Source organism: Camelus ferus, chromosome 11 (assembly GCF_009834535.1).
Source record: "Camelus ferus isolate YT-003-E chromosome 11, BCGSAC_Cfer_1.0, whole genome shotgun sequence".
NCBI lineage: Eukaryota > Metazoa > Chordata > Mammalia > Artiodactyla > Camelidae > Camelus > Camelus ferus.
The window spans coordinates 49,255,381-49,394,196 of NC_045706.1; the positions used below are offsets into that span (position 1 = coordinate 49,255,381).

General features: G+C 38.4%; 4 protein-coding genes and 1 pseudogene across 10 annotated transcripts in view; 4 read left to right on the forward strand and 1 right to left on the reverse strand.

Annotated features, from left to right (window-relative positions):
* CCAR1 (cell division cycle and apoptosis regulator 1) overlaps positions 1-1,827 on the forward strand; it is a 45,775-nt gene extending 43,948 nt beyond the window's left edge. For 3 of the 4 annotated variants that reach the window (XM_032491526.1, XM_032491528.1, XM_032491527.1), the window contains 3 exons: position 1; positions 535-740; positions 1,482-1,541. The exon at position 1 is cut by the window's left edge and continues 185 nt beyond it. In XM_032491526.1, coding sequence (XP_032347417.1) covers position 1; positions 535-740; positions 1,482-1,541 — 267 coding nt within the window. Of the gene's footprint in view, positions 2-534; positions 741-1,481 lie in introns of all 4 variants that reach the window. The other variant, XM_006181182.3, reaches the window with a different exon arrangement.
* Positions 1,828-28,136: 26,309 nt separating this feature from the next.
* On the forward strand, positions 28,137-74,594 carry STOX1 (storkhead box 1). 2 transcript variants are annotated; one of them, XM_032491529.1, is made up of 4 exons: positions 28,137-28,698; positions 66,042-66,194; positions 67,415-69,770; positions 72,160-74,594. In XM_032491529.1, exons 1-4 carry the CDS (start codon positions 28,389-28,391, stop codon positions 72,305-72,307), a joined length of 2,967 nt encoding a protein of 988 aa, XP_032347420.1. In that variant the 5' UTR covers positions 28,137-28,388; the 3' UTR covers positions 72,308-74,594. The 2 variants fall into 2 exon arrangements, with proteins under 2 accessions (XP_032347420.1, XP_032347421.1); XM_032491530.1 differs by lacking the exon at positions 28,137-28,698 and adding an exon at positions 28,701-28,809.
* Positions 47,371-47,977, reverse strand: LOC102520508 (annotated as a pseudogene).
* A 1,558-nt stretch (positions 74,595-76,152) lies between the features above and the next one.
* DDX50 (DExD-box helicase 50) lies at positions 76,153-104,591 on the forward strand. Of its 3 annotated transcripts, XM_032491531.1 has the most exons (16): positions 76,214-76,352; positions 79,280-79,361; positions 79,759-80,058; positions 82,126-82,201; positions 82,573-82,751; positions 84,198-84,315; positions 84,442-84,627; positions 85,104-85,249; positions 88,659-88,808; positions 96,052-96,213; positions 97,750-97,869; positions 98,610-98,683; positions 98,908-99,067; positions 100,613-100,747; positions 101,861-101,905; positions 104,096-104,591. In XM_032491531.1, exons 3-16 carry the CDS (start codon positions 79,867-79,869, stop codon positions 104,372-104,374), a joined length of 2,022 nt encoding a protein of 673 aa, XP_032347422.1. In that variant the 5' UTR covers positions 76,214-76,352; positions 79,280-79,361; positions 79,759-79,866; the 3' UTR covers positions 104,375-104,591. The 3 variants fall into 3 exon arrangements, with proteins under 3 accessions (XP_006181241.1, XP_032347422.1, XP_032347423.1); XM_006181179.2 differs by lacking the exon at positions 79,280-79,361 and having other exon boundaries at positions 76,153-76,352; XM_032491532.1 differs by lacking the exons at positions 76,214-76,352; positions 79,280-79,361 and adding an exon at positions 76,394-76,658.
* An 8,017-nt stretch (positions 104,592-112,608) lies between these two features.
* DDX21 (DExD-box helicase 21) lies at positions 112,609-133,735 on the forward strand. The gene is made up of 15 exons (XM_006181215.3): positions 112,609-112,769; positions 114,705-115,154; positions 116,306-116,381; positions 117,108-117,286; positions 119,198-119,315; positions 120,535-120,720; positions 121,795-121,940; positions 122,646-122,795; positions 123,164-123,325; positions 124,578-124,697; positions 125,843-125,916; positions 127,356-127,515; positions 128,453-128,587; positions 130,613-130,657; positions 131,213-133,735. The coding sequence occupies exons 1-15, from the start codon at positions 112,683-112,685 to the stop codon at positions 131,450-131,452; spliced, it is 2,328 nt and encodes a 775-aa protein (XP_006181277.1). The 5' UTR covers positions 112,609-112,682; the 3' UTR covers positions 131,453-133,735.
* The last annotated feature ends 5,081 nt before the right edge of the window (positions 133,736-138,816 follow it).

Here is a 138,816-nt window from a genome sequence, read left to right on the forward strand (position 1 = left end):
GGTAAGAAACAACATTGGATACGTTCGTTCTTTTAACAGTCTATTGGGATATTTATATGTACACATATATATACATACCTGTACACATGAATATCTAAACCTGTGTTTTAGTCTAGATGCGTAATGTAACTTCACTTTTGACCATTTCTGTTAAAGATTGTAAAATTGCTTAGCTTTTAGAAGAATTAATCTTAGATCTTTATGTGCATTCTCAGGTTTGATTGTTTTTCTGTTGCATTCTTTTAATCTTTGCCTAGTTCAACTTAGTTTTCACAAGTTTCTGCTACTTATGTAGTCTATACAATTGTCTAAAAATGGAACCTCAGTTTAGTAGTAATACTTAGGTAAAACTTAATTTAAGTGAAATGAGTGTTGCTGTGTGCTTTATAACTATTGAAATTGATGCATGTCACCATTTTAAGGTATTATAGGCACTTTTTATTCTAGCTTTGAATATTTTTTAACCCCCAAGTTAAATTGGAAATTTTAAGGGGTAAGTTGGTGAATTTTGGGTTTTGTTTTTTTTTTTAACAGATGAGGATGAAAAAACCATATTAAATTTGGAGAATTCCAACAAAAGCCTCTCTGGTGAACTCAGAGAAGTAAAAAAGGATCTTAGTCAGTTACAAGAAAACTTAAAGATTTCAGAAAACATGAACTTGCAATTTGAAAACCAACTAAATAAGACAATCAGAAACTTATCCACAGTAATGGATGAAATTCACACTGTTCTTAAGAAGGTTAGCTGTTTTATACTTTAAACATTTTCTTAGTTTATTTCATTTTTAAAAGTCTCTTTCTGGCAATTTTAATATTATTAAGCTCTTCCTGGCTTTTCTAATAGAAAATGATGGTAGCCTTCTGTCCTTCATTAGATTGTTAGATTAGCCAAAAGCAATTCCCCAAAGATGATATTTTCCTGGAACTTACTTGGGATATCAGCATGGTTTATGTTTGCAGACTTCTTAAAAAGCAAGTTTTATCTGTATTTCTTTCAGAATCAGAGATTGCATTTGAACTTGAGAAGATAAGCCATTCACTTCTTTTTCTAAATCCACTTAATTGTTAGGCAGAGTTGAGAAACTCTTTGATACTATCAAAACTGGTTTATTAGTGTTCTTTATTTCAAAAAAAATCTAGTAAGTCAGTGCCACTGTAAATAAACTTTAGTAACTGAGAGACCTTCTACATCCTGGGTCTCACTCAGAGAACAAGAAGAAAAAAAAAAAGTACATTGCAAAGAATATACTGCACTTATTCCTAAGAATCTAATTTCTCAGTACTTTGATGACTTTCTCAAATACTAGAAGCCATTCTGCACAGAATTGAAAGATGTTTCTTTCATAGTTTCCCCAGGGTCAATTTTCCATATATGCTAAAATGAACTGTCTGGAGTATCTCTATTTACTGATGTTTATTATTTTAAAAGATACATTTAAGAGAAGCTAATAAAATACACTGTTTCTTTGTATATTTTATAGGATAATGTGAAGAATGAAGATAAAGATCAAAAATCCAAGGAGAATGGTGCAAGTGTATGATAAAATGTAGTGATGAAGAATGGTGTTAAATAATGTAATATATAAAATCATGATAAAAGAATGTTTGAAAGTGATGCATGTTTGATTTTAGTAGTATAAATACCTGTTAGTTGAAATGATGTATAAAGTTTTATGAATGTGAGAGTCTTTGCTTTCGAGAATTGCTTGTAATTCCTGGCATCCAAATTATTAAACACTCCTTGAGTGAAATAATTTTGCATTGCAAAATGTTTTAGGATGAACTTTGTTATAGTTTTAACCCCAATAAAGTTCATCAATTTAATTGCCAGTAGTATTTAATTATAAATGTCTTTTATTAAAAATCCAGGAAATTGTAATTTTATTTATAGAATTATTAATAGTTTTTTAAAAAATTTTTAACACTTTGAAATTTCAGTATAAATCATAAATAGCATGCTACTTAATTTTTGCAAGGTTTTTGAGTCACATTTTTTTTTACTTGTCCTAAAATCCATTCTAATTATCATTCTCTAAAAGCATTTATTAAAAATAAAATTCATCCAAAAGACAGTACATCAAAAACTAAGAAAGTAATAATTATCATTGTTATTATATATGTTAGGCTTTACGTAAAACATAGTTTTGATGTTAAACTGCTTTCATTTAATTGTTCTACTTTCTCAAAATAGCATGCATATTTTAATTTAGAGGGGTTTTTTTTAATGTAGTTTATGTCTAATATACAGTTTAGTACCAAGCCAGAAGATGTCAGTATGATGCCATAAGTTAGGCCTTCTTAAATTAAAAAAATGTTTTATTAGTCTGTGTACTTCCTTCAGAATTTTAGCAGATACGTTAAGAGTTTATTAACCATTGAGGGAATAAGGTAGGAAAGGCAATATACTCTAAAGCGGTAGTTCTCAATAGGGGGTGAGTTTGCTCCCAGAGGATATTTAGCAGTGTCTGGTGACATTTGTACCTGTCACAACTGGATGGTAGTTGGTAGAGGCCAAGGATATTGCTGAATATCCTACTGTGCATAGGACAGTCCCCACAACAAAGAATTATCCAATCGAAAATGTCAGTAGTGTCCAAGTTGAAAAACTCTGGTCTAAAGGGATATAGGGTTAAATGACATGTCTTTGAAATAACACTAGTGAAAACTGAACTGCATCTTCAGCATATAATCAATTTTTGCATATAAATATTCCTTCCTGGAACGTTTCACTTTCATAGAAATATGTGCTATATTAGGGTTTTTAACCTTTATTTTGCTAGAATAATGGCTAGATGTTCCAAACAAGTTAACGTGAGAACGTAAATACCATGTTACTCACGTCTTAAGCTAAATGGAATCCAGTTAGCTTTTAGCTAACAAATAGATTAAAATACTTGAAATTCTTTCAAACCAATTTTTTATCTTAAGTTGCTCTTTCTGCGCTTAATGGTTTGTTGAACTTCTCTGAAGTCAGCTTACTCACTGATCCATAATTATACAATTATTGTATGTGTCTATGTTTAAGGTAGGATAAAACAGGAAAGCATTTCTCTTGGGAAAATCTTGGAGACAGACTTTTAACTAAAAATAGTGGTGAATGTAGTTCTTTAATAGAATATATTTTTGAATGAGAAAAATCATTATAAAAGCTACCTGTCAGCTTACTTTTTCCCAGAGATAGTTAAGTAAGAATAGTAGTAGGAGAGTGGAGAAAAATATAAATCTTTCCATTTTCTTCTTATTTAGAGGTAAGTTGGAAAGTGAGATGACTGAGCTAGGGAAAAAAGAGCAAGTTAAATACAGAAAAATTGGTTTTAGTGAAAACGAGGGAAAGAGCATGGTTTTTTTTTTTTTGTCTTTCTACTGTTTGGAATATTTATTCAGAGGTAAAAATGCAGTCTACTCTTATATTCTATCATCTGACATTGACCAAGCCAAAAAATCAGGTAACAAGTAGGTCTGTGATAACACTTAATTTTATTTTTTCCATCTTTCTTATGTTCTGGATGCCTTGCATTTTTTTTTTTTTTTTTTTTTGCATTTCTAATGCTTGGTTCAGTCATTTTAAAAACAACAAAATTTTAAGAATTTAATATTTCCTTCTGAATTTTGTCTAAGTGCTAGAAAATTACCCCTCAAAATGTAACAACATAAATAATCCTTTTTGAAGAAAATTACAGTGACACTTAGACTTTATATGCATACATTTCACTCTTAAATTTATAGTAATATACGACACATACTTTCTAACATTTTACCTGGTATGATCCCTAACTACAACGTATTACATAACTACTTGGAATTAGAGATGACCAGTATTGGCTTATGAATAAGTGTTTATTCAGAGACAATAAGATTCTTTTCCGACTTCCGTAAAAATCAAACTTGTTTGCCTCTTTAAAGTTTGAGATGCTCTTGCCTTTCACCCTAACAGTCCTAAAACCTTTATCATAAAGCCTTATAGTTTGAATGAATGGATAGTTTTACTGATGAATAAAATAAGAATCTTAATTCTATTTAAAATGCAAGATTCATGCTCTGAAGTGTCAAAAGAGTACTGTATTCTTTGGTATTATCTGTCCTAGTAGAATGGAGAACTTCCTGCCTCTGTTTCTGTTGGTGAAATTGATAATGAACCATCACAAGAGATGATGGACTATTTGGTACAAATAATCCCAGCACTTTTATGGATAAAATTTAATTTCTGAATCTAGTACAGAATATATAAAGCTATATTTTGAAAAAGCAAAGATTAAGCCTTAATCCTCTGAAAATAGCCAGCAGGGTAAAACCATTAAACAAAAATTTTGAAGACAATTCGAAGAATTAATGTTATAGGATATTTTAGAACATGTGGTATACATCCCATAACAAGGATCTGTAGAAATGATCAAGGGAAAGAAATCTTAGCATAGAGTCAGAATTAATCATTCACTGACATTCAGATCACTTAATGGACAGAAAATCTCAGAGGTCATTTTGGTATTAATCTAATACATCTGATTTTGGATGGCACCAAGTTTTATGGGTTTATAGAATATTTTTATGTAATTGACTTAAGTTTACATTAACAATTTGAACAAATTGTGTCCCAATGAATTCCACAATCATAGTGGCAAAGCCAAGAGGAGCTAAACCAGGGCTCTTCCCCACCTCACTTTTCATATATTTTGGTAGTGATAAGAAACGATTCAGTTGGAAAGCAGTCTCAGTATAAGTGGAAAACAAGAAACATGTAAAGACCCTAAATTGAATGGGCTGGAGTAGGTGGGACAGATTAGCTGTTGCGCTTTTCGTCTGTCCTTTCTATGTACCCTAAGATCTCACAGCAGTGTATGTATTACCAGACAGCTGCACCTTGCTCCTTGCACAAGTGCCTGACTTGCTGAGAATAGTCCATCAATTATGTACCCCTGGGCAATTCATTCTCTCTTTTAATTCTGAGAGTGGCTAGGATGGAATTGTACCTTTGCTCAGGAGCCAAACTTTGGGGACTTTTGTCAAAGGTGGACTCAGGAGGAAAGATACTTGAAGATTCTTTTACAGTTTTGATAAATCTTGATATCCATCTTCACCAGTGGAGACATGCAAACTTGGACACAGAACCAAAGATCATGATAATCCCTGGAGTCTCAGCTCTTTCCTAAGCTCCAGGTGAGGGAAGAATCTCAAGTACCTTCATCTTGTGGGCCACAGGGTCTCAGTGGAGATCAGGGGGAAGGACAGCAGGGATTTCTGTCACAGTGACAATCCTGTTGTGCCTTAATACAGAGGCAGTTACTCTTTTCTGGTCAGAAAAGCAGTATTTGTGTAGAGAGCAAAAAAAAAGTTTGGAAACAATTTTCTGTTAAAAAGGCATTTGGAATATGTTAAACATGGGCAGTATTGCTTATTGAAATATGGATGAAACATTGCAACTGTATTAAAGAATGTATCCATGGATATCCATGCCCATAAGTCATTAAAAATTTGGTGAAAATAGATAATGTAAATTTTATGTAGCAAACAACATAGATATTCTCTTTAGGTACCTAGATAGAATTGCTGGAAAGTCCAACAGGAAAGGAATGGTGTCTTCAGTAGTTGGCAGAATCCAGGCCAGTCTTACTGAGTTCTCTCTCATTCAGGGTAATACTTGACCTTCAGAGCCTATTTGGAGCCTGATTTCTTTTAGCTATTTGGATCTCTTGAGTGCTGACTAGAATTCATCAAAAATACTACAGTGGGGACTGTAGATTTTGCTTGGGGTTTGACATGATACTGAAGGGCTTTCTTGGAGCACTCTATAGTCACAAGAGTAGAAGGGACACCTTCCTGCTTTCTCCTACAATGCCTTTCTAGCCCAGCATACTACCTTACCTTACCAGACCTTTGCAAGTCCAACTCTGAGATGGCATTGAATCTTTTTGTGGGTCTGAGATAACCTGAAGTTGTTTTCATTGGCAGAAGCTATGTAGGTTTTCTCCTAGTGATGTGAAGTCAAAGTTGGTACCAAAGCACATACTGAGTTTAGGCAAAGGATTAAAATCAGCATGGTAATTAGAGGCACCACGAAATCAGTAAAATTAATATCTAAGACTGTCTTTACAAATTGTTCTTAATGAAGCTTAATGGGATGAGAATTTTTCAGATGTCTTTAGTAACACATTTTACTGCCTTATTTTGTTTTATTAATAGAATGGGTGATAGACCATAATTTACTGTCTAAACTGTGAGCCTTTTGAGAAAAGAGGAGGATGCCAAGAATAATTGTATCAAAATAGCAGGTATAAACGAGTACTGTCTAAGGCAAACAATTACCTATTTATTATTCACCTTCCAGGCAAAATTGACCTACTTTTGGTGTTCACTAGTTTAAAAACAAGCCTCATTAACATTGAAAACACACTGTTAAATAATAATGCCTCAAAAGCCTGAGCATAGACAAGTATGAATAGATGATATAATCATATTTAATATTTTCTCAGTGATAAACATTTAACATTGATTAGTTTAAACCATCTTTCACTTGGCATTTTTCCTCTAGAAAATAAAACTTCATTTGTTTAAAAATTAAAAAATAAAATAAAAACAAGCCTCTTCATACATAAGTGAAGATTAAGTGTCAAAGAACTTTTGACCATAAATTATATACTTGGTTTTTCTTGTTGTAGAAAGGGCATATGTCAGGTAGTCTATAGGGTACTACTTAAGTCACTGAGTCACCTCCTTATTTCGGCTGCATTAATGATAGAGTCTGAATGTGATCATTAGGCCTAAATTAAGGCAGTGGTTCTCAAACTAGAATGCATCAGAATCACCTGGGAGTCTTGTTAAAAAAGATTGCTGAGCCCCATCCCCAGACTTTCTGATTGAGAATGTCTGGGGTAGGGTCCAAGAATTTGCATTTCTGACAAGTTCCCGGATACTACTACTGCTATTCTAGGTCAACATGTTTAGAGAACCTCTGAACTAAGGTATACACACAGAGAAGTTTTTCCTACTGATAGGTGATTTTTAAAACTCAGAAAAGAAGAGGTTGTCATGAGCAGTTTAGGCTTTCTATGTAGGGGTAAATATTTCTATATTGGATAAGCTACAGTAGACACTGAAATACTTGTTGAATGAATGAATGCAAATCTGAAGAGTAGTCACTTTGGAAAAGGTAGTTTGAAATAGTTTATGGGAAGGATCACAACTACTTAATCAACTGAATTAAATACTCTGGCTAAAATATATATTTTTTCCACTTAACGCCCTTAACCTGAAGTGACTATATAATTCCTTTGTGAGGTATCAAATTGTGAACATAATCTAAGTAATGTGGAGTATGTGTGTGGTCAGTGTGGTCCCCACCACTTGTTGGGTGGGTGACAAGAAGGATGCACCAACAGTGTGAAGGTGGTTAGATGTTTGGTTGGGAGAACAGATAGGTGGTGAGGGGGCATATCAGCTGGCTTGGGAAAGAACTCTACAGTAGGTTGCTGAGCTGAGAGGGAAAGAATTAAAGAACTGAGATAGTTATCAGGGGAGAGGTAAATAATAGGCAACAAAGCCTTTTTGACAATGGAGAGGTCGAGAAAATGACAAGGCAAGGATTAGGCAGATATCAGAAGCAGTAAGGAAGGATCTCTGGAAGAGATGTGAGTTGTGGGCAAAGGCTTTCAATTCCAGGTTCTCTGTGTGTCTCCAACCAAAGGTTAGTCATCTTCCTGAATCTTGAAGGAACTAATATTCAAGGCAGTGACTTCATCTTAAGCCTTTAACTGAAAACGCTGCATTCTCTCCTTAAGGCGAAAGGGGAGCTTCCATGACTAGTTAGGCCCTCATAGAGAAATAGCTTTGAATGGGCAAGGCAAATGGTGAGACAAACTTAATTCAACTAAATTAGATAAATTCCTAAAATGTTGCTTCATTGAGTATTTAAGGAACTAAGTATATTGGTAATCAATGGGCCTGATGATGTGTGGGGGTCATCCTAACTGTATCACTAGCTACCTAGCCATAGCTAATAATTCAGATTCCTGTGTGTAGGCTGACTTCACTGTCCAAAGTTCCATCTGGTAGGTAAGTAGAGTAAAAGGAGTGAGAAGGTGGTAATCCTCTAGGCTGTGTCAGCATTACTGACAGGAAGATTATAATCTTAGTTCCAGGGAAATTGATCAGTTAGAATTAGTAATTTTTTTGGCTGGGGAAAGGTAATTCGGTTTGTTTGTTTAATGGAGGTGCTGGGGATTGAACCCAGGACCTTGTGCATGTTAAACATGCACTCCACCACTGAGCTATACTCTCTCCCCCAATCAATTAGACTTAGACCTCATCCAATGTCAGGGCCATAAGGACAGAGTCCAGCCCTTCAAGAAGAGAGGATTTTGCAGACTATCAGGATCAAAACCACAGAGGCAAGATTCAGAACCAGGGCCCCAAGTTCAGTAGACAATTAGGGCAGGAGCCAGGGGGGTAGAGGCTCATCTACACAGATTTTGATTGAAGAGTAGAGCCTCATGAGCGTGGTAGCATTCAGGTTCACACCACATTTAGGACAATGAATAAAATAAATCCTCCTAACATGTCAGGTAGTTTGGATTAGCTCAGAAATCTAGTGAGCCTGAATGTACAGTTTAGAGGTACCTGAAATTTATAGCTAGGCAGGGCTGAAATGCAGGTTTAACCTCAGGTGGTTTTACAGATTTTTTAAATCAAAAATATCTAAGCATTTTCATGTATTTAATATGTTTTGTTACTGTGAGGCAGCCTAATTTCAAATTGAATGAAATCAAATCCAGGGTAAATCTGAATTTGGAATAAAATAAGAACCCTGCCATTCTAAAGCTTAGCCTTTAGCTCTACAGTTAATTTTTCGTTTTAGAACTTGGTCATGTTTAGCTCTTGGTGGCCTGGGACCTCTAGCAGTCTGCAGATAAAGATCACCTTAGGAAACGGAAGCCCAGAGGTAAAATCTGTGATCCACAAGGTTCTTGCTTTCCCGGGCATTCAGCATTGCTACAGCAGTACTTTCGGCCAGTGAGTAAAACCAATGCTTTTTTTGAAGAGTCCTTGTGTTTTCTGTAGGAGATCCTAAACTGTTGTAAATCTGTGTTAAGAGATTTTGTTCATGTAAAGTATGTGAATCTGTTACGAGAGCTTCCTTGTAATGGTAACAAACATTGTGAGCATTGCTAGGGTAACTGTAGTTTCTGGCTTCTCTCTCATTGGATCCCCCCCCCCCCTATTTTCTAAGTGGATATTTTAAAACGTCTATTCTTTACTAAGTTATTTAAACTTAAAATATTTTGACGTCTGGGTTTAGATATTTCAATCATTTTTTAAAATATTTAGTTCTAGGCATTGTTTTACAGTGTCTTGAGAGCAGATGGCTTTCCAATTCACCAGTTTTAGAACCCATGTGCCCTGGACCTAACATCAAAGAATACCATATAATCATTTTAATTTTTCTCCTTTATTGCAATACTGCAGTTTCATTATTGTTAACATGTGGTTAAGATGGTACCTCTTCATGTGAAGTTTGTTCTAGGCTCTCAAATTTAGGGGGTTAATTTAAGTTCAGAATTGAACTTTTTCCAAACACTTTTTTTTTAAATTGCATTTATTTTTATTTTCGTGGCCTTTGCCCTAAAAATTCTCTGTCTACTAAATCAGGTGCATATTTCACCTTTGGTTCAACAATAATTGATAGTGTGCCATTACTCTAGCAAGTCAGGCAAATGAAACGTCAGAGAGAGCAGGGAACAAGTTTAGATGTGATCTATAGGAAGCCATTATATAGAGGTTATCACAGCACTGACCTTGAAGTTCAAAAAAACTTTAAAAACCTCACATCTAAAGAGACAAAATATGAGGAATTTGCATGCTGTGTGGTTCTTAATCACTCTAAAATTTCAGAGTCAAGATAAAACCAAAAACATAAACTCATCTTGGGATTAGTTTACTATGACAAATTCTCCTTTACAAGGGTCATATAAGGGTTTGGAAAATTGATACAGCAGTTGGTAGTCTATGCTTCAGAAAAAAAAAAAATTAGTCATATTATTTTCCCCTTTCTAAAGGTGAGAAAATGCAGCCAGAAACAATGGAAAGTTATTCCTTTGTGGTCCCCAGATAAATGGTAAAGAGTTTAGTATTTCACTTTATCTGGCCTCAGTAAAACCTCATATCCACTTAATAGTTGAACCTAGACTCCTAGTCTTTATAAGATTGTATTTCCAAACATAACTCGCTGGTTATCTCTAGCTTTTTTATCTTCCTTCAGGCGAGGAAAGAACAGAATCCACTTATAACATATAAAGAATAAATATTTAATGTCTATTCATTTTCTTTCTTAGCTAGATAGACCTTTTTGAAAGCCAGTCAATGGTCACACAAAGACCAATTGCTGTTTCTGGCTATAACATAAATATTTAATTAAAACTTGCTTTGAACCATTCTTTCTTAAGGCATGAAGTACACTAGCCTTGGGTTTGCAATTTCCCAAATCCATCTGTTATTTAATCCCAGGGTTTTTAGCAGCTTTTCAAACTCAGGGGGCATTCACCTGGCTGTTGAAAATGTTTCCAAGAGGTGAATTTTTAACCTTTGAGCTACTATTTCCAGAAGAGAAGCAGCCAACCAGCCAACACTATAAGAATTAGAACTTGGAATAAAATGAGAATTCTGCCATTCTACAAAACTAAACCTTAAAAAAAAAAAAAAAAAGCTAATCCTTTAGCTCCACTGTTAATTTGTTTCTGTTTTAATTTAAGACTTGGTCATCTTTAACTCTTGATTGCCTGAAAGCTCCAGCAGTCTGCAGATAAAGATCACCTTGGGAAACTGAAGCCCAGAAATAAAAGTTATGACCCACAAGCTTCTTTTTATTTTTTAAATTTTATTTTTAGAGGGGAGAGGTAATTAGATTTATTTATTTATTTTTGGAGGAGGTACTGGGGATTGAACCCCGGCCCTCGTGCGTGCTACCCATGTGCTCTACCACTTGAGCTATACCCTCCCTCTGACCCAGGAGCTTCTTGCTTTCCCTAACATTCAACATTGCTTCAGCAGTACTCTTGTTTTAAATTACTAAGAATTTGTTGTAAATGCAGACCAGTTCCTATTTCCCGGGAACCAGTCTTTATCTGCTTGGATAGGACAAAAGATTTTGAGGTAAGTCATTACTTAATTTGATCCCATTGCCAAGATTATGAGGTTGCACATACACTTCTGTTATGATTATTGAAAGAATTGGCAGTTACTCTGTGATATACCTATATCCAAAACAGAACTGGAGAAAGTAAAATGCTCAGGTGTCACAGTGTAAGCATAAGAGATAGAAACCTGATAAAGTTATGGTGTATGGAATTTAGTCAGTACAGACAGGAAGGGTTGATTGATCTGGCATACGAAAATGGATTATATTCCAATTAAAAATTTTTTTGAAAAGAGGAAATATGAGAAAAACAAAACCTTAAAAATTCTTTTTAAGAATTCAATCTTCAGCTCCATTCAACATTAAAAAAAAAAAAAAGCACTGCGTTGGGGAGGGATAAATTAGCAGTTTGGGGTTAGCAGATACAAGTTACTATATATAAAACAGATAAACAACAAGGTCCTGTGTAGCATAGAGAACTATATTCAATATCCTATAATAAACCATAATGGAAAAGAATATGAAAAAGAATATATAGATATATTAATCACTGTACACCAGAAATTAACATTGTAAATCAACTACAATTTTTTAAAAAGTGCCAGTGCAGGCCAGCTGTGGTTTAATGGTGCTTACATTGACAATAAAACTCTTTGTTAAACTTCTTAAAATAGCAGAGTTGAAGTTTAACCTGCAGGGTCAGAGCCACTCCTGTCTTGTACTGTTGCTAGTAGTAACTACTTAAGTGCCACCTTGCTCAGTTCAAAATGTTTCTCTGTTGTAAAGAGACTATTCAGTATTAAACTTTAATATCAGTTACTTTGAGCAAATGTATATTATCCCTAAGTGATGTAATCCCACAGATAACCACATTCTTTCAGGTCATGATGAAGATTCTCATATCTTTACTAATATTAACCTTCAAAACAACACTCTAAAATGAGTATGGTTTTACATGCATATTTTAATTGAGAAAATGATAGAGGAAATATAAATCAGTACAAATAATGTTAGAATAAGAAAATATGACAACTGAAATACTGTGTAAACAAGATAGATATTTGTAGTTACAAGGTAGATATAAGAAATGATACTTTGTAAAATCTACATTTTATAGTAAAATATATAATCTTAATCTTATTTCAGTATTGTTCTGCTCCTCTTCTATCCCAATCCTTACCCTAAATCATCCTTCTCTCAACCAGCATTTAAGTTCATATGATAGGACTTTCCCTCATCCTCCTACTTTACAGGTGAGAATACTGAGGCAATAAACCAGAACTGTGGGACTCACCTCAAATCATACATGTATACACTTAAGAAGAGTGTTTGCCTGCCAAACTGTGTAACACTAGCTGAAGTCGTTCCCCAGCTTCATAAAGTGAAAACATTTGAATTGCATTTCTTAGTTCTCATGATAGATATCAAATAAAAACATGATGTCTTGGATTCTTTTCATAATGAACTGGAATTCAAGAGAATATAACTAAAAATTCTTGAGAGCCTATACTATTTTTGGAAAAACAGTTTAGGACAGATGCAGTTTAAGAATTGTAGTGGGGTGAGGGGGTACAGCATGTGCTTAGTGTGCATGAGGTCCTGGGTTCAATCCCCAGCACCTCCCCTAAAAACAAACAAAAAACAAACAAACAAACAAACCTAATAACCTCCCACTGCCAAAAAAAAAAAAAAAAAAAAAAAAGGAACGAGCCACCGAAGAAGCAGAAAATAATTCTTGTAGAGACCTGGGTTCTATCCCGGAGATAGAGCTGGAGATAAACCAAGCCATCTTCACCATTTGTATGATCTCTGACCTAGCTCTTACCGAAGGAGGATCCTTCAAGATGAAATGGGTGAAAGGTGCTGTGGTAGCAATAGGTAGAGGACCCAGATCCTAAAGGGCCTTATGTCAGTGGTCTTGAATTCTGAGAGCTGAAGGAAGATACTCCAAGAGAAAGCAAAGGAAGTAACATTGAAAGCCATTTGAGATAACATGACGGAAGGTTCCCCAAGGAACTTAGGACATAAGTATTAAAAAAAAAAAAAAAAGAACATAAGCAAAAGACAGATGAAAAACATGAAATCGTTCACAAAAATTTCCTCCAAACAAAAGGCTTAAATAGTTCTCTGTGATCTTTATGAAATCTTCCTTTTTTAAAAGGCTGAAGAATTATGAAAATGCATAGAAGAGATGGATAACAAAAGAGAAAAAAATGAATTGGCAGAGCTCATGAAAGGAATAGAAGTCAAAAATCCATACAGAGAAAATCACCTTAAAAATCCACAAAAAAAACCAGGGTGGGAGGGTTTTGGGTTCAATGCCCAGTACTGCCATTAAACAAACAAACAAACAAATCTGATTACCTCCCCCATAAAAAAAAATCAGTAAAAAACCAAGTAACAAAACTGGAAACCAGAGACCTCACAGGCTTGAAGAAATTAAACAAAATAAAATAGAAAATAGTACATTAGGTTGAATCGTATAAACTTACAATGTCCAATTATTTTTTACCTACAAAATAGGTAACTTCTTATGGTTCAGCCTAACACACTTTCTATTTATTTTCCATATGAAATTGCTGATATTTGATTATTTTGGCCTACAAAAAATGGTGTTTTCATATGGTTCAACCTAATAAAAATGATGCTGGAGGAAATGATAGTCAACAGAGGAAGGAGAATTCTCTGCATCAGCTCTTAATCACAAAACAATAGAGCGACTTCTAGAATCTTCCAAGGAAAAGTAACCCAAGAATTTTATAACTAACCTAGTTATTATCCTTTAAGAATAAAGGCAAATATGGGCAGGGGGAGGGTATAGCTCAAGTGGTAGAGCGCATGCTTAGCATGCATGAGGTTCTGGGTTCAATCCCCAGTGCCTCTGTTAAGGGGAATAATAAAAATGATGATAAGGGTCAAGATAGAGGTAAAAAATCTAGCAGACAAGGGAACTGTGAAAATTTCATTTATAATGTCAATTTTTAAAATCTTAATAAAAAATAATATAATGAAAACTAAAAGTGTTCTAATTTCCCATCTTTCAAAATAAAGGAACATCAGATACTGTCCTTTGTTTTCTGTTTTCTGTAATTTTAATTCAGTCTAGAGAATTCTTATTAAAATAACTCCAGTGGTAAATAACAAAGGTTGTAGAGGATGTGGAGAAAAGGGAGCCCACATACACTGTTGGTGGGAATGTGAATTTGTACAGTCACTGTGGAAAATAGTACGGAGGTTTCTCTAAAAGCTTAAAATAGAACTACCATATGACCTAGCAATTCTACTCCTGGGTATAAATCTGGAAAAACGCAAAAACACTAATCCAAAAAGATACGTGAACCCCAATGTTCATAACAGTATTATTTATAATTACCAGCATATGGAAGCAACCTAAGTGCTTGTCAACTGATGAATGGATAAAGAAGATATGATATTGAGATATACACATATGTACACACACACAGAGACACACACCATGGACTATTACTCAGCCATAAAAAAGGATAAAAATTTGCCATTTGCAACAACATGGAAGGACTTGGAGGGTATTATGCTAAGTGAAATAAGATAAAGAAGGGCAAATACTTTATGTTATCACTTATGTGGAATCTAAAAAAAACAAGCTGGTGAATATAACAAAAAAGAAACAGACTCACAGATGTAGAGAACAAACTAGTGGTTATCACTGGAGAGAGGGAAGTGGGGGAGGGTCAAGATAGAGGTAAGAAATTAAGAGGTACAAACTACAACGTACAAAATAAATAAGCCACGAGGATATATTGTACAACACAGGGGAATATAGCCAATATTTTATAGTAACTATAAATAGAATATTACCTTCAAAAATTATGAATCACTATGTTGTACAGCTGAAACTTACATAACACTGTGCATCAATGATACCTCAATTTTTAAAAAAGCTAAACTTATACACACACACACACACACACACACACATATATATGCCAGATGTCTGTAAACTTTATTATTTATGGAAGGAGACAAAGTATGTTATAGTTAAGGATTTAAGGTATGTATTTTAAAAAACACAAAAATGGATTATGGTAATCATTTCACAATATATGTAATTCAAATCATGCTGTATACCTGCTATAGGTCAATTATATCTCAATAAAACTGGGGAAAAAACATGAAAAATAAAAAAAAAGAAAACTCTGGTAGTAAGAAAAATCTGAAGTTCAACAATTCATTTTCAATTTATCCAAAGTAAAATTGAGTCTAATACTTTTTTTAAAACTTTTTATTTGGAAATAATTACAGATTTACAGAAAGTTGCAAAAATAGTATAGAAAGATCCCATTATACCCTTCCCTCATTTCCCCTGGTGGTTACATGTAACATAGTTATAGTACAATGTCAAAACCTGGAATATGACTTTGGTACAATGTGATACAAAGTTCTGTCTACTTTTTTTTCTTTTTTTTAAGACTGAGGAAAAAAGAGGCCATGCTGGGTCCTGTCCTGCCCTTCAGATCAAGGCAGCCATGGGTGTTTCTGTGACAGGATGAGGTTGCTTTGTAGTCCTCAGAGTTAGCTGATCCCTAACCACCTGGAAACTCTGGCAACTCATGAGTCATCTCAGGCCAGGCACTCAGAGCCTCAGTGCCTAGAGCTCCAAAATGTGAGGTGGGTGTTGTTGCTGTTTGTTTGCAATTTTACAATTTGAGATAATTCACAGAACATGATAGTTACTCTAAAAGAGTAAGTGTAGAATTCACTGGTTTTTAGTATACTCAGGGCTGTGCAACCATCGCCGCTATCGTGTTTCAGAACATTTTTATCACCCTAAAAAGAAACCCATACCCATTAGCAGTCAGTCAGTCACCATTTCTCTCTCCTCCCAGCCCCTGGCAACCACTAATGGACTTTGTGTCTCTGTGGATTTGCTTAGTGTGAACATTTCATATAAATGGAATCATAATGTGTGGCCTTTTGTGTCTGGTTTCTTTAACACTTTGCATAATGTTATCAACATTCATCCATGTTGTAGCATGTGTTAGTACCTCATTTCTTTTTATGGCTGTATAATATTCCAGTGTATAAATACACATCATTTTGTTTAACCACTTATCAGTTGAGGGCTATTTGGATTTTCTACTTTTTGGCTATTATGAATGATGCTACCATGAACAACCATGTAGCAAGTTTTTGTGTGAACGTATCTTTTGATCTCTCTTGGGCATATACCTAGGAGTGGAATTGCTGGATATGATGGATAGACAGCACTGTATAAGTTTAAGGTGTACAGCATAATGACTTTACTTACATATATTGTGAAATGATTATCACAGTAATTTTAGTTAACATTCTTCATCTCACATAGATACAGGAAAAAAAAATGTTTTTTTCCTTGTGATGAAAACTCTTAGGATTTACTCTTTTAACCACTTTCCTATACATCATACAGCAGTGTCAACTATAGTCATCATATTATACATTACACCTCAATTACTTATTTGTCATATGACTGGATGTTTTTACCTCTTGATCACCTTTATCCAATTTCCTCACCCTCCACCCCCTCCACTTCTGGTAGCCACAGATCTGATCTTTTTCTATGAGAATGAGTTTTTTTTTTAAAGATTCCACATTTAAGTGAGATCATACAGTATTTGTCTTTCTCTGTCCAACTTATTTCACTAAACATAAGACCTTCAAGACCCATGTTGTCATAAATGGCAAGATTTCCTTCTTTTTTATGGCTGAATAACATTGCTTATCCATGATAGCTGGGTACAGGAGTTGTTGTTACTTCTGGGTGGCGAGGGGCTTTCAGGCTCTCCACTAGGCCTGAAAGTGGTGGGACATCTTATTATTGCTTTCCACGTGGCCTCCACTGACACTGAGGAGGGGGTGGCTTTGTAACTGCTGAGTTACAGTGGCAGTCCTCACTCTTTACCTGGGGAGGGAGGGGCACTCAGCACTGCCTGGTAGGGGCAGAAGTGCAAGTTTCCCACGTGATCTCCACTGAAACTGCAGGAAATTGGGGGTGGGGGCTCGCCACAACTCCTTTATCAACACTTTTGGAAGCTGAGGGAGTTGGGACACATCATTACAGCCTGGCAAATGTGGAAATCTAGGCTTTCCAACTGGCCTTTGCTGGTGGGATAATAGTGGGGTCACAGTTTTTTTCCAGGATGTTTGGCTGGAGTAGAATGGTTAGTGTGTTGAAGACTCTGTCTTGCTAGGCTGCCCCTTTGCTGGTCCTTTAGCTAGAGAGAGCGGGCTTTTCTTGAGGTGTTAATTTTGTCTGTGTCTACTGGCATTTCCAGGTGGCTGACTTTACTGGTGTCCAGTCTGGGATATACAAAGTGAAAAGTTCCAGGGAACTAATCACTGTGGTATTGTTCTTGGGACTTGAGTCCCTAGCCAGCCATCTGCCAGTATATAGTAGCTGTACCTTGGGGGAGATATATATATATATGAATATGTAAATCTTCCAAGGTTTTTAAGTTATTATTAAATGGAAAGAACAAATTATATCTATTCCATCTTCCTGAAATTAAGTGTAATATTTTAAATTTAAAATGTTATCTATAATGATTCCATTTTTCTAAAATTATTTCTGTCTATATGTTTACCTAGAAAAATGTTCACCTTTGTAAAGATGATCATTTCTGGGTGGTAGAATTTCAAGTGAATTTTTTTGTATGTTACTTAAATTTTTAATAATAAGATGTATCATTTTTCAGAAATAATAAAGGCATTCTTTTTAAAAAAGTATGTAGTTTGGGGGAAATTTGGGAGATATTAATGACCCCAAAGAAATGTCTACAACCTAGAAAACCCAATAAGTTCTTTTACTGAGTGATCGTAATCGATTAGGTTTAAAAGAATTTCTTTTCCTATTGTTCACTAGTGTGGTTTACCTTTTGGCAATCTGAATGTCCAAGAGGGACAGTTTTCTACTTTAAAAAGCAATTCTTGGCTTCAAATTCATTCAAGGAACATAGACACTATGGGTGTACATGGCCTCTTAATATTCAAAATATAAACAAAATTTTAGGCAAATTTGAAAAGGCTACATTGACATAAAAAACAAATCATGACATTGTGAACATATTGATTGCCACTAAATTGTTCATTTAAAAAAAACAAGTTTGATTTATTTAGAATAAGCAATTTATATTATGTGAATAGCACTTCAGTTTTTTAACTTATGAATTCTTTCAGAAAACAAACTATGCACTCTCAAAAAAATAGTTTTATTCTTTTTGTGAAATGATCCACCAAAGGGTTTAAGAAGTAAGCTCTGCTCATCTTATTAAAATATTGCAGTATGCACATTAAAATTTTATTTACAGGAAATTTTTTGGCAATCTTGTATAAAATAAAGTTGCCTTTAAAAGAATATTTTCACTTGTAAGAAATGTGTTTAAAGAACTCACTGGCCCTTGGAGATGGGTCTTTGATTTCCTAAAGAATTCAGAACTCTGAAGTGGAGGGCCTGGTGTTTTGACTTGAATTCCAAGGAAGCTGATTACTACACATGGCTCTAATAAAGTTTTGCCATAAATATCTGTGGGAAATCTGAGGGTAATCTTGTGGGCGGGAAATTAAATTTGCAGGGCCCGTTAGCTGTTTACCCCTGAAGTGTTAGGTCCCCTTGTGGTAAATGAGGTGAATTCTTTGACACTTTTTCTAAGGAGTCTAGAGAGCTCTAGGGATCGGTAAGAGGGCTGCCTTTCACTTTCTAAGCCCTGGTTTGAATCTAACCAGGTTAACCTTGTGACCCTGAATTGTTTGTGTGAATGAGGTGGTGATCTCAGTTCTGCCTTAAGGAAACACCTTTCACATCCAAAGTGGCACTAATTGGTCTCCTTGTTGACAGGGTTAGCTGAGAGGCTCCTGATTGAAAGGGCAGTGAGAACAAACTAAATCTCCCACCTCACTCAGTGTGTTAGCTGGAGGACATGTAGGGCACCTGTCAGTTCTCCCCTCTCCCAGCAGCATCCAACATGCAAAGCAATTGGGTTGAACCAGGAGGCCCAGAAGTCCTCCCATTTGTGCACTAAGAGCACTTTCTCTATCTCTGGCCCTGTTCTGTAAAGCAGTCTTGACACATAAAGGGCTGTAGACCATGATTCTGCAAACTTTTTCTAGAAAGGACCAGAGAGGAAACATTTTAGGCTCTGCAGACCATGTATCTCTACTGCAACCACTCACCTCTGCTGATGAGAGAAGCCACAGAGGATACACACATGCACTGTGTGCCGGTGTTCTGTCCATAAGACCTCATGGACAGTGGAATTTGAATTTCTTATAATTTTGACCTGTTTTCACCTGTCAAGAAATAGTAATTTTCTTTTGATTTTTTCCCTCCAACTATTTAAAAATGTGAAAATCATTCTTAGCTTGCAAGCCACACTAAACAAGCAGTGGGCCACATTTGGCCCACCACCCACAGTCTGCCTATTGCTGCTTTAGACAGAGAATTGGAAATCTCCCTCCCTTCCACTCTTGGCTCAGACACTAACTAGCATGGGGCCCTGGGCACCCCCTTAACTTTTGTGGCCCTTAGTTTCTTTATGAACTGTGTTTTGGCAGAATGGGGAGGAACAGAAACAGATAAAACAAAGTTCCTTTTAGCTGTAATAATAGATTTCTTGATTCTATTATAGGAGCAGAAATCAACCAAAGCAATGTTATGTATGCAAAAATGGAAATTAATTTACTTAAAAGAAACACATGAATCTTAATATCCTCAATGTAAATCTCTAATATGAGGAACAATGTCACAGCTCTGACAGTGAGACCAAAATTTGTAGCTTCCTAGCTATTTAAAGGCTCATACCACTTCTTTCTATTTTTCCAGTGCTGTTCTTCATTCCTGGTTTTTTGTTTGTTTGTTTGGGGGGGGGTTGTTTTTGTTTTTTTGGTTTGCTTGGTTTTCTTTTTGGTGGATGAGGAGAATACAATTCCAGAGTTTATTGAAAAACAGACATTTTTCTTCTTCAGAGATGTTATTTTAAAATATTTATATTTTTGTGTCTTATTGGCAAGTGTATTTTACAAGCACTCTGCTACCCAGATGTATCTTATTGTAGGAGGTGATCATTGAAGTTTTGTAAATATTTTTTACTGAAAAGCAGAAAAGAAAACCACCAAATAACTTATTCAATACATTTATATATATATATATCTATTTATATATATATAGATATATAATATATATCTATATATATATAATACATATATATATATTTAAAGGTGGAGGTATTTTAAGGGCATATTCATTTCTTTGTAAATCACATTCTATGTGTCTCTTCATTTCTCTTTTTGTTCTTTGTGTCAGATAGCCAGTGTTTGCATTTCTAATAAATTGTTTTACATTCAGTTTGTTCAAAGCAGCAGTGACCCAAAAAGGCCCACACCTGCCATTGTTTTGGCTGGCATGCCTCTTAGTCTCTTTTAAAAGTTATATTCTCTTCTCCCTCACTTTGTTTTTCTTGTCATGCATTTGTTATAAAGTCTCTGAGGTTTTGAAAAACACTAGATTATAAGCTATCTGAACTAATGGAAACTCATGTTTTATCTGTGTATCCTCCTTTATTACCCAAGGAAGTGTCTGGAAGTTAGCAGGCTCAGTAAGTGTTTGCTCTTGTATTGCAGTACTTCCATGAGGCCTCATGTTTCATCTGGATCCACTGTAGAATGTTGAGTGAACTACATCTATTTAATCTTAAACTAGAATTGATTGGTACTGAGTTGAACATCTAGTCCTCTAGTACCACACTTTTGTTCTTTATCATCTTGTTCAGGGAACAATTTCCCTGCCTTTGAGCAGTGCTGGGGGGTTCTAGAGGATATACAGATAAATAAAAGTTAATCCTGAATTCTTGCCGTTAAGAAGCTTAAATAACTGGTAACAGGTAGACTGTCAGGAGGGGGAAAGCAGCAGTTTGTTTCCTGATCCATGATGATTTCAGTGCCTTAGCACCTACTCTCCCCTCCCCCCATAAGAAAGCAGAGAAGAGAGACTTGTGCCTAGAAGGCAGGGGCCTCACAGGAAACAGAGTTCCTTTGAGATCTGAGCACTTGGAATGGGGCCAACTCATTTTTTATCGGATTTGCATGTAAATAGTGGGATATGAGGCCCAGCTTTACACCCTCTGCTGTAATGAAACTGAAGGGAAGTGGTTTCTCCTTTAAAATCCCAAAACTCGATTTGGCATCTCGCCTTAGGTCTCCATATTTACTTTCTGGTGTCCAGGAAAGAGGTAATCTGATTTTCCATGTTTCAAATAATAGGAATTTTGCTGACTTGCTCTGGCTGCAGGGCAGTTAGTTGCATGCTTTCTTGACAGGCTGCTGCTCTAACTTTCTTTCCAGAAGTAATTTTTTCCAGCTCTGAGACCTGCCCTCTGACCCTGAGTTTAATAAGGAGGCGGAGTGATGGAGTCTGCTCATTTTGGTTAGAAAGCTTATTGGCTTTAATGGCTCCAGTGCAGAAGAGCCAGCTGCCTTTACCTCCTTTAACTCAAAAATTATTGGGGCCTCTTTTGTGGGGGTTGGGGGGGCTCTTTTTAATTGTAGAATATTTGATAAGTATGGAAAATCTTCAAAGAAATAAGAATTCTTATAATTTCAATCTCTAGAAATAGTTTCTGTTAACGTTGTGATAATTATTCCAGTTCTGTCCTCCCCAGACAAAAATGGAATTATTGGGTATTTCAAATGTTTTATAGATGTTAACTCCTTTAACAAAGTAGGGAGGGGCAGAGTGATGGGAAGTTTGTACTGGCTCCTGATAAAGACTCTCCTTGACCCAATTGTATATAGTCAGGTTCTTCTGAGCCCTCTTTTTGACCAGGCCTCCATCTTGGGCCCCGTCCTGTCTTCTGCCTGCCCAGCCCAGTCTTTGCAAGAATATTGCTAAGTCAGCTTAGTGTGAATCCTTCACCCTTGATACCTGATCAAGTTCTCAATCCCCTACCCTTGATGTATAAATCCTTGAGGCAACTTTAGCAAGAATCCTGTTAGGTCAGTTTTGCAAGAATCCCCTTACCCTTGATGTCTCCTGTTAGTAATTTTCCATCTTCACTCTGACTTGACTTCGTCAACTCTGCTCCTTGGCAAAAAATCCCCAGTTTCTCTGTTGTCTTTGCTTTGCAGCTGTCTTTGCTGTCCAGACTTTGCAATAGTCTTTTAAAAATTTTTTATTTTGTTTTTTTTTGGGGGGGGAGGTCATTAGGTTTATTTATTTATTTTACTTATTTTTAATGGAGGTCCTAGGGATTGAACCCAGGGCCTCATGCATGCTAAGCATGTACTCTACAACTGAGCTATACCCTCCCCTGCAATAGTCTTGAATAAAATCTTCCTTACCATTTTAGCAAGTGTCAGAATAGTTTTTTGCTTTTGTTTTTGTTTTTTATCACTTCTCACATCAGAATCATGGGGTTTCTGGTATTCTTAGGCTTTTAGTGTTCCAAGCTAAGGATCTTTTTTCCATCCCATATTTCTTTCTTCTTTTGGCCTCTTGCCATTGAGAAGATAAAGAAGCAAAATGTTTAAAGGCAATTCATTCAGAATCAGCTTTGGGGATCTGGCTCTTAGTCTCTGATTTTGCATCCCTTAGTACCTCATTGCGCTCAATGATTATTTAAACTGCATTAGGGTTCCTACTGCTGGGCATGAAAGTAGAACTAGAATCATGAAGCTGGAAGGGACCCTAAGAAATTCTTGAGGTTGGGGGAAGGGTATAGCTCAGTGGTAAGTAGACTGCATGGTTAGCATGCGGGAGGTCCTGGGTTCAATCCCCAGTACCTCCTCTAAGAATAAATAAACCCAGTTACCTCTCTCCCCACCAAAAACCTAAAAATAAATAAATAAATAAACAAATAAACCTAATTCCACCCCCCACCCCCAAAAAAATTCTTCAGGTCAGCCGAGTATTTTCACTCCCATTTTACAGATAAAACTACTGTGGTCCAGAGTCTTGTCTAAGTTAAGCAGCTAAAATAAAGAAGGTAATGTTTTTTCTTTAAAAAGAAATGACATTAAACGTCCATCCTTGACCCTATGTCCTTTTCTCTGTCCTTTGAGTAAACAGAGTTGCTTAGGATACCCTCACATTTCCCTTTGAGAAATAGAAACAAAAACCTCAATCACCTATATTCCAAAAAAATTTTTTTAAGTCTCCAAGGCTTTGTTGCTGTTTTTCTGATAAAGGGAAGAAATGTGCTGGAGAAGCAGAAATGGTCATAATAAGGAGAACCCAGATATGAAATGCTTTCTCAATCAGCCTTAAGTATCAAGGCTTGATTTTTCTGTGTTAAGGGGAAAGAAATTTAGCCTGATGAATTTTGGTGGGGAAAAAAAATTTGAGGTGGTTAATCCTCAGTATAACAGGTATGTTGTAAACAGACTCCAGAGAAACCACTGAACTCTAGACGCCTAGCTGAATGAGGCCTAGGTGGGCCTGTTCCTTGAGGCTTTGCCCCGGGGCACTGACTGTTGGACACCAAGGTCTTCCTGTGATTCATCCTCAAACCAAAAATGGTTTTGTGCATGGTGACATGAGCCTAGCAAGAAAGCAAGAAAAGCAGGAGTATCTTGGATCAAGCAGGAGTGGAGTTAGATTTGATTCAGGTGAATCAAATCAAAGGGCTACTTGCTGGGTCATGGAGATGAATCAGGCTGGAGCCTGGCCCAGAAGGAATCTCAGGTTGCCTGGTGAAACAGGTAACTAAATATTGCAGCCTTTAACACACGGGTTATAAGAGGGTTAACAATGTTCCCCAAGAACAGATTTAATCTTCCGGGATGTGTCACAGGTTTTATGAGCTGGCCTTTGTAGCATAACACCTGGTGGAAAGGGGAAAGGCCTTCTAGGCAGAGACTAGTGTGAGCAAAGATGTGGGAGCCCATTTGGGAAGGTGTGTAATTTTGAGTAGCTGGAGCCTAAGATCCTGGTATGGACTGGAGGAGGCCAAGGGTGGAAGTAGAGATGAAGCTGGAAAGCAGGCAGGAGTCAGGGTGTAAAGAGCATTGAATGCTCTTCTTAGGACAGAAACTAGGCAGATGTGAGTGTCAAATGATTCAGTTCATCTTCTCTAGCAATTATAGTGTAGCAAGAATGAATCTGTTCCCCTTCAGGTCCAGTTCTCTAAACCAAATAAAATCAAACTCCAAATTCCATTTGCCAGAGTTGGCCAAAAAGTCATGACCATATTTTGGGAAGTTCACTCCTTGGAATTGTCAAAAATAAGAAAAAGCTTGCAGATTTACATGATACCCAGAAAATGGGGAAAGGGGCCCTGGTCTTTTTCCTGGGGTGCTCATTATAGTTACCTTGGTACCTGCTGCCACACATTACTTATGTCAAGGGCTGCTCCTCCACTTCCACTGACCACCAAGTTCTGAAGGTCAGTGTTGGTTCAGAGAGACCCCCACAATGGTCCTGACTGCATTGCCTCAGAACCCCTCTCACTGTTGTTCTCAAGACTGATGCCTTGGACTATAGTCTGCACAAGTCCTGGCGTCTTAATCTTCCTCAATGGTCTTGAAGCCCAAAAGTTCTTTACAAATCCTGTCCCATGAAAGGCCACTGTGCTTTTAAAGTCAAAAGCAAACTGGATGAGCTAAATAAATCTTCACAAAAATGTGGTAATGGGAGAAGCAATGTATGTGCCCTTAACAGTGACTTTGGACACAGTCTTTTCTAAGGGGGTGTTGTCTGGGCAGGAATTTCAGGCCTGATAAAGTGGGTGAGAGAGGGATCATCTGAAAATAAGAGAGAAGAAAAGTGAAGTAAATTGTTAGCAATATTTCCTCTGGAGAGAATCATTTGGACAGTTGTTATCCTATTTCTCAAAATGACCAGAACTAATCTCTTAATGTTCTCATATACCTTCTCGAGAGTATTTTTTTTTAACAAGTATTTGAACGTGGTAAACACAGTGAAAAATAAGCCTCCCTTTTACCCTGTCCCCTGTTCCTCTCTCTGGGGGTGACCACTGTTATCACCAGCTTCTTTAAAAAAAAAACTTCTATTGAAGTATAGTCAGTTTACAATGTTGTGTCAATTTCTGGTGTACAGCATAATGCTTCAGTCATACATGAACATACATATATTCATTTTCATATTCTTTTTCACTTTAAGTTACTACACTATGTTGAATATAGTTCCCTGTGCTCTACAGTATCAACTTGTTGTTTATCTATTTTATATATAGTAGTTAGTATCTGTAAATCTCAGACTCCCAAGTTATCCCTTCCTGCCCATCACCAGCTTCTTATGTACCCTTCCAGAGATCTTCCAGCCACACATGACTATGTGTGCCCATTTATTTTTTGGCTGGGGGTGGGGGGAGGTTAGTTAGGTTTATTTGTTTGTTTCTTTGTTTTAATAGAGGTACTGGGGATTGCACCCAGGCTCATCTATGCACTCTACCACTGAGCTATACCCTCACCACTCCTCCTTTTTTTTTCTTTCTCTCTCTCTCTCTCTTTTTTTTTTTGCTTACTATACCTGATATTTACTTTTGTTTTTTACTGAAAATATCTATCTGGGATATTGTCTTGTATCAGTACATAAAGTTTTGTTTCAATCTTTTTAATGACTGCATCACATGCTGTTTGGATTTATACATAGTGTTAGAATTTGTCCTTTCTCAGGGATAAAGTTCACTGAAAACACACAATTGAAAAAAAAATCCCTAAGAAAAGAAAAGAAGAGAAAAAATCCCTCTATCCTGAGACATTTTGGGTTTAATTTGACTATTCTGTGCCTCTTTAAATGGAGAATGATAACAAAGCTGTCTTCTAAAATGTTTGTGTTCAGGCTGCAGTGACCTGAACAAAGATGGAAGGCCCTTGAGAAATTCCTGTTTCCCTAGTTTTGCCACGTAATACAGGCCATTCAGGGTGAAGGCCTACAGTTTTCCATTTCTTTGAAGACATGTTCCATTTTGTAGCAATTTGGAAATATCTGGAAGGTAGTTGATCCTTCAGGAAAACAAATGACTATGTAGTTGACTGTAGTTTAAAATTTTTTCTCACATTGTTAATTGGACTAGCTTAAATAAGATGATCAGGGAAATTTTGCACATCTGAATGAATGTTTCCACAGTTTAATAAGACAGTTCTACTGCATGATTTCAGGCCAGGAGTCTACCTGCCAGCCTTCTTGCAGCCACAGACCTTGCTGGTAAGGACATGGTTGTCTCTGTGTATTTCCAGTTCAAATTCCTAGAACAGAGAATCAAGCTCAGGACAACTTTTCACACGAGGCCACAGGTCCAATGAGTCAGGGTGATAGTCTCCCAGTCTGCTGCTCTAGCCGGGTGTGTGGGCAAGGAGACACTGGGATCTTTGCCTCACCATCTATTAGCTTTGTCCTCATGGGCAAGCTACCTAAACCCTAAGCTTTTGTTTTTCTTGTGGAAGATGAGGCTCAATAATATTACCTCTTTCAAAGGATTAATTTTGAGGATAAAATTAGATCACACATGTAAAACTTTTAGTACAGTTCTAGGGATAGAGTGAGCTGAGGATAAATGGGAATTATTACCATCATTATTATGGAAAAGACACTGTAGTAGATGCTAGAGATATGGGGATAAGAGCCATAGCTTCCCAGGTTGGGAACACAGGAAAGTCATCCTTGATACTGCAAGGTGAGTGCCATGATAGAGAGAACTCCATGATGATAGAGGGAAGTTTGGCCGTCCCTGTGCAGGTTATACAGACATAGACATTTAGTTCATTTGCGCTCTCTGCTGTATTTATCCATCCATCCATCCACCCATCCATCGCAGAGTCAGAATTCAGATGTGAGATGGCTGTCTCAGGTTTGCATGCTTATTTGAATTGAAAATTGTCTCATATTTATTTGTCATAGGGAACCCTGACTTAGTGGTTGTCTGACTCCATTTCTCATTATCTATGTGACTGGGAAACAGTTCTTAATTCAACCTTAGCTTTGGTTTCCTCATCTGTTTAAAAAAAAAAAAGACAGAGAGATACTAATAGTAGTTAACAAAGAGTGGTGAAATTAAGGCCCCCACCATAAAGTGTTCAATAAATGTTAGCTATGGTTATGAACAATATTACCATCATTTATGATGATAGACTCACTAGGGGCAGGGCACAGCTTATCTCAAGTTGTTGTAGTTGTTATTGATGACGGAGAAGCTGAGGGAGTGGGAATGACTCCCAGGTCTTGCCAAGCACCTCTGCTCCCTCATCTTGTGCTGATTGTAGTAATAATGCCCTTCCTCTCCGTTTCCCTGTTCTTTCCTGTGCCACAATCAGGGTTCCAGCCTTTCCACCCCTCAGCATCTGAATTGTTCCTCATTGCTCTGAGGCACTGGCTAGAGTCTATTGTGTCAGACCACAAGCCCTTCTCCCTTCACTCCTGGGGATTCTTTTCGGAATCTCCATCTCAATCCAGGGCTGAATCCCACGAATTTCACCACTGCGCCTCCCCAGACAAAACAGGTGTCACCTCTGGATCACTTTCCGTCCCTTACAACTTTAAGTCTATGGGATATCTCAGGAGCGGAACTAGACCTTCGTAAAGTTCGTAAAGTAATAGATGAAAAAGGTCCTTAGAATCGAGTCCCAACCTCTCATTTTATAGGACAGTAAACTGAGGCTGAGAGAGAGGGGAAGGAATTCGTGTAAACTTATTAGGAGCAGACGGAGACTCAAACCTGGCTCTTCTGACTCCCATCCCCAGAGTCTGTCCCTCGTGGCCTCTCTCACTGGGCTCGACCCCCAAAATCAGGGCGACGGTGGCCATTCTGGTCCTCCTGGCTCTGAGGAACCGTAGCCGCCGTGCCGCTCGCGCCTCAGTTGGAGGCTGCTCGGCTCTCCGGCGACTGAGCAGCTCCCCTAGGTCTTGGAAGAGCCCCGGTTGCAGGGCCCATAGAGTCAAGAAGCACTCCGGGCCGCCGAGGAGCTGGGAAGTGAAGGGAGTCGCCTGGAGTGGGAGGTGGGGGGCGGTACTGGGCGGGCAGAGCCCTGGCTAGGGTGTGGAGAATGACCTGGTAAGTCAACACTTGGAAACCCCTATTGGGCGCCTGGCGGGTGAGAGCAGTGGCCGTCCCCAAGCTGCGAGTCCTGCCCCACCCCCGGCCCGCTGAGCACATCGACCCCGCCCCCTGGAAACCGGTTCCCCGGGCAGCCGGCGCCGCGCGCAGTAAGCCGATCCCTCCCGCCGGCCACAGCCACCAGTCCTGCGCGGCTGCCGCGCCCGGCGATGCGCTAGGCTGTGGGCCCCGGCCGCCGCGGCAGCATGGCCCGGCCGGTGCAACTGGCGCCGGGCTCTCTGGCGCTGGTGCTCTGCAGGCTGGAGGCGCCGGAGGCGGCGACGGGCGCTGAAGAGTCCGGCGGGCACGCCGTGTTCCGCGCCTTCCGTCGCGCTAACGCGCGCTGCTTCTGGAACTCGCGGCTGGCGCGCGCCGCCTCGCGGCTGGCCTTCCAGGGCTGGCTCCGGCGCGGGGTGCTGCTGGTGCACGCGCCTCCCGCCAGCCTGCAGGTGCTGCGCGACGCCTGGTGCCGCCGGGCGCTGCGCCCGCCGCGCGGCTTCCGCATCCGGGCGGTGGGTGAGTGCGGAGCTTGGAGGGGAGGGTGCTCCGCACAAGCTCCGGGGACCGAGCTCTGGCCACAGGGTCGTGTGCGGCCGACGCTCAACTCTGAGACAGCGGAAGCTGGCGGTAGGGGGATAAGGGTTGGGAGGCCAGGCTAAGTGGCTGGAGAAGGGCTGTCCTAAGACGTCCCCTTCTGCTGGGACAGCAGCTTCGTTCCCCAGGATAGTCCTGGGCGCTGCCCTGGGCCATCTCCAGGGTGTCTCCGTTTCTCAACTCTTTTAACCACTGGAGTGTACAGGTTCCTGGTCGAAGGAACTTCCTACTTGGGAAAGTGATGCTCTAGACAGAGAGGCTTTGGGCCCGGGGAGCTAGAGCTGCCCTCGGAAAACAGGGGCCTCTGTCTCGGCTCCGTGGGGGCTCTTAGGAAGTGTACATAAGGGAATGGCCAGAATCTACCGATTGTGAACTGGTTGCTGCTTTTTTTTTTTTTTAAATTACAGACTTGGAGCAGACAGCAGGCTGTGGTTTTCATGCCCTGCTGTACTCGATGATATGGTGGTCTTGGATCAGGGTCTAGCAGAAGATTTGAGGTCATTAACTGCTAGGGAAAACGAAACGACAAATGGCCCTCTGGACACATCCCATCCCATTAGCTAAATAGAGAGAATTTCTCCTTTTCAGTCTTTTCAGAGAGCCCGTTTGTTAGGAGGGAGACAGCAGCTTTTCACAAGTGTAAAATAGCTTCTCATTTGAGGACTTAAAACGTTGCACCACTGAGTGGTCTCTGACATCCATCAACGGTGGGCATCAGCGCCCTGTAATAGCCTGGTTCTGTCTGTCTGCATTTATGTTGGGTCATGAGGACCGTGCGATGGTGTGCTGTTGACAAGTCACCAGTTGTTCTGGTCCTAAAATTTGACTCTTAACGAGGAACCCCTCTCTGTCTCGGTGCATAAATCATCCTCCTCCCCCATCTGAGGAGAAGGAGCAGCAAATAAACATTATTAGTCCCCAGGGGTAAGGGAGCAGGGTAGCGTGAGGCACTTGATGTTGTGTATCATCTGTTCAGAGATGATGACTCCACATCCCAGGCCAGTGAGGTTAAACCTTGGCTTCTCATCTCCATGCATTCAATTCTGGGTGGTACCTCTACCCCTTCCCCTTTTTCTTCCCTTAAAAATGAAAAAGAGCTCATTTGCAAAGCCACATACACACATTTCATCTCCTTTTGCTTGCAGGAGTGAGTGAAGAAAATAGGTTTCTGGCTTTGATAGCAGTGAGCCAAGTAGCTAAGCCAAAATTCTCCAAGGGGAAGGGGTCTTTCAGACAGGCTGGATGAAAAACTCTTTTCAGTTTTGTGTCCTCAGTTTTCTGGTTTGAACTAGCGGTTCTCCCACCCTCTCTCAAAGGGTGAGCATAGAGTACATTGCAGAGAGGGAGTGGATGGAGTTGGGGTCCAGACCTGAGGGTGAAATAGAGCAGGCCTGTGCTAAGCCAGAGGCAGCCGTTGATACCGCTGCTACCTGGGGTCCAGCCAGCAGGGGTGAATACTGATTCTTGCATTGGTCCTATTTGCTACCATCTGCAAGATGCAGTGGACAAAGTGAACATGTCACCAGGTGCTCTGATTCTCCACCCACTAGGTAGTGCTGCCTCACTGCGCAATTCAGGATGTGATGGACACTGTATTCTATAGAGTGTTCAATACAGTGTCGTCTTTACACTGAATCATCTCCCCTGATGTGGGTCTCTTGGCAGGAATGCTTTTGAGGTTTTTAACAGAGTCCTGATGAGAGTTTGGACATTTAGCTGGAATTGCTACAAAACCACCTGTTAGGACATTGTGAGGAGCAAAACAGGGAAAGATCTTTGATGCTGGTCAGTGGATGCACATGGAGACGGAGGTTTGTTTTGAATAGAGTTGCTAATTACTAGTCTAGCTTGGGGGGTTCTTGGGTCAGATCTAAGGAGAGGAGGCATCAAGGCAGCTCTTGAGCCATCTCAGAGTCCCAGAGCGTGATGCAGGCAGGAGGAGCGATCTTCCTCCAAAGAAACTGGAAGTTTCATGAAGTCCACTTGCTTTCCTGAGTCTGGCAGCACTGGTTTCCAGAAGTGAAAATAAGCTTCCAGGAAGGCAAAGGGAGAGCAGCGGTGCACTATTGCAGATTCTCACCCCATTCTCGCTGTTACTTTGTACAAAAGAGCAAAATGTTAGAAAAAGACATAAAGGATCAATTTGGACTCTTTGCTGTAGTTTTTTGTTTGTTTGTTTTTTTTAAGGCTCATTTACTCCTGCATAAGAGCGTTTGGGTATAGGGAGTGTTTCTGGCCAGCTCGAACAAAATGTAGGGAGGGATGGCCATCCAGTTTATGGGCTTCTGGACGTGGGGCTCATGGGGGCCTGGTAAAATATGAGGAGGGAGTACTTTGGCCAGGCAGACAGGAATGACCTGAGCTCCAGAGGCAGACCTGAACTTAAGGCCTGCAGGAGTTTTTTTTTTCTACATGGTTTGTGCCTTTTCTTTCCCCTCTTCACTTTGTCTACCTCACCATTTCTTCTGGTGAGAAAAATAGTTCCCAAACTGAGAGCATTTCCCTGAAAAGGGGACAAAGGGTCTTTAGCACAGTTACCAGGAGCTAACTTTTTTTGTGCTCCAATCCTCAAGTGTTTTTTTTTTTTTTTCTTTAACTAGCAAATGAGATTAACAAATGAAAGGAGGCTAGAGGGAGTTCTCTGCTTCCCAGGCTGAGCCACTGCAGGTGGTAGGGGTAGGGGACACCTGTATTTGTTTGGGTGAATCAGTTCTTATTCTGGGACCACACCCACTGGGGAGGTGAAAGGTTAATGATGGCTTCCTGGGGTAAGGGAGGGAAGGCCACTTGGCCAAACAAGTTTGTTCCCTGAAATTTATAGCTGAGATATCCCCAACTTTTTCACCCCCAGCATGGACTTTCATCTTTCTTTTCATTAAATAAAAATGCCTGTGGCTTTTTCAAATACTTGCTTCATTAATTTATTCATATTCCAGGTACTATTCTATTTTCTGTGTTGTAATGCATCTTTCATTCAGAGTTCCATGTACTCAAGGAGAAAACGGAATCAGCCTGTTTAGTTCATATTCAGTTCACAAAGGGATAACTGAGTGGGAGGCTATGCTCTGGAAGCTGGCTGGTTCACACACAGCCTTCTCCATCTCGTGGTGACATGGGTGGGTGCTGTGAGAGCTGCCTCTGATTTAGATGGGCAAGAGTTCCCTGGTGTGTGCTTTGGTGGGCACTGAAGATCAGGCAGGTCAGGCTGGTGAAGGGGAGGTGATGGGAGGGTCTTCCCGCTTCTCATGTTGCTCTTGCCTGCTCAGGGCAAAATTGCAAGTGCTCTATGGAAGAGGGCACTGTACTTTTCAGTATCTCTTCTGGGATCTGGTTTGGGAGAGAAGGAACAGCTCAAGGGTACCTGGTACCTGATGGTACAGCAGTTGGGCAAACATCTGAAATGTTCTAACTTACCTGCTTTTGGGAATGGCATAGGGGTGTGTGTAGAGATGGTGAGGAGAGGGAGTGGTCCAACTCCTATTCTGCCTTGTTCTTAAAGTCCTAGCATGAATTTGCAGTGGGGCATCTTGTAGGGTTTAGTAGCTAATGGAATTTTTTAAAAAATTTTATTTTTGGGGGGGGAAAGGGAGAGGTAATTAGGGATTTATTTATTTATTCATTTCAGTGGAGGTACTGAGGATTAAATCCAGGACCTTGTGTATGCTAAGCATGCACTCCACCATGTGAGCTATAACCTCCCCTGTTAGGTTGTCAGTTACTTAAAGAAAAAAAAAAATCCAGCTGGGATTTTGATTGGGACTGTATTGAAACAATAGATCGATGTGAAGTTATATGAGAAACTCATCCTGGATTTCCCAAAACTGCTCTGATTTTAGAAATGATAGTTTGAGTCTTGGGAACCTCCTCAATTCCAGGCAAACTGGGATGGTTGGTCTCCCTTATTTGGGGAGAATTGACATCTTGACAGTCCATGGAATGATATATCTCTCTGTTTACTTGAGTGTTCTTAATTTCTCTTGGCAGTGGTTTGCATTTTTTAGCGTACAGGTCTTAAATAGCTTTTATTAATTTATGCTTCTAAGAATTTTCTGGTTTTGGATGCTATTATAAATAGTATTATTTTTAAACAAACTTTTTATTTTTGATTAATTTTAGATTTACAGGAAGATTGCAAAGATAGTACAAAGGGCTATATTCATCACCCAGTTTCCGATAATGTTTTTTACCTTTAAAAAAAAATGTGATTCACATAATATAAAATTAATCATTTAAAAGTGTACTATTCAGTAGGTTTTAGTGTATTCATTGTTGTGCAATCATCACCATTATCTAATTCTAGAACATTTTCATCACCCCAAAAAGAAACCCTATACCCATTAGCAATTTCTCATCATTCCCCTCCCCAAGCCCCTGCCAACCACTAATTACCTTCTGTCTTTATGTATTTGCCTATTCTGGACACTTCATACAAATACAATCACATGATATGTGCTCTTTTGTGTCTGGTATCTCACTTAGCATAATGTTTTCAAGGCTCATTCATGTTGTATCATATGTATGGCATCATTTTTCTGGCTGAATAATATTCCATTTTATAGTTATACCACATTTTGCTTATCTATTCATCAGTGGATGGTTATTGGGCTGTTTCCACTTTTTGGCCACTATCATTCATGCTGCTATGAACATTCCTGTGCACGTCTGTGTGTGGACATATATTTTTACTCTTGTGTAGATGCCGTTTGGTTATTTTCGAATAATTTGTTTCCCTGATGAGATTTCCAATTTGTTTGTTCATTACAAGCATATTTTCTCTTTTTTTTCTTTTTTAACCATTCAGCACAGTTACACCAGCTTCTTTAAAATCCTTGTAATTCTAACATCTCAGTCATCTCAGGGCAGTCTCACTGGTTGCCTTTTCTTTTGAATGGGTCACAGTTTCCTATTTCTGTATTGTCTAGTACTGTGGATTGTATCTCTGACATTATAAGTGATATGTTGTAGAGACTCTAGATTGTTATGTTCCTCTGTAGAGTTTGATTTTTTTGTATATTTATTTAATCAGGCAGTTAATTTGGCTCAGCTCAAATCTCTGGACTCTATCTCCTCTGCAGTAAATGGCAGCTAAAATCTCTTAGGTAGGCTACTTGTGCCCTCTGCATGTATAGGTTTAGCCATAGAGTCAGGCTGAGTTTACATGCAGAATTTGGGGTTCCAGCTCCATAGCTCATTCTTTTCAGCATCACTTTCTTGCTGTTGTAGCTGCTCCAAAGTGGCCTTAGATTCTTTAAGCCAGTAAGACTGGCTTTGGGTTTTCTTTTCTTTTTTTTTTAATTGAAGTATAGTCAGTTACAATGTGTCAATTTCTGGTGTATAGTACAATGTCCCAATCATGCATTTACATACATATATTCATTTTCATATTCTTTTTCAGTAAAGGTTATTACAAGATATTGAATATAGTTTCCTGTGCTGTTGACTTTGGGTTTTCTACCAAAGTTTTAGCCTCTCAGCCTGACTCCTACTGGGGCCTGGCCTTCGTTGAAGAGCTATAAAAAATTATCCATTGTCGTTTCCTTCCAAAAGGACCTTCCGTCCAGTTTATTTGATTTGGTTGCTTTTAAATACCTTTAGGTAAAGGTTTTTATATTTTGTCCAAATGTATGGCTGTTATTGCAAGAGGGTTGGTCTAATAGGATCTAGTCCACCATTATCAGAAGCAAACCCTCACTAATGAATTTTTTTACCCTGTATTAAATTTTGTTCTTTAATTTATTTAAATTATAGAACAGTGGCTTTCAGAGTATTTTATTTTTACATTTTTTTATTGAGTTACAGTCGTTTTACAATGTTGTGTTAAATTCCAGTGCAGAGCACAATTTTTCAGTTATACATGTACATATATATTTTCATTGTCACTTTTTTTTTTTTGCTGTGAGCTACCACAAGATCTTGTATATATTTCCCTGTGCTATATAGTATGATCTTGTTTATCTGTCCTATATTTTGAAATCCCAGTCTGTCCCTTCCCACTCCCTGCCCCCTTGGCAACCACAAGTTTGTATTCTATGTCTATGAGTCTGTTTCTGCTTTGTATTTATGTTTTTTTGTTTTTTGGGGTTTTTTTTGGATACCACATATGAGAGATCTCATATGGTATTTTTCTTTCTCTTTCTGGCTTACTTCACTTAGAATGACATTCTCCAGGAACATCCATGTTGCTGCAGATGGTGTTATGTTGTTGGTTTTTAGCTGAATAGTATTCCATTGTATAAATATATCACATTTTCTTTATCCAGTCATCTGTTGATGGACATTTAGGCTGTTTCCATGTCTTGGCTATTGTATAGTGCTGCTATGAACATTGGGGTGCAGGTGTCATCCTGAAGTAGGGTTCCTTCTGGATATATGCCCAGGAGCAGGATTCCTGGGTCATATGGTAAGTCTGTTCCTAGTCTTTTGAGGAATCTCCATACTGTTTTCCACAGTGGCTGCACCAAACTCCATTCCCACCAGCAGTGTAAGAGGGTTCCCTTTTCTCCACAGCCTCTCGATTTGTCATTTGTGGACTTTTGTCATTTGTGGACTTTTGAATGATGGCCATTCTGACTGGTGTGAGGTGATACCTCATTGTAGTTTTGATATGCATTTCTCTGATAATTAGTGATATTGAGCATTTTTTCATGTGCCTATTGATCATTTGTATTTCTTCCTTGGATAATTACTTGTTTAGGCCTTTTGCCCAATTTTGGATTGGGTTGTTTGTTTTTTTCTTACTAAGTCGTATGAGCTGCTTATATATTCTGGAGATCCAGCCTTTGTCGGTTTCATTTGCAAAAACCATTCCGTAGGTTGTCGTTTTGTTTTACTTATGGTTTCCTTTGCTGTGCAGAAGCTTGTAAGTTTAATTAGGTCCCATTTGTTTATTCTTGCTTTTATTTCTATCGCTTGGGTAGACTGTCGTAGGAGACCATTTTTGAGATGTATGTCAGATAATGTTTTGCCTATATTTTCTTCTAGGAGGTTTATTGTATCTTGTCTTATGTTTAAGTCTTTGATCCATTTTGAGTTTATTTTTGTGTATGGTGTAAGGGAGTGTTCTAGCTTCATTGATTTACATGCTGCTGTCCAAATGAATGTTTTTAATCCCTGTCTTTTCCTCTTTGAAAATGTCATGACCATAGAGAAACTAATGTTCATGACAACATCATTTAGACAGTCACCAAAAACAAATGCCTCTGTTCCATCTCTCTCTTCTCCCAGGCAGATCTTTCAGTCTTTTCTAGCCTGATTATCCCTTTTCTTCTGTTTGGTTGTAAGCTGGAATAACTCTGCCCGTTTTACAGACAGGAAATGGAATCTAGGCTGTGATGTGGCTGGTGTTGCTTGGGTTTCTTGCCTTCCTCTCTGTTCAACACCAGTCCTAACAGGCTTCCTGTGAAGGCTTTGGTATTTTTCACCAGCCAGTGCCTCAGCACTCATACTCCCCGTGAGGCTATCAGATTCCCACCAGGCCTTTGGTCCACTCCAAGGCCTGGGAAATGGCAGAAACAGCTGCTCTGACCTTGCCCCTGCTCTCGCCTCCCTTCTTCCTACCCAGATCTTTCCAGCTATGTTTTTCTGGCTTTGTTCCACCAGATGTTGCCTTTTACCTTATTCTATGCAGGGGCAGCTGAAGAGTTCAGTCTGAAGGAGACAGAGGGCTCACAACAGGCATATTGTAGGCATATTGTTGTCAAGCTGGATGATCTCTGTGTGGCATCTGGGTAGTTAGTGAGTGTCCTTGGCTTCATGTTTTGGTGGACAAGAGAAGTCATCTCTAGTTGCTGCTCTGTAGCATTGAGGTCCAGTGGGATGAAAAGAGCCATCTACCTGAAAATCAGCTTGGATTCCGTTTCCCTTTCCCTCATGCCCCAGCCATTAGGTCACTTAACTCCTCAGTGTCTCTCAAACCCATCCCTTTCTCTCCATTTCCACTGTGAGGACTTTGTCCAACCAAAATCTACCTGAATTATGGCTCCAGCTCCTCCCTTTTTGTGGTACTGCCTCTCTGGCCCTGAACACTCCAGTCCATTCCCCACCCGACAGGTAGACAGACTCAGCGTCTAAAATGCAGATCTAATTCTCCTCTTCATCTGCTCCGATCTCTTCTGCTGGTCCCTTTATCTTTTCAGGAAAAGTCCAGAGCCCTTAACATGCTTTGCAAGGCTCTCCAATCCAGGTCCAGCTTGAGCCTCCTCTTTCTCCCTACCTTCTGAAGGGTGCCTGTCTTTCTATATCAGTCAGGGTTCAATCAGAGAAACAGAACCAGTATGAGATATATATTAAGAGATTTATTACAAAGAATTGGCTTTGCATGAGTGTAGGGACTGGCAAGGTAAGTCTGAGATCCGTAGGTCTGGCCATCATGAAGGGCAGGCTGGAACTCCCAGGCACAAGCCAAGGCTGCTACGCATAAATGGAATTCCTTCCTTTGAGGAGCCTCAGTTCTACTCTTAAGCCCTTTCAACTGATAGAAAGCTAGAATTTGTACAATAATCTCCCTTACTTAAAGTCAACTGACTATAGACTTTAATCACATCTATAAATAGCTTCACAGCAATGCCCAGGTTAGCATTTGATTGAATAACGGGGGCTGTAGCTCAGCCAGGCTGACATATAAGACTGACCATCACACTTCCCTTCAGCCAGACCTGAGTGCTGTCCTCTGAACAAGCTGGGCTTTCACACAGGCTGTCTGTGCATGCTGTTCTCTCTACTGTGTGTCTGACGTGGGTGCTCTTTGGCTTCCCCCATGTTTGCCATTAGTAGAGTTCCCATCACTGGGTGTACTTACATGTGTGCTGCTCTCCAAGGAAAAGCAAGCTATTGAGACATCCTTGAGTTTTAGATGCTTCCATTCTTAACCTCTGCTGCCGGCTGAGGGATGCATGTCCCAGAAAGTTCGGGACAAATAGCTCCAGACTATTTGTTTGCTTGTTTTAAAACATAGTCGTCGTCTTTCTTTTACTGTACTGTGAACTGAGCCCTTTTAATATCCTTGTGAATCTCTTGTGCATTACTACTGAAGAACACCAGTACAGAATTATTTTCAATTGCAAACAAAACTGACACTTGAAGAGTCAGTGAATGATGCAGTTTAAAGTTTCCAGATCACCAGAACCACTCTGGTTAGTGGAGAAAACTCAGGTTCAAATTCCTGCCCTGACACTTCCTAGCTATGTGACCCTGGGCTGGTTATCTACACCACACCCCCACCAGCTCTGTTGCCTTCTTGGGTACAAATCTGGATATGAAAGCTATTTTGCAGGTTGTTTTGATGATACAGTACCTGAGAGTACTCGGCCTGTGCCTTGTCCAGAGTCAAAGTTAGGAAAACAACAAACATATGGAATCTTTAGCACAGAGGGAGAAGAAAATGTGTCTCTGGATTCTTGTTCTTTCAATAGCCTATCTCTGCTGGGGCCTGTGATGATTATTGCTGGTCTGGCACATATTTATGTTCAAGGTCTCTGTCTGTCCTTTTGTCCTGTGCTTCCTGTTATATGCCAGGCCCTTGAGATATATATTAAGAGATTTATTACAAGGAATTGGTTTTGCAAGAGTGTAGGTGCTGGTCAGGTCCACAGCCCTGTGAGCCTGAGCTCAGTTCCAAAGGGTACTTAGTGCTATAGAAAGAGCCTGGGACTGGGATTCTGATGCCTGAGTTTGGAACTAACCCTGCTGCTAAGTTGCAGGGAGGCTTCAGGTCAGTCATCTCACTCCTCTGGGCCTCTGAGTCTTCAACTGTGAACCGCTCACCGCTCACTTTGGCTTTGTTGACTGAGGCTGAGGCTCCCCAATTCCAGGCTTAGCACAGCCTGTGGCTGGATCAGCCTCCAAGTCATTTGTGTCAGGCAGCTTAGGGAAGAACAGATGAAAGCTCACACTGAAGTTGTTTAAGATATTTTCCACAAGCAGGGAAGTTGCACCTTCCCCTTCTTCCTTACCAGACATCTTGATTCTCTAACAGCATTACCCCTTTGCAAAGCATCTGAAGTCTTGCAGCTGTTGGAACACACCATGCTGGACCTCCCTTGTTCACACAAGCATTTGTTTGGTATGCTTTGAGCCTTTACTGTGTGCCTGGCCCTGTGGTGGTCGATTCAGAGGGACAAAAGGCTAATGCCCTGACCTCAAGGATCTCATAGACTAGGGGTCAGATGGAGGATTAAGTGAAACGTCATAGGGAGCAATAGAAGGGCAGCTGACTGAGGTGTGTGTGTGTGTGTTTCCAGGGAAGACTTCCTGGAGGAAGTGATGCCTAAACTAAGATGGGACCACTGAGGTATTATCTTGATTAGAAGCACATTTTTAGCAGAGGTGGGCGTGTGTCCCTGGGTGTGGCTCAGGTGGGGAGTCACAAGCAGCTGAGCACAGGCAGAGCACAGAGTGGGAGATGGGCAGTGGCATGAGGGGCCTGGAGAGGGCCTGGCCTGTGACAGGCCTTGACTGCCATACGGAGGAATGTTGATTTGAGCCTGAGGCCACTGAAGAGCATCCAGCAGTAGAGTGCACGTATATGTGTGTGATTACTTTCATAATTGTATTTAACAGGATACATGGTAGCTATTTCTCAGCCTTCTGTGTGTATTATCTTCCACAGAGATTATTGCTGGTAGTGGAGGTGCCTTTGAGGTGTTATGTAACCCCTGTGGACCTACTGCAGTTTGTGCCATTGGTGCTTATTAAGTGGTTGCTCTGTCATCTGAGTAAGGCTGTAGAAAATGCCCAAGGGCCATACAGAACACCCAGGATCAAATCCTCTGTCACTAATCAGATGAGTGATCAGCTTCTCATCCAGTCCTCTTGGGGCCTCGGTTGCCTTGTCTGTTGGCAAGTGTTCTGCCTGCCCTTTCTACTTCACAGAGTTGGCATCAGGCTCAAATGCAATACTATCTGTGAAAACACTTTGTAAAGTACAAGCATCAAGATGTCTTTCCATTTATTTATTATGCCTTTTATCTTTCATCAGTCTTTTCAGTACACGTTTTTCACTTCCTTAGTTAAATTTATTTCTAAGGATTTTCTTCTTTGATACTACTGTAAATGGAATTATTTTCTTAATTTCTTTCTCAGTTCCTTGTTAATGTATAGAAATGCAACTGATTTTTGTATGTTGATTTTGTATCCAACTTTACTGAATTTGTTGATTCATTCTAACAGTTTTTTTGTCGAGTTTTTATGGTTTTCTGCATATATGATCATGTCATATGCAAGTACATACTTTTATTTCTTCCTTTCCAGTTTGGGTGCCCTTTATTTCTTTTTCTTGCCTAATTGCTCTGGCTAGGACTTCCAGGACTGTATTGAACAGAAGTGGTGAGAGTGGGCATCCTTGTCTTATTTCTGAACTTAGAGGAAAAGATTTCAGTTTTTTTCCCATTGATTATGATCTTAGCTGTGGATTTTTCATGTATGGCCTTTATTATGTTAATTAAGATTAATTTAAGGTAATGTTCATGGATTGGAGGACTTAATATTTTGTTTAAGGTCCGTGCTACCCAAGGTGATCTACAAAGTAATACATTGCATTTCCTATCAAGATCTCATTGGTAACCCTGAATAGTCAGAACAATTTGAGAAGCTGGAGGTATCATGCTCCCTGATTTCAAACTATATTACAAAATTATAGTAATCAAAATGGTATACCACTGTCACAGAAAACAGAGAAACAGATCAATGGAACAGAATAGAGAACACGGAAATAAACCCATGCACTTATGGTCAATTAATCTATGACAAAGGAGGCAAGAATATACACTGGGGAAAAGACATCCTTTTCAATAAATGATGGTGGGAAAACTGGACAGCTACATGCACAAGAATGAAACTAGGTTACCTTCTCACACCATATAAAAAAAATAAACTCAAAATGGATTAAAGACTTAAATATAAGACCTAAAACTATAAAACTCCTGGAAGAAAAAACATAGGCATTATGCTGTTTGACATCAATCTTAACAATATTTTTTTTTTGGATATGTCTCCTCAGGCAAAGGAAACAAAAGCCAAAATAATAAATGGGACTACATCAAACTACAAAGCTTTTGCACACCAAAGGAAACTATAAATAAACTAACAAAATGAAAAGGCAGCCTACTGAATAGGAGAAGATACTTGTAAGCAATATATCTGATAAGGGGTTTATATCCAAAATATACAAATAACTCATACAACTCAACATCAAAGAAACAAACAACCCAATTAAAAATGGGCAGAGGACCTGAATAGACATTTTTTCAAAAAAGATATATAGATGGCCAACAGACACATGAAAAGATGTTCAGCATCACTAATCATCAGGGAAATGCAAATCAAAACCACAATGAGATATGACCTTACACTTATCAGAATGGCTATCATCAAAAAGACAACAAAAAACAAGTGTTGGTGAGGATGTGTAGAAAAGGGAATCCTTGTGCACCTTGGTGGGAACATAAATTGATACATCCACTATGAAAAACAGTATGGAGGCTCCTCAAAAAAATCAAAATAGAACTACCATACAATCAAGCAATTCCACTTCTGGGTGTTTAACTGAAGAAAACAAAAGCACTAATTCAGAAAATTGCTAATATTCATTGCAGCATTATTTACAATAGCCAAAATATGGAAGCAACCTAAGTGTCCATTGATCAGTGAATGGATAAAGAAGATGTAGTATATATATAATTGAATATTTCTCAGCCATATAAAAGAATGAAATCTTGCCATTTGTGACAATATGGGTGGACCTAGAAGATATTATGCTAAGTGAAATAAGACAGACAGAGAAAGACAAATACTATATGATTTCACTTACATGCAGAATCTAAAAAAGAAAAAAAAAATTAACAAACAAAACAGAAATAGACTCACAGAGTAAACAGATGGCTGCCAGAGGGCAGAGTTTGGGGGATGAGTGAAATAGGTGAGGGAGATTAAGAGGTACAAATTTCTAGTTACAAAATAAATGAGTCACAGGGATGTGATGTACAGCATGGGGAATATAGTCAATAATATTGTAATAACTTTGGTGATTGATGGTGGTGACTATACTTATTGTAGTGATCATTTTGTAATGTATAGAAATATCAAATTTACTATGTTATGCACCTGGAACTAGCATAGTGTTACAGGTCAATTACACTTCAATTAAAAAAAAAATAAAACTAAAACAAAAATCTCAATGTCATTTTTTACAGAAACAGAAATAAATTCTAAAATTTGTGTGGGATCACAAATGACTCCGAATAGCCAAAACAGTCTTAAGCAAGAAAAACAAAATTGGAGGCATCACACTTCCCCATTTTAGTGTTACAAAGCTGCCAAATTAAAATAGTATGGTACTGACATAAAGACAGACATAAATATCAATGCAACAGAACAGAAAGCCCAGAAGAAACCCATACATATAGAGTCAAGTGACTTTTGACAGGTGTTCCAAGAATACACAACAGGGAAAGGATAGTCTCTTCAACAAATGGTGCTGGGAAAACTGGATATCCACATGAAGAAGAATTAAGTTGGGCCCTTTCCTTAATCATACACAGAAATCAACTCAAAATGGATTAAAGCCTTAAACATAAGACCTGAAAGTGTAAAACTCCTAAAAAAAAATGTAGAGGAAAAGCTTCATGACATAGGTCTTGCAATGGTTTCTTAAATACGACTCTAAAAGCATGGGAAACAAAAGCAAAAATAGATAAGTGGGACTAAAATACAAACATCAAATATTAACAGTGGTTGTGTTACCTTTGATGTTGATTATGGCTACGGTGTTTGTGTGTGTGTGTGTGCACACTCACGTGCACTTAGGAATGTTTTAATATTTTTAAAGTATTACTTTTTTTTAGTACCTGTTATTTTAATTTTATTTTAATTTAATGGGTTGCTTAGGTAGCATATTCACATGATACAGAAGGGTACACAGTAAAAAGTCTCTCTTCTGTCCCCTAGCCACTCATTTCCTTTCTCTGGAAATAGCTGCAGTGACCAGTTTCCTAACTCTTCCAGAGATAGTTTATACATCTACAAGAAATATATATAGATAAATCTTTTCCTATTTTTACATAAATGTTAGCATATTATATATCTTCTTTTCTTGGAAATAAAAGATTTCTTAAAAGGTCATTAAAAAAAAGGAAAAGTATAAATATGAAAAAGTTAACAGCGTTGATCTAAGTGTCCTTTCTCCACTGAATAACCTTGGCACTTTGTCACATACCAGTTGACCACAAGTGTGTTGGTCTATTTCTGGACTGTATTCTGTTCTTTTGCTCCATATGCTTATCCTTTCACTAATACTACACTGTCTTGATTACTATAGCTGTATAGTAAATCTTCACATCGGGTATTGTCAGACCTCCAACTTTGTTTCTTTTTGTTTTGGCTATTTTACGTCCTTTGCTTTCCCACGTAAACTTTAGAACCAACTTGTCAATTTCTACCAAAAAGAATTTTGCTAGGATTTTTATTAGGATCCTGTTAAATCTATGGATCAATTTGAGGAGAATTCATGTCTTAACAATACTGAGTCTTCTGATTCACGGACACGTGTATCTCTCTGTTAAATCTTTTTTGTTTCTGACTGTGTGTTACAAATGTAAATTTTGATGTTACAAATGTAAATTTTGACCTTTGACTTATGGAGTCTTTGAAAGCCTTCTGTGAAACCAGATGCCTTCCGTATACCAAAGAGTAAGCAATGCAGGTGTTTGAGGCAGTGTAGAAAAGGAAAACCCCAGAATATCCATTTAAATTCTTACAGGCACAGAGGCACTGAGGATCAAAGAGGAACAAATCCCTTGGGAAGAATCAGACAATTCATATCAACTGAGAGGAAAAGTATTTTGAAAGGCAACAAAAGATAACCCCAGTTTAAGTTTTAAGAGCATTAGCAGATCCATGTTTGTTGTGGTGGCTTGGGTTGTTGGGGAGTTTGTTGTGTCAGGTCTGGGGTGGGTTTGGGGATTGGAGGGCAGATGTATTTTCAAGTTGCCTCTTCTGCCTGCATCCTCCCTGGAATGGATCAAGGCCTTTCCTGTAGTTGTTGACCAACAGTCACGCTAGGCCAGCTCTGATCTGGGTGCCAGGCAGTAAACAGTGAGGGCTGCGGGGTCTCCTTGCCCCGTGGGCATTGGCCAAGCAGCATTCCCTGCACTGGAATATCATATCTCCTTCAGGGTAGAGGCAAGGGGCCTGCCTCTTGTCCCTGCTCATTGACCATGACTGAAAGGTGCTAATTCCAACCAGACTTCAGCCAGGTCAGGCCCAACCCAGCTTCACTGCCGCCTTTCACCTGAGTCCAAATGGAAGGAGTCCTCAACCAGAGGAGGTCATCTCTGGATCAGACTGAATAGAACCAGGGCACTCAAGGCATGCCCCTGCCTTGTCTTCAGGTGTGTGAGGCCTGTCCCGTCTGACTAGCCAGTGCACAGAAACGGAAAGCTAGTCGGGGTGGAAGCTTAGCAGGATGAGGTATGTGTGTTTGTACCTAGAATTTGTTTCATGATTGTCCTTTCATACCTGTTTCAGATTTTGATTCCTATTAGAATACAGGCGGAAAAACACCTGCAAGGAACAATTTTGATGTGTGCCTCATTCTGTATGTTTGCTTATGTTTTTGTCACAGCCTTTGCCAGAATCTGTTTCTCTTAAACTTTTCATTGCCTGACTCTCTAAGAGTATAAAGGAATGGTGTGCCCTTTAAATGGTAATTGTGGGTCAATAAAATGGTCTGTCTATGGAGAGCAATGGTGTTTGGTGATGGTGCTTTTTGGAAATTCCAGGGCTATGTTTTGTTTTTAAACTAAGCTTAATTGTCTAGCCCTGCAGTTGCCCATAGTTATATTTGCTGGTTCAAAGCCCTGTAATAAAAAGAACTTTTTTTTTTTTTTTTTAGTATTCTGTTATAACTGAATCAAAGCACTATGAGGTTAGTGGTTTCTTGTGTCTTTAAAGAAAGTTGAGTGGGAGGGTATAGCTCAGTGGTAGAATTTGTGCTTAGCATGCAGGAGATCCTGGGTTCAATCCCCAGTACTTCCATTAAAAAAAAAATTAAACAAACCTAATTACCTACCCTCTCCAGCCACCTTCCCCCCACCATTAAAAAAAAAAAAAGAAAGTTGAAGACAATTTTCTTGGAAGCTTTTAAGCGCAGGGCACTTCACAAAGACAGTGCCTTCTATTTCCATTCTTAGCCTTTCATCCCACGCAATGGATTAGGGCATTATTTTAGGGCTTTATTTCCCAAAGTGGAGCATGTATAGCATCGGTGGTGGTAATACAACTTGATTTAGGTATAAGTTTAAACATTAAACATTTTTAACGAACTAAGATAAACCGGTTTAACAAGTGGTGCTGATTTTCTACTTAAAGTACAGACAAAGTTTCCTCAGTAACAATTTTAATATAGTGATTTGAAGTTAAGTGTTACATATGTGAGTAGGTCCCAAATGTCAAAGGTGACCCAAATGATTGATGTTTAGGAAACAGTAGACTAGGGTTTGTTTCTAAGACACTAACTTTTCGACTTCACTAATCTGTGAGGAAATCCCTGGTGGTTTTGTGTTGCAAAAATTCCCAGTTCAGTACTGTGTTACACACTCATTTTAAAGTTGACGCTTTCTCAGTAGCTGATTCCATGACATCTTGTTTATTTATACTTAGACTTTTATGTGGTTTTGGCAGGCCTCTCAAGAGTGTGGGGGCTATGGGAAAGCTGTAGCCACGGGGACCTTACTGACTTGGACTGCCAGCTTCAGTTACACAGGGTGGAGGCGTAGAGAATGAGGGGAAAGAAGGAAGAGTAAGAGGTGTTTTCCCTCCCGACACGTACTAGTTCTGATTCTCCACAGATGCCAGCTGGGTGTTACACAATTAAATTCTGACACTAACTACTCAGAGTTAGTGTCAGACTCTGTAGGTTTAAGGCTTCAGTCCCACAAGAGTGTCTCTACTTCACATACCAGTTGAAAGCACTGGGTCCCCAGGTTACCGGCACCTCTGTCCAGTTTGGCTACAAAGTCGAGAGTTCCCACAACCACCCTCCCCAGGTTCAGTAATTTGCTAGGACAACTCAGAAGTCAGGAAAGTGCATTACTTACTGTTACCAGTTTATCATAAAGGACACAACTCAGGAACAGCCAAATGGAAGAGACGCATAGGGCAGGGTATAGGAGAGTGGTTTGGAGCTTCGTGCCCCCTTCAGCACCTGATGTAGTTACCAACCCAGAAGCTCTCCCAACTCTGCTGTTCAGCAGTCTTTATGAAGGTTTCAGTAAATAGATATGATTTAGTAAATTATTGGCTGTTGGTGATCAATGTAGTCTCCAGCCGCTCACTCGTCTCCAGAGGCTGGGGAGTGGGGCTGACGGTCCCAAGCTTCTAACCAAGGTTTGGTCTCCTGGCAGCCAGCCCCCATCCTGAGGCTGTCTAGGCCTGCCAGTGACCCTTATCACTAGGGAAATTCCACAAGGTTTAGGAGCTCTGTACCAGGGACTGGGAAGAAAGACCAAGTATCTTTCTACAGTATGATAAGAGGGAACCTGTTTCCACACAAAGTCGAACACAACTCCGTCTTTGCAAAAAGAATGGGAGGAAGAGGGAGTCTCAATGTTCTAGTACATTGGGATGCCCCATGAGTAAACTTAATCATGTGGGTCTTGATTCACTAATTGTCCTCCAAATGTGGCAATAAGAAGTCATTAAATTTTAAAATCTTTTAATTAGAGCATTTTGGGGTTTTTAATATTCATCTTTATTAATTTTATCTAGAATGCACACATCAGGTGTTCTGGATCAGAGATTATTCTTTCATCACTTTAAATATGTTATTACAGTGCTTTTTGGCCTCTGTTGTTTCTGGTGAAAAGTCAACTGTTAATCTATTTGGGGCTCCCTTGTATGTGATGAACTGTTTTTTTCTCAGTGCTTTCAAGATTGTGTCTTTGGTGGGTGGGGGAGGGTATAGCTCAGTGGTAGGGTGCATGCTTAGCATGCACGAGGTCCTGGGTTCAATCCCAATACGTCCATTAAAAAAACGTTAAAAAAAGACATTAAAAATATATTTAAAAAAAGAAAAAAAGATGTCTTTGGCTTTCAGTATTTTCTGATGTATCTGTGTGTAGAATTAGCCTACTTGAAGTTCTTTTAGCTTCTTGGATGTATAGATTCATGTTTTTCAGCAAATTTTGGAAGATTTTACTGTAATTCAGATTTTTTTTCTGCTCCTTTCTATTTCTCCTATCCTGACTGGTGCCTTTAAAGGAGTCTTACATTTCTCTGAGGCTCTGATCATTTTTCTCTTCTATTTTCTCTGGAATGCTTATGTAATTTCCTCTATTGATATAATTTCAGGTTCATTGATTCTTCTACAAGTTCAAATCTACTGTTGAGCCCCTCTAATGATTTTAAAATTTTGGTTATACTTTTCAACTCCAGAATTTTCATTTAGTTTTTATAGTTTTTCTTTATTGATATTTTCTATTTGGCAAGGCATTGTCTTCATACTTTACTTCTTTAAGCATGGTTTCCTTTAGTTTTTGGAACATATAATGGCTACTTTGAAGTCTATATTGTTTTAATTTAATTTGTTAGCTGGCATCTTTATTACTCTGGGGGAGGGAGGCACTCAGGAGCTCTTGGTGGGCAGGTCTGCCTCCTCTTCACCATCACATGCTTCTGGCTGCACAGGGTGGCACTGGATCTGTGAATGGCGGCCATGCGCAAGTCCAGGCGGTACTTGTTCTTTCGGATGTGCTGGGTGCTGCTGAGGGTGGCTCGGGTGTTCTTGTAGATGGTGGTCAGCCCATAGGAAGCGGCTGGCTTTCGCTGGCCAGCTCTCTGCTTCATTACCACCACAACACCTTTGCTGTGGGCTACCAGGTCTTGCGGTGGATCAGCCCAGTGTAGCGGAAGGAGTTGCTGGCCTTCAAGTTGTTGGGCTCAGTGCTGTCTGCCTGCTTGTTCTTCTTGATCAGGAAACTGCAGCAGTTCCACACAAGTCCACTGCAGATGCGTGGACACAGTGGCAGCTCCTCTCATTGTGGTGGCAGGAGACAGTTTCTGTTGCCAATTTTTTCGCTTACGTAAGGGTCACAGGTTCTTGGTTCTTTGCATGACTTGTGATGTTGAAAAGCTGGACTTTTTAGGTAACATAGCAACTCAGGATACAGATTCTTCTTTCCCCTCGCCAGGAAGTGTGCTTGCTTTTGTGACTTGACTAGGCTATTTTAGTGAAATATGTTTCCCTTGAAGCATGAAGCCTTTGATATTGCTCCCCAGAGAGCACAGCCTTTATCATGCATACAGTCACCCTGGGATGGTGGTTTTAGCAGGGCTCTGACTGTCCCTGATCTCTTAGTTACGACGTCTGCTTCATTTGGTACTACACCACTCTTATTAGGCTGTAATTATCAGCTGTTTGCTCTATTGTTTTCAACAATGCTCTGGGGCAAACTTGCTCACCAGTCTGTTCCAATTAAATGCTGGCAGGAATTGTTTTTGAGGTCAGTCTCTGAAGTTTCTTCTGACCCCAGGAGGGCTCTTCTTAGCTCTGTTTCTGGTTCTCTGTGTGCACTAGCTAGTCTGTAGTTTAGCTCATTATTCTTAAAAGGAGCAGTTTCCAGGAGTGCCCTTAGGCTTGAACTTTCCTACACACTTTTCAAATAAAGTCAGTTCCTTTGAGGAGTGCTTTGGAATGTTTTCTTAGGGACTGCTTCTCCCTCACTAGGCAAACAGAGCCACTGCCCTGGGTGCTGGGCACAGTGAGAAGACCAGCTTGCTCTCCTAGGGTGGAACCTATGCTCTGTGAGTGAGCTGGGATGAAGGTGATTGGAGTCCTAGTATTCTTGGACTGCTGCTTTGGGACAGAGCCAGGACTGGGTGGGTAGAGACTGGGTAGAGGAAGGGAATCCCAGATCTCTCAGTCACACTCGCCAGGAATTTAAATTTAGCCTCTTCAGCTTGGTGTTGGAGGGGATGGAAAATGCTGGCAGCTTGCCTTTCCCAGTAAGATTCAGTAAACCTTGCTTGGGAGCTGAGGAGAGGGAGTCTGACGTCTTGGTTGTATTTGCCTGGAGTGGAACTTTCATCAAACTGAGCTGGAGTGGGGCAGACGGGGAGGGAGGTGGTAGTGGCCCAATTGCCACAGACTCTCATTGTTCTTACCAAGTTTCACTAGGTTTTCTTGAATAAATGTTTCCTTGTCTGGTGTGTGCTCTTAGAAGAATTTCCAGAGGCTTTGAATAGTTGTTTTATAGTTGCCACCAGCTTTGTTTTGCTAGGAAGTGGTCCACGGAGTTCCTTGCACTCACACCCCAAAGTGGAACCAGATTACTTTTTACTTACATAGCAACTGCATCAGTCCTGGGGTCAACTCCATGAGAAGCAGTTGGAAAAACCTCCCACACAAGTGGCTGGACATTCCATAGGCGTGGGAATGAGAAAGACGGACTTTCTCTGCTTATACACAGGAGAAAGTCAGTTGCCCCTTGTTTGCTTCCAGAAAGGAGAAAAACCTTTGCTATTCGGAGACAGGATGGAAGCATTCTGGGCTTGCTGACTTTTTGCAGTGTAAACACATCTCTCCAGGGGTCAGATAAGCTCCAGCTTTCTGACCTAGAGATGTCTCCAAGGTCCTGGGCCTCATTTTCCCTTGAAATACAAACACATACCTCCAGAGCTGGGTGAATCTATCTGGAGTTCCCTATCTATACAGTTGCAAATTAATTTTCTAAGATTTGCTCTTAGTCCAGGATCCCAAATTTTCAGCAAATTTATTCAAAAAGCCCAAACTCTGCAGAAATACAAAACTGTTTTCTCTCTACCCTATGATCCCACCTCTTGTGTTTCTCCATAGTTGGCTCTTGGTAAATTTCCTGATCATCTGCCATTCCATGGGTTATTTTGTTCTAATCCGCAGTGGGGGCAAGAACTGAATCCACTGGGTTTGTCTTAAACAACGCTTTTACCCAGGAAGACTTCAAGGGCAGGATGAGGTCAGTCCCACTGTATTGGTCTTAATCTCAGCCTCCAAAGCTCTTCCTGGTTTTAGTCAGTTGAACAAATCTCATTTATCATAAAGGTTTATACCTTAGAATGCCTGGTGGCTTTCTCAGGTTTCTGTATTAACTTTGCCTACCTGGCCCGAGGCATACACCCAGGTAGAGCTGGCTATATTAATATTTTGCACAGACTTTGCCATGTCCTGCAAAAAAGAAACCTATAACTTGCCCCAGTGAGTTGAAGCTGGCCAGAATGCCTCTGAGGCTGAGACAGGGTCATGAATCACTTCAGCTAAAGTGAAGAATAAATTTCATACCACCTTTCTAATGGAATAACTCATATTGTAGGTAAGCTTCCCACAGAGTACACGTCTGAGGGTTCCTTGGTCTACCTAGGGTATTTCCTTAAAGACTTGAAAATTTCTGATAACCACCTCCAGTGTAAGTTGGTGTTTAATGCCTGCCTTTCATACATACAGCCCCAGAGGGCCTACATGGCACCCCTGGAAACAAAGAGTTTACAATTACTAGGGCCCCCAAGAGGGACAACACATCAATTAGTCAGCACAAGTGGGCAGGATCCCTAATGGGGCCTCCCACTAGTTGATAACTTTTGGGACTCTACCCTTCAGCCCAAAAGATTCAGGTCAGTCCAGTTTTTGCTTTCAGTTCAGTTTCAGGCAGTCCTGCTTGCTCATGACACCAGTTCATCTGTCCCTGAGGTGTGGTTGTCATCTGGAGGTGTTCTGCATGGAAAACGCAGGAGCTGGGACTGTCCCCTCCTGTCTGGTCAGCTGTCAGGCAGTGAGTGGTCAGTTTGAATTGGGGAGTGGTTAGGAAAGGGGCGCAGGGCAGCTTGTGGGGAGAGCAACTGATGAGTTCTCATTGTGGGGGGAGGGTCCCAGAGCAGATTCCAAACAACACAGATCATTAACCCCTGCCCCCACCCTCCATCTCCCTTCTTGCGGCCCTGCTTTTTGCTTTTCTTCCATTGTTACGAAGTCAGTGAGCCTCATTACTATTACTTCACAGGTTTCTTCCAACATCCTCCCCTCTCACCCAGAAGGGTTGGGTGCAAGAGAGGCAGAAAGCCTCCTCACAGAACGTTTTCACACAATTCAAACAGAATTATTCAGTCTAAATCTCCTAAGACCCCTTTCAGGAAAGCTGACCTGGGATTATTGTTAGGGTACAGAGAGAAGCATACATTGTATCCAGGAGAATGTTTAAGGCAGAGTTCTGAATTAATTTTTTTGAAATAGATTTTTGGAAACAAGCCCCCCACCCTTACTGTCCTGACAGTGACCCAGTGAAAAAGCTGGAGAGAGGAGCAGCCCTCCCTGACGACAGCTGCATTGAATCATCAAGCTACCTCACTGAAGTGTAAGGTGAAAAGTGAGTCAGACCAGCAGCTGATTGTTGAGTGACCTCTGCCAGAACCAAAAAAGGCACAAATTGCCCAGCTGCAAAACTCAGAAACGCTGAATCCAAAAAGCCAACAGTAATGAGATCTTCCCAAGAGGGGGCCCACAGTCTCATCTGCTTTAGTCTGTCCCTCTACCCGAGTAGGTGGAGGGGCTGCACTCCTTGTGTTTTGACCTTCCTCTGTCTTGCAGCTTTCCTAGGAATCCTGCCAGGAAACAGTCAGGCTTTCCTGATCAGCCATGGCCTCTTCAGAGAACAGCCCTTTCCACAGGCTTCTGTGTGTGATCCAGGCAGGTGCACCAGCACTGATGATCCGTTTCCACAGCTCACACCACAAAAGTGTGCCTATCAACAGTTTCAGGGTCTGAGTTCTGCTTGCGGAGCAGGGAGACCACACTTGTTTTCAGCTTAACGGAGCTTAAAACCACAATAGGCATCAGTGAGCCAGGCCCAGGCAATTGAAGGAAACCTTGTGAATCTAGGATTCCCTCTAATTTCCTCCCAAAAGCCAGCTGCTTTTCCTTGCCTGGGGCAGCAGCAGGTATAGCTGCCCCTTTCTTGTGCAAAGCTGAAACGCTGCCTAGCTATCGGGCCTTTCCTTTCGTGCAAGGATTCTTTAAAAACTCCTTTTACCTGTCAGTCATAGAGTTAACCCACAACTTTATGATCTACTAGGGGGTAATCTGTTTTCCACAAGAGCTCATTAGCAGGCTTGAAAGCCTCTTTCAAAAAGGCACATACCTAGTAACCGTATCAAAGACTCCTAAGGTATACCTTAAACTGGAAACTGCCTCCCTTCTCATGCTCTCTTGGCCTACTACCTTTCCTAAGGCAAACATTGTGGCCACAATCCAGCACAGGAACTTGTTCTGTATCCCACACCTGGAGTCCAATAAGATTTCAGGCCTCCAGTTTGATGGTAAGAAGCCAGCAGTTTTCTCATTTGCCAGACCTTAGGGCTAAGAGGCATCCATTTCAGTCACAGGTGGCAAAAAGCAAGTGTGTCCCATTACACTTCTTTTTGTGTCTTTCTCTAACTGAGATGAGATGATCCCTCTGGAGCAGTTATGACAAGCGTATAACATCCAAATCAATTTCTGCCATATATTCAGATGCAGCAGCATGGAAAACGACACAAACCATTTTTAAACTCTCTTTTTTTCCCCACTGCAAAGTTTTGCACAAACTCCTAGCAGTTAAAGTCAGCATTTACAGCGATAAAAGTCACAGCTGTGGGGAGAAGCTGCTTCCCCCCTTGTGGGGAATGCAGAGGGAGGCAAAATGCAGGCTGCACGTGGCATGTTAGAATGGCCCTCCCTTTTCCCCCATCTGGCCTATATGAGAAGGCTCCAGGACTTTTCTGTTCACTCAGTGAGGTTTCGCTCTGTACTCCTCAGCATCTCCACTTACCCATGCGCCGTGTCTCCTCTCCACATAGGTACACCGTGCTGGTATCCAATAGAGCCATCACTGTTCCAGTCTCTCGTCCACTCCCGTTTCCGCCGTATAAAGGGACTAGGGTGGTGCCTTCTGAAACAGGAAGATCAGCTAGGGCAGAAAAGGAGTTAAGGGTCAGAGAGGAGCAGAGAAGTGTCTCCAAGATAGCAGTCCAGACTGCTTCCCTGCGGTACTGGGCCGCTTAGCTCTGCAGTCCTAGACCCTCTCCTCTCACCTGTGCCAGAGAACAACCTAAGCTTCTCTTGTCCCACCTAAAGCCTACCTTTAAGAATTTCCGGCCCAACCAGAGGATGAGAGCAAAATCCAAAAGTGCCATTAGGGCTGTGTTTTCCAAGCCTATCTCCTAACACCTGGCTGACAAACTTCCTGATACTTTCAATAGATGTGCTTTTCGTTCACACAGATCCTCTTTAAATCCTGCTAACCAGCCTCGGAGTTCTCATCTGTCTCTCCCAGCAAACCACGGGACACACAGGCGCCCATCATCCTTGTCACCATGCCCGTTGGGCTTTTAGTCTTCATCCTTACCAACTTTATTCTCAATGCTCATGAGGTATTCTAGGTCAGGAGCAGATTAGTTATTAATTTATGCAGTAATACAAATAATATTATTATGGAAGTAGTTATAACTGCATCAGCACCCCTTGCCTCAGTGCTTACCACTGGGGCAATGTGACGAAAGCCAGACGGAAAAATCTCCAGCATGGGTGGTCAGACACGCCATAGGTGAGGGATAGAAAAAAATGAATTTTCTTTGCTCACAAACAGGAGAAAGGCAACTGCTTCCTTCTCTCCCAGATGGAAGGCGGGAAATCTTTGTTGCATGGAGACAGGCTGGAAAGGATCCTGGGTTCTCCCTCTAACCTTTTGGAAAATAAACACATCTCTGCAGGGGCCAGAGCAACCTGGTGACTCCAGTTCTTATGACCTAGAGCCAACTCCATGGTCTCAGGCCTCACTTTCCCTTGAAATGTAAACGCACCTTCAGATTTAGGTAAATCTCTCTAGTCCTCTCATTCTATACTTGTTAAATTAACCTCACTAAGAATCCCAAGTTTGCAGCAATGTTTATCCAGAAAGCCCCAACTCTTCCAAGTCAAAGATTCTGCTTCTCTTGCTAACAGTTTGCTCCGTTGGGCCACGTTGGGAGCAGAACAGATGCAGGACTCCCATGACCCAGGCAGCTCCAGGCAATTCCACAAGAATTGTCTTTGCTTCCATATCGGAGCTTCGGTGCCAGGCTAAAGTGTGAAGTGGCAGTGGGAAGGGGAGGAGGTGGCTTGGGCAAGAGGGTTGCTGAGTGAGCAAGCGATGAGAAAACCTTCCGTGTGTGGGTCATGGGAGTACTGTCAGTTCAGCCCTTGGTAGAAGGGCTATTTCTTGAGTAAATAGAGAATGGCAGTCTTAGACTCCTAAAAAGGAAGAGGAAGGAGCTAGGGAAGCAGTAAGCTAGAAGCAATGTACTTAAAAGATATGTTAGAGCCCGTTTTCTGGGCTGAAACCCAAGAAAGAGTATGTGCATTTGTTCTGCGTGGGGTTGGGGAACCACGACTGTGAGGACGGCAAAGGGAGAGGTCAGGGAATCTCTGCAGATGGGTCCCACTGGTTTCTGCCTGGACAGCCTCACCACATCATGTGTACAAACCTACACTCTTTCTCCCAGAATGTAATCTGAGAAAAGGCCTGGCTGCCTTGGGTCAAAGGTGCGGTAATGGATGGCTTCGTGTGAAGTAGGTGGTCGGCTCCTAGAAGCAGTGACCAGATGACGCTCACATGTAAAGACCAGAGCCGCTGATGTTAAGCATGACCTACAGCCTCTTTTAAGATGTCTTAGGGTGGTGAACTCTACATTTCATTCCTAAGGCACTAAAGTCCTGTGGAGGTGCAGTCACATCTGCCCAGATGTAACATGAAGCCTTCTGTGCTGAAGAAAAGGGAATTCACAATCTAAAAATAAAAAAAGTTTATGTCTTTAAAGTTTCTAACAGCCTAAAAGTACTTCTTAGTGAAATACTTTTACATGAATGGTATCCCCAGAGTGGCTTTTATCTTTTAATAGTTAATATTTCAGGAGGCCAAAAGAGTCTATAACCAACTTGAAAGCAGCTGGAGCAAAGCAGACTGGGAGAAGTGAAAGAGAGCATGGATGCAGAAACTCAGTGTTGCTTTCCAGACTGGGGCAAGAGTGGTTCAGAGGGGCAGAGAGGGTGGTGGACCCGGCAGAGCAGCCCTGCTGGGGGGCACGGGGAAGCACAGATTAGCCTCCCTGGATTCTGGGCAGATCCTGTTCATTATTCTGAGTCACTCAACCCCCACCTCCTTTAGTAGGAGAGGAGCAAGCAAGGCTGCAATCTTGTGATGCTTTTTGGGGGTGTGTGTGTGTGTGTGTGTGTGTGTGTGTGTGTGCGCGCGCGTGTGCAGCCTGGAGTAAAAGGCAGCATTATGTGTGTTTATCTCATGATGCAAATTAGAGCTCTCTCCCAGCTCTCTTCACACTCCAGAACCTAGTCCTCTCTGGAGCAGGAGGCCTCTGCTGGGCTGGATCCACCACTACACAGCCCAGACGTGGAGACCTGGGGCCTGGGTGGATCTGCGCTCTTTCAGGACTGAAGACAGCTTTCTTTAACAAATGATGGGTTACTCACCCCTCAAATATAAGTGAGGTTATTAATTATTTGCCTCTTTAAATCCTGAGTTAATCTTACATTGATGTTAACAGTGATACTGACTTACTGGCCCTATTTCATAGGCTTCCTCTCAGGAGAGATGGGAGGGCATCCTGTTCTTAGGGCTGTAACTGTAGATGCCTTTTTGAGATTGAGCTGTAACAGCTGTGACAGTTCTTGTCTTCCCCTCTGTGATTTCTACATGCGATAAGGATATTCTTCCTCATCTAGAGTAGAGTGCCCATTGTAACCTTTTTAGTAAGATTTCCCCAAACAGTTAAAAATTAGCAATACTGCCAAAACTTCTGCATCTCATTCTTCTCATGGCATGCCCCTGACTTAACATGATATGGGTAAAGTAGCAGGAGCCCTGACACCTTTTCTGTAAATACCCATCAGTGTGGTGTTCTAGCTTCAGAGCAGTTAAGGCGTGGAAATAAAAGCATCCGGCCGGTATAAAATCCAGAAGCTTAATCAAGCCCTAAGCAAGACAGGCATTTTGCCCACAGCAGAAAATATGAGGAGATGAATGTCAAATGTCCTTGAGTAAGTCCCTTGGTCAGAGATGTATTTTGTTGCAGATTATAGAAAGCCCTCTAAAACTGGCATGAACACATGAGGGGTAGATTTGTCTCATCACAGTCAGTTTGGAGGTAGGCAGCCCCAGGGCCAGCACAGTGGCTCAGCAAGGCCATCAGACAACTGGGCTCTTTCTTTCTTTCTGCTTTGTCTTCCTTAGTGGATAGTCTTTTGATATCATGCTTTTCACCTCATGGTGACAAGGTGACTGCAACCTCTTCAGGACCCAGGCTGGAAGAAAGACTCAGGAATGAAAAGGTAGAAGATGGAGGAAAGGCCTTTCCTTTGTGAGGCCTCTTCTCTTGGCAGTGGCGTAGGGCCACCTCTATCTCATTGACCACCATGATGTCACATGTGCCTGGTTTTAAGTGAGGCTGGAAAATTGAGTCCATAATACACTTTTCTGGCTCCACACTCAAGAGGAAGGCAAAGAAAAAGGTGACTGGGAATGTGGGTTGAATGTGCCAGTCTACAATTTCTGCCACAAGGGGTCACAATAAAGTATTACTGGAAGAAGGCAAGGCTAGCAGTCAGCTTTACCAAACATACATTGTCTTCTCCTAGATGGGGGAAAAGTCATGGTCACGACTGGTGTCTGGTCAAGCCAGCTGTGGAAGTTGGGAAAAGGAACGTCAGGATTGGCTAAGAAATCCATCCATGCGCAGAACCATGCCCTACAAGAAGCACTCGAAGTACTAATAACGACATGGAACAAGTGATAATCAAGATTAATATTCTTAATTTGGGAAGAAAAGTTAGAGAGTGCTAATATCAGTAGAACTGATGTGTACTTTGGATGTTTCTCCAGAATAACGTTTGAACCAAATACTGTTGTTTGTATTGAAGAGTCAATGATGAATCCTCAAAGAGGGCTCGTAGTCAGTTAGTGGAAGTGGAGGATTTGAGTCCAGGTCTGCCTGACCAATTCCAGGACTCTCTTATCTTCTGATGCCTTAGGTGCCCTGAGGCCCCAAAGGGACAAGTCTGGCTCATCTTCCTCATGACGGTCGTGCTCAGGCATCCACAAACTTCTGAGAATGGCATTCAGGAGTGGGACCCAGGAATACTGACTTCCAGTCCTAGCAGTTGTAGCCCTCATGTTGGATTATGATTGCCTCCAGCTGCTGCTGTTCCACTAGGAGCCCCTTGGGGGCGAGGACTGTGTCCTGTTCACTGTCGTATCCCCACTAACTGCCATATAGTAGGCACTCAATAAATATGTGCAGGATAAGGAATGATTGAAGGACTGCCCTGTTACAGTGTCAGTGTGTTATGAGTGACTGATGTCATACCATGGCAGCCACGGATTAAGTATTTCTTAAATAGTCCATGTAGGAAGGAGACTGTATCTCGAATGGGTGGGATTAGAGAACAATTCATGGGAAAGTCAGCATTTGAGACAGTCTTCCTGACAGGATTTTGAGATGTGGGGAAGAGTCCTTTAGGTGGAGGAAATGGGCACAAGGTCGTCAAGATGAGAAAGTACAGACTATTCAGCGAGAGGCCAGTTTGAATGGAGTGAAGACATACCTGAAGGGAAATATTAGATATTGGAGAAAAAGGACTGTTGCCAGATATGACTGGCAAGTATTGGGTTAAATAAGTTAGGTTTTCAGTTACAGTTCCTAGAGCCTTTCACAATGTCCCTGTGACTCAAGCCACGTTTCTTAAACATTTGGGCTTTGGGACCAATTTCTTACAAAGCATTTCATGGAATGACTTCCACAGAACACATTTTGGAAAATGCTGATCTAGTTCAGCTCCACATTTAAGACAAGGAAGCTGAGACCCAGAGTGCAGAGGTGGCTTATTCAGCACCTCATAACAGAACTTGGATTAGAACCCAAATCAGATGGCTTGACCTCCAGTAAATGTTCATTTGTAATGTGAAGACTATGTGTTTATAAAGAACAGCTTCTTCATTAAAGGTCATTACAGGGACTTTTATTTATCTGTTACTACTCAAACAGCAACCTGGTGCTGAAATACCCCCAGTTTTGTACAGTGGTATTTTATATTCATCACTGTGATGCTGAGCAGAGGTGAGAGCTGTCAGTCACTGGCCCTGCCTCTGCAGACTCCACAATCTTGGGTTCATCTTAAGTCAGCCTCAGATTTCCCTGGAGGGCAAAGAAAGGATGTTTTTCTGCACAGCCATTTTAAGGAGACACAGGGACTGCAGAAGTTTACAACCTGTGCCTCTTTCCTTAGCTTTTCCTTGCCCCAACCCTTATACCTACCTGCTGCAGTAGGCAGGATGGCCCCCAAAGATGTCCACATCCAAATCCCTGGAAACTGTGACTATGTTACCTAATATGGCAAAAAGGACTTGGCAGATGTAATTAGCTTATGGACTTCAGGGTGATTACCCTGGATGATATGGGTAGGCCCAATCTAATCACATGAGCCCTTAAAAGCAGAGAACTTGCTCTGGCTGGAAGCAGAATCGAAGCAACAGAAAGGCAAGTCGGAGAGAACTGAAGTGTGAAAAAGACTCCAGGCTGTTTGAAGATGAAGGGGGCAACATGACAAGAAATGCAGGTGACTTTAAGTTGCTGAGGAGAGGCTCCCGTCTGACAGCCATTGAGGGAACGGGGAGCTCGGTTCTCAGTCCAACAACTACAAGGAACTGTTCTGCCGAAAACCTGAACAAGCATGGAAGCAGATTCTCCCCCAGAGCATCCAAGGGCAGCCCTGAGCCCAGCCCCAAGCAGTGAGCAGCAGCACCCGTGGAAACCACCAGACTTCTGACCTGTGAGATACTGTGTTGTTTTAAGCCACCAGTTTGTTTTGACAGCCTTAGAAAACTAACACACCTGGGTATAGTCATTAACAACCAAAGAGGAAGCTGTGAAAGGAATAGAGGTTAGGGAAGGGCCCCACAGGGCCTGAAGAACTTCGGGACCAAGTGTGAATGAATTTTAGCATTTTTTAAAAGAAATCATCTGGTTCCAGTCATTCACATCCTTCCCTCCCAGCCAGGTGTCCCTGTATCTCCGTGGGGGGAAGGCTGCTCCCTGAAAGGGCCAACTCTGTCTTTTCAGGCATATCCATGTGCTGTGACAAGCCAATTGTGAGGTCTCTGTCATAAACGGTCCAAGACCTTTGCAGCTCAACTGCTGGTCAACATCAGTGGCTATATCACTTGAAAGCAAGGGGCCTCTAATTTCCTAATCCTGACAGCTTGAAGTGTGTCTGTTAAAGAGGATAGCACTAAGGACTCCTGCTGTTGAACAGCCTGGCCTTCTGAGGGAAGCCTTTAGCTTTTCAACAGAGGGCGTTTCCCAGAAGGGAGGGGAGCCATTTGTCTGGGAGTTCAAAATAAACCTCTCTGAGCTTGAGAAGGAATTTCAGCTTCCATCATAGATAACCCAGCTACCCTTAGATGTACAGCCAGTTTCTGAGTCTTGGTACTCTTTTGTCTTTCAGTGTGAAGGAAAGTGTTTGCGTTCTTTTGTTTTACTGAAATAAAAGGGAGACACGGAGAGGGGTTTGGTTTTGCTAGCCTGAAATCTTTCTTCTTTTTGTTCCCATTTTGTTTGGTTTTCTGAACCTATTTAAGGTTATAACACAATAGATCCAATTATTTAAAGTCATGGAAATTTTTGCCCAGTGTCTAATCTCTGATGAGACATACATTGTTACAGAGTACTTTCATTTTTAAAAGTTCAGGATTAATTTTAATCTTAAAGAAATTTGGAAATTCAGTACTGGATAAAAGTGCAATTTAGAATCAGGGAAGCTTCTTGGATTACATAGAACAAAACATCCCTTTTTATTAAGCCTGGGTGTATCTGCAGGCTGTTTTATTCATGCTCTATTGTCATCTCTACTGCATGTAGACGATACTTTTCCCACAGTGTGATTCAATACAGGCGCCCAGAAAGATCCTCTCAGATTTCATGTGTCCGGGTAATTAGCTGAGTTTGAGTGTCTCAGTTAAACTGTTTGAAGGTCAATAATGCATGAATTTCTGGCAGACTGCCTAGCACAGAGTCTATAAACACACTTGTATAGGGGACTAAACATTTTTAAAATAGAGAAAATTTTGTGTTTTAAATATGAAATAAATAATGCTAGGATTAGTTTTTCCTAGAATTTAATTTTATGGCAAATTGACGTTTTAGTGTAACACTAAAAGTTCTGTTGTGAATGCTTTCCAAATTGCCAAAGAAATATTTCCTCTTTTTTTGTGTATTTGTACACACTTTCTTATGGATCTTAAAATCAAATTCAAGCACTGTATATTAAAATGAAAGAGTTTTTCTAACCATCCTTTAGAAAAAACTCAGAGTTTAGATTCCATGAGAATGCCCTCTTGGAATTTGTTTCGGTGCCTTAAAAGCATAAGATAAGTGTAAATATTGCATGGTAAGTTAATTTTTTTCCCCTAAAGGTAAAGTTTTTATGTAAAGCTTTAATTTTGTCCCTGACATTTAGGAGCGTTCAGATATCAAGATAAACACTCAGTTTTGATAAAGATGCTTTTTTGAAGGGTTCCCCCCCACCAACGCCCAGTGGATAAAGCAAATACAGGCTTGGGAGAGGCAGGTTGTAACTTAATTTTGGTTCTGCCTTTCTCACTTGGAGAATACAAAGTTTAGGCTTGTTTTAGTTTTATTAAAACTTCCAACTGATTATCTGTAGCTGGCAGATTTAGGAGTCTGGTGTCCCGGGTTGAAGATTCCTCCAGTACCGCGGCTCTTGGTTGGGGGAGGTGTGCTGGTGCTACGCCAGCTGCCTTCTCTGGGTCTGGTGGAAGGCAGTCTTGCTGTGTCCGTATTTGTCATGAATGTACTTCTTGCTGTTTTCACCTTGGGGCATGAGTATTCGCACCTCATGAATTGTCCAGGAAATAGCTCTTCCAGCCACTCTTCTTCACGGTTAGACAACAGCCAGGATAGGGTATTTTTCTAGAGGAACTTCGTGTCCTGACATGAAGATGCCACCTCCTTTTCCTCAGAATTTTGATGTGGTCTTTGATGGCACCAGATTCTTGAGCTATTATCACTAACTCCAGGAACAGGCCATACCTCCATTGTTCTGCTCCTATTGGCCAGGGGCTTTCTAGGCCACTGTTACTAGGCACCCGGGAGCAGAAATTGATTGCCTGGGGTTATGTGAATTTATGTCTATCACACAAGAGACTGATGCTAGTCACAATTCTAGGATCCCAAGCTATGAGGGGTCTGCTCTGGACTGTACTGGATGTCATTGGCTTTCGATAGTTAAGAGCTCCATATTTTCATTTGCTCACTGGGTATCTACATGCTACATATGTTTAATTTGCATTGCCCTGTTTTTTTCTTTCCTAGAAAAGTAGAATTTTAAAGAATAATTAAAAAAAAACCTCATATATTTTACCTCATAATTTGGGAATTAAAAAATATTATATACCAACTAAATCCTTTGGGGGTACAGCACAGTAGCAATGGAAATGTCCTTGCAGAAAAGGTGGCATTAAATGTAGCAGGCGCTACTCTGTATGGTTCTACTTTGTTGGTATTTTTTGTGAAACCAGTCTTTGAGCATAAACATGTTTCCCATTTCCACAGCCCCCAAGAGTACAAGACTGTGTAAACAGAGAGAACATTGTTGTGAACTGTTTACTCTGGCCCACAGGCTCTCCTAGTCTTCTGATCCCTGCTCAGCTCAAGGGTCAGAGGTCTGCAGCGGGCCTGGACTTAAGGGTGCTTGTCAATTACTCCGCAGTAGTGGAGGGTAAAGCCCAAGGGCTAGCCTTCTCTTACTGTGAAATCTACTTATTTCTATACATGGCATCTTTTACACAGAAATTTAATATTTGGTGAAAAACTCTGTAAGAGTTATTGCATTCCAGAAACCCAAGTGCAAAAGTAACTGAAACAAACTATGGCTGCTGCTCGAAAATCATTCCCACATCTGTCACAAATATTCCCATGTCAGGATTCCCTCTGCTTTCCTGCACAAAAAACTCTTGATGATTTATGCACCTGAAGACGTATCTTAGCAACGGCTGTGAAGGAAATGTACTGAGAAGCTTTCTCTAGGCTTTGTTTAGAGGGAGCTCCACAGCAGACGTTAAATGTGACTTAACATGTTCTCTGAAAGGCAGTTGACACATAGTTGTAGTAATTTTAAAAAGAAGAGAGGGCATTTGTCTTTCTAGTTGGTAGGAGATTTATTTACTCTTTTAAAATACACATCCCCACACTATGGTAGGAATTATGAAGAAAATTTCTAAATATGTCTTTGGATTTGGCAAGCAGTTTAAGGATTCTTTAACAAAAAGTTTGGGGTTTTTAAAATGTAAGAAAGAGCTTCTCTTTCTCATACATTTCTGCTTGGTAACTAAAAGTAGTGCTTTCTGAAAAGTACATTTTAACTTACTTGGAAGTAATTATAGGTATACAAGGGATTGCAAAGAAATGTACAGGAACATCCCATGCATCCCTTCCCTCAGCCCCATGAAAAATCTATTTTGACTATTCATTTTCCCATGGAAAGAGGAAACACGCTTAAGGATTGAGCTAGCAAATGGGCTGCTTCAAGTCTAGCCCAAAGGTTCATTGGAGACCCTTTATTGGACCCCAGTACAGCTTCCTTGTTTCATTTGCACAGAAATGGGAAGCCACCAGCAGGGGGCGCAGCAGGAGCACCAGACATGCACTGCTTTTCTAAGCCACTCATCTCTGTTTTAATCTCTATCCTTCCCACCCCTATCTAAAAGTTCAAAGTAACTGGGTGTACACTAGAGTTGAGGTGAGGCTTGAGTGCCTATTATGCGGTTGAGCATATCGTTTTCAGATTTTGCCCGCTTCTCCAATACTCTAGTCTTTAACTTTCTAGGAGAGGAGACCTCCCCCCCTCCCTTTTTGAATTAAGGACTTCTAAGTCCACATGAAGTGGGGCAGGTAATCAATTTAAGATCACATACAAGAAAAAAGTCACTTAGACTCTCTTGGAAGATGGGAAGGAGATATATGTTTGTTTTAAATTAAGCACATAGAGTTAAATATGTTTAAGAAGCAAAAAAATATGTGCAATTGTACTTTAATTCTGTATTTGGCCAGGTTGAGGAGGGAGAGGAAAGAGAAGAAAGTAAATCTCAGATGCAGAGGGAAAAAGGAAAAGCAAAGAGGGAACGAAGATGGGGAGAAAGGCTTACCAGCCTAGCTCAGAGGTAGAGTTTCTAGGAGGATTTTGAGTTTTAGGTCAGTTAACATTCTACTCGGACATTAAGTTTCATAGCATCATCTCTTATCACTGCCCTTTGAAATGCTACTTAATTAGCCATTCATCCTAGCTTCTCAGAATGCTATAGGTATCTTAGCATCACCCAATGGGACAGCACCAAGCAGGCCAAGAGGAGAGCCTTCCTTAGGCTGCCAAAGCAGACAGCAATTCTCCCCTGTGTTGCGACCTTCCAAGGTCAAAGATGCCCCAGCCTTCCAAATAGAGACGTGTAAGTAAACAAGGAAACAGAGCAATGTGATCTTTAATAGCAAACTGCTTATCAGGTTCCTGATGGAAGTCCTTTATCTTTCGTGCGGTAAGTCCTGTGAGCCACTGACCAGCTTTAGCTACAACCCTTTACACTTGGCCATTCCTCATCAGTTTCCTTCCCCCTCAACAACCAGTGCAATGTATTGGCTTTTTCATTGTCACTGGGAAAGTCAACTGCAGGGTATAGCCAGGTTTTCTAACTATTTTGGCTTCCCTCTGGCTACAGTTGACTCCTATGCAGCCCTAGGGCCATGTTTATTTGTTGAATGATTAGTTACTTCAGCTGATACTATGGATGTCAACACACTGGTGCTACTCAGACCAGCAGCATGGACATCACCTGGGAGGTTGTTAGAAATGCAGAATCATAGGCTCAGGTTCAGATCTTCTGAATCAGAGTCTGCCCATTAGCACAATCCCCTGGTGATTCTCATATGCACGCTGAAGTTTTAGAAGCACTGTTGGCCTCCCTGACTCTCATCCTTTTCTATTCCCAACTGCCACTTCATCTACCAGACACCACACTTAAATCGCCTTGAGACTCGGGGCTCCTTCATAATCTTTGTATTCATTTTTCAGTGTCCTAGTGTACTCTGAGACTAACTGTTCAAACTCCCTTTCTACTCTTCACCTCCTCATTCCCATTTTTTCCTCCTCCCATTCCTAGTTCTCCCCAACTTCATGGAGATCAGATGACCTTGCTGTACTAATGTTTTTTTCACCCTATGCCTCAAGATATTTCTGGTCTTCTGCCACTCTATTTTCTCATATCTCAGATGAAGTAATATTTATCTCATTTCTAATATAGTTCTTTTATCTGTGCCTTTTGTACATTTTCCCTTTCCCTTCCTTTGGGATATCTTGCTGTTTTATTGGTCTCCTCTCTCTCAGAATCATTTCTGTCATCTCCAAAAAGCCCTTCCTTTTTGCATCCAAATGTGCAGAGATTTTAAGAAAATCCCAGCATACACACACACATTAACATTCACTTGATCCTACTCCTTTGTAGTTTGTGTTCTGTTTCTCCTCTTTGACAATCAGATTTTTTCCAAAAAATGGTCTAGAACAGTGGTTTACAATTGAGGCAGTTTTGGCCCCCATACCCAACTCCTTCTTTCCAGGGACTTTCGGCAATGTCTGGAGACATTTTTGCTGCAACTGTGGGAAATGCTACTGGCATCTAGAAGTCAAGGACACTACTAAACATCCTACAATGCACAAGACGGCCCCCTACAACAAATAATTCTCTGGCTAGGGTGACCAACCATACTGGTTTGCCTTCAACTTTCTGGTTCTAGCACTGAAAATCCTGTGTCCTGGGAAACCCCTCAGTCCAGGGCATACTGGGACAATTGGTCACCCTGCACCTGGCCCCAAATGTCAAAAGTGCCGAAGATGAGAAACCCTGCTCTAGGAGGAAGAGCCATTAACTTCAGTTTTTTCTCACCAACTCCCTTCCCTTCAATCTGACATTTAATATCTGTTCTTTCCTGTGGTAACAATTCTCTTGAAAGTCACCAATGTCACCTTGTTTCAATCAAGTAATCCAGTTGCCTTTTCTCCAACTTTTTGATCTCTTTCAAGCACTTGACTCTACTGATTGGCTATTCATTTTGAAGGGTTTTTTTTTTTTCCTCTTACTCTTTGTTCTCTCCCTCCTGCCTTCATTACTGTGCCTTCTGTCTTTTATGAGTTCCTATTTCTACTATCTCTTAAATGTAGGTAGCCCCTCAGTTAAGTGTTCCTTGGCTTTCTTCTTTACTCGTCTATTAAAGAATTTGTTTTACGCCTGAGCTTCAGCTCTCATCCCTATTGGTTGATTCCCAGATCTCTCTCCTGAGTCCTAGTCCTTCCTTTCCAATAACTGAGGGGTTCCCTTGAGTGTCCAGAGAATCTAAAACTCAACCTAATGGCATTATAAGAAGAACATTTAATACATTGGCAAAGAGGAAAGGCAATATGGTCTAGCTCTTTTTTCTAGCCTTATCTTCCACTTTGGTCTGATATTACCCTTAAACTCTCTCCAACCAAGATAACTCTAGCCGCCTCTTGTGTACTTTGTACTTCCCTCGCACCATGATTTTGCTCCATGTATTCTTGCAAATTGGAAATGACTTCTGCCTTTTCCTTCTTCAAATTTTCCTAATCATTCCAGTCAGGAAAATGCGGAATGATGAAAATACTGGATCAGGAGTCAGAAGATCTATTTCTGTCACTACTTGCTTTTAGGCCTTGGGCTCAATTATTTGAGCTTTCTATTGTTTTACATACTTTAAATAAAGAAATAATAATCTCCTCTGTGCCTGTCTCAAGAAGCTAATATGAAAAAATGCTTTGAAAGATGTGAATTGCCGCATAAGCATTGTGAGACCTGAACTCCGGTAGCACTTGGTGCCTTTCATTTGGAAACGATCTCTTGCTTATAAAGTAGTGACAAATATTACAAATTTCTTAAAAGTAGAGGTCATAACATACAGCCTTTTTCTTCTGTAGTTTCTATCATCGCACATGTCATGTTGGCAGAATCTGAGTAAGGACTGGTGAAAGAGGAGCAGTTCCACCTGCTATTCAGTTTTTACTCTTGTTCACTAATTCCAAACATTTTATAGTGTATCAAATTTTTCACCTTTCCTTTTTTTTTTTTTTTTAATCTCCAACTTAGGTGATGTCTTTCCGGTGCAAATGAATCCAATAGCTCAATCTCAGTTTATACCTTTGGCTGAAGTTCTTTGCTGTGCAGTATCCGATATGAATGCAGCTCAGATTGTGGTAACACAGGAGACACTCTTGGAACATCTGATGAAACATTACCCAGGTAGGGTAATGAGTTTTTCTTTCTGAGTTCATTGCATGTGTTTGGTTTCTTTTTATGTCATCTTAAACACGTAAATGAACTGGGTGATACTCCCATTTTTTTCTATGATTGAATCTTATGTTAGAGCCTTGTCATAGAAAGGCCTGCCTCAATAAACTTGATATGAGTTTTTCTTTTATTTCCCAAATTAACTTTTTCAAGAATAATGTTTCTGGTAACAAATAAGTCACATGTTATAGAAAGGAGTGCAAAAACATTCATCTTCTCCCCTGACGTCCTATTCTTAAATGGTCACTTCCCAGAGGTGACAACTTCTATCATTTATAGTTTCTCATGTATACTTTCATAAATTGTATTTGAATATGTGTATCCTTTTTAAATAACAAATTGGATCATTCTACACATTCTCTTTGCACCTTTCTTTACTTTTTTAGCTTAAAGACATAGTTTGGAGATCTTTCCATACGAGCATATATTGATCTATCTCATCCTTGTTATAGCTGCGTGGTATCCAAATGCATGAGTGTCAAAGAGCATTTTTATCTTTCCCATCATAAACTATGCTTATTGTAGAAAAATCCAGAAAGTATAGAAGAGTAATCACTCACGTCACCATTCCCCCAAGGAAACCAATGTTGATACGTTGATGTATTCTTCCGGTGTTACACATTTTACACACTGTTTTCACAATGTAAATATAGTTTTCAACCCTGCTATTTGGAAAGGGAATTTCTTTTAAAGTTATTTTGTTACCTTCTCAGTTTGTCAAACCTCCATAATCCAGATGTCAGGTAGTTTGCCCTCGCCCAAGCACAGACTAGTTTTCATTTTCTCTTTAGATTCTTACTAAGATTTAAGCTATGAAATTGTGGTTTTCAAAAACTTCTATGTTTGCTCTCAGGACTTTCCTTAGTCAACACTTAAATTTATAATGAGGTTGTGTAACTTGGTGTTTGTATTTGAGTGAATTCAGATTTTTTTCTCTACTTAATCATTAACCTAGACATATGCCTTTGTGTAGACAAAATTATATTCCTGTTACTCAATTCAATTATGATTCTTGGTAATGCTTCTTTCACATTTTAATTACATTCATTAACTATGTTCCAATTAGCTTGGATTCAGCAAGCATATGTGTGGTGACTTCTGAGCTACTGATTTCACTCATTAAAATGTTTCTTATTCAGAATCTATCAATGTAAAATGCTTGTTTATTTTAGGCACTGCAATTCCATCTCAAGATATTCTCTATACTACTCTGGGAAGTCTGATTAAAGAAAGGAAGATTTATCATACTGGAGAAGGATATTTCATAGTTACTCCTCAGACTTACTTCATCACAAGTGCAACCCCCAAAGAAAATAAGACAGTCCTATCAGATGAAAGCCCCCGGATGCCAACTTCCATCACATACTTGGTGAACGTGGAGAGCTGTGCAGAGTTTGCCAAAGGAAATGCAGCCCCCATTTCCCACTGTCACTCTTGCCGCTGTTTCCCTGATGTGTGCACTCAGGGTGCACAGGAACCACCGGCTGCTGCAGAAGTGACTAGCAAAGGCCAGAAAGGTTTTGGAGAATCCAAATCTTTGGTACAGAATCGAGCAGTTTCAGTGTCTGAGGAGAATCAGGTCTGTGAAAGCGCCAAACCTTTGGCACACAGAAAAGACAGGGAAAAAGTCAAGAAGTTTGGCTTTAGCCTCTTCTGGCGCAGTATATCCAGAAAGGAGAAGTCTAGAACGGAGTACAGCAGTTTCTCTGCTCAGTTCCCACCAGAAGAGTGGCCTGTCCGAGATGAAGATAACTTGGACAATATCCCTCGAGACATTGAACATGAGATAATCAAACGAATCAATCCCATTCTGACCGTTGACAACTTAACCAAACATACTGTCCTAATGCAAAAATACGAAGAGCAGAAGAAATATAACAGCCAGGGCACTTCCACGGGTATGCTGTCAGTTGGGCATAAGTATCTTTCAAAAGTGGGAATTAAGAAAAGGCAGGGCCGGTCTATAAAGCCTCGAAGGCAGGGCCAGTCTCATAGGGAAAGACACAAAACCAGGAGTCAGCGAAGTGGGCCGCAACCAGGAAGCATTAGACGGGAGAAATACCCCAAGCTCCCGGCTACACAGCCCATCCCCAGAATTAAAAGCCCAAATGAAGCAGTAGTTCAGACACCACTTGATGAGAATCCATTAGTGCTAGGTTCTCATTTGTTTTACAAAAAGCAAATCAGTAATCCTTTCCAGGGTTTGTCTCACCGAGGGATCCCTATAACCAAAGGGTACAACATCCAGAAGACTAGTGATCTGAAACCCAGTCAGATTGCACCAAAGGGAAAGCCTTTCCAAAGGTCAGGGTCTTTGGATTCAAGAATCTTTGAGAATGAAGCCAGACAGCCATGTGCAGAACAGTGTAATGATAAATTGAGAGCAGAATCCATTTGTATGACTAACTTTACTGTCAAACCTATCAGCGATGACTTTAGAGATCCCCTCTTAAATTGCTGTCAATGTAGTGTTTTGCAAAATGATAGTAAATGCTGTTCCTTCAGGGAAAGAATGTTGAGATATGATGTGTATGGTGGAGAAAACAAGGCAATCCCTGAAGTCTTGAGGAAAAGTTATTCCCACTTTGACACATTAGAAGAGACAAAAGAAACACAGCATGTCCTGCCACCACGAGGCTCCTCTTCCTTAGACCAAGCATTCTCTGCTTGTAGATTAGTTGATAAAACAATACACCAGTTCCAAAACCTTGGTCTTTTAGATTACCCGATTGTTGCGAACCATTTGAGACAACCCGAGAGACAAGACAGAGACTCAGAGGAAAGTGTAATGAAAAAGGTATTTGTCCAGGAAGCAGAGACTGTGAGTCCAGAAAATGAAGGGCTTTCTGATGATGACCAGGTCTTGTATCAGAAGGAAGTGGAAGATGATGATGGGGCCTGCAGTTCCTTATATCTAGATGAGGATGACTTTTCTGAGAATGACAACTTAATTCAAATGCTGCCTGGCCACATTCAGTATCCCTTTACAGGGGGAAGCAAGTGGAATCACTTAGGGAAACAAAAGGTGACTGAAAGGTCTCTGACTGGGTACATTAGCAATGTAGGTAGGTCTGAGCCTCATGCGCTTGAAGGAAATGAACATTACAAACCCACTGGGTTGCTCACTAACCCAGGTGAAGGCCAAAAACCTAATCTCTCTGCTGAAAGCTGTGTCTTCAGTTCAGGGACCCAGTCTGGTTTTAACTATGAAGAGGAACTCAGTGTAGCTAAATGTGTACAGGCTTCATCACCTGCCGATGGAAGTGTATTTGATTACTGCAACACAAGGAAAGCTGCTTCTGAGGCTGAAACTCTCCAAGACTGTCTTGGTGACACAGGAAAGAAGCCAGCTAGCTGGAGTCAGAGTGCTCAGAATCAGGAAATGAGAAAACAGTTCACACAAAAGTTAGAACTTTTCAACACTTCACATATGCCCGTGTTGGCTCAGGAGATCCAAAATGAACTCAGTCACTTGGAAGGAACAGAAAATCATAGCATGGCAGGAGATAGTGGAATAGATTCTCCACGGTAAGTGCACATAAAAGCATTTGATTAGCCACCATCCCACAGGCATTAGTAAAATCAAGGGCAAACTGAGTTACCTAGTGGGAGACTCCTGAATAAACTTTATAATGATAGAATTCTGCCAGCCTTTACTGAATAGGTTGTTTAAAGTTACAATGAAATCTTTTATATAGTAGGACAGAGTACACTTTTAAATGTGAACCAAGATTTGACTGTTCCACTGCTACTAAATCTTGAAGTATTTCTAAAAATAGGAAGGAAAGTGGTTACCATAACCCAAGCACTTCCTGAACTCAGGGTTGGAAGTGTTCACCTGTATTGCTGGCTCTACACAAGTTGAGAAATAGATGTGGCTATTTTCTACTAATACTGTCCATGCCAATTTGTTTAAATAACATTGCTCTGATTATAAAAATAATATGGTCATAATAGAACATTTAAGAAGTACTGAAAAGTATTTTTAAAAAAACACTATAATCACCCCACCACCTAGATTTTTTTAAAAGTCCTTTTATATTTGGTGTATTTATAACACTTTAGTCTCCACATAGTGATCTATATAGTTTATCTATTGAACTCATACTGTAGTTACTATTTTGCATGTTGCTCCTTTCAAAAGAATACAATGAACAGTCCCCCCAGGTTATTAAATAGTTTTCTAAAAAAGTTATCTTAAAATTTGGCATATATCTTCATTAGTTTTTTTAATTATGTAAAATTGTTGTGTACCTCCTTAGAAACAGTAAAGTAATACAGAAATGTAGAAAGTGAAACTGGAAGTCTCCATTCCCCAACCTTTTCCATTCCTGTCCCATAGAGATTGTTAACAGTTTCGTACATATTCTTGTAGGCTTTTTTTCATGTATTAATAAATGTGATTATTATTTTTTTAATGGAGGCACTGGGGATTGAACCCAGGACCTCCTGCATGCTAAGCATGTGCTCTGCCACTGAGCTGTTTCCCTCCCCTCCACTAAATATAATTTTTCAACAACAAATCATACAGAGCTGTGGCTTTCTTTTTCCACCTAACTTACCATGGATATCCTGCAATCAATACATACATATCCAACTCATTTTTAAAAAATGACTGCTCAATATTCCATTGTGTGGACTCTTGTTATTTACATAACCACTATTTTTCCTTCCCTTGACATTTAGATTATTCCTAGTTTTTTGCTATAATAAATCAGTCTGCAGTGAATTGTTATTATATAAATATTTGCAGAAATACCTGATTATTTACAATTTAAGGTAAATTCCCAGAAGTCGGCATTTTTTAAACGTATCTTTACTTTATTGGAGAACAAGATTTTTCTGTTTAAAACAATAGTTTAATTTACATTAAGTCATTGAAGTTGCAAAACATATCTTTGAAGTAAACAATGGTGGTATAAACCAATAAGCCATGGCTTCCCTTTTTCCCTTCTGGCAAAAGCAAAAGCAAAAGCAAAAATAAACCCAAAACAGATAAGAGAAATTGATGTGTAATTGAGAATTTAAATTTGAGAAATCTTGAGATATGTTATTTTTAAAAATTGCTTATAATATGGCTTTCTTGAAAGACTTTTATCTATAATCATTAAAGACATTTGTAAGAAGAGGGAGGGAAGACAGCATTTGGGCATCAACTGCATGCCATGACTGTTATAAGGATTAGAGGGACAAAGACAAACAAGATGTTGTTGCTACCTGTAGAAAGCTTACAATGTAGTTTAGTTGAGGAAACCAACCAACAAACGAACTCAAGAACAAAGCATAAACTCTTCATAACTGCCAAGGAGATGTGGACTTAAGAGTGCTGGGCTGTGTGGGAAACACTTATGGAGGACACATTTTTCAGATATATCTTAATGTAAGGGACAAATGAGGGAGAGGAGGCAAGGTGGGAGAAGGGGAATGTCAAAATGCCCAACCAGTAATGTGACTTGGCTGAAGCAAGGCAGACGTGTTAGATAAGGGACTAACATAGCTTACAGCTCCTAGGAAAGGAGCACTGTCAATATGAAAAATATTATAGTTCGCTTTTCCCTTCCATATGATTTCTCAAAAAAGAAATAAACTACGTGAGAAGATACTTGTCATTTCAGCTGTATAGAAGAGTTTTTCGGGGAACTTACTGTTTCTGACTAGAATATAGTTGATTTTGGATCTGAGAACAATGCTCAGAAAATATGAACTTCTTAGAAAGCAGCTGTCAAATAATTGAGGTGCTGTTGGGAATCCTTTTAAATGTAAAGAGCACTTTAGATTTTTAAAGGTTAACTTACTTGACAAGTGCACCTTCATGTTAGTAAATATACTGCTTCAGAGTAACAAATGAAGATATGTCTTGGTTAGAAATCCAGGCCCTTATGAAAGGCAGTAATTTTGTTATTTTTAATGTCTTTAGGACACAGAGTCTGATATCTAGTAATTCAGTCATTTTGGATGGACTACAAAGAAGACAGAATTTTCTGCAGAACTTCAAGAGCACAAAGAGCAGTCAAACTCTCACATCCAATTCTTTACTACAACTGACTCCAGTCATAAATGTCTAATTCTTATTTTTCTTTTGGAATTTTTTTTTTTTTTGTAAAAATGTACAGCATTAATATAGAATGTTTTGAGGAGAGGCGAGCTTCGTGGTCCTACCACCCCGCCATCTTGACCTGAAATCTCCAGAATGTTTTGAGTATGTAAGAATTCTAAAGTAAGCATTGTTACTAACCTCATTACAGATTTTGTTGTGGTTACGGGCTTTTTTCTTTTTTGACATTGACTTTTTAAAGTTACCTTACTATAAATTGGGAATATATAGATTGTTTACATTTTAAAAACCTATGGAATCATTGGTCTTCTTCAATTAAATGTAATTAACTTGAATCATCATTCATTAGTTTCTCAAATATTTAGGATGTTAATTTACTACCCAGTAGTGAATTTCTGTCTCCATATCAACACTGAGTTCTTATGGTAAGTGGAGCTCACCAAATTTCAACATAAACCCCCAGAAAATAGTGTTTTAGTGTTGCATAGTTACTTTGCTTGCAACTGAAGTCTTTTATCATCAGAAAGAAAGAATTTATAGAGATGTGTTGGGTACTTTGCAAGAAGAATTCTTTCGATCCAATCATTGCTGTCAAAGATCTTCTTTGTGACCAGCTTGGACATGAACAAATGTCTCCACGCTGTAATTAACAGTGTCCTAAATACCTATGGCAGTAGGCATATGGCTCAACTTTTTCTCTGTTTCCTCTCATGTGAGACTCTACATAGCACGATATTGAGAAGTCAGGATGGTGATTATCTCAGTGGCGGAGATAGAGGGGAAGCAGAATGGCTGCGAATGTCATGTGAGTGAAAGGAAGAGATTTAGAGGAACGATGGGAGATGGCTGAGAGATAATTCATCTATATTTGATCCATTTGTGTTCATGATAAGACCTACATAGCCTTGCCAGAACTTTTTCTGGCAGGCCTTTTCAGACCAAGTAGTGGAATGGTCATTTCTCTTGGGTTTGGGAAACATGGAGCAGTCAAGACTGGTTTCAGCATATCACGTAGTATAATTACACCAGCTCGGTAATACAACCTTATCATATGCTGGTGTGACATTGTTAAGCTCCATTTGTATCTTATTCATAGATTAGAAGAATGATCATGAATCAATTTTTTATAATTACTAAATGCAATTTAGCAGGCAGAATGTTTCAAAGAGTCAGATCCATGAGGAAAAAATAGTGGAAAGAGCCCCAGCAGTGAAAAATTTGGGATCAACTGCATTTTGAGAACGCATCCTACAGCTACCCACCCGCCCCAGAAGGCTTTTAAGGAACAGGGAAGACAGGCTAATGCTTAAAGTAAGTGAGAAAGAGAGACATGAGAGTCATGAAATAAGAATGGGAATATATCAATTAACAAAAAAGGGAGTATATGAAACAAGCTCTACACTATTTCACTGGCTTCTACAGACATTTCTCCCGTTTGAAACCTTAGAAGCATGGTCCCCTTTTTCGCAGTAGTGGATTCCATTTCTTGTATCACGGTGCCCTCTTGTGGAGTAACTGATATGACTACTCCCTTCCACCACTTGGTTCAAAACATCTACAAAGTAATTCACTAAAGAAGCCGACCTCCCTCCAAAGGTTAAACATCTAAGATCTTTCTCAAATAATTTGAATCAGGAGCTAGATACGTAAGTATACATGTGTTAAATGTGTTCAAAGCTGTCTCCTCTCCAACACTGTCAAAACTAGGAGCTAAAGGTAGATATATAAGCACTTCTGTACATCAATCTCTGTAGTACTGTTATATCAACTGATCCTCCCAACTTCCCTGAACTATCAGCAAGTATTTTTCCCCCACTTCACTAAGAAAAAAAAGATTTTAGAGTTTAGTTGGTGAAGGTCATGTGGCAGAAACTTCCCCTGTTCCCATTTTCACTTACTGCTACTATACTCTCAATACTCACTCCCTGCCTCCAGTATCTCTTGATCAATTTATAGTTGCCCCCTATTTACATATTGTAACATTTTAATACGATGGTTAAGTTCCTCTTGTCACAAAAGATTGACATGCTGAGGGAAAATGATGGCGCTTTTTATCTTCTACTTTCTAAATATGAAATAAAAATTAATATCTAGTCCTCTTGGTTGGTGAATGACCAGAGAGAGGCAAGTTTATAGTCATCTTGTTTTTATATCTTAAGGTCATAGAGCTTAATGAGCTAAAGCCAAAGAGAAGTCTTTATAGAACCTTGCAACAGCACCCCAACCCTTAAATTTTGAGAAAGAAATTGTATCAGTGACTCTGGCAAGATATTTGGAAAATAAAGATGTTCTAATAAGATAATTTTTTTAGTTCACTTATTTATTTTCCTTTTCCATAAGAAATTTAAAATGCTGACTTGTTATTTTTGAATCAGCCTTTGGACAAATGGTTTTGTCTAAAAAGGTTACATTTTGAGTTACTTGTACATTTTAATTATTCATGCTAGCCCCTCATGTTCCCGCAATAAATTTAATCATCAGATGTACATCTCCTGAGACTTATAGCGGGACCAAATATGAAAAAAAGAATTATCCTTTCCCTCATTCCCAAGTTTTCTAGTTGATCCAGGCCAGTCTATAATTATGCAGAAGACCTGTAGCAATGGCTTCAGGTATTCAGGACTAATTCCCAAACCCCATGACTTGTAGTAATCTGTAATTTTGCTAAAACAAAAGCTTGATGCTCAGGTTACAAGGCTGGTGTGCTAGATATTGTCAAGCGGTTTGTGAAGTGCCCCTGAACCTACACCTGAATTTGTTTTCTTGTTCTTTACTCAAAAGTAGCTGGGTTGAAAAGATAATGAAGAGATAAAAATAAATGGCTCTGAAAAGAAAGGCAACCAGCTAGCATGGTGATGTAAGAAAAGGTATACGCTAAGGAGTTAACCCTTTGTATCAAAGGCTTCCAGTTTTATTCAAGATTGTAATTCAGGGACAGTTAATCCCCATGAGACCCTTGCATCCACTGCAAATACGTAACCTGTCAAAGACACTTAGGCTTGTCTTTAGGTTTTTTCAGGTTTTTCCTACTATTCATTCTATATTTCAAGCTTTGGGAAACTCAAAGCTTTCAGGTTGGTGTGGCGGAGAAAGCAATGATCTCGGATTCAGAAGATGAATTCTTTAGTTCTGACTGTGCCACTAACTGTGTGGCCTTAGGCAAGTAAATCCCTCTTCGGAGGTTAAATTTCTCTAGTGTCAAATTGGGAGGGTGGGAAGGACCTAAAATGAACCAAGGACCAACTTCATGACTAAAACCGAACATTTGAGGGGCGGTTGTCCCGGGCCAGTTCTTTACTTCAAGCCCACCTAGACCCCCTCCAGTCCCCGCAACTTCCCTCTCCATCAACGCCGGGCCGCTGGCCCCGTGCGATGCAGTTAAACGTTAACGCCTCACCCCGCAATGGGCGGGGCCGAAGCCTTCAGCTTCCGGCGGCGAAAGGCCAAGCGGCGAGCGGCTGTCTCTCTCGGTTCCGCACCAGCACGTCCTCCCGCCAACCCCCGTGCGCGCGGGCCCCTCTCCGCCGGCGTTGAGGGGCTCCTCATTCCCAGCACTGCATACTGGGAAGCCCCGAAGCATCTACGCTGTGCCAAAAAGAGCTGTCCGGAGTAGTGGAGTGAGAAAGAGTTAAAAAAAAAAAAATCCGTAACATTTTATGCTAATCAGTTCGCGCGTTCTTTATGAAGACTGGCCAGGGTTTTACTTCAGAAGCCAATCACTTCAGAACAAGGGTGGGGCAATCGAGACTGCTCTCATTCATTGGTTGGGAGATACCGTCGCAAAGGACAAGTTTAAACTGAGAGTATCCAGGATTGTTTTCCCCCACGCCGTACGGTGCGTGTCCCGGAAGTGACGCATGGGGCTGGCCGGGCGGCCGCCCTGCCCCCGCTTCCTTTCACGCTGTCGCTGCCCGTAGGTGGTTGTGGCCACCGTGCCCAGAGGGAAGAGGAGGCGGCGGCGGCGAGTGATGCCTGGCAAACTCCTCTGGGGGGACATTATGGACCTGGAGGCACCCTTGGAGGAGACCGAGAGCCAGAGGAAGGAGAAGCAAAAGGTGCGCTGATGATGGGCCGCGCCTCCTTTTGGGCTGCGCCGGCTTGGGCGGGGAGGGGAGTCTCCCTGATGGCCTGTCACAACCGGGCTGGAGCATCTGAGGGCCTTTTCCTCGTGCCGCCCTCGCCCCTCTGAGGTCGCTCCGGGATCATTCCCACCTCCACACACCCAACCTGAAGAAGGGCAGCACTGGGCTTTGGCCTGACCTCCCGTGGTTCCTCAGTCCTTCCCGTCGGCGCCTGCGAGATGGGCAGACTCAAGTACCCATCGCGGAATCTTTCTTTCCTCTTCTTCCTTAAGCAGCGAGGTTTGTCATTTGGTTTTCGTTGGCCGTCTTAGAAGGTGGTTAGGGGAAAAATGATTGCCTCGAATAGATGTTACTTCTCCGTCATCCTGTCCTGTATGCGAGAATCTTGGGGAAAGCGATCTTAGGTTTACAAACCTCGATAACGGGTCCGTTGAGGATTGAGGAAAAGTGTCACAGCCAATGTTGCCAAGATTTGGCTGTGATGAAGAGCATGTGGGTTGTATTATTAATAGACTTTCCTGTTAGTATTCACACTCAATTCACAGTTACTTATTGAGCCTAATTTATGGCAGACTCGGCTGGGCACCAAGGAGATCCCTGTCCTCAAAGAGTCTATTAGAAGCGTTGTAGAGATTTCCCAAGCCACCCCTCAAAAGGAAGAGACTTAGCGAAAACAGAGCTTTGGAGGGTAAGGAAGCAGTATTCGAAGGCTGACATTTGAGAAAAGGATGAAAATATTTTGTATAGCCCCAGAGAGCGGAACCTACCCTTTTGACCTTATCACCAAGGTAAACTTGCCGTTCCAGCCAAGCAGTTATTTTTTTTTATTGTGATAAAATACACATAGCATAAAATTTACCGTTTCACCATTTTAAAGTATCCAGTTTTGTAACATTAAGTGCTTTCACATTGTTCTGCAGCCATCATCTTCATTCATCTCCTGAACATTTTTCATCCTCCCAAACTGAAGCTGTGTGCCCATTAAACACCGTTGCCCCCTCTCTCCAGCCCCTGGCAACTACCTTTCTCATTTCTGTGAATTCGACCACTCTAGATAACTCATGTAAATGGAATCACCAAGCAGTTACTTTAGTTTTCTGTCCCGAAATATTTGTTCCAACTTTTGCATCCAAATCCTACCCATCTGTCAAGATTTAGTTTATGTCTGTTATAACCACTCCAGAGTACGAGTCCCCCTTGAAATCTTGTTCCAGTGCTATCTGTATCGTTTGATTGCATTTACTATGCTGTTCCTTGTAAAGTTAGCCCATTCCTCCTGTGTGTCTTTCCAAATATTTCCCAAAGATTCTTGAGAGAAATGGCCATAACTTTGTCCTTTCTTGTAGTTCACGTGGCTTTCACATTATAGTTTCTCCAGAAGGACTTGTTAATTTTCCTTTAATTATGAAGGGTAACTAAAGATTTGGAAACAGATTGGAGTAGCAACTAGTAGAAATGGAGCATTCAGTTAGTGATCTAGCATTGAACTGAAGGTAGCTTTGGTTTTTGGATATGCTGAGATATGGAGCTGGGCCTTAGGTTCTCAGAACTGGAGTGCAGATGAGGAAGGAAGCCTGGGAGTGTACGTTGAAACCATGAAAATGGTGTGAAAGTGTACGCAGAGAACAGAGACTAAAAGGAGCATCCACAGGAGAAGGGGGAGGAACCATTGAAGCAGACAGAGGTAAGAGGATGAAGAGGGAATATATGTGTTGTGGAAGCCAAGGAAGTGGAGAGTGTCAAGCACTGTGGATCTGATGTGGAACAATGTATTTCATCACCTTGAGATATTGCAGGGCTTGGACCTAGAGGTCTCCTTTTTACCTTGCTTCATCTCCCTGAAGTGCAGGGCCCAGGAGCAATTCAAACCCCAAGGCGGGCTATATAAATAATCTTGTTTTCCTATAGAACCTATTGGTTTGGTGAGATGCGGGCTGGTTCAGTTAATTAAAGATCAAATGATGTAACAGATAACTTACAACTTATATGAATGGAATGTTTACAAAGCTCTAATGTTTACAAAGCATTTTCAAATATGTTATTCAGTTTTCATAGGAACTCTTATTTTATGGATGAGAAAACTTTATGTGAAATTACTCTGTAAAAATTGTGTAAATCATGGTGAAAATTTTGGTGGTGGTAGTTTTTACCAAGACTAGTTGCTACTATCTAATTTATTTTGAACATTTGACTAAGTAATTTTGAAGTGCTAAATTTCCAAATCATTTCTTGCTCTTGGCAAATATTAAAACACTGGGCACTAGTTTGGCATTTTAAAACTAAAGGTGCAGAATAGCTGCCCCCCACCACTTTTTAAGTTCTATTAACTGAATTTTAAAAACTTGAAAAAAATTTCCGGGATTACAAATAGAGTTTTGTCTTTCCATGGGCGTATAACAGTTGGGTTTTTATATGAATTACATACTTTGGTTTGATTTTTCTTTAACCTGTTAGTATGAGAGTTCAGAGAGGAAGCAAGATGTGAAAAGAGCACAGACTTCCAAGTCAGATAGGGCTTGATTTCTAGCACTGTGACTTGCAGGAAATCCCACATGTGGGTCTTTGGCAAGTTACTTACCTCTAAGAACTTGGGTTCCTCATCTATAAAATGGCTAAGGTAATACAGGTTCGCTATCCCTTATCCAAAATCCTTGGGGCTAGATGTGTTTTGGAATTCAAAATTCTGGGGATTTTTAAAAGGTTAACACCCCAGTAGGGTTTGGGGCCCCCAACCTATAATCAAATACTTTAATATGAAACGTGAACATTCACACTAAGTGGGATACATAAAGATTATAGATAGTCTCACATTAGTTCAAGTCAAATTTTGCCGTGAAATGAGTTCAGGTCAGGTAAAGTTTTGTCTCCAAATAAGTTACAAAAAAACTTTCGGTTTTCAGAGCTTTATGGATATCGGAATTTCGGATAAGGGATTATGGACCTGTACTTCCGTTATAGGGTTGTTATGAAGATTTAAACAAGGTAAGCTGAAAACACATTACACAATGCTGGGTAGGTATTCAATAAATATTAATTTTTTTTTCTTGGAGATATTAGAAGTTTTTGTTTGTTTTTAAATTTATAAATCTCAAGTTCTCACTCTTTTGCCAAAAAGGAGCTATTTCAGTTTCCCTTAAATGTTATGATGGGATTAGAGAGGGACTAGAGGCCAAGCCTTAAGAATACAAGAGTTGGGATGAGAAAGAAAGCAATAGGTAAAGTTTAGGCTCAGCATTTGTAACCAGAATTTCTACCAGGTGGCTTTTTAAGATTATGGTAGATTGAGCTTTGCTCGTTGGGGAAATCATACTCTAATTTTTCTAGAGTCTTAACAGCAGGCCTTGTGATCGTCTTGTCACTGCTTCTTTATTTCTCACAGAGTGATAAAAGAAAGTCAAGGCACCATTATGACACAGATGAGAAATCAGAAACAAGAGAAAATGGTGTTGCAGATGATCTGGATGTTCCCAAGCCCAAAAAAGCTAAAATGAAAGAGAAGCTAAATGGAGACACTGAAGAAGGATGTAATAGACTTTCAGATGAATTTTCTAAATCTCGTTTTAAGTCAAGAAGAAAAGATCTGTCAAATGGAGACATTGATGAATATGAAAAAAAATCAAAGCGAATGTCATCCTTAGATATTTCTACTCACAAATCAAGTGATAATAAACTAGAAGAGGTATGGATGCCTTTTGTTTTGCATTTGACATCACTGTTGAAATACAGGCTCATTTGATTTTTCAGAGTAATTAGAATTGATTCTATAATATTTCGTGCTTAGTGTCCAGGACTCGAAGTTTGATTAGGGAGTCTATACAGCTGAAACCTGAGCCTTTTTTCCTTTGTCTCTTGTTTCTTTCATTTTTTTTTTTGCCTTTTTCTTGAGGCAGAGGTGGGGGATGGTTAGATTTAAACCTTTCCTGTACATTTAGGTTCCTAAACAGGTTTTCCAAATTGCTTATTGATTGTATTTGTTATGGTAATTTCAGTCCTTGCCAGTACTCATGAAATTAATTCTGACTTTCTGAAACAGGGTACATAAATGCCTCTTGGCTTTGTATATTTTGCCTTCTGCTTTTTGTACTTCTGTAACAATAGCAACTTTAAGTGATTTTTAAGTTTTATTGTAACTCAACCTTCAAGCTGTTTGCTGTTTTTAAAGCAGAAATGAAACATAAAAATGATCTGAAGAAATCTATTTTAGGTATTAATTTTTTGGGAGGTGTAGAAAGCAATAATTTAAATACATTTGCATTTAATGTGTAATCTTTGGGGAGCTTTGAGAAAAGATGTTGAATCCTTTCCTTACAATATGGGTTTTTTTTTAATTTGTGAATTTGCTATTTGTCAGGAAGCACACATGTTAGACTGTGGCTTTATATAAGGCCCTACAAATCTGTATTGCTAATAGTGGAGTGTACAGGTTGCTTCTTGCTCTGTTGGGATTTTGCTTCCTATGATGCTCTGTATTGTAATAGGCTTTACTGTTTATTGTTTTATGTAGATTATGTTAGGGTTTAGGAATTTGTCCTCCTAAGGAGATAATCATGAGGTGTGCAGAGGTGTGTGGATAAGTGTCTTATTACAGTAATGTTGATAATAGCAAAAAATTTAAACATCCTCAATGTCCGATAGTAGGCAATTGGTTTAATAAAATACACTATACCCATTCAATAGAACACATCTATTCTAAAAGTCATCGATATGTTAGAAAGGTATTCAGTGTATCTTATTAAATGAGAAAAGCAGGTTACAGGATAGTTTATACGGTATGACCTTATTTCATTTTAAAAAATGACTATGTGCATAGACTGAGGATTGGAGGAAGGTGTGTTTCAAATGTGGCTTTAGCTGACTGAATTATAGATAATTGAGATATTTCTTTCTGTTAATACATGATTTCTAAAATTTCTGCAATGAATATATATTACTTTTGTAATAAAATTTTTTTTTCTTTTAATCTTAAAAAGATAACAGCATTGAGGTTTGCTTAAATGGATTAAACTTGAATTTGACATGTCTTTTATCTGGTTCTTGGTTTGAAAATTGCTATTACATGTGTTTTGGAACTACTTTCTTTAAACACTCCAATAATAAAGTTTCCAAGTAGGTATATTGCCTTTGTTCTCTATACACATTGACTAGTACACAAAGTTTTTAGTAGATGTTAGTGACAAATTCATGCTAACCTGTATATATGTTAGAGAAATTTTCAAAATTTCAGAAACTTTTCCTTGTATTAGTGACCTAAAAATAATGCCTTTTAGAGCCATAGAACAACTTACTTAATTTTAAGTTTTAGAAACAACTTACTTTCCTCATTGTGTAATTTCTTTTGGGGCTGGTTTATAGACTTGTGTTAATCTTCATGGTTAACATTATCTATATCTGTGAATATGATTTAGATTATTAAATAGCTCTTTTGTGATATCTTAAGTGGAAGTATATTTTGGTTTGTGTAGTAGATGTATTTCTAAAGGGAGTTTTATGTGTGAATTAATAATTTTTAAATGTATTATGAGAAAATGTATTAAGTAAGCTTGCTATTTAAAGGGATAATTTTGAAATTAAATTAATTTCCAACTAATTTATCTTGTAAGTTAATCTATATAATTTTTGCAAGTACTAACTAAAGTTGATTTGTTAGCTCATTTAGTAAAACTAAAAGCAGTAAATGAATGAAAGATTCTAAATACCTAGTTGGATATGAACTATATTAGTTAGAATTTTTATTTCATTTTCACAGACCCTAACACGTGAACAGAAAGAAGGAGCCTTCTCCAATTTCCCTATTTCTGAAGAGACTATAAAACTTCTGAAAGGTACAATGAATTTTAATGGATATGCAATTGAAAATCTAAAACTAGATTTTAGAAAACTCTTGTGCCTTTTCTGACCAAAAGAGAATATACCAAGCATAAGGAAATAGCTCTTTTTAAATTGCAGTTATTTCTACATCATCCTTTTTGACATTCTGATCCATTTTTAACTTTAAAGAATTATATATATTTGTTAAAAATTCAGACCAATTTTTAAAAATAATTCCTCTTTGAGGTAGGAATAACTGTAAATGTTGCTAGGTGGTATATCTTTAGGCAGAAGTTGATAAATCAGGATTGTTACTTTCAAATAAATATATTTATTTCCTAATGCTAGCGTTAAATAAATATTTCAATGAAATCTCATTTTACAGGTCGAGGGGTAACATATCTCTTTCCTATTCAAGTTAAGACTTTTGATCCTGTGTATGAAGGAAAAGATTTAATTGCTCAAGCACGGACAGGAACAGGAAAGACATTCTCTTTTGCCATACCCTTGATTGAAAGACTCCAAAGAAATCAAGAAACAATTAAAAAAAGCCGCTCACCAAAGGTAACCATTATAGGGAGTAAAAGGTTTAAACATTACTCCAATGGAAAGAGAAAGAAAGAGCATACTGCCCTTAAGTTTAACTACCCCAAAGATAGAAGAGTTAGCCCTGTGGCATAAAGTAAAAATTTAGGTCCTAAAGCAAAAATTTAATTTTCAACATAAAGAAACATCAAGTAAAGTGTGGTTATTACATACGAATGTAATGTGTAGGGACCAGTAGATGTCTTTGATAACTCTGTATTGTGAAGCCAACGTATCTGATTTTAGGAGTATTTGCAGTTAATAAATTTAGTGACTTTTTCCTTCAGTTTTTGACATATTCCTGACGTTTCCTTTTAAACAATGATTTTGCTAAAAAGGTATTCATTTATTTGATCATTCAGTAAATAATATCATTTATTTCACTGACTGACTTTAAGGGTATTATAGAAATGATATTGCTACTTCCTGTGTTGTTGGGGGTACTGGAGGTATGTCTTAATTTATCAAGAGTAAAGAACAGAGAGGACCTAGTGAAATTTTAGCCTAAAATTTGACCTTTTTAGAACGTATGTTCACTTTCAGGTTCATAAAGTGAAGAAAAAAATGAGCAAAATTTGAACAGGTATGCAACTAAAAGTAATTTGTTCTTTGAGACTCTTAAGTAGTATTACAGTGTGAAAGTAAATTCACATGTATGGATATAATTAAGTAATAATGGCCTTAGAACAGGGCATATCTTTTTTAGAGAGTTCTGTTTCTTAGGTGAAATTAGGAAGACTGAAAGTAATAGAAAGGGCACAGTCCCAACACTGCCTTTAAAAAGGTTTTATGCTAGAAGGACATTACTGGAGATTCCAGCTCCACTATTTCTAGCTGTTGGGTCTTGGGCAAGATGCAACTTCTCTAAGACTCATGTTCCTCATTTGTAAAATTGGGAAAATAATGCCACCTTATAGGGTTTTTGTGATTAACTCATGTAAAGCACTAGTGCCTGGCACATGGTGAGCATTCATTCATTCATTCAACAAATATTTTTTGAGTATCTGTTCTGTGCCAGGCACTGTTTGAGGTGCAGAGAATACAGTGACTCAAACTGACGTAAATCCCTGCTTTCATGGAGCTTACATTTTAGTGGGTGAGACAGACAAAAAGCAAGTAAGTAAAATATAAATATTTTATATGGCGTAAGTGTTAAGGTGAGACAGTTAAGTAGAGGTGAGAAGATATGAAAAAAGGGTTAGGAATCTCATTGAGAAAGTGACTTTTGAAAAGAAATCTGAAGGAAAGAAGGGAGGATATATTAAATATAAGCATTGTTCTTACTGTTATTTGTTCTCTTTCTTTAAATAGTATGATATTAAAGATGAGATTCCTGGTTTTAAATGCATCTATAAAAAGACTTCTCAGTTTGAATTTAGATGTTTATAGAAACTTATCTTTTTGTTTTTTAAACCTCTTGCTCAGGTACTTGTTTTGGCTCCTACAAGGGAACTAGCAAACCAAGTAGCCAAAGACTTCAAAGATATAACTAGGAAACTCAGTGTGGCATGTTTTTATGGTGGAACATCATATCAAAGCCAAAGTGAGTAAATATGTATGATAGTAGCACAAAGATCTATTTGCTACTCAAATCTAAAAAAAAAAAAAAAAAAAAAAGGTGAAAATCTATATTTGACTTTTATGTGTTGATATTTTTCTCCTCTCACAGTTAATCATATTCGAAATGGTATTGACATCTTGGTTGGGACCCCTGGTCGTATCAAAGACCATCTGCAGAGCGGCCGGTTAGATCTTTCTAAACTGCGCCACGTTGTGCTTGATGAAGTGGATCAGATGTTAGATTTAGGTTTTGCTGAACAAGTTGAAGATATTATCCATGAATCCTACAAAACTGGTATATCTTAATTCAAAATAAGCACATTAGCAATTATTCTCTCATCTAAAAGCTTATGGATTTTTTATTTCATGAATTTTTATTACATTCTCCCCAGTGTTCTAACAATACTAAAGGTATTTGGTTTTTCTTGAATAAGAAAGTACAATAGCATATTTTAACCATTTTCTTAGCTTTCTATGCTTTCTTTTATGTATAATTTTTTATAGTAAGTAGTTTTACTAATTCATTTTACTGATTTCTTTGCTCATTTTTCCTCCTTAAATTCTCACCTTCCTTCTGGGTTCAGTTTTCTTCCTATTTCCCCCCAGTGTTGAAAGTTGAAAGTTTTAATAATTGCAATGAAGTTTGTGTGTTCAAAATTCACTCCAAGTTTTGAATTTTTCATTATTTCTTTGAAGTTTGGGGGGATTTTTATAAGCTAACTGCATTGTAGGATATTAAGAAAGCATTTGAATTCTTTTTGTTTATTTAAGATTCTGAAGACAATCCTCAGACTTTACTTTTTTCTGCAACTTGCCCACAGTGGGTATACAAAGTTGCAAAAAAATACATGAAATCCAGATATGAACAGGTTGACCTTGTTGGGAAAATGACTCAAAAGGCTGCAACTACTGTGGAAGTAAGTAGCTTTCCAGTGTGATAGATTTTAGCTTTTAGTTGGTATTTTGAAATTTGTTGAAGCTAAACTTACATTTTGGGTACCAATTCAGGCTAATATCTCTTTTTTGCCCTTAGTCAATGAGATAACTATGTATTTCTATAGTCTGAGACTCAGGAGCAGAGTAGAATAAATAGGGGGGAAACAGTATGTGAACAGGCAAGTCCTAACAGGAGATAAACAAGCAGCCATAGAGATAGACTTGAATGTATGTAGAATGTGACAGGCTAAGTGATTCATCTCAATTTGAAAAGAATAATGCTGGTGCTGGGGTAACTTGTTAAAGCTTAGGTGGAAAAAATATCCTCATTTCATACCGTATACCAAAAATATTCCCAAAAGATTTTTTAAAATTAAATCATAAAATAATTTAAAGCAGATTATAGAGCAACAGTTATTTGACATCAAGAGAGGAAAGGCTTTTCTAAACATAAAGACAGAAGAAGATACCATAAAGGAAAAGGTTTATAATTTTGACTCCATGAAAATTTAAACCAATAGTATATGTTTAAAAAAAAGAATTTTAAACGTAACATTTGCATTATTTATGACAGGTATGTACTGTATATGTCACTTTTCTGTAGATGTATATATATGTGTAGGTAGATAAATATAGTAAACAAGAGTATAATCTATAAATACAATGTAATGATCAAAAAGAATGAATTTGAGTGATAGCCAACTTACAAAATGGTATGTGCAGAATCATACTATTTTAAAGAATACGCAAATAATGCTAATTGGATTCTTTAGGTATTTATGTACAGAGACAGGTGGGAAGGATGAACATTAACTAATAATGATTACTTCTGGGAAAGAGGACTTTTATAGTATGGGATGGTCAAAGGAAGCTTTGTATATTTTGTAATGGCTTAAAGTTTTACATTAATAATGTAAAATGTATCAGTGATAAAAGTTTACTAAGGACATTTTCAAACAAGTACGAAAGTTGGATAGGACAAAGGAGCTGAAGTACCCATCACCAGGCTTTAACGCTGATCTTTTCTGTAGCCTCATACATTTCTTTTTTAAAATTTATTCTTTATTTTTTGTTTGGGGGGAAGTACTTAGGTTTATTTCTTTACTTATCTATTTTTATGGAAGTACTGGGGATTGAACCTAGGGCCTTGTGCATGCTAGGCATGTTCTCTACCACTGAGCTCTACTCTCTCCCCTGTTTTTCTTTTTTTTTTAATTGAAATATAGTTGATGTACAATATTATGGTTTCACGTGTACTACATAGTGAATTGATATTTGCATTCATTATGAAATGGTCACCACAATAAGTCTAATAACCATCTGTAGCCATGCATAGTTGTTGCAATATTTTTGACAACATTTCTTATGCCTGTATGTTACATCTCCATGGCTTATTTATTTTGTAACTGGAAGTTTGTACCTATCGATCCCCTTCACCTATTTCAGGCCCCCCCATCCTCCACTTTGGCAACCATTGTTTTATTCTCTGTACCTATGTATCCGTTTTCATTTTTTGTTTGTTTTGTTTTTTAGGATTTCACATATAAGTGAGATTGTACATTATTTGTGTTTTTCTGTCTGACTTAATTCACTTAGCATGATACTTTTTAGATTCATCTATGTGGTTGAAAATGCAGGGTTTCATTTTTGATTATGGTTGAGTAATATTCCATTGTATACATATACCACATCTTTATCCATTCATTTATTAAAATCTTTAATAATCTGGTTCCACTGTTCCTTTTTTTCTTTGCAATTTTTTATTGAGAAGAACTGATCATTATCTTACAAATTTCCCGTAAGTCTCAGTTTTGCTGATTTGCAACCTTGTGGTGTTATTTAACATGTTCCTCTGTGTTCATTTGCCTGTGAGTTGATGGTTAGATTGTGAGGCTTGATCAGGTTTAGGCTCTTTTTTATTTTAATTTTTGAAAGGTAGAGAGGAAGAAGCAAGACTTTGTCGTACCTGGTACAAATAATTCTTAGTTTTCTTCTTTGTGCTTGTCTCTGTTTTCCAGATGTTCTATAATGAATTGTTTTAAACAGTTTTACTGAGATACAATAAGTTAAAATGCACAGATTTAAAATGTTACAGTGTGTTTTTTCCCAACATTTTATCATGAAGATTTTCAAACACTGAAAAGTTGAGAAAATTTTATAGTGAACACCTGTATATCCTCCAGCTAGATTCTGCCATTCACTGTATTTGCTTTATTGCCTATCTACCCATTCCTACATCATCTTATTTTTTTATTTATTTCAAATTGCAGAAATCAGTATACTTCCCTGTGAGTATTTTAGTGTGCATATCTTTAGAGTTCAATATTTACAAATTTTTTTAACTGAGGTAAAATTCACATAACAGAAATTAACTACTTTAAAGTATACAATTCAGAGTCATTTAGCACATTCCCAATGTTATACAACCATTGCTTCTGTTTACTTCTTAAACACTTCATTACCCAAAAGGGAAATCTGTAACTGTTAAGGAGTTACTCCCTATTCCCTCCTTCCGTTAGCCCCTGGCAACCACTTGTCTGCTTTCTGTCTCTGTGGATTTACCTATTCTGGATATTTCATATAAATGTAATCATTACAACATGTGGCTTTTTTGTGTCGGACTTCTTTCACTTAGCATGTTTTTGAGGTTCATCCACCTAATATTTATTTACATTTTTTAATCTTTTTAAATTTAATTTTATTTTTTTGGGGGGAGGAGGTAATTAGATTTACTTATTTTAGAGAAGGTACTGGGGATTGAGCCCAGGACCTTGTGCATGCTAGGCATGCGCTCTACTACTTGAGCCATATCCTACCCCCTTACTTACGTTTTTTAAGCTAAAAAATTTTTACGTAAAACAAAATGCAAACTTTTAAGTGTGCATTACCTTAGTTTTGACAAATTCATACATGTGGGTGACCCAAATCCTTATCAAAACAAAGAATATTTCCATCATCCCAGAAAATTCCCCTGTGCCCCTGCCCAGTCCCCCTTCAGAGGCGGCCGCTGCTCTGCTTTATTTCCATCATGGATTAGTTTTGCCTGTTCTAGATCTTTATACAAATGGAATCCTACTGTGTGTACTTTTTTTCTGTAATGCTTCATTGACCCAGCATATGTTTTGTGATTCATCCATATTGTTGCATAGATCAGTAGTTGGTTCCTTTTAATTACTGAGTAGTATTCCACTGTATGAATATACTATAATTTGCTTATCCTTTCACCTATTGATGGCTGTTTGTAAATTGTTTTTAGATGGGGTTAGGGAGAATTATTGTCTTATTGTCTTCCAGGAAGGCCATTCTTAAACAAATAGAAAAAAATGTACAAGAGAAATCTTTTCCAATAATTTAAATGAAACAGATATTCGATTTTTTCTTTCCTCAAAGCATTTGGCCATCCAGTGCCATTGGTCTCAGAGGCCAGCAGTTATTGGAGATGTCCTTCAAGTCTATAGTGGGTCTGAAGGCAGGGCTATTATTTTCTGTGAGACCAAAAAGAATGTAACTGAAATGGCCATGAATCCGCACATAAAACAGGTAAGTCTTTTTTCATGCTTTCTCTAATTGAGACTATAGGGATGAATCATGGAATTAAAAAATCACGTTGTCCTTTGTAGACTAGGTTTGATAGTCATTCTTAGAATTCAGTCTAATTCAGAAAGATGTTATAGCCAGCCTTTCATGATCTGTTAAGTCAGGATAGAATTCTGTCCATTTTCATCAGAAGTTTTCTTAAGACTTTGCAGATGTGATCTTGAAAATATGAAGAATGAAATAGTGAGTTTCAATGGATAAGAGTGGGTAATATTTTAGAGTTGTGTATAAAATGAATCAAAAATATGTATTGAATGAATGGATCAAAATACTAAATTCATGTGTTTTTTTTCTTTTAACTTTTTATAGTAGAAAATTTCAGACGCATACAAGACACATACAAAAGCTGACGGTATATTGAGACCCTATGTATTTGTTTTCCAGCTGCAGCAGTTAACTTATTTCATTCAAATGCCCATTCACTTCGTGCTCCTGAATTACTTTGATGCGAACCCTAGATAATATTACTCTTATTTGGGTATGTGTCTGTAAAAGGAAAGGGTTATTTTTAAAAAGCCCACAATGCTGATATGACATCTAAAAAATTAACAGTAATAAATATCTTCAAATATCAGTTAGTCTTCAGATTCTAAATTGCTTTTTTTTTTGTTTTATAGTTTGTTTTCTTGAATCTGGATCCAAATAAGATTCTTACATTGTGTGATTTCATTAAATCACTTCAACATATGGATTCTTCCATGTATATTTTTTTCCTTGTAGCTTTTTAAAAATTACTGTTTAAGAAACCAAGTTTTCATAATCTAGAGTGTTGCTTCCCTGTTCTATCATTTAGCATGCTCTCTGTCTTCTGTATTTCCTGTAAATTCAGGTTGGTTGGTTTGTGGCAAAATTATTTCATAGGTGGTGTACTTCTTTTAGGAGGTATATAATGTCTAGTTCTTTCTTTTTTTGTGATGTTAACATCTATTGATAATAACACCATCGGTCCTATGTCAATGTCTCTCCAGTCATTTTTGTTGTCTGTCACTTGTTGTCTAGTGGATTCCCAAGGAAGGGCTCATGGAAACAATATTGCCTATTGGTAATAGCTTGTTTGTAACTTTATACCTTAAAATCATTTTGGATGGATACAAAAATCTTGGTTCACGTTTTCTTTCCTTCAGTGTCTTAATATGTTTTTCCATTAGAATAAAGCATACTATAAAAAGTCTGCCAGTCTGATTTTTTCCCCTTTACAAGTGATTTGTTTTTTTGCTTGAATACAAAAGCCTTTTTCCTTTAAAAATCACTAATTTTACTAGAATATATTTTGATGGTGTTCTTGTTCACTTTTTCTGAGTATACAGTGTACACACGCAATTTGTAGTTTCAGATATATATTTTTTCAAATTTCAGCAAAATTTTCTTGAATTCTAATTTTTTGATATTTGGTTTGTCTGATTGCTTTGGTTTTTTTCTTTAGGGACCCTTGTTTCATGTATTTTGGCTCTTTTTTCCTCTTTTCTTTATCATTTTATCTCAAATCCTTTTTATCTTTTTTTATTTCAATCAATTTTCAAAATTAAGACATCTTCTGTTGTGTTTAGTGTCTGATATTCCTTTCAGTATGGTCTTCATTTGTGGAAAGTCTTTTTCTTTTATTTCTACTTCTTTTTTGAATCATTTCACCCCATATTTTCCTTTTTCTCATTCTGATTTTTCTTGTTCTTTCATATGTCATATATTTACACATTTTCTTTTAGCTCATTCAGAAATAAAATGCTATACATCTTCATCTTCCTAGAGCTCTTGCATTGTTTGTGGGGATATTACTCTTTTTTTCCCCTCATAGTTACTTCCTATGAGATTTAACTGTGATCTTTTCTGTTGTTCATTTTTAGATGAATTTAATCTTTCTGAACTTTAGATGGGGAGATGTGGGTCAAAACAGTTTTCTAGCTTTACAGCTCTAGAGCTGCTTCTGTTATTTTTTATAGTGTTTAAAAATAAAATCTGCAAATTATATCTCAATAAAGCTGTTTTAAAAAAAAAGGTCTCCAACTTTCTGAGCTCTGGTTGATTTTTCTCCTCACTTTTATCTGGATCATTGCTTTCCTTTGCTTCTGGGATCCCTGGCATCCTCAGTTTGGACTCTAGGTCCAATAATTTCTCCTCATTGTGGGGCTTTGTCCTGGCAAGGGAGCACTGGTTTGTTAGTTTTGGAAGCTCATTTGGGCCTAGGCTGTTCTGGCCTCTTTCAGACCTCATCTTTGGCTCCTCACAATCACCCTTAAGTGTGCAAAAATTCTCCCAGTTTCAGCTGACTTTCTCAAATTGGCCCATCATGCTTTCCAGAGACTGTTCTTAGGACTAGCAAGTCCCCCCTCTTCCCAATACATAAGGTTTTGTCCCTACCTGCTCATGTTTTAGAAACCATGAAAATACCTTGTCACTAAATTTTGTTATAGATGTTTGTGGATTTTTAATCTTGTTATCCTAGTTGCTCTGTTTTTATGTGGGAATTGGAGATTTAAAGACAGTGCTGGCCATCTTCTCCAGTGTCATTTTAACTAATTGTGTAACTTTAGCTTTGCATCCGGTATAAACAGAGACTCTAAATAGTGGAAGAAATATTGAAGAGTAGTTAATTTACCTTTCCTGTCTTGTCTTTAGAACACTCAGCAGCAACTGTCTTGCAGAAGCTATTGTTTTATCTCATAGGGAGGAATTAACTGCCTTGCTGCAAAGGCAGCTGGGTGAGAATTCCCATCTTAGTGGACAATAGTCAGTTTCTGTGGTTGGAAGGAATGCACTTCCTCCTCCTCTGGGTAACTATTTGCTACTTAGGTAGAAAGTAGTAATAGTATATCATTATGGGTAATACGGGATCTTTTTGACTAACCATGGAACTTTAATGGTTAACTTATTTTTATTTTTAAATTTTACTTTAAATTTTTTCTTTGAGTCAGGTTTTACCAGAATAATGCCTTGTTAAATTCTAAGCAATTATACACACCCATGCATGCACACAAACTTTTGGAAAATAATTTATTCATAAGTTGGAGACCTAGAAACTGTCACTGGTGTCATGAATGTATTATGTCCCACTTAGGACTAATTATCAAGTAAAACAATCTGTATTGTATCAAGTTTTTAAAAAATTTACTCTGAAATACTGTCCAGTTTATTTAAAGTATGTTTGCTTTGGACTTTGATGATGATGATGATGATGATGATGATGATGATGATGATGATGATGATGATGATAATGATAATGATTCCTTTTGTGAAACATGTCTCTTAACTTGGGTTCCATGATACCGCACAGGTTTTTTTCCTTCTCCCTGGCTAATCTTTCCCAATTTTGTTAACGTCTTTTTGTATTCTTACTTGTACTTTAAATTTTTTTAAAACAATTTTATTGTGGTATACTTTCTGTACAGTAAATTATATATATTTCAGATGTACAGTTTGATTAATTTTGATAGATGTATACACATATGAAATGACAACCAAAATCAAGATATCGAACATTTCCATCTCTCCCTAAGAGGTAGAAATTTTGAACTCCCAATTTATCCCTTCCCACCCTCTTTCCCCCTCTGGTAACCATAAATTTGTTCTGTATGTCTGTGAGTCTGTTTCTGTTCTGTAAATAAGTTCATTTGTGTCTTTTTTTTTTAGAGACCACATGTAAGTGATACCTTAAGATATTTTTCTTCCTCTTTCTTTCTTACTTCACTTAGGATGACTATCTCCGAGTTATCCATGTTGCTACAGATGGCATCATTTTGTTCTTTTTTATGGCTGAGTGGTATTCCTGTGTGTGTGTGTACCACAAGTTCTTTATCCAGCCATCTGTCAATGGACATTTAGGTTGTTTCCATGTCCTAGCTATTGTAAACAGTGCTGCTGTGAACATTGGGGTGCATGTGTCCTTTTGAATTATGTTTTTCTCAAGATATGTGCCTAGGAGTGGGATTGCTGGATCATATGGCAAGTCCATTTTTAGTTTTTTAAGGAACATCCAGAGTGTCCTCCATAGTGGCTGCAACAATTTGCATTCCCACCAACAGTGTAGGAGGCTTCCCTTCCTCCACACTTTCTCCAGCTTTTATCATTTGTGGACCTTATAATGATGGTCATTCTGACTGGTGTGAGGTGATATCTCATTGTAGTTTTGATTTGTATTTCTCGAAAAATTAGCAATGTTGAGCATCTCTTTATGTGCCTGTTGGCCATCTGGATGTCTGTACTTTAAATATTGGCATTTCTCACAGTTCTAAACTCTTTAATTGTTTCTTCTCACTTAACATCTTCTTTCTGAGCATAGTGATTAATTGCACTTTGGAATCATACAGATCAGGATTTAATTCCCAGTTGTGTTACTTAGTAGCTGTGTAACCTTGGGCAAATCATTTCATATTTCAGTGCCCATGTTTCCTTTTTAAAAAGTGGTATTAAGTTTTTTATACTTTTGAGACTTAAAATCATTTAAACCATTTAGTACAGTGCTTTTCTTATAACAAGCAGTCAATAAGTGTAGAAATATAGAAATATAGTTACATATGTAAATATATTTAATCACTGCTATGGCTGCGATCATTGTATATATACTGATGATATCCACATCTATTTCCAGGTTAGCTTTGTCTCCAGCATCTAGACTGGTGTTTATCCTACTGGCCACAGACATCCTATCCCATTATGTACTTAGAATTGAATTCATTCTCTTTATTCGCCTTTACCTGCTCTGTCTCCAACATTCCCTATTGTTGAATGATATATCTACCCATAGTCTAAGCCAGAAATCTACATATCATCCTTGACTTTTCTTCCTTCCTTTTGCTGTCTAGTTAACTACAAAGTATTTTTAGATTCTATTTCCTATGGCTTGAAATGGTACATTTCTTTCCTACTGCTGTTACAGAAGCTCAAAATCTGGGAGTCATGTATTTGTTTCTTTTTTTTATATTCATTTCCACTCCCTTCACCAAGTCCTTCCAGTTTCATCTACTAATAATAGTTCTTGAATTCATTTACTGTCCAGCTCCTACTTACCTTTCTAGTTTCATCTTATTATCGCACTTTCCCCTCATTTCTGTACTCTTACCAAACATGCCATGTTTCCTCTCACCCACAGGGCTCTTGAACTTGTAATCTATCTTGCCTGGCAACTCCTATCCTTCAGATATCAGTCCAGAGTACTTTTCTGGGAATTCTTCCTTGCCTCAAACTAGGTTAGGTTGTCCTCTTCTAAACGCTTTTTGCCTCTTAGACCCTTGCATCATCAGTTACACTTGTTGGCTAAATTTATCTATGTGCCTTTTTGATGAATGTTCATTTCCTTGACTGAAGTATAAAGACCATGAGGACAGAAGCAGTTTTACTTTTTGTTTGGCATTTTTATCCCTAGTACCTGACATGTAGATTACTAAATATTTGTTAAATGAATAAGTGGTCATTGGCACTGCCTTGGTGAGGCCACTGATATCTCTCCTGAGTTTCTACAGCAGCCTGCCATTTGAATCTCCCTAGCTTTTGCCTTGCCCTTTTCTAATACCTTGTAGCCAGAATGTTCCTTCTAGAGTATAAATATGTCCATGAAAATCTTCTGCTTAAGTCATTCAGTTTTTCCATATTGTCCTCAGGATAAAATTCATATTCCTTTTCAGCCTCATCTCTCACCACTTCTCCTTCTAACTCTGTGCTTCAGCAATACTCAAATATCTATAGTTCCCCAGATACACTAATTATGTACAATATTTCTTATGCCTGGAACTTCCTAGCCTCCTGCTTCTTTTTTTTTCCTGACTTACTAGTTCCTTATTATCTGTTGGTCTCAGCTTCAGTGCTGCCTTCCCCTTAAACAATATTGAGTCAAGTTCCCCTCTTAGGTATTCCTATAGCACCCTGCACCTTGTTACAGCACGTATCATACTGTATTGAAAAATTGTCAACTTGTCTGTCCCACAATGTTTCTTTATGGTTGTTCCAGAACCTGGCATAGTACCTGAAGCATAGCAGGTGCTCAGTGAATTCACTCATGAATGTGTTAAACACAGTTACTACAGTTCAGATACTGTTGAAGTTAAATAGTTGTTATGAACTTTTAAATTTTAATAGTGGCTAGAAATACTAGGAAATTTATTTGTAACACTAGGAAAATTATTTGCAGCGTACATGGAAGATCAGCCCAGTATAAACTAGTTCAGTTTCACTAAAAATTATAGAAATATAAGTTAAAATAACATTGGGAGGGGGAGGGTGTAGCTTAGTGGTAGAGTGCCTATTCAGCATGCACGAGGTTCTGGTTTCAATCCCCAGTACCTCCATTAAGTAAGTAAATAAACCTAATTACCTCCCCCCCACCAAAAGAAATGGTGTAAAAAGAAATCCAAAAAAAGATTTACATAGTTTAAAAAAAAAAACATCGGGAAATCATTTTTACCTATTAGAATGATAAGGATTATAACAATTCATAACGTACAGGTATATAGATAGGTGGGGTTAGATGAAATAAACACTCACAGAATGTTGAAGAGTAAATGAGCACAGTTTCTTTTTATAATACAGTTTTGTAATACCTATTAAAATATTAAATGTTTATAATTTTTGACCTAGAAATTCAGCTTATAGATATGTAGTCTGTTGAAATATACATGTACTGAAGGGTCTAGAGATGTAAGTACAAGGTTGTTCATTGTAACATTGTTTCTAAAGGTGAAAGTTTGGATGCGACCCAAATGTTCATCAGTAGGGTATTGCTAAAATAAATGATGCTGCAGCCATATGGAGAAATCATATACGGTTTTTATAAATTAAGTAGATGTGTTTCTCGATATGGAAAAATGGCTAAGATGTAATAAATTTATAAGGCAGGTTGCAAAACAATACATACATAGTATAGTCCCATTTTTTATAAGTAAATACATAAAATTATATGCTAGGATATGTGAGGGGTATGTGTGTGTGCGTATGTATTTGAAAAATAATATGTGGAGGAATATTCACCAAACTGTTAATAGTTAATTATTAGGAGGCTGATACTAAGGGAAGCTTTTGCATTTTATGTTAAATATTTTTCTGTAGTGTTTGATTTGTTTTTTAAAACAATGAACATGCAGTTTTATAATTATCAGAAAATAAGATTTAAAAACAACAAAGAGCACAGACTGTATGGTGTTTGGGTGCTATCAGTTGCAAGTATGTGCTATATACTTACTTTTGCTTTTTTTCCAAATAGAATGCCCAGTGTTTACATGGGGACATTGCACAGTCACAAAGAGAAATTACACTGAAAGGCTTCAGAGAAGGTAGTTTTAAAGTTTTGGTGGCAACCAATGTGGCTGCTCGTGGTTTGGACATTCCTGAGGTTGACCTGGTGATTCAGAGTTCACCTCCACAGGTAAGAAAGTAGGTTTTTTTCCTGGTTTTATTGAAAAATAATTGACATCACTGTATAAGTTTAAGGCATACAGCATGATGGTTTGATTTACATATATTGTGAAATGATTACCACAATGAGTTCAGCTAGTATCCATCTTATTATGTAGGTGTTTAAGAAGAAAAGAAAAAAGGAAAAAATGTTTTCTCTCTGTGACGTGAACTCTTGGGATTTACTTAATTCACAACTTTTGTATACTATGTCATACAGGATTGTTAGCTGTAGTCGTTGTGTCATACGTTACATCCCTAGTAGTTAGTTATCTTTTAACTGGAAGTTGGTATCTTTTGACAACCTTCCTTCATTTCTCCCTCCCCACTGTCTGCTTCTGGTAGCAAGTCTGTTCACTGTTTCAGTGAGTTTAGTTTTTTGTTGTTGTTTTCTTTTAGATCCCATATATAAGTGAGGTCATACAGTATTTGTCTTATTTCACTTAGCATAATGCCTTCAAGGTCAATCCGTGTTGTCACAAATGGTAGGACTTCCTCTTTTTTTTACCGCTGAATAATTACACCATTGTGTGTGTGTGTGTGTGTGTGTGTGTGTGTGTGTGTGTGTGTGTGTATCTCATAACTTCTTATTCATTCGTCTGTTGATGGACACTTAGATCGTTTCCATGTCTTGACTGTTGTAAATAATGTTGCTCTGAACATAGGGGTGCAGATACGTTTTTGAGTTAGTGTTTTCATTGCCTTTGAATGTATTCCCGGAAGTGGAATTGCTGGATCATGTGGTAGTTCTATTTTTAATTTTTTTAGGATCCTCCATACTGTTTTCTGTAGTGATCATACCAATTTACAGTCCCACTAACAGTGCGCGAAAGTTCCCTTTTTGCCACTTCTACACCAGTTCATGTTACCATTTGTTTTTTTGATGATGACTATTCTAACAGATGTGAGGTGACATCTCATTGTGGTTTTAATTTGCAAGGAGATGAGATTTGATTTGGAGAAAGTAAGAGTGCCACTTTTTACAAGATACTGCTGAGATATGAAAAATATGTTACCTGTTCTTGCTCTTTTTTTGTTAGTGCAGTGTTAAATTGATCAGTATCTGATACCTTTGCAAATGATTAATTTATTTGGATCTTAAGCATGAAATCATGCAAGGGAATTATTAAAAGTTGCCATATAAAGAACCCTGGGATGAGGTGGATAAAAAGGTTTTTTAAAAAAAAATTTGGGGGGGTAATTAGGTTTATTTATTTATTTTAATGGAGGTACTGGGGATTGAGCCCAGGACCTCATGCAAGCAAAGCATGCACTCTACCACTGAGCAGTACTCTCCCCCTTGATAAAAAGATTTTAAATCATATCACCTTTATTACAGAATTTAAGCACAAAAATTCTTTGAGATGTTGAAAAGAGTGATAGGATTAAAATAGATATATTATTATTGGTAGGCATAGTTTTGTTATTATTAGTATTATTATTTGGATGCTGGAATGACTGTTTAATTTGCCAGATTTTTAAGAAGTGTTACCTCTTTTATTTTTAGGATGTTGAGTCCTATATTCATCGCTCTGGACGCACAGGTAGAGCTGGCCGGACAGGGATTTGCATATGTTTTTATCAACCAAGAGAAAGAGGTCAATTAAGATATGTGGAACAAAAAGCAGTAAGTAGAGTTAAATTATTTCAGGCTTATTATCTAAATGATGCCTTAGAAAAGAGCTCTTTTTATATTTGTTCTCACAAATAGATCTTTATAACTTTTCTCAGTTTAAGCTGCATTTGGATGTGAAGCATGTGAAGAGCTAAATTTATTTTAGTTGCAAGACTTTGTTTTAATACAGCTTTTTTTGTGAAGACAGAAGAGCTGACTTTCTCATTTTTCCCTTGAATTTCTCCCTTGATACTAAAATCAGAACTGCGTTGAGTACCTTTTAGTCCAGTATTGTAAATGGATGACTATGACATTGTCTTGGTGTAATAGTCAAGATTATACTGAGTAATGGTACAGTAGCCAGTTTCTATGAGAATTTACACACTTTTTGTGGTCTGAAGTTTTTGTAGTATTTCACTTTTTCTATTTTTTATGGTATGTGTTTTTAAATACATTTTTTCATGTACTCTGTAAGATGAAGATCATAAAACTGATTGATGTAAACAGCATCTTTCTTTTTTAAAATCAGCTTTATTTTGCAAGTGAAATTCCGTGATTGTAATTAAGAGACAATCAAAAAATTTTTTTCTCTTTCTAGAATTTATAGTTGATGATTTATTAGAAAATCTTTTGGTCTGCTAGGGCTTGGAAATCTTTTAAGTCCAAGAAATGGAAATTCAACAAACTAGATTAATTTAGGAATTAATTGTAAAGGCTTCCATTTTTCTTTAATGTAATTCTTTCATTTTCAGGGAATTACTTTTAAACGTGTAGGTGTTCCTTCTACAATGGATTTAGTTAAATCTAAAAGCATGGATGCCATCAGGTATGCTTTCTGACCTTGCTGAATAATTTTTTCTCTTGTATTAGGCTATACATCTTTAAGCTCTCCTAGTTCAAATATCAGAAAATTTAATCACCAGTTTTACCAGCAGACATTTAATTATATTAAAATACGAAAACGTTGCTCTTTCTTTTCCCATTCATTCTCTTACCTTTAATTTTTCCCCTTTGTCTTGACCAAGAAAATTTACTGTTTTTAAACCATAGGTCTCTGGCTTCTGTTTCTTATGCTGCTGTTGATTTTTTCCGACCATCAGCTCAGAGACTGATAGAAGAGAAAGGGGCAGTGGATGCATTGGCTGCAGCATTAGCTCACATCTCTGGCGCATCAAGTTTTGAACCACGATCTTTGATCACCTCTGATAAGGTAGAAATCCGTGAGAAAATTGGTTGGGGAAGATTAAAACTGAACCATAGATATCTCTCTGGAGAGAAATATAGGACATTTTCACTTTGCACAGTACTGGGTTAACCAAAGCTTGTGTACCAGAACCTCTTCTTCATTTTGTTTGCCATGGAACTATGCAAGTCGAGAAGTAGACTCTGTGTGGCCAACACAATATCATGCAAAGTTAAGGATTACTGTGTGTGTGTGTGTCACCATCTGACCTGGCCCCCTGCCAGGTCAGCATCAGATGTCAAAATAAACCATACCAGAGCCATATATTCAAGTTATAAAGGTGTATTTTACTCTCTGTAATTAGTCAGTAACCTGTGGGGTGATACTTTAGCACTGAGCAAATATCCTATCCCTACTAACCCATTAGATACTTCTTAAGAAAAAATTTAAACCATACTTCTTAAGAAAAGATTAAGATAGACTTTTAGAGCTAAGAGGTATCTAATAAAAGGTCATCTAACCTCTGATTAAATATCTTAGTAGCAGGATGTTAGTGGTTTGATATTTCTTTTGTGTGTTAGACCAAAATCCAAAGTCTTTGACATGAATGTTCTATAGGGTCTTCCCTTGCTACTTCTTTGGCCTCATCTTTATCACTCTCCCCTTGCTTGTTTCAGCTACCCTCACCTACTTGCTGATGCTCAAACATAAACTCAGTCCTATACAAAGCCTTTGCACTTCCTTATGCTGTTCTGAATGTTCTTTCCTTTTAACAACCTTGGCTTCCTCCTCACTTCTTTCAGGTTTCTACTCAAATATCGTCATATCAAAGAGGTCTTTCTTCATCACCTTATCTAAAATAGCTTACCCCTCCCTTTACTCTGTATTTTCAGTTTCTTCCCCTGCTTATTTTTTTTCATGTTGCTTATTACTGACATTCTGTTTATTTCCTTATTTGTTTACTGTCTCCTCCAGCATTATCCACCCCCCTCAACACACACACACACTCTAGAATGTAACCTCCATGAGACAAAGGCCTCTTGCTGCTGAACTGCTTGCACCTAGTGCAATCTCTGGCACATGCATAGGGGCACTCAAATATTTGTTAGGTGAATGCCTCCCTGTATCTTCATGTTGATTGATCCTTGTGCTGTCCAGTGAAGTTTTACAGAACAAGTAATTTTTGATTATGTATTAGTCCTTCAGAAGGTTTAAGAGATTTATGTCCTCTTGTTTTTCTAGTCAAAGCTAACTTTGATTCCTTCAGCATTTCCTTAATTCCTCACTACCTTATCTTTAGTGTGATACTGTAGTTTAATTTCCTCTTAGAGAATGATGATTAGAATTAAATGTAGTCTTTACAGGAATGTATAAAAGAATGGAAATTTCAGTGATCTATAAACGTTAGTCTTCTATTAATATAGTTTCAAAGAAGTAATTTTTTTAGCAGTCATATTATACTCTTGGCTCTTAAGAAGTGCATGGTTAAGTCATAAAGGGCTATGAAGATAGAATGTCATTGTCCTTCTGCTGCTGCTTTTTTTCCAAACATAATGTGACTTATTCCTTAAGGGGTTTGTGACCATGACTCTGGAAAGCCCAGAAGAAATACAAGATGTCAGCTGTGCTTGGAAAGAACTTAACAGAAAGCTGAGTAGTAATGCTGTGTCCCAGATTACCAGAATGTGCCTCTTAAAAGGAAATATGGTAAGCTTTTCTAGACAACTGCTATAAAAATGTTTATAAAGACTAGCAGATTTTATTCATTCTTTCTTCTTTTAAAGCCTAATGAGATGAATAATGCTGTTTTCTCCATGTGTTAGTATGTGTCCAGTTGTAAATTTGAAGAATTATATAAGTAACCCATTCCTCTAAAAAGCTATGTCATTCTACTTAATTTGACTAATATCCAAGTAATCTAAGTTTCTGCCTTTGTATACATGTTACATATGGTTATGTGTGTTTATTTTCTAAGATTAAGTAATTTATAATTGCAACAGCTTAACAGCTCGATTTTTGAGAGGACACAATATTGGTTTTTAAGTGGCCTGCTATTGGTTGTTAATGAGGAATACAGTGAATTAAGTATTTTTATACATTTATGAAATAGCAGAGTTAAAACCACCTGTAATCTTAGTGACTGATTTCTTCTAATGGTTTTGAAAAAAGATACTGTATTTATTCATCTAACTTGACTATATAAATTCATTATAGTCTAGAACTGATTATTTATTAGAAATAGTTATCTTTCTCAAAATTTAATATTACTTACGTTCAAAAAATTTGTGGCAAGTATGAGACAAATATACACATTCAGAAAAAAGGTGGAGGGGAAGGAAAATATACTAAGATCCTTAGGCCACCTATTTGGTATACTGGAATATTAACTTAACTTTCAGCTTATTGGCAACCAAGACCAAAGAGGAAAGATCTTAGGTTACATCATTCTCATTATCTGGTAAACATTTCAGCTCTTTAGGAGACAGTTTCTGGCACTAAATTTTTAAAGAAATTTATTAGGCAGGTCATTTTACAAGGGACATGAAACATTATAGTGTCTACAAAAACTTCTAGTGAATACTCTAGATTCTCAGTAGTAGTCACTTCTTATTAGATGCTGTTTACTTTTTAGATTTAGGAAGTACAATTAGCAGCCACTCTGTGTCATGCATTATTATATATTAGATGTTTTAATCCTATAAGCAATCATGGGACACACTTAATCTTTTCTTTTTTTAACCTAATGTAGGATTACCAGCAGGTATTTAAAAAAAATCAACTCATATGCATTAAATAAAAATGTTTTCATTTTGCTTTTAGGGTGTTTGCTTTGATGTTCCCACAACTGAGTCAGAAAGGTTACAGGTATTTAAAAAATCTTATCTGTTATATAGTTGAGTATGTTTCTCTAAAAGATAGGGATTTAAAAAAACATAGTCATAATATCATTATCATGCCCCAATCAATTAACAATTACTTAAGAAAATAATAACAAATAGGAAATATCCAGTATGTATCATAACTTAAAACATCAAAAAATTATGAATAATTTCAAACGTGAAAAAATAGAATTACATAATAAATCCTGATGTACCCATCACCTAGCTTCAGCAGTTATCAACTAACTCTTGGCCAATTGTGTTTCATGTCTACTTCCACCCACTTCCCCACTTCTGAATTCTTTTGAAACAAATTCTAGGAAGTCTGTCATTTCAACCATAAATACTTTTATGTGCCTAAAATATTAAAAACACTTAAAAAAAAAACCCATAATACCATAATTAAATCCCCCAAAAGAATTCTTCAATATCATCCAACTTTGTGTTTAAATTTTGCCTGTTATCTCCTAAATATTTTTAAATATAAAGTTTATACATTGTAATTTGGTGTTTATCTCTTTTAATCTGTAGGTTCTCTTTCTTTTCTGTCTTTAAAAAAATATCCTTGTATTTTATCAGTTGAAGAAAGAGATTGTCCACTGAATTCCTACACTGTGGGATTTGTCTTTTTCATCCCTGTGCCTATTTATATACATATTTTGAAACAAGAATGGGATTATTCTGTTTTTAAAGTCTTTCTTAAAATTCAGAATATATTGTGAACACATTTCTTCGTCAACTATATAGTTATTTATTTTTACTGTCTTCTTGGCATTTGGCCACCTGGGTGATGACTTAATGTCCTATTTTCTGACATTCAGATTATTTCCAATAATAATATATTATTATAAACAGGTCAGCATTAAATGTTGCCATAGCTAACTCTTTATGCATTGCCATGTTTAGCTCTTTAAGAACCTGTTTAAGATGTCTGCTTCGCCAAAAGTTTTGTTCATTTTTAGGGCTTTGATCATATATTTCCACCAGTGATGTGTGTGGGTGTTTGTCTCTGCTCACGCTTACCAACAAGGTATTTTAATATTAACTTTCCTTGGTAACCCATGATCACAATGAGGAACAGTTAATGTAGCAGGGTATAACCTATTGGTACACCTATGAACTGCTGGTTTTATGTCTTGAGTCATTTACCCTGATGCCAAATTGTTTCCGGTGGTTACATTTTTTAGTCCCCACTAGTGTGAACAGATTTTTAATCTCCATTATCAGCTCTTAGTCTTTGCTTCTGTCAATATACCCGCTGAAAGCAATGCACTACTTATTAATAGCGTATTTTTTTGTGTGCTGAGAAACTAGTGCTTTAGAATGTATAAACTGAGTAGGAATTTAGAGTCCCAAAATTAGGCTGGTAATTTCTCCTGAGACTAAAATTTAGAAATTTTTAGAAACTTTTTTTCTTTAGCGGGGTGGGGTGAGGAGAAAACCAAGCTTTGTATTATTAAGTAAATTTAAGATTTAAGTTTTAAGAGGATTTTTTTAATGACATTTATTTTTTCCTGTCTAATTTTACAAGCAATACATGTTCATTGCAGACAACTAAAAAGCGTAAAGGAAAAAAATAACAATCACTCATAATCCCCACCCCCCAGAGATAACCACTATTAGCATTTTGATGCATTTCTTCCCAGTGTCTACATGTTTTCTTTTTAACTGAAGTGTGATTGACCTACAATACTGTGTTAGTTCCAGGTACACAACATAGTGATTTGATGTCTCTATATATTATAAAATAATCACCAGAATACTAGTTACCGTCTATCACCATTCAAAGATACTACAATATAATTGACTATATTCCCCATGCTGGATATTTCATCCTTGTGACTTATTTTGTAACTGGAAATTTGTACCTCTTGATCTCCCTTACCTGTTTCAGTCATCCCCCTACCTCCCTCTCCTCTGGCAACCACCTGTTTGTTCTCTGTATCTGAGTCTGTATTATGTTTTGTTTGTTCATAAAACTTAGGAACTTTAGTGAATGAACTTTGAGTATGTTTTTGTTTTCTGCTTTTCAGTTTTGTTTCAGATACTTTGAATTTAATGGATGGATGGCTTTTAGCTAATAGATAATGGATGTGAAAAAAGATTCTCCTTCATTCTCGTGCTTGCTTATGGTTTCTATTTGCATTTATATTAATCCTATAAATTCCCCCAACAGGCAGAGTGGCAGGATTCAGACTGGATACTCTCAGTGCCAGCCAAGTTGCCTGAAATTGAAGAATATTATGATGGAAACACATCTTCTAATTCCAGACAGAGGAGTGGCTGGTCAAGTGGCCGCTCGGGCCGGTCTGGCCGGTCAGGTGGTCGATCTGGTGGCCGGTCAGGTAGACAGAGTCGACAGGGGAGTCGGTCAGGAAGTCGACAAGATGGTAGAAGACGAAGTGGGAATAGAAATCGATCAAGAAGCGGGGGCCACAAACGTAGTTTTGACTGAGATAGTTAATCTGCCAGCGTGAGTTTGTCTATTTCTGCCTAATCATGTACATTATCCACCAAAAATTAGGTCATCATAGTTGAGGTATGTGTCTGCTATTTGCAAAGAAGTTGGTTGTATTTTTTTAAAAAGTATTTCACAAGAATGGTTGTAAACAAATCTACTTATCCAGTTATACCTTTGAATAAAAAAAACCTCCTTTTATTGTCTCTTTTCACTGTGCGTTAAGAATTTTCTCAGTGTAATCTTTTAAAATTTCTTCTAAAAATGTGGCAGTCAAGTTAATCTTACTTAAGGTTACTTGCATTTTACAAAATGTGGTGTGCCTATATTCAGATCATTTCTTTCTATATGGTAGAAAATAAGAAATCCCTTCTACATTAAAGGGCTGTATAAGTTGGTGACATGACTGGTTAGATGTAACATTTTAAATTCTAGATAAAGCTAATTAAAAGGTGTGCAAGTAGTGCATACTCAATAATTTATTCAACAGTATTGGCTGAATGTCTGCTATGTGCCCATCACTATCCTAGTCCCTCGGGATATATTGGTGAATAAGGCATGGTCACTATCTTCAAGGAACTTATAGTCTAAAGATAAGCAATTATGATTGAGATTAACACCTAAAGGCTAAAATGAAAGTAGGTATGGAATGCTGAGGATCTAGTTGGGGTATGCCTAACCAGTCTTAGGAGTCAGTAAGGCTTTTAGAAGAAGTGATACCTAAAAGGAGAAGTAAAGTAAAAGCATCAGTTGATTGAGCCAGGTATATGTGAATCATGGGAAGAGGAGTTTAGAAGGGAGAGGGTTTGCAGGCAGGGATAATGGTATATGTGTACCATTTTATTGTACTTCGCAGATACTGTGTATTTTACAAATTGAAGGTTTGTGGCAACCCTCGATCAAATAAGTCTGTTGGTCCCATTTTTCCAACAGTATTATTTTTAAGTTAAGGTATGTACATTGTTTTTTAGATATAATGCTATTACACCCTTAATGGAGTATAGTATCATAACTTTTTTTTCATTTTTAATTTTATTAGGTAGAATTGTTACAGTTTGACTGCACATATACAATATATTGCCTGTAGTAGTATAACTTTTATATACACTGGGGAACCAAAAAAATTTTGTGACTCGCTTAATTGAAACACTCCCTTTATTGCAGTGGTCTGGAACCAGCTACGCAATATTTCTGAGGGATGCCTGAATGTGCAGAAACCCAGAGGCAAGGAATAACTTGGTAAAGTCTGAGGACCTACAAATAGTTCAGTATGACTTGCATGTAATAGGCAGAGGACAGAAATAAGTGAGATAAGGATTTAGGGACCAGTTTTAAAGGCCTTTTGTGCATTGTTAAGGAATTGAAATGTTTTCTTGGAAATAATGGGGGACCATTAAAAGATTTAAAGTAAGAAGTAACATGGTGAGATTTGTGTTTTAGAAAGATTACTGGCTACACTGAGGAGACTGGATTGCAGAATGCTCATTCAGGAGGCTAGGAGCCCCTTAAGATGCTGTCAGAGTAATCCAAGGTAGAGGTGATGGTGGTCTTAACTAATGATAGGTAGTTTATTTTGAGTAATGAGAATTGAGGCACTTGAGAGGTTGTTGCTCATCCAGAATCACACAGCTGGATAATATATAGTGGGGTGAGGATTTGAACCATGGTAAGTCTAGCTTCTGAGCCAGGACTTTTTTTTTTTCATTTTCATTTTTTTTTCATTAAAGGTTATTGCAAGATAATTGAACACAGTTCCCTGTGCTATACAGCAGAAGCTTTTTTAAAAAATATATTTTTATACATAGTGGCTAACATTTGTCAATCTCAAACTCCCAAATTTAGCCCTTCCCACCTCCTCTCTCCAGTAACCATAAGATTGTTTACTATGTCTGTGAGTCTGTTTTTGTTTTGTAGATGAGTTCACAGTGTTCTTTTTTTTTCCCTTTTTTTTTAGATTCCACATATGAGTGATATCATATGGTATTTTTCTTCCTCTTTCTGGCTTATTTCACTTAGAGTGACGATCTCTAGTTCCCTCCATGTTGCTGCAAATGGCATTATTTTATTTTTTATGGCTAAGTAGTATCCATTGTATAAATATACCACAACTTCTTTATCCAGTCATCTGTCAATGGACATTTACGTTGTTTCCATGTCTTGGCTATTGTATATAGTGCTGCTGTGGACATTGGGGTGCACGTATCTTTTTGAATTAGAGTTCCCTCCAGATATAACCCAGAATTGGGATTGCAGGATCATATGGTTAGTCTATTTTTAGTTTTTTTTTTTTTAACATTTTTTATTGATTTATAATCATTTTACAATGTTGTGTCTATTTTTAGTTTTTTTGAGGAATCAACATACTGTTTTCTATAATGGCTGTACCAAAACTATATTTTCACCAGCAGTGTAGGGGTGTTCCCTTTACTCTACACCCTCTCCAGTATTTATTGTTTGTGGACTTTAGAATGGTGGCCATTCTGACTGGTGTGAGGTGATACCTCATTATAGTTTTGATTTGCATTTTTCTGATAATTAGTGATATTGAGCATTTTTTCATGTGCCTATTGGCCACTTGTATATCTTCACTGGAGAATTGCTTGTTAGGTCTTCTGCCCATTTTTGGATTGGGTTGTTTGTTTTTTTGTTAATAAGTTTAATGAGCTGTTTATATATTCTTTTTTTTTTAACTTTTTTTTTAATTGAGTTATAGTCATTTTACAATGTTGTGTCAAATTACAGTGTAGAGCACAATTTTTCAGTTATATGTGAACATACATACATTCATTGTCACATTCTCTTTCTCTGTGAGCCACCACAAGATCCTGTATATATTTCCCTGTGCTACACAATACAATCTTGTTTATCTATTCTACATTTTGAAATTGTTTATATATTCTTGAAATTAAACCTTTGTCAGTCACATCATTTGCACATATCTTCTCCCATTCTGTAGGTTGTCATTTTGTTTTGCTTATGGTTTCCTTTGCTGTGCTAAAGCTTATAAGTTTAATTAGGTCCCATTTGTTTATTTTTGCTCTTATTTCTATTGCCCAGGTAGACTCTCCTAGGAGAACACTGCTAAGATTTATGTCAAAGAATGTTTTGCCTATGTTTTCTTCTAGGAGATTTATCATGTCTTGTCTTATATTTTAAGTCTTTAAGCCATTTTGAGTTTATTTTTGTTGAACCAGGACTTTTAACCACTGTGCTAAATAGTGTCAGTGGACTTTAAGAAACATGGATAGATTTCAGACAATTTTAGGAAATGGAATTTTTAGGACTTAGCACTTTGAATTGGAAGATAAAACAGGCAGAAGAATAAAACCTAGATTTTTGTCACTGAGATAAGTACTAGAACAAAGAGCAAGAAAAATTATGTGGAGAGGAAGTGGGAATATGGTTAATTCAGTATTAGATGTATTTTAATATTGAGTAATCATGAAATATGTAAGAGGAAATAAACAGGCAGTTGGATTGATAGGTCTGAAGCAGGAGAGTGATCTGTTCTAAAGATTTGAGGATAGTAAACGAAACCTGTAATTGTAGTTAAGGTAGTAGATGAGATGATCCAGGGAAAGTATAGTAAGAAAAGAGGACTTAGAAGGGAACCCAGAGGCATACTGGTGTAGTTGGTGCAGAGCAGAGGAAAGGGGGCCCTATTGAGAAGGGATGATAAGAAGAGGGCAGGAAGCCCAGAAGTATGAGACATTAAAAGGAGCCAGAAGACAAGGCTGAAATGGTCTTTGGATTTGGCAAAGAGACATTTGACATGGGGAGCAACCATATTAAGAGTATCAAGAATAATGAAAGCCACTCAGCAGTGACTTCAGCAGGAAACAGGAGATAAAGAAGTGGGACAACAATCATGAACATGTCTTCCAGGAACTTGGCTGTGAATAGGGAAGAATAAGCTAAAGCTGGACATAGGTGAAAGGACATGAGATTGCAGTGAGAGTTTGTGTCGGTGGGGTGGGGAGATGAGGGAAGTTTGAGCGTGTTGAAATACTATGGGAAGAAGCCAGAAAGGAGGAAGGAGGAGAAAGAATGAATGGAGCAAAATCCCTCTGAAGACCCAGAGGGATAACTCAAGCACACTCGGGAGATTTTAGCCTTAGATGGTAGAAGAACATCCCTAACATTTTGTAAGAGGAAAGTGTGATTATCATGTAGGTCAGTTTGCAGGTATTAAGGTAAAAAGTTGAAGGCGTGACTGCCTGATGTCTTCTATTTTTTTCTGTGGTAATCTTGCATGGCCATCCACTGGTGAAGAGGGAAGTAGTGAGCTAGGAGACTTGAGGGGAGTGGAGAAATGCTGAGGTATCAACTATACAACATGATGGAAAAGTCACCAGGCAAACGGAGGGTCACAGGCAGCTTTGCGGTGAGAGACTGAATTTGTAGTGCTGTTAGACTGATTGAGTGATTTCCTATAGCAACACTCGGCACCAATGGAGATATGAGACAGTTGATTGGGGATTGGGGTTTTGCTCTGAGATGAAAGGATGACAAGGTGAAGATGTCAAGGACTGCAAAAGTAATTGGACCCAAAAAGTGATTGTTCCAAGGACTCTAGACTGCTTTGGGATTGAAGTGGAGATCGAGTAGACAACAGGGAGAATGTACAAGGGGCAAGGGAGTGAAGGTCAGTGAGGGCTGACTGAATTTGAGATTTTAGGGGTGGAGCAGTTGAGGAGAAGACAGTTGCAGAGTATGGTGGCAGGGCTGTTGGGGGCAAAGGTTATTCAGTTGAGGTGGTCAAAGAACTGAGAAGCCAAGTGTTATGCGGATGGTTTTCATAGCCAATGCAATCTCCATAAAGACACACGAGGACTGAGTGGGGAGAGGAAGACTAAGCCAAGTGCCAGCATACCAATGAGGGGTGGAGGTTGGTAAATTACCTGCATTAGGAGGCGCAGAAGGTGAGATTACTACAGATCTTCAAAGGGACAGAGCATTTACATGAAAGTGAAGGAGTAATAGTTAGAAAATGGCTTTGAGGAAAAGAGGACACTAACACCAGTGTACATTGAATGTCAGGGAATAAGCAACATACGTGTGAGCCATAGGGGAGTATTTTCCGGAAGAGCCAGATTTCAGTTAAGCCAAGGAGGGAGGAAGGACTCTCAGTGCTGGACTGAGAAAGGAAGAAGTTCTCATGGGGAACGGGGTTCCAGATAGCTATGACTAGGGGGAGTGGATCTCAGTTAGGTCTGCATTTGAGTAATTGTGAGCTCTGTTTATACCCAAGAAGGTACAGGGGCTCCGTTCCTACTGAGGTACTTGGAACTTCAGTCCAAATATGCTGTGTACCTGCAAGGTTCCAGGCACTATGTCTAGGGTACAAAGTGAATAAGGATGCTCAATCTCTGCCCTGAGGAGCTCAGAATCTGTTGAAATAGATGGACACATAAACTTAGGTGCGTGGTAATGACTAAGTGTGGTTATTTGAGAGCTCTGCACAAGGACACCTAGCCCAGCCCAGCCAGGAATGGGGGTGGGAGTTCAGAGATAGCTTTTTTTGGCTCTGATGATTGAATGTGAATTAAGTCTTAGTAAAAGAAACAGGGAAGTGGGAGTGGGCATCCAGGCAAAGGCACAGAAGAGCTGATAGAACAAGATCTGAGTATGGCCAACGATAAGTAGCTCTTGTTGTGGGGGTCTCCACTCTGAGGAAATCAGTGGTGAGAACATGGCAAGAGTCATATCTTAGAAGGCTTCATAGGCCTTGTTTTGCCAGCCATTGAAGGGTTTCAAGGAGGAGAGTGAAAAAGATATGCATCCACATAGGTAAACGCCAGCAAGGGGAGGATGGATTTAAGGGGTTCCCTTGCTAAAGGCTGGCTTCTCTATTAGCAAGGAAATGGGAGGCAGATCCTAACAAGATTAAATAACAGCTTTCTATGTCTTCTGGAGGAAGAAGGGAGCAGGGCAAATTCCTCACCAGATTCTCAGCTTTGGGCTGCATTCAGCCAGTCATCTTTACTCTGCTCCTTCCTCATAGAGCCTAGCACCTTCATGGCTCCACCTTTTGGCTATTCAGAGCTGTCTATTTGGTACTCTACACTAGTGTAGTCCTTTAATATCTATTTAAATTTGAGTCAGTGACCTTGATCTTCAGCTTTTGAATTTGTAAATAATATATTTTATTCTCTTCAGCATTAGAAATTTGAATAATGAATTCACATTTAGATGTGAATATCTGAGAGCCTCCTTTCATATTATTTTTATGTGTTTTAGTGCTTAATAATGTTCTTTTAAAACTATGTTCCTATTTTAAATATTAGTAATATATGTCCATAAAATAGAGAAGCAAATTGAAGAGAATGAAAACCACCCATAATCACCTCTCAAGAGATAATTACTGCTAACATTTTGTTGTATAGACCTTTGAATTCACTGTGTGCTTACGTATATACATACTTTTTGAAACAGAAATTATCCCAATTTTATTAAAACATTACATCAACTACATCAGAGGAAACTGGTCTGGAAGAATCAATATTCAAGCATTGCTTCACATTTCCTATCAAATGGATATAAGATCCATTTCTTCTACTTCTTACTGAATTTTATACTGATGACTAGATTAAATACAGTAATTTGGCCACCTTTGAGTCAAAAAGGGCCTTTTGCATGTTTCCTCTTAGAATTTTGGCCTTGTGCCTATGTGCAGGTATGTTACAAAGGAATTTACCTACTTTATAAGCCTTGACAACAATTTTCCATACAGTAGTGTTCTGGGCTTACTCTGTTGTTGAACATGTGTTGGTAATAAAAATGTCCCTGTACTATGTACAGCAGTATCATGTAATTTTGTGGTTTATTAACTAGACTGCAGGTTCCTAACTGCTTTCCTGCCTCAGCATATAGCTAAAATTTATTTCAAAGGGTTCCTTCTTTCCCCTACTACTAGTGATAGGCTACTGTGTGCCAAGCACTGTCCAAAATCTTAAGGATACAGAGATGGATAAACCATCCTGGCTCAAGAATATCACAGAATGTAAGTTAAAGCATTGTATATTTACATAAATTTATCTTAAAAAATTGACACTGAAACATCAATAGTTTGTGAAACACGATTATTTTCCTTTAAACTGTCAAGGTTAAAAAATGTGCAATCAAAGCAAATCTTATGAAATACAGAAATAAAACTTCCAGCATTTTCATTTGTCATAAAATGATTACATTTTGAATTGTCTTTCAAAAAATCTTGACACATCTATGGGTTTTAATAGCCCTTATTTATTGTGCTCTATGTGCCAGGCACTGCTAAACCATTTTGATTCATTTTTCCTAACTTTCTCAACCAATGAAGTAGGTTTTGTTATCCCCATTATGCATGAGAAACTCAGGTTCAGATTAAGAAATATGTTCAAAATCACAGAGCAAATGGTATAGATTTTCAAAGCCAGGCAAGATTTCAACCCATTTTTTAAATGATTTTATGAGGAATTGGCTCCCAATTCTTTGCCTCAGTAGTTCTTCACAGGAAGTTTACCAATACTGCCATAGATCATTCAATAAACCACTTCCCTTCAACTGCTTGAATTAGTATATTGTCCAAATTATGCAAGACTAAGAGCCCCTGTATTTTCTAATAGAGGTCTACGTGGTTTGGGACCTTTCTACAGGTCCCAAGGCCGGTTTAGGTGCATGTATGTGCCTTGAAAACAAATGACACATCTATCTCCCACTAGCTATAAAACAAGCCTTATGTATTGTCTGTTGCTGATCCCAGCCTTGTTTCTCATACCTGACGGTGAATGCTCAGGGGATGTATGGTGAGTGAACTCGTGAATGAATGACCAGACCCTACTGAACTCTTATCCAGGCTTGTGAGTGCGGACGTCTCCTTTAAAGTGTCCACGTTTCCACAAAATAATCAAGAATACACGTCTCGCGCGTCGGTACGCGCACGGAACTTGCAAATGCCAGCAATCCAAAGTACTGAAGAGGCGTCACTCAAAAGCAGCTACAAATCTTCATCAGGCCGGCGATAGCGAGAATCTGGTCAGCGGTTGAAAGAGAATAAGGCCAACCTTTGTGGGTCTTTCAGGTTCTACCCTTCAGCAGGTGTCTTCTAGTCCCTGCTCCGCTAGCAGTCAATTTACCTAGCTTTGCGGGTGTGAGTAGCAACGGCTTTGGAACTACCACGTGCAGCCCTGCCTCCCTGCAGCTTCCGCTTCCGTAGGATACGCTCTGCCGGAAGTGACGAAAGCTGGGCGGGCTAAAGAGGCTGGGCCACCTCTTCCTCTCCACGCGGTAGGCGAGACCGGTCGGCCTATACAGCTTGTGCTGAGTGATGCCGGGGAAACTTCGTAGTGACGCGGATTTGGAGTCAAACACGGCCGTGGCGAAAGTGGAGATGCCGCGAAAGCAAAATGAGAAGGTACTGCCGAGGGCCCTGGAGCAAGGCCGGACGAGAGGCCAGGCTCTAAGAGGAGGGACCCGGGCTGGGTGCGCGTGACGCGCAGCGTGGACCCGGCTCGTCCGAAGACCTGCTTGGTTTCGGCCGAGGGGCACCCGGGAGTGGTTGGTGCTCGCGGCTGGCTGTGGGCGAGCTGCGCAGAGCACCGGGCGGGTCAGAACTGGGGAGCGGGTCTGGTGTCCCACGTGGTCCCTGAGTCTGGACGCTCCGCACCCGGCGCGCAGAGTAGAACAGTCACGGTTAGGCCTCACGTTTTGGCTCAGGCTCAGACCGAACTCCAGGCGTGAACGTGAGCGGAGGGAATTGTAAGTTAAGTCAAGGTAGGAACTAATGCTTCCGTCTAGACGGGCGAGACCGTAAACCATCCGCACACGTGGGAGGCGTCCGCAGTGACATTTTTTTTTACCCTAGTAGGGGAAGTACAGTTTGTTTTCCGGGAAGAGGCCCTTAGAAGATGAAATAGTTAAATTCTTAGTGTTTATTGGCCACATTTCCCGTGGAAGTGTAAAGACATGTTGTAGTGCTAACTGTACACCATATTTTTTATATAGGCCGTCAGTGTGCAGTAGTCTTAAATTGCTTCAGTAGCTGACTCCTTGCTGTAGCTTCCTTAGACAGCGCTTTAACTTGTGACTGAGTCTCTGTTTTGATAAAAGGTCAATGAGAACAAGATTGCCCTTGAACTTGTGTTGTACACGACTTAGAACTTTCTTTCCTTGCTGCTTATGGGTCTTTTTGATAGGAGTTTCTACAGCAGCAATATTTTGGTGTTGTAGGAAGCCGAGATAGCAGACTTGTCCCCGCAGGGGAAGGAAGTGGTCCTGGTTTACCTGCCTTGCATTAGTCAACCTGTTCAGTTGCGGGATGCTGAAATTAAAAGGGACATAACCAAACTCCATTGCATTCCAGAGGAGACCACCGGTATTGGAAATCCACTCATTTGATGGGAACCAAGGAAAGAATTGAAGTCTTGGAGTGTGGGGAACCAGATTACTTTTCAGATGTCTAAATGATGGGTCATATAGGAGAGATTACTGTTTATGATTTGAAAACAGGGCCAGGCCTGAAGTTCCAAGGAGGCAGATTTCAGCTCAATGAATATAATAGTCTCCGTACTTCCGGAATTGGGATGGGGCTCCACTGGAGAGTTTGTCACATAGGCTGAGACACCTGTCCAGTTGTTTTGAGAAATACGGAAAATTGGAGAGGGTGACATTTCAAGTAGGAGCCAGTCTGTTTTGGTTTTGAGATTTCACCCATTTCGTTTTCTTGTAACTTGTGCTCTTTGTTTTTTCCTTTAAGTTAGGTACATCTTTTTTACACACAAGGTGATTGTGGGCTTTTATAACTTTTGGTTCATAGTGTCTTTATGTAAATTCATTTGTGTTTGTGAGATAGGCAAGGCAAATATTAACGAATCCCCGTTTTACCTGTAGAGGAATTCTAGCAGAGAAAGAAAAGAAATCTGCTTAACATCATCCATCTGTTGATATACATGGTCTTATTACTGTATAGAATTAAATTGTTCTTGATCACTCTCTATAGTGTTTGTAGTTTAGAACATGTTGAAGCATCCCATGAGCCACTCCACGTCTCATGAAAATTTAATTTTACAACTTGTTCGACCAACATGAACTGAATAGTTACCAAGGGGTATTCTCTTCCAAGCTAATGAAATTATTGATACATACTTATCTCCATATAGCCAAGAAATGGTACTTAGAAAACATGCTGTTTGATTTTTGCTTTATTGCAAGGTGAAAGTACATTTGTTGAAAAATACCGCCAAATTGTGTTCTTTATAACTATATGATCTTGAAATAACCCAGAATTGATATATTATACAAATGTATCATGCTTTGTTCAATGTTTGTATTGTATTTATTAATTTTTTAGAAAGGTAGAAAAGAGAAGCCAAAATCTAATAAGAGTGAAGAGGCAGCAGAAGAAAAGGAAGAAACAGTTTCCCCCAAAGCTAAAAAAGTTAAAAAGAAAGCAGGGCCTTCTGAGGCTGACATGAATTCTCCTAAATCCAAAAAGCCCCCCAAAAAAGAGGAGCCATCTCAAGATGACATTATTTCTCCTAAAACCAAAAGTGCGAAAAAATCAAAGGAGCCCTTTGAAGAGAGTGTTGTTTCTCCTAAAACCAAAAAAGTAGTAAAAGCCGAGGAGCCTTCTGAGGAAGAAATGGGGGCTCCAAAGCCCAAGAAGATGAAGAAAGAAAAGGAAATGAATGGAGAAATTGGAGAGAAAAGCCCCAAACTGAAGAATGGATTCCCTCATTCTGGACCTGACTCTAGCTCCAAGGAAGCTGCCAGTGAAGAAAGTAACAGTGAGTTAGAGCAGGTAAAGTTGTATTTTAATATGTAGAATGTATCTTTCAATGTTGTTTCAGATAAATAAGCATGTAATCGTTACAGGTATTATTTAATAATGGGAGGAAAATTGATGTATCAGCACCATGGGGAGGGAGTCCCTTGAACTGTAGGGTGAGACTTTCATCTTAAAAATTGCAGTTTCAGAATGCCTTTTGTGCAACTGAGTTTAGGGAAAGTCCTCCGCATTTGATCTGCTTGTTTGCAAGTTGGAAATCAATAGGAGGGGTATAGTTATGCAAATATGCTCCAGCTTCCCTCTGAGGGGTTTCACCTAATCATGATTGAGTGGAACCACTGCAGAGATACTTGCTTGATTGCATACCGTCTTTTTTGTTTAGGCCATTAACTAACTTGAGTTGAATAGGATGCTTCAGTGTCCATTTGGAAGCTAATACTGTTAGTCTTTCAGAAACTCAATCAACAAAGAAAAATTCTAATTCCAGTAAATAATTTTCTGTTTGCTGTAGTTCTTGATCAACATTTAAAATTTTTTCCTGATTATAAAAAATATATACAACTATTTTTTTTATCAGATTAGGATTTTACTATATACAGTTTTGTATCTTGCCTTTTCCTATCTTGCCTATGTTTTTATGTAGGCATTTTCTTCACCTTTAAATGTTAAATATTTTTAATGGTTACATAATCCATTGTATAAATGTTTAAAAATTCATTTAATTATTCCTCTGTTGGGCATTCAGATTTTTTACTGTCAAATACTGCCAGTGAGATCACTTTGTCATAAATGTTTGTTCCTTATTTTCTGTGGATGTATATATGAGAGATGTTGCTGTGGGAAGGGGTTAATGACCAATTTAACAGCATATTGTTGGTTTGGCATGACTATGGAAAAGTTCTTAGTTGAGACTGAATCTGCTTTCACTAGTCACTCATGGTATATATGTGCGGTATATATTTGATACGGATTTTTCTTTTGTTAGGGTTTTATAGGTTATTATGATAACATTTCCTTTTCAGATCTTGATTTACCTACCAAAATTTTTATGTCTTTTTGGTTATTTAGAATAGATGTTTTCGAATAGTTTCTCAGAATGCTTTCTGTATTTAATCTGTAGGGGTAAAATTATTGATTTCTTTCTGTGGCCCTTTACTTGACAGGAAATACCTGTGGAGCAGAAAGAAGGAGCTTTCTCTAATTTTCCAATATCTGAAGAAACTATTAAACTTCTCAAAGGTAATATTCTTAGAAATATAATATTAGAACATAATTTTTGGAAGCACTCTGCTCTTTTTGTTGAGATGAACTGGGACGTGTTCTTATTGGAGGACAATATATGCAGCCATATAATGAAGTAATCTGTATATTCAGTATAGGATTCTACTAGTGATGTCCTTTGCGGCCTTTTAAATGAGTGATTAAATTCATTTGATAGAATATGTATATTCAAATGTGTAATGACTGATAGTGCTGGTGCAATTAAACAGTTGATGCCTTGTTGGTACTTTCTTTTTTATCCTCTTCCACTTCTTAAGACATCTCTAGTCTAATGATACCAGTGAGACTCAACTCATCTTAGCAATGTGCCTGTGAACCAGGCAGGAAGTCACAGGTGTTCAGCTTCGGTGTATTCTGTCTGAATTAGGTACAGCGCAGTTGAGAAACCAAAGCACCTGATTTTCAGGCTTATACTGGCTTATGGATGAGATTTTGTGACAAGGGACTTAATCTCTTAAGATGATAAGTATTTACTATAATTGGTGCTTTAAAGTTTATTGTTATTTTTCAGTCAAGCAGATTCTTCATTACCAGAATATATTTGAACTTGACTTTGTAGGTGTTAACCAGAAGGTAGAATTTCATGATTCTGCAGGACCAGAAGCATGGGTATGCTTTGGTCCTCCAGTATGGCTGGGATTTTAGGAATTGCAGTGTCAGATAACATGGTTAATTTGTTCACAGCCCGTGGGGTGACCTTCCTATTTCCTATACAAGCAAAGACGTTTCACCATGTCTATAGTGGGAAGGACTTGATTGCACAGGCGCGGACAGGAACTGGGAAGACATTCTCCTTTGCCATCCCTTTGATTGAAAAACTTCAGGGAGAATTGCAGGACCGGAAGAGAGGCCGTGCACCTCAGGTAAATATCTTTAACAGTACTTAGGGGCTCCAAATCTGCACAGGAAGAAACATTGCTTGCCTTTTTTTTTTTTTTTTTTAATCTACTGAATGCCCATGGTGCTTAAAAATTAAAGTTATTGTCTGATTTCTGGATATTTCTGGATTTTGGATTCCATAAACCAGATTCTGAAGGCTTATTGAAAAAGCCAAGTTCCTTAATATGGGAAATTCTATCTGGCTGTACGTTTATAATAATAATTCTATTATTTTTCCACTTTTGAAAAAGTATTTTGAATATTTATATATATATATATAAAATATTAACAGAATATTCCAGTTTGTCACATTCTAGATAAATATAGCATCATTTACATGCCCTGTTATTTTTTTTTTGGGTTCTCCTTAAAGCCTTTTTTTGGTATTTACTATAGATCTTTATCTGAAGGTAAATGAGGAAAATTCTAAGACTGATGACCGCAAACCCTACAATATTTAAATGTTGTAATCTGTCCCATGGTTGTGATCATCTATATTATTACCACTCATTTTATGTCTTTTAAACTCTTAGATGTCTGGGACTCACAGGTTTGATCACGTCTCCATTTTTGCCTGAAATGGAAACAGCATTTTTAACAGAGATGCCAGAGTAGGAGGGGCACTCACAGGTGAAGAGGCCAAGCCCCATAATCAGGATGGTGCTCATTGAGCTCATTTCTGGAGAACCTGGTGTGTGACAAACCTTACCTCATGGAAATAATTGTGTTGTCACCTTGGCTTTGGGTTCTTGCACCTGACTTTCTGGCCTCACCTCATTCATTTACTGGCCTTCTAGTGTCCATGCTCCTTCTTAGCTAGTTCATTTGTTTACTGCTGTATTTGTTTACCGTTATAACAGCAGTAAACAAATGGATTATTCTAGCAGCTGAAGTAGTGCCTGGCACATAGTGTATGCTCAGTAAATATCTGTCAGATCAATGTATTAGGTTGTTCTTAAACCATATTTGTTTCATGCTGTTACCCTCCTTGAGGATCTGTCATGGTTTCGTGTTGTGTGTCCTGTTGGATCAAACAATGCAGACTGCCCCAGGATTCAAAGCCCCTTACCATGCTGGCCCTGCCTTCCTAGTCTGACTTCCATTTTACTTCAAATTCACTGTAGTATAGCTGTTCAGACTATGGGTTTTACACACTGGCTACCCAAATTTAAATCCGGGATCTGCCTTTTGGTTTTAGAAATCTGTTGTCTGATATTGTAGGTATTATAATACAAGTGTATACTGCTGTTGTAGGTGAGTAACTTGTGAGGATTAACTAAAAATAATGCATATTAGGTGTAGGGGAGTAGCTCAGTGGTAGAGCACATGCTTAGCATGCACAAGATCCTGGGTTCATTCCCCGGTGCCTCCATTAAAAATAATAAACAAACAAACAAACCTAATTTCCCCCTCACCCCCCCCCCAAAAAACAAAAACAAATAGTACCTCCATTTTTAAAAAGATTAAAAAATAATGCATATTAAGCATTTAGCAGATCCTGACATGTAATAAAAGCTCAAATATTAGCTGATGTAATCATCATCAGCAGTACTCCTTGTTCAAGTGGTTCCTTTTGTAGAATGCTATTCTGAAGTACCAGAAGCTCCGTGAAACTTATCCCAATTCCTCCAGCCTGCTCTGTGCAACCTTCTGGAGCACCATAAATTTGGGCACTTGCTTCTCTTATGATTGATAAGATCACGAGCTTTTCTTGTGACTAGATTGTAAGAAACTATATTTCCTATTTTCATACATCATAGTATATTGCAAAGCGTGTAATAGATGTTTTGAAAATAATTATTCGGATGAGTTGAACCTTCTGGGGCATTCCAAATTTGTAAAGAAAAAAATACTGCATAATACTTTGGATTCTGTTGTTACTTTTGCCTTTTCAGGTACTGGTTCTTGCACCTACAAGGGAGTTGGCAAGTCAAGTAAGCAGAGACTTCAGTGACATTACAAAAAAGTTGGCAGTGGCTTGTTTTTATGGTGGAACTCCCTATGGAGGACAAAGTAAGTAAATCCAAAAGTGAGGGAAGGAAAATGGCATTTTCTGTTGGATGCTCTGATTGAATTTCTTCTGACCTTGACATCTGGTGTCACCTTTCTGATCTAGTCATTTATGGTGGTTTTCTTTTGTCATTGTTTAAAGATGGTCAAGCGTATGGTCCTGCATGATGATGTTAAATGCTGTATGTAGTTTTTAGGCCTTTCGTATTGTCTATGTTTATCTAAAGGCTGCAATGGTACCTTACTGAGCCCAGAAAGACAGAGTCAAGGAAGTAGAAAGTCAGAATTCAAGGTTATTCTTTTTGTCTGTCATGGACTTTGGGTCTCTGCCTCTTTTTTGCTGTAGGCAGGCTTGCTTTTTTCTGGTCCCAAGGGCCAAATGTTGCAGCTTCTGCTATAGCATTCCATTACTTCTCAGTTCAGTACCTTGAAGTTTTATTTTATAGATCAGATATGTAATTCAGGAAGAGATTTAAACATTTAAAAAGTCTTAGCATTGGCACCCAAGGCTTGTAATTATTTCTTTTCAGTTTTAGTAGAACTAACATAGGCTTTAGCATTAGAAAGCCCTGGGTTTGAATCTAAACTCTGCTCACAGAGTAGCTGTGTCTTTTTTCAGGTCAAGTTGCTTGATTTTTCTGTACTTTAGTTTGCTCATGTATAAAATAGGGTTACTAAACTCATCCTGCAGTGTGGTGTTGTGAGGATTAAATTGGATAAGCATGTAAAATTCCTTGCAGTAGATCCCTGGACTGCAATAGCAACTCAATAAAAAGTTGCATCTTTACCATCTCGTTCTAGTTACATTAAATCCATTTTTCTGAACATCTCTACACCTTCTTGGGATATTTGCCCTTCCATCTTGTCATTCTCCCTATGCCTGCTTACCTTATAGAAAGTTGCCATTTCTTTAAGGTTCTTATTTTCACTTTGTGAAATCTTGACACCTACTAGCCAAGGAAATCATTTCCTTCCCGGTGCTATCATCCCTCACTGGTGCGTTTTTCTGTTATGTCGTGTAATACACTGGACTGTCACTTTTTACACATTTTCCCCAGTAGGTCGGGGAGTGCCTTAAATGTCTTTATCTTCAGTACTTAACATATTACCTTGTACCTGTAGTTAATAAATATTTTAGAATAAAAAATATATCTAATTGGTATCCCAGATTAATAAAAGGACTTACAAATCCAGCATATCTTATCATTGGTGTTCTTTACAGTTGAACGTATGCGGAATGGGATTGATATCCTGGTTGGAACACCAGGTCGTATTAAGGACCACCTGCAGAATGGCAAGCTAAATCTCACCAATCTTAAGCATGTTGTCCTGGACGAAGTTGACCAGATGTTGGACATGGGTTTTGCTGACCAAGTGGAAGAGATTTTATGTGTAGCATACAAGAAAGGTAAACTCCACATTCAAGACTGGTATAAGGGGTTTTGGAGGAAGTGTGGTGATTAAGTGGTCTTCTAAGAGTTAAATGAAGTCTTAGGAAATTGGCAGGTGACTTTATTCAGGAAAACTTAAATCTAAAAACATTTTCCATGATTTGCACATAATTACAATAGGGAAAATATGAGAAAGTAAAAGAAACCAATTTGGTATATTTTGCTTTTGGTATATTTCTTCCCGAATTTGAGCTATTGTGTTTATGTGTGTGTTAACTATAATCTTACTATACATATAAAACTCCTTACTGTACATATATGAACTATTTGTGCCGTGATTTAACCCATCTACATATTTTAATTCTTACATGATATAAATCTGCTTGCAGACATTTTTATGTGGACAGCTTTCTTCAAACCTCAATGTTCGGAATTAGTTCTTAAGAATAGGTTTCTAGAAGTGAAATTACTGAGTTGAAAGATATAAATAGTTCATGTTCTTCAGTATACATTGTCAGGTTGCTCTCCAAAAGGGTTCTATCAGTTATGTTGCCATTTGAAAAATATGCAAATGCAATGGTATTCTAAGAGCAACCCCCTCTTCAAAAGAAAGGGGAGGTTGGGGAGTTATTTTTAGTACCTGACCTCAAAGGATGAATAGACTAGAGTTTTAACCTCAAAATACTGAGGAAATGCTAGGGGCTATAGATGAGTATAGAATCTGTTTTGGTGTTTATTATAGGTTACTTATTTAGTGATTTAAATTGGTTAGTTACTGGGCTTGATTGGTGTTTTCCAGTTAGTAGGTCTCATAAAAGACATTTCCTTTGTGGTTCATGAAGGCCAAGGGTTAGAAAGCAAAATAACTTTAAAGTACTTTAGGTGTCTCAAGGATCCTTTACATAAATTCTTTAGGCAGTATTTCTTTGTCCATTGGGAACATCGGTGTCTTTCATTTTTGTGTCCTCAATGCTTGACTTGGCCTCAGGTGTTTCCTATAGAATGTTGATGGACCCTGGAAGGATTGGATGAGGTGGAATTCTGTATAGACTTGTTTGACTTATTCATACTGACCTTTTTTTCCCTCAAAGATTCAGAAGACAATCCCCAAACATTGCTTTTTTCTGCAACTTGTCCTCATTGGGTGTTTAATGTTGCTAAGAAATACATGAAATCTACGTATGAACAGGTGGACCTTATTGGTAAAAAGACTCAGAAAACGGCAATAACTGTGGAGGTAAATGATTCATTCTGTTACTGAAATTAGTAATAAATTATATGTAATTTTTTTCCTATCTGATAATAAGACTGGCAAATACAAACTCCTTTTCCGTATAAACACTAAGTCCATGTGAAAAAGCCAGGTGAAGTTATATTTCTATTTGAGTTGTATATGGTATCTTTGTTTTCTAAATTTTATCATCTCGTAGCCTGATTGTAGAATCTTTTGGAACCTAAATCTGTCTGAATTACGTAAACAGAAAGAAATTACACCTAGAGTTTATACACTAGAGTGCACCAGAGAATCCTAGTGTATAGAAGCCTTTTTCATCTTAGGGTCCAGTACCTAGATGAGTTCAGTTCACCCAAGGAATAGACCTGGATGGAAACTGACTGCATTTTTAAGTGGATGAAAGGCCAAAACACACAGTCATTTCTCATGTCAGTTATTTTGGTTTCCTGTAGCAATCTAGAGAATGGCACTTCTTTTCCTACATTTTCCTGGTTAGGTCAGAAAATCAATAAAGGAGCCCAGTGCTCTTCAGAAAAAGAGGAAAGGCTGTCTGCTTTAATGGTTTGTTTTTTTTCTCTAAACAGTGGTGGCAGTAGTCTGTTCTAGTTAGGCTTAAACAGTGGCTTCTAGTATCATTAGGGTTGATCAGGTGATTTTAGGTTCCAGTTAGGCTTTACTAAATAGATCTTTTTTCCTCTCTTTTATAAGCATCTGGCCATCAAGTGCCACTGGACTCAAAGGGCAGCAGTTATCGGAGATGTGATCCGAGTGTATAGTGGTTATCAAGGGCGCACTATCATCTTCTGTGAAACCAAGAAAGAAGCCCAGGAGTTGTCACAGAATGCGGCCGTAAGGCAGGTAGGTCGTCCTCCTCCCTTGCCTTTAGGGAGAAAGCATCTTTCAGTTAATAGTGAGGATATACATCTTAGAGCTCACCTAATCTGCCCATCTCATCTCACAGATGAAGAAAGGGTGGCTCAAACCCAAGGTTACCCTGACAAAGTGTTTGATCACTCTTATCTGGTGTTCTTTATCTTGTAAGTATAGTTGGGTACAGTTGATTTAATGACCAAGGATTGGAAATAAGTCTTGAAGCTTGTCTATGTAAGGCACATGTTTTCCCCTTTGTGCTACTTTTATCAGAAATAACACCAAAATATGAATATCTTTACAGGCCTAACTAGTGATTTAAAAAGTACCTGTCTTCCTGATTATTTCTTTGGCAGGATGCCCAGTCATTACATGGAGACATTCCACAGAAGCAAAGAGAAATCACTCTGAAGGGTTTTAGAAATGGTGATTTTGGAGTTTTGGTGGCGACCAATGTCGCTGCACGTGGGCTAGACATCCCTGAGGTAGATCTGGTTGTACAAAGTTGTCCACCAAAGGTAAGTGTTTTATATTTAGATTTTATTTGGCTGTTTCTTTTAGGTGCTAAAACAAATTGGAAGTTGTATCACTTTTTTTCGTGTGATTAGTAATAGCTTTCTTTTTGGTGCTGTGATGCTAAGGGTGATTTTTTTTCAAAAAATGAACCTTCATGAGCCCATACCCCACCCCTAGAACTGACAGTTGAGTGGAAGTGTAGTCAGTGGCCAGAGGTTGGAAAGACAGGTTCTGGTTAGAGGGGAGTCCTGAAAGGCTTCATGGAGGTAGTGCAGTTTTGAACTGGACTTTGAAGATGCATAAGACTTAGGTGGAGAGGGGTGGGGGGTAGATGAACTCATGAGCTAGAGGATAGAGAAGGGAGAAAACGCCTGTAGTTAACAGCCTCTGGTTAAAACTGGCTGGGTTTGTGGGTGATGGGAACCTCCCAGGGAGGGCCCTGAGGCAAAGTTTATGTAGTGTGGACAGTGCTTCAGTTATGTAAAAGTTGACTTGAAGGAACTTGTTCCCATCACTTCAGGCATGAAGACCCCATAACCTCCCCTAAATCTTGCAAATCCCTCAGGATTAAAGGTTGTTTACAGTGATGGAAAAATACATTACCATTTCTTACAAAGGAAGTCCCATAAGTGTGTGACATAGACATTGTTTAAATAAGCCTGTAGACCTGTGCTGTCCAATATGATAGCTACATGCTGCTGTTCAGCACTTGAAAGGTACTAGTCTGAATTGACCTGTGCTCTGTAAGTATAAAATACACATTGGATTTTTAAAAATTTCTAACTTTCTTTAAGCATAGAGGATTTTAGAGACATGGAAAAAGAATGTAAAAGATCTCATTGATAACTTGTTTTGTATAGGTAGTATATTGAAATGATAAAGCTTCTGGATATATTGGGTTAAATAAAATAATACTAAAATTAATTTAACTTTTTCAAAAACTTTTAGTGTGATAGAAATGTGAAGCTAGAAATTTGGCTGTTAAAATTATGATTCTATTGGATAGCACTGTTTAGACAGTGCTTTTTACAGATTTGCCCACAGGATAAGGATCATTATCCTAGAGTTTTCAAAAATTGTCAGTTTATTTTAATTTTGACTTTAATTAACCTGCTAAAGAACCTACACACACACACACACACACACACACACACACACACACACACACACACACACACCCCGATGTATAACCATTACACTTACCTCTTTATCTCTCTTTGTTGTTCAGTGTCACTGATGTATTTTACTTCATAGGATGTGGAGTCCTACATTCATCGTTCTGGGCGAACAGGTAGAGCTGGAAGGACCGGGATTTGCATCTGCTTTTATCAGCACAAGGAAGAATATCAGTTAGCACAAGTGGAGCAAAAAGCGGTAAAACTATTTTCTTAGCCGTCAGTAAATGTTGAGTTCTAAAGTCAGTCTTTGGTCTCTTTATTCAATTTTTATTAACTTTGAATGATTTCTGTTTCTACCATGTGGCCATGACCAAAACTTGTTAGATTCGCGCTTTATATATTGCCCTATAATACAAAGCCGATTTTGAAATAGCTTTGCATTTGAAAGCACTGGTTTTGTTTTCATACTTCTAATGACAAGGGATCTTTATGTTTGAAAGATAGTCTTCAGACAATGATATAATATGAGGACACCAGAAATATTTAAGTGTAGATTAAAGGAATTGCTCAAAAACCAAAAGGATGAGAATATGTCACAAGGATAAATTTTTAAATAGGAAAGAAGAGACTAATTTTCCTTACAGAGGAATTTTGTAAGGAAATTCTCTTCCCTGGGAGGTGGAGCTTAGTGACTCCACCCCTTCAGGGGATTGCCGTTAGTGACTTGCTTGTAAAGAGCAGAGAGGGTCAGGGTGAGGACTTCACAGTGCAGAAAACAGGTGAAGGCTACCTGGCCAGGTGATTGTGGTTGACATCAGTTATAAGCTTGTGTCCCTGATACGATATAATGAGATAGGCATTCATCTCTGGTCATCTTCTCCCAAACCCATAATCCTAGTCTAAGCGTGTGAAAATTGATGTTCCTAAATTGAGGGACTTTCTACAGAGTAAATACCTGACACGCACACCTTAAAACTGTCAAGGTCATGAAAAACAAGGAAATAAATTGCCACAGATTAGAGGAGACTAAGGCATGATGACTAAACGTAATGTGGTATCCTAGGTGAGATATCAACAGAAGAATGGTATTACTAGAAAAACTGTAGTGAAATTAGAATGAACTCTGGGGTTCAGTTAATAGTAATGTAGCAGTGTTGGTTTCTTGGTTGTGACAAATGTACCAAAGTAATAACATTAGGGAAACCCAGGGCAGGTGTATGGGAACTCTGTACTGTCTTTGCAACTTTTCTATAAATCTAAGTCCTTTTTAGATAAAAAGTTTATCTTTTAAATAAGTAATAAATATGCCTGGTAAATAATTTAAAATTGGGGGACTGCTAATATTAATGGAAACAATTGATGGCCATGTTGTACATTAAATTATGTTTCATTTTCTTGTAGGGGATTAAATTTAAACGGATAGGTGTTCCTTCTGCAACAGAGATAATAAAAGCTTCCAGCAAAGATGCCATCAGGTTTGTTCCCTACCACTGCTGTGGTCTGTTTGATGCTTGGTCTGTTTACAACAAATCTTTGTGCAATAATGAGATTTGGCCTTTTCAAATTTATATTCTTTTTCATTGTTTTAAAAAATGTATAACCTGATTGTTGAAAAAATAATGTGCTGAAGTAAAATTTTGTAAAATAAAAATTTTCATTTTTACTCATCTCAGCCTAATCCTATTCACCAGAGTTTGATTTTGTCTTGGGCATTTTAAGTAACTATCATATATGTTGTAAGACAAAGCTAAATATCTATGATTAGATTAACTGACAGTGTTTGTCTTGAGAGGTCCTGCTGGTGTGGGGGCAAGAAGATTATTTATTGTGTGCAATTGTCCTAAAAGTTGAAGGGTATTTAGCTGTTTAGCATCCCTGGCTGTGCAGTGTATTCCTAGGGGTGGGTGGAGTTGGCATTATGAAAACCAAAAAGGTCCCAAATGTTTTCCAAATGTCTCCTCATGGTGAGCTACATGCTCTACTTAAGAACCAGTCTGAACATCATTTCTAGAGTGCTTTCCATAAATGCTATTATAAATAAGTGAAATACTTATTTAAAAATAGAGTTCCTGATCAAAAGAAATGCTTAATATTAGCATATTAATAGCTTCAGAAAGTTCTGCAAATGAAGAGTTTAACTCAGCATTTTTCAAATTTATTTTTGCATGGCATGCTTTTCTTTAAGTATCCTGCAGACAGGGTTTCTTATGATGCCAGTTAAGAAAATTTGGGGTTAGATGGCCAGGAAGGAGAAAAGAGGCACAGAGGCTGATGGTCTATGAGAGGAGGCCTCTAGAGGGGCAGCCCTGCCAGAAGAGGCAAGTTCCTCCTTTTCTTGAATGATCTCTTTCAGCTTTGAGATGTGACATTTATTATCACCTAGATAATAGTGACTCCCTAACAAATGTGTAATCTTATAAAGGTCTGTATCATTTTTAACCTAGTTTGAGAGTCTTTTTCTTTTATTTCAGAATGAAAATAGCTGTAGTATTTTCTGATTCTAAATGTTATCACATGCTTACTGTAAAAGTTCACATATTGACATCATTTTTAATGGCAGTATGGCATTTCATTATATCTCTTTCATGGTTTACTTAACCAGTCCATATTGATGCACATTTTAAAATTGCGCTCTTTCTATAACACTGTGATGAACATCTTCATATTTGTCTTATTATTTCCTTAGGATTAAAAAAAATTTTAGTTTGATAGTAAATTACAATTAGATACAATTAAAGGAATGGATTTATTACTACAGAATTGTGGTGATTTTATATACTGCATCAAAATGCTGTTAGACATATGAAAGATTTGGTTTGAAAGTTATTGGTTTATCCTGAGATGCTGTTGTCTTGAAAGTGACATCTGTCCACTGTCCTTTCTCCTAACAAATATACTCTCAATAAAACCATAGGCTTTTGGATTCTGTGCCTCCCACTGCCGTTGGTCACTTCAAGCAGTCAGCCGAGAAACTGATAGAGGAGAAAGGGGCTGTGGAAGCCCTGGCGGCAGCCCTGGCCCATATTTCAGGTGCCACGTCGGTAGACCAGCGCTCCTTGATCAACTCAGATGTGGTAAGGGTCCCTGTCAAATTTCTGAAAGTGTTCCATTTAAACTTCCCAATTGTTTTAACTTTTGTGTGAAGGTTGAGATATGTATATGTGTGTATGTATATATATATATATATATATATATAAAAATCCATAGAGACAGAAAGTAGATTAGTGGTTGCAGTGTCTCAGTGGAGGAGGGAATGGCAGTGACTACTGATGGGAGTGTGGGGGATTTTGGGGGGATGGGGGGAATAATGATGTTCTGGAATTTTAGATAGTGGTGATGGTTGCATTTCTTGTGAATATACTAAAACCTCCTGAATTGTATACCTTAAAATGGTGAATTTTATTGTATGTGAATTGTATGTCATTTTTTTAATCCTAAAAACAAAAACAAAAACAAGCCAACCATGTGAACACATAAATCCATGTGATACATTTAGCCAGCATACCTAGAAACTTAAGGTAATACTCTTTCCCTTTCTTTCTTTCTTTCTTCCTTCCTTCCTTCCTTCCTTCCTTCCTTCCTTCCTTCCTTCCTTCCTTCCTTCCTTCTTCTTCCTTCCTTCCTTCCTTCCTTCCTTCCTTCCTTCCTTCCTTCCTTCCTTCCTTCCTTCTTTCCTTCTTTCTGTGGTGGTGGTGGTGGTTGTTATTATTGAAGTTTTTGAGATGTTAGGTTCACATGAAGTTGTGAGAGTTAATACAGAGAGATTCCTTATACACTTTGCCAGTTTCCCCCAGTGGTAACATTTTGCAAAAGTATAATATCACAACCTGGATACCAGCAGTAGCACAAACCACCAATCTTATTCAGAGTTCCCCAGTTTTACTTTTCCAAGGCGGGGGGTGCTATGCTTTTAGGAAGAACTGTCCCAGAAATATTTTAGAAACATGAGGATAAGTGTTTATTAATTATGTTTGTTTTTGAGGCTTTCATTTTGTTTCCTTTCTTCCATAGGGTTTTGTGACTATGATCTTGCAGTGCTCAATTGAAATGCCAAACATTAGTTATGCTTGGAAAGAACTTAAAGAGCAGCTGGGTGAGGATATTGATTCCAAAGTGAAGGGAATGGTTTTTCTCAAAGGAAAGCAGGTAAGGCTGGGGCCTCTGTTGTGACCTCGCTTTGGTTCAGTGGCTTCACGCTGGCAGTAAAACACTGTGTGGTAGCTTCTTCCTATTCCAGGGGATGCTGCGTATTTTCACTCTCTATGTAGTCTTCTCTGTGTGGTGTCATCCAGGACCCTCAGTCGCTACTCAGTCGCTGACAACTACCACATCTGAATCTCTAGCCCAAACCATCACATGAGGTGCCAGACTTGAAGGTCCAGCCGCTTCCCTGACATTTCCACCCAGATGGGGTTTACTATACAACTTAAAACAAACTTACTCAAAATTAAATTCAAAATTTTAAATCTTGCCTTCCAAACATGGTGTTCTTCTTTCTGGCTCCTGCTCTCAGTTAATGGCGTAGACTAGCAGAGCAAATCTCAAACATTTTGGTTTTGTGACCCCTTTACATTCTTAACAAATGTTGGGGGACATTGAAAAGCTTTTGTTTATGTGGGTTATATCTACTGATATTTACTATATTAGAAATTAGACTGGAACTCTATATCATGTTCCATTAGTCATCACAGCAATGATATCATCACATGTAATATAATGTCTGGGAAACTCCTCTCTACCCTTATAAGAGTGAAAAGGACAGAGGGCATTTTAGTATTATTATGAAAATATTTTGGCTTGTGGAACCTCCAAAAGATCCACAGGGTTCCAGAGTGTGCATGGACTATATACTTGGAGAACTACTGGCCTTGAGAACCAAATCAGGTGTATCTTTAACTCATTGCATGTCTAACCATGTTGTTTACCTCTTTAGCAATTCCATGTAATCTATGAAATAAAGTCCCAACTTTCACATGGAGGGTAAGGTTCTTCATATGAGCTGGCTCCTGTCCTCCTTACCACCAATACCCTCCACTCCAACAGTGCCAAGTATATCTTGCTTTCTTTCATCCTAACTGTATGCACAATCCACTGTTTATATGTAATATTTCTTATCTTTACAGTCTCCTTTATGACTTGGCCTAGACTTAATCTTTCTGAAGCTTTCCCTGGCTGAATGGCAGGGGTGGAGGCACCTCCTCCTGTACTTCAGAGTTCTTAGGGTGTAGCTTTATTAATGTAAATTTTACCTTTCTGTGCTTGTTTACTGACTGAGCCTCAAGAACATTATGACCGAGTCAAAGGCAAAAACTATTCTCTAGTCGTCTCTATACTGCAGTGAGTGCCTAGTATTGAATACTTCGTAAATATTTGAATGAAGAGTCCCACAAAAGGCAAAATCCGTTAGTACCTGATGCTACCTGTGGTTATAATTGGGTAAATTGTTGGGTGGAAGGGATGTTCCTCAAAATGTTTAAATTTAAGACAGTTGGGGGAGAGGAGTGCCTGTGTCAGTTGCAGGGGGAGTTTGATTATTTTTGTTTAGACCAAGAAATGGGAGGACTTTTTAATTGGAGATGATGGCCCTGCTTATTATCAAAGATGGTGACCTATAAAGTATTTAATTAAAATAAAAACTTCATAGGAGGCTGAATCATGAAAAATGAGAAAATTAACAATAGAAGATCATTTATTTTTCTGCCTTTAATTAGGTCATCCTGAGTGATAGTTCACTGTTTTTGATGGAAGGCAGTGTATTTTAATGGTTTTAGGCCTTAGGTTTTGGAGCCACATTGATCAGATTTTTAAAACCTGCTCTTACCAGCTGTAGGGCCTTAGACAAGTGAGTCAGCTTCTCCAAGACTGTTTCCTCAGCTATAAAACATAGCTATAAAAGCACAATGTGATAGCCAAGAATGATCTTTAGTCAGTTACAAATAGTTTTGAGTCTCTTTCTCTCTCTCTTTTTTTTTCCATTCCTTGGCTTTTTGCTGTTCTGCTTTGGGGAGGTATAATGTGTTGGCTTTGGTCTAAAGTTCATCTAAAATTGATACCTGGTTTGTTGGTTTGTTTTCCCACATAATACCTGATCTTTTGGAGTATCACTTAATGTGCATTTTATAATAATTCTTGTCAAAGTTTGGATTAACTTGAATTTTTTTTGATTTCTAGGGTGTTTGCTTTGATATCCCTACTGCAGCGGTAACAGAAGTACAGGTATTTTTTTCTCTTGGATTTTGAAGTTAACATATCTAAATTATAAAATGTTTATTAAAACAGAACAATAGAAAGGGTAACAACAGCTCTAGTCCCTTTGCTAAAGACAATTAAGAATTAAAGTTTAGTATTTTTTTTCTCCTAGCCTTTTTATCTAATATTTTTCTTATTCAGCTTGCCTGTTTTCCTATCTACAGCATTGTGAACAATATCCAGCTTTTTTCCCCCATTTATGTTATATGAGGTTTATATAGACATTTTTAATTGCTGTATCTTCATTCAGTACTGCTGTGAGAAACGTGTTTACATGTAGTACATTTATATGTCTTACTACCTGACACCTGTGGATACCTGTAGTAATTGAATTGAATAAATGATGAGGATGCTTCTCATAGTGAAACTTATTTTTGACCAGTGACCTTTTAAGCACTTGGGTTATCAATCTGATTTTTCTTTAAAAAGGAAGCAAAAATGTTGTTCTTCTCATGCCTTTTTTAAACCAAATTCAGTAAAAATTAAGTCAAAGCAGGTAAAAACACAACCATCTCTCAACAGGAAAAATGGCATGACTCAAGGCGCTGGCAGCTGTCTGTGGCCACGGAGCAACCGGAGCTAGAAGGTCCACGGGAAGGATATCGAGGCTTCAGGGGACAGCGGGAAGGCAATCGAGGTTCCCGGGGACAGCGGGGAGGAAACAGAAACTTCAGAGGTCAGCGATCAGGAGGTGGCAACAGAAGTAACAGATTCCAAAACAAAGGCCAGAAGCGGAGTTATAGTAAAGCATTTGGACACTAATTTGAAGTAGAGGATTTATATGGCAAAAACAGAGCTATGTTTGGCAACATGGAACTGAACAATATTTTTCATACAAAGTTAAAAGCACATTGTATTTCCTTCCTGACCACTGGCCTGTTCCCCATCTCTTCAAGAGAGATAAGCTTCATCTAAATTATATTTCATCTGATGATTGTCATTTATTACTTTATCGCTACTTCTGTATTTGGTTTTCTTAAGAAAAGGTGTATGAAATCATTACATATCTTAATGCATTGTCTGTAGATTACAAGACGAAATCAAGCATGTATCTGCTGATACTTTTAAGTTGACCTGTCTTTATAGTTAGAAGTGTCTCTTAATAGTGTCCTTCCCTAAATACTATGGGGAATGCAAGTTTCTGGAGAAACACTTTGAGCACTCAAAGCTTTTGTTCTGTAATTGGTATTCCTTAGCTACTTGGCTAACAGTTACTCCTGTGGTTCTATAATGTGTCTTCTGAGAATTAATACTGAGCAATGTTTTGAAGCAAGATTCAAACTTAGCTGGAATACAACAGTTTATGCCCATGTATGTTCTAGATTAGAGGATGGTGATACATTTGATAGGAAATATTACATAGATTAGCCATTATTATGAGCATTTTGATACATTTTTAACTTCTCAATATAAGGTGATTCATACTTCAGTGAATTCGTCACAGATTTATATGTATATATTTTAATAGGAAGCAAGTGTTTTTAAGGAATTCCAAGTGTATAAGATGGCCCTATGACTTTCTTCATAAGTAAGGAGGCTGGATAAATGGTGCTTGATGATAATATACTCCACTTTCTATTGGAAGATTAAGATTTACCAAGAATGAGCTAAGGGAGTAAGGGGCAGAGATTTGCGTTGCTGAAGAGTCAAAAAAAAACCCCACTGAAAGTATTTTCCATGTGCAAAAAGTAAGCATTCATATCTATAGAGAGCAAAGGCCAAAGTGTATGATAAAGCATTCTTTTAATGGTGAAAACATAATGGGTCATTAATGTTTCTAGAGTTTCAATTTCTAAGAGGCAAGCTAGGGTTTTTAGGTAAAATCGTCCAATTTAGTTTCTCAAAGGCCTAGTTCCTATAGCCACAGTATAGGATCTCTTTATTAGACTGCTACTCTGTTGAAAGGGTGTAACTACTTAGAGAACTCCTTTTAAGACATACTCTATGTGTTTCTTTTTAAGTTGTTTCTTTGAGGGAACTAAAGAACTTAATGTAGCCCCTGGTCAGGTATTGCTCTGAGGTCTTAAATATTTCTCTGGGAAACTTTGTGTGCTGTCTAGGAGCTTAAACGTAGCATTGTCTTGCCTTAATTCCTAGAAATTCTGAATTTGGAATCTTAGGAAATAAACTACGATAGAGGAGTTCAAATGTGTGGCCTGTCTTGTTTTCATCTAATTATTTTGAACAACTGAAATCTTTCTAGGTCCCGGTTTCCCTGGCTGGATCTTTATATCCAATTGCTTCTTACTCAGTCACTTTTGCAGTAACAGGCTCAGAGGCAACTCAGCTCCTTGGTTCTAGAGGTAGTGTCCTTTTTCTGTTTGGACTTCAGTTCTGTCCTTGAATCCTGACTGCATGTTTCTCTGTTCTCAAATTCTGTTGGCTTTTATTCCTTGATCCTCTTGTCAATTGTATTAGTTGACCGCCTCATGGCTTCCCATCAAGCCAGAGGGGGTTAAGAGGAAGTATCTGATGACAGTTTGTGCCATGTGGATCACATTTTATTTGATTCTGGTTTTGCTTAAATAACAAAACATTTCAATTTGGCTAGGAATGGGTACTTTATCAAGTAGATTAAAAGGACAAGGTACCTGTCCTTTAGGAAGGGATAATTAAAACCTTAATGTGGATTAGCTTAAAGAAAAATAATCAGGCATAACTCAAGACTAAGGAGGAAGATTAATAGGAACTTCACTTTACACATCTTAATTTTAAGGAAAACATGGCTGTTTCAATAAATAAAGCTAAAATTTCTCCTGGATCCCAGAATTCAAACCCTATTTATAAAAGTATCATTCAGCTACTATATGGTTTAAATGGGCTTATTGGGCTATGTTGTCATTTTTACTATTTTCTACAGAGAAAATATTTTCCAATTTATGTATCAAACAACTCAGTGAACTTTAAAAATACAACCAGTTTTTATGTTGGAACTATCTGTGCAGCAGTTTCTTTACAGTTGTACATAAAATGTTTTTACTAAAAAGTTGAGTTAATGTATAAAAATACAGCTTTATGCCATAATAAAGATATTAGTACTAACTATGTTTTTGGTGGCTTTTTTCCCTAAAATTGAAGTTTGAAATTCTTATTTTTAAAGTAATAAATGATAGGTGTAAAAAAAATAAACAGAAAAAACAAGCAAGTCACCCCATGTCTAACATTTTTGTGAGCATCTCTTCCAGGAATTCATTTACAAAACTGGAGTCTTTCATTCAGTTTTGTGAGTTTGCCGTCCCTCCACAACATTAGCATACTTTTCTGTAAGTACAGATCTGTGCCATTTTTGATAACTGCATGGTATCTCATAGTATGAATATGCCACTAAAAGATGGCCATGTTGTTATTTTGATGACTATTACAAACAACCCTAAAATGAATGTCTGTATAAATCTTTGCCTACTTGTCTGGTTGTCCCTTTAGTATAAATTTTCTAAAAGTAGAATTGCAGGGTCAAAGTGAATGTATTTTAAATTTTGGTGCAAGTTGCTCTCCAAAGCAGTACCAGTTTACGACCCCACCCTACAGCCTAGGAAAGAAACTATTTCCCCACAGCACTAACACTAGGTGTTGGTTTCCTTTTGTCACTTTGCTAAGTGCAAAGTAATATATTTTTATTTGCATCTTTTAATTGAGCAAGGATTAACATCTTACATTTATTGGTCACTTGCATTTTTTGAAAAAAATTTTAATTTTGAAATAACTTTCGACTTACATAAATGTTGCAAAAATAGTACAGAAAGTTCACGTCTCCACTCCATTTTCACAGGTATTAATGTTTTACATAATCATAGTACAATTGTTAAAACCAGGATATAACATGAAGGGTGCCATCCTACAGATAGAGCTTTGCTTTTTTTTTTCTTAACAGTATATCCTAGAAATCACTCCACATCAGTTCATAGAAATCTTTATTCTTTTTTGTTTTACAATTGCATTGTACTCCATTGTATGGATATACCATAGTTTATTCAACCATTTTCTTATTTCTTATGTATGAGCACGTAGGTTGTTCCCAGTATTCTGCAATTACAAGCAATGCTTCAGTGAGGAACCTTGTATGTATGTATTTACGTTCTGTTAGAGGGGTATCTTCAGAGTAGATTCCTAGGAGTGGGATGACTAAGTCAAAAGGTAAGTGCCTATGCAGTTTTTTTGTTTGTTTTATTATGTATTGGCAAATTCCTGCCTAGAAGGGGAATTCTTTCCTTGCAATTTATTTCTTGAAGAAGCCAGGCCATTTAGTTTGTAGATTCTGCCACATTCTGAATTGTGCTGATGCATCTCCATCTGTCACTTAACAAGCTCCTTTCCCCCAATGCACTTAAAGTACGTTGAAGATTAGATGGAGAAGGGTACACAGTGTCCAGTTGTCCCTTGTCTTTTTGATGTTAGCAGCAAGAGGCAATCATTGCCTAAGTCCATAATTTCATTAGGGTTCTTGTAAAATGGTGCTATTCTATTATTTCTTTTTTGTTTGTTAGCTGGAATACCTCTAAAGCAGTAAACTTACCTTAATCAACACTTTGGTTACCCTGAATACTCGTCTTACAGAAAAGGCAGGACAGGTACTTAATTTGTTCCCTTTGTTTATGTATACCAGTTTTCAGAATTATGATCAGTTCCTTAGTTTCCTCCAAAGGTGGCCAACGAGCTTCTCATTGTTACTGTTGATTCATTATAAATTCATGAATTTTTAACATAGTTGATATACTTTAATCTTTTGCAGTTATTTTATTGATGCTCAAATTGTCACATCTTTGGCCAGCAAGAGATAGCCTCTTTATAAGTTGACACCTTCTCGGTCCTTTTGACCTGACCCTGCTAGTCTTTGATAGTTTCCTTGATTTCTGGTGTGAAAAGATACCCAGATTCATTCTGCCCCAGAACCAGAATCACCATTTTCTCCCAGGAACCCTGTTTCCTTATAGTAGGAAATGCTGTTTAGGGCCACAATCTGGGAACCAAGACTTATTTCATCTGGCTTTACTTATTATTTATTTATTTATTTATTAAATAAAGTTATTTAATAAGTTAATAAATAACTTTTTAAAATAACTTGAGTTTATGCTTGACTTTTGTTGATGTTGTTGCTATTATGAAAGTGAACTTTTTCTCCATTGCATCTTTCCTCCAATAAAAAGTTGTTAATTTTTGTATATTTGTGACTGGCTGTACTTTTTTGTGTTCAGTTTTCACTCTGCTTTTTCAGGAGAACAATCATATTATCTGTAAATAATTTCCCCAGCTCCATCCCAATCATTATATACTTTTTGTTTGTTCTTTTGTTCAATTGCATTTTCTGGCACTTTAAGATCACACAGTCACCCTAGTCTTATTAATGAACTTTCCATTAAGTTGGCTCCCTGATGTAAAAGATAAATTCATGCTCTTAGTGTGGTCTTTTTTTTTTTTTTTCTTTCCACTTTTTGTGTTAATTTTAATGATAAAAAGGGCACAGGAGTGAAAACCTGATATTTCACTTATATTGCATAACAAGCTAACCAAACTGGACATGGAAGATACATCATAAAACAAATCATTTTACATATTGTTTCTATGACTTTTTTTTTCAATTAGATTTGTCTTTTCAAATAGGAGTGAGGTATAGTACACTGGCAAAAATAAAAAGAAGCGAACAAGAGTAGTGCCAAAGTAACAGATACCCAAAACTGAATACCTTGTCAGAAAATGTCGTATAGTAACCATTTATCAAATTAGAGCAGCAGGAGAAAGTTACTTCTAAATCATAATCATTGTAGTGGTATTTACTTCTTCATTTGTCAAGTAGTAAATAAAACTGATGTCAAAAAGGAAAAGGGGAATGGAGGAAGTCAGTTCATTCCAAAAAATTACCTCTCCAGTTCTTAAAAACATGCCCATCAACACAAAATTGAGAAATAATACCTAAGACTAGAATAGACCTGGTTTAAGTTATGAAGCAAATTAAAGTGGGAAATATAGAGAAGTAGAACAAATGGGGTTGAAAAGGCCCCCTTACTGATAATCTGTATTAAAAAAAATAAAATTAATAAAAATAGAAACAACTCTACTAGTACAAACTAGCCTGAGTGGTTTGATGGACAGAGTAATTAGGTCAGCTGCCACTGCATTCTAACAAATAGATTTTCTTCACTCATGTTAAAGTGGCACATGAATGTAAGCTTTTTAAGAACAGGTACTATATTTTCATAGGACCCAAATAGTTACTGTATACCCTATAACTAAAAAATATTTTTTACTTTGACAAATGATTGAAGATGTAGGGTGGTCTCTTTACTGGAGTGAACATAATTAATAGACATTAGCTGTGCTCTGACTATATGAGTTAACTCCCTTTACCACAGCATGCCTTATGCTTTCCTGTCTCTTCCAATTGTTACCTTCTGTGAGCTAGATCTCAGGTCACTGTGTTATGGTGACCTGTACCCTATGCCACTCATTCTGCAGGGACTGTTCCCTGGTTGGCTGCCAGAACTTTCCATCTCAAATTTCCTAGTCCCATGTCTTTATGTTTCCCAGGTGTGTCTGTCTAAGAATTTATCAAAAATCTCTATTTTAGTTGTCATCTGGGTTCTTCCAGATAGATCTTTAGAGGTCAGCCCCATGTGTCATGGTGGTTTGTTTACTGAGCTCCTACTACGAGATAGTACTGCATAATGATTAAAAGTGTGGGCTCTGGAGCAAAACTGCCTACTTATCTATTATACGTGACCTTTGGTAAATAATCTCTCTGAACCTCAATTCCTAATCTGCAGAATGGGAATAGCAATAGTATCTCACAGAGTTGTTCTGAGGATTAGATGATTTTAATATATAAAATGTTATCTAGTAATGAACTACCATTATTAACCATGTGCCAATCACTTTTCTATTCATAGATATATACTAAACACCTACTGTGATTATTATAGTAGTTTCCTTACCAGTCTCCCTGCTTTTCCCACTTCAATTTGTTCTCTGAATAAATCCTGTAAACTAGATCTTGTCACTACTTCAAAGCATTCCAATGGCTTCTATCTCCCACAGAATATCCAAAGTCCCTACAGTGGCCTTACAAATCCTGCATAGTCAGGTCCACATGACTTCTCTGACTTCATCTCCTACTATTCTGTCCATTCTCTCTACTCTAGCCAAGAGATCTTGTTCCTTTTCCTTGAACACACCAGACACATTCCTGTGTCAAAGTCTTTGTATCTGTCTGGGATATACGGTTTATCTGGGATATACGTCCCCTAATCTTCACGTCTCAGTCCCTTACCTTCAGATCTTTACCCAAATGGTGACTTCTCAGAAAAGCCTTTCCTGACCCCCCTGTTTAAAAATAGCAACCTTGCCACACCTGCTAACACTCCTTATCTCCTTTGTTTTGCTCCCATAACATTATCTGACAGTATATATAGTTTATTTATTTAATGTCTTTCCTTATACTAGGGCAGAACAGTTTTTAATTGCTGAATTCCCAGAGCCTAGAACAGTGCCTGGCAAATTAACAGACACTTTAAATATTTATTGAATGAATGAACGAGTTATTTGAAGTGTTGTGGAAAATGCACTGGTAGGAAGCCAGACTGGCAGCAAGAATTCTTATTAAAATTAATTCAAAGGTGATGGTCTTAACTACTGGAGATGAAAAGGAGACCAATGTTAAGAGTGCTTTAGGAGGTGGATAGGACTTGGTTTTACATTTAAGGATGAGAGAAGAAAGGAGAGTGAGTTCAAGAAGTCATTGGCTTGGTGTATAGTGGTGTCACTCACTGAGACGCAGAACATAAGAGCAAATGTGGTGTGGGAGGGAAGGAGCATATGAAGAGGAAGTTGAGTTCCAATTTGAAGATACTGATACCAGGATTCAGTGGAACATTTGGGAATGGTTGTTTCAGATGACAGATGTACATTAAAGTCTGAAGCTCCAGAGAGCCATTTGGCTTGGAGACCAAGTTTAGAAGTGAGCAGCCCATGTAAGGGAATCCCTGGAAATGGATAAGATCTCCCCAGGACAAATCCTGAAGGATTTAGGCAGGAATCCTGAAGAGCACCAATATGTAAAGGACAGATGTTTTCTTTTACTCCTTAGAATAATTCTGTAGATAAGTTGTATTATCCCTTATGCTCTACTTGAGAAA

Coding starts and splice junctions, on each gene's coding strand:
- STOX1 (XM_032491529.1), top strand. CDS start 28,389: ATGGCCCGGCCGGTGCAACTGGCGCCGGGCTCTCTGGCGCTGGTGCTC. Junction 28,699..66,041: donor CTTCCGCATCCGGGCGGTGG/GTGAGTGCGGAG, acceptor TCTCCAACTTAG/GTGATGTCTTTCCGGTGCAA. Junction 66,195..67,414: donor TCTGATGAAACATTACCCAG/GTAGGGTAATGA, acceptor TGTTTATTTTAG/GCACTGCAATTCCATCTCAA.
- DDX50 (XM_006181179.2), top strand. CDS start 76,266: ATGCCTGGCAAACTCCTCTGGGGGGACATTATGGACCTGGAGGCACCC. Junction 84,628..85,103: donor CCATGAATCCTACAAAACTG/GTATATCTTAAT, acceptor TGTTTATTTAAG/ATTCTGAAGACAATCCTCAG. Junction 96,214..97,749: donor TTCAGAGTTCACCTCCACAG/GTAAGAAAGTAG, acceptor TTTTATTTTTAG/GATGTTGAGTCCTATATTCA.
- DDX21 (XM_006181215.3), top strand. CDS start 112,683: ATGCCGGGGAAACTTCGTAGTGACGCGGATTTGGAGTCAAACACGGCC. Junction 121,941..122,645: donor AAACGGCAATAACTGTGGAG/GTAAATGATTCA, acceptor CTCTTTTATAAG/CATCTGGCCATCAAGTGCCA. Junction 128,588..130,612: donor TTTTTCTCAAAGGAAAGCAG/GTAAGGCTGGGG, acceptor TTTGATTTCTAG/GGTGTTTGCTTTGATATCCC.